A 119,937-nucleotide genomic window follows, 5' to 3' on the forward strand; every position below is an offset into this window, starting at 1 on the left:
TCTTATTAAAACATGTAAGATCCTGAGGAGTCTTGACAGGATGGAGGTTGAGAGAATGTTTCCGCTTCTGGGAGGGACTAGAACTTTGAGACACAGTTTAATAATAAGGGGTTTTCCATTTAAAATGGGGATGAGAATTATTTTCTGTCAAAGGATAATTTGGCTGTGAAATTCATCTGCCCAGAGAGTAGTAGAGGCAGAATCATTCAATATTTTTAAGACTGAATGAGATGGGTTTTGATTCACAAGGAAGTAAAAGATTATAAAGGGTAGACATGAAAATCTAGTTGAGCCATAATTTTATCATACAGCAGAGCCGGCCTGCTCCTAACTCACATTATATATGTATGTATGTATGTGATAGATGTCACTGTAGGAAGCCATATGGTTCCTAGTAATGACAATCTTTTCATGAGATATATGGAACACTTTTTTATTTCAACCTTACTCAGGTCCCTCCCTCACCTCTTAACCCGGTACACTGATGCTTTTATTGGTATTCCTAATTTCCCTTGAGAAGGTAAGCTTACTTCTTGAACTGTTGAAGTACATGTAGTATAGGTACACCCACCCACAGGGCTGTTAGATATCAAGTTCCATGATTTTGATCCAGAGATTATATAGTTTGTTACAACACCCTGGGCTATTGCACAGTCAATTCCAGTTCCACTTGACCTGGAGGCACAACACAAGTGAATTAACCAATAGTTTTTAGAAAAATACCCAAAGTATTTGGCCCTTGGCTGACCAATAATTATAGTCACACGGTTTGTAAGTTTAAACACTTACTGTTTATTTATGACAAGAGTGGCCTCTCTTGCGGCCTCAACCGGGACCTGGGATTCATGTCGCATTACATTCATCCCCCACCATCTGGCCTGGGTTTGCGAAATCCTACCAACTGTCCTGGCTTGAGACAATTCACACCTCTTTAACCTGGGGTTACCCCTATCTCTGGATTTGTAAAGACTTAATTACTGCAAATGCTCGCATTCTAAGCATTGTCTAGCGTCTTTGAATTTGTTTATATATATGTTTCTGGACCATACCTCTTCATTCACCTGAGGACGGAGCAGTGCTCCAAAGCTAGTATTTGAAACAAACCTGTTGGACTTTAACCTGGTGTTGTAAGACTTCAAACAGTAAACGGTAACGGATACAATGTCAATCCCCTTATTAACAACAATGATCCCACCTCCAAACAACAGCCCGTATGACAACAAAACATCAAATAAAAAACAAAAAGGAATCAGGCATTGCCCATAGTCACCATTAATATATATAGCCCACTCCTCCCCCCAACAATATTCAAGGCCATCCAATCCCCGAAAGTATACAATGAATGACATCCATGAATTGTAGACCCCCCCCCCCCCACCCACCCTCCCAGACTCCTCCCCTCCACTTCCTCTCGAAAACACCTCACCCAGTATTGGTCCCCTCCCCCAACTTTTCACCCCTCCTCGGTTCATCGAAACCTCTTCTACCTGGCTCTGGTGGCCGCAGCACCTCACCCCACCACACTCCCGTTTACTGGCCAGTTTAAACCAGTTTAAATCTCCAATGTGGAGGCCCCTGCCTCGGCTTCACTCCCCTCCAATCCACTCCTCCCCTGCCCGGTCCCAGGAAAACAAAGAAATCCCCTTTAACAAACAACTCCAGTGTAAACACACTGATGCATGATCAATTGCACGAAAGACTCAGATTGGTACATCTGTGGCTTTATTACGGTCAGATGCGTGGCCTCCTACTGCAGCTGGTGAAATGGCTGATCAGGAGGAGGTCACGCATATTTATACGGCTCCTTGTGGGCAGAGCTATCCGGCAGGGGCTACCGGCGAACCTGTAGTGCAGGTCCTACCGTACATCCCCTAATACAGGTGCACAGTGGTTCACCACATTCACCCCCTGTTAAAAATGAGTCCGGCGGGGGTGGCGTGGAACTATATACAGATTTACAAATAATTTATAGTGGGGAGGTGAAACAATTATGTCCATTTTGGTAGTCCGGTGCCCGTCAGCGGTTAAGTCGGTCCGGTGGTTTGACAGTTCACTGGGAGCGACGTAACGGTGGCAGCAATGTCGGTGCTGGCATCGCCGACGTCGGTGCTGGCGGTGTTGGTGCTGGCCAGTAGTCGGATTACTCCGGGAGCGTGCCAAAATCTTCCTCGTCCTCTAGCGTGGGCAGGGGAAGGAGGGATGGACCTGGTGGGGCTAATGTTGGGAGCGCCGGGGGAGGGGAGGGTGGCGCGTGGGTGGGGAAGTGTGTGGAAGTGGAACCTGAGGGAGCCAGGTCCCTGAGTGAGACTGTATCCTGGCGGCCGTCGGGGAACTCCACATAGGCATACTGGGGGTTGGCATGGAGCAAGTGTATCCTGTCCACCAAGGCGTCCGCCTTGTGGAGTCGGACATGCCTACGTAGAAGGACCGGTCCTGGAGCTGCGAGCCAAGTCAGGAGCGACACCCCGGATGTGGACTTCCTGGGGTAGATAAAAACACGTTCATGGGTTGTGTTATTTGTGGCGGTGCACAGTAGAGACCGTATGGAGTGTAGTGCATCAGGGAGGACCTGCTGCCAGAGAGAGGCTGGAAGGTTTCTGAACCGTAGGGCCAGCTGGACAGCCCTCCAAACCGTCCCATTATCCCTCTCTACCTGCCCGTTTCCCCGGGGGTTGTAGCTGGTCGTCCTGCTGGAGGCGATACCCCTGCTGAGCAGGAACTGACGCAGCTCATCGCTCATGAATGAGGATCCCCTGTCACTGTGGATGTAGTCAGGGAAACCGAACAGAGTGAAGATGGTGTTGAGGGCCTTGATGACGGTGGCAGACGTCATATCGGGGCATGGGATGGCAAAGGGGAACCTGGAGAATTCATCGACCACGCTGAAGATATATGTGTTGCGGTCGGTGGAGGGGAGGGGCCCTTTGAAGTCCACGCTGAGGCGTTCAAAGGGGTGGGACGCTTTCACCAGGCGCGCGCGGTCCGGCCGGTAGAAATGCGGCTTGCACTCCGCACAGACCTGGCAGTCTCTGGTGACTGTCCGTATGTCCTCGACGGAGTAGGGCAGATTGCGGGCTTTGACGAGGTGGTACAATCGAGTGACCCCCGGGTGACAAAGGCTGTCGTGCAGGGCACGGAGTTGGTCTACTTGTGCGCTGGCACATGTACCTCGGGAGAGGGCATCTGGGGGCTCGTTGAGCTTGCCGGGGCGATACAAAAGCTCGTAATTATAGTTGGAGAGCTCGATTCTCCACTGCAAGATTTTATCATTTTTGATCTTGCCCCGCTGCGTGTTGTTAAATATGAAAGCTACCGACAGTTGGTCACTGAGGAGAGTGAATCTCCTGCCGGCCAGGTAATGCTTCCAATGTCACACCGCTTCAATGATAGCCTGGGCCTCTTTTTCAACAGATGAGTGCCGTATTTCGGAGGCATGAAGGGTGCGGGAAAAGAATGCCACGGGTCTGCCTATCTGGTTTAGAGTGGCAGCGAGGGCGACATCTTAAGCGTCGCTTTTTGCTTGAAAGGGCAGTGTCTCATCTACTGCGTGCATCCCGGCCTTGGCTATGTCTGCTCTAATACGGGCGAATGCATGTTGTGCCTCGGCCGTGAGGGGAAATTGGGTGGACTGTATGAGTGGGCGTGCCTTGTCCGCGTAGTTTGGGACCTACTGGGCATAGTAGGAGAAGAACCCAAGGCAGCCTTTGGGGCAGTGTGGGAGGGGGAGCTCCATGAGGGGGCGCATGCGGTCGGGATCGGGCCGTTTTGGACTACATAGCCGAGGATGGCTAGACGGGTCGTGCAAAACACACACTTCTTGTTGTATGTAAGATTCAGGAGAGTGGCGGTGCGGAGAAATTTAGAGAGGTTAGCATCGTGGTCCTGCTGGTCATGGCCGCAGATGGTCACGTTGTCCAGGTACGGAAACGTGGCCCGCAGACCGTACCGGTCGACCATTCGGTCCATCTCCCTTTGGATGACCGAGACCCCGGTAGTGACGCCGAAGGGAACCCTAAGAAATTGATAGAGCCGACCGTCCGCCTCGAAGGCAGTGTATAGATGGTCCGATTTACGGATGGGGAGCTGGTGGTAGGCGGATTTCAGGTCAATTGTTGAGAAGACCCAGCACTGTGCAATCTGATTGACCATATCAGATATGCGTGGGAGGGGGTACGCGTCGAGCTGCGTGTTCCGATTGATGGTCTGGCTGCAGTCCACGACCATTCTGTGTTTCTCCCCAGTTTTAACCACCACCACTTGGGCTCTCCAGGGGCTATTGCTGGCCTCGATAATACCCTCCCGAAGCAGCTGCTGGACCTCGGACCTGATGAAGGCCTTGTCCTGGGCGCTGTACCGTCTGCTCCTGGTGGCAACGGGCTTGCAATCCGCAGTTAGATTGGCAAAGAGGGAGGGGGGGTCAACCTTGAGGGTCATGAGGCCGCAAACGGTGAGTGGAGGTAGGGGCCCACCGAATTTGAGGGTGGGGCTCTGGAGATTACACTGAAAAGGTTGGGGAGGACGTAGAGGCGGAAACCGCTGAATTCTACGCCCTGGACAGTGAGATTGACCACACAGCACCCTCGGATCGAGACAGAGCGGGATCCGGAAGCCAGGGAGATCCGTTGGTTGGCGGGGTGGACTGCGAGGGTGAATGAAACTTTCGGTGCTCCCGGAGTCCAGCAGGCAAGAGGTCGCGTGGCCGTTGATTTTCACTGTCGTCAAAGCGGTGGCCAGGTTGTGAGGACGGGACTGGTCCAATGTCATCGAGACGAGCTGCGGGTGGTCGTCCGAGGATGCAGATGGGGAGCGTCGGCGACCCAGATCCAGCGTTCCAGTCCCGTGGGGGAGACAAAATGGCGGCGTCTGGAGGACCTGTTGGGAACAAGATGGCGGCGCCCACGGTGCGCACGTTGTGGGGGCGAGGCAAGATGGCGGCGCCCACGGGCCGCACGTGGACCTGGGGGGAGAAGATGGCGGCGCCCACTGGTTGCACGTGGCCCCGGGACGAGAAGATGGCGGCGCCCATTGTGCGTTCGGCTGGGGGAGGGGGTGATTGCGGGCGCGATAGCAACGACTGCGCGGGCCTGGCACACAGCTGCGAAGTTGCTCTTTTTACTGCAGGATTTGCAAGCGGCGGTGCAGGCTGGGCAGCGTTGGCGAGGGGTGCTTCTGCTGGCGCAGAAGTAGCAGCGGGGACCCCCAGGGTGCGTGGCGTGGCAGGCGGCACAGGCGTATTGATTAGGAGGGGCCCCAGCCGGGGGGGTCGTTTGCAGGTTCCAGGAGATGCAGGAGGGGTGGGCCGCGCGGCGAGCGGAGTAGGCTTGGATGTCTCGAGATGCGACCGTCATGGAGAGCGATAAAGTTTTTGTCTCCGTTAGGTCGAGTGTGGCCCCTTCCAGCAGTCGTTGTCGGATGGGGTCCGACGCAATCCCCGTTACGAATGCGTCACGCATGAGGAGATTGGAATGTTCAGTGGCCGTGACGGCCTGACAGTCACAGTCCCGTACGAGTGGGATAAGAGCTCGCCAGATGTCTTCGATCGACTCACCAGGTAGTTGTACGCGAGTGGCGAGTACATGCCTTGTGAAGAGTGTGTTGATCTTCTGAACGTAGTTCCATTTAGGAGCGTCATTGCTTCCGCATAACTTGGGGCATCCTGGATCAACGGGAACATGCTGGAGCTCAACCTGGAGTATAGAACTTGGATCTTCTGAGCTTCTGTCGGCGTGGGGGTCGCAGCGTTGATGTAGGCCTCAAAACAAGCCAGCCAGTGATTAAAGTCCTTTCTGGCATCTGGCGAGTGCGGATCCAGCTGGTTTGATCCTGATGTCCATAATGTAGAAAACTCTGACTGTAATAAATTGATGCACGATCAATTGCACGAAAGACTCAGATTGGTACAACTGTGGCTTTATTACAGTCAGATGTGTGGCCTCCTACTGCAGCTGGCGAAATGGCTGATCAGGAGGAGGACACGCATATTTATACGGCTCCTTGTGGGCGGAGCTAGCCGGCAGGGGCTACCGGCGAACCTGTAGTGCAGGTCCTACCATACATCCCCTAATACAGGTGCACAGTGGTTCACCACACACACCAACCCCAAAGAACCATTATTTTAAAAAAATATTTTTATTAAGGTATTTGAAATTTTTTATAATAATAACAATAACAATGACATCAACATGGTATAATAAACATTTTCACCCCCATTCCAATCTTCACACACCCCAACCATAAAACAACAATCCGGCACTCTCCCCCGCCCTCCCTTGGAATACTGCTTCTGCTGACATTTTAATTTTCCCCGAGAAAGTCGACTCCGGGTGAACCCGACCATTGACCCTCTTAAGGCGAACTTTATCTTCTCGAGACTGAGAAACCCAGCCATGTCACTAACCCACGTCTTTACACTCAGGGGCTTCGAGTCCCTCCACATTAGCAAGATCCGTCTCCGGGCTTCCAGGGAGGCAAAGGCCAAGACGTCAGCCTCTTTCACCCCCTGAACTCCCGGCTCTTCCGACATTCCAAAGATCACTACCTCTGGACTCGGCACCACACGTGTTATTAGTACCGTGGACATTGCCTTAGCAAAACCCTGCCAAAACCCTCCAAGCTTCGGGCATGCCCAAAACATGTGGACATGATTTGCTGGGCTTCCCGTGCACCTAGCACACCTATCCTCTACCCAAAAATCCATTAATGCAAATGAAAATCCCACCTCTTACCTTGTCCAAATAGACAATGTCGACTGATTTAGCACATACACCAACATGCAGTGAAAAAAATAAAGCTACAAACACTCCCACAAAACCCCTACCCTCAGTACAAGACCAATCCTCAGTCCCATTTCTCAATTCTGCCCCAGTCCTTCTGCCTTCACAAACTCCTCCGCTGCTTCCACCATCTCAAAATAAAAGTCTTTGGATTTGTAGGTCACCCTCAACTTAGCTGGGTACAATATGCCGCATCGCACCCTGCTGTTATACAGTGCTGTCTTCACTTGGCCGAAGGTCACCCACCTCCTCGCCAACTCCACAGTAACGTCCTGGTATATACGTACACCAGCTCCAGCCCACTGCACCTCCCGCTTCTGCTTCGCCCAACACAGGACCTTCTCCTTCACGCAGTACCTACGGAAACAAATAGTCACTGCTCTTGGCGGCTCATTTGTCTTTGGTATAGACCTCCACGTCCTATGAGCCTGACCCAGTTCATACCGAGAGGGATCTTCCCCCTCCCCCAACAGCTCTGCTAACATCTTGGCAAAATACTCCTTCATCTCGGGCCCTCCACCCTTTCGGGTAGACCTACAATCCTCAGATTTTGCCGCCTAGATCTGTTTTCCAAGTCCTCCATTTTGGCTCGCAGACCCTTGTCGGCCTCGACCATCCTCTGCAGCTCCTCACCCATCAAGGTGAGTTGATCACTGTGTTGCGACAATGCGTCTTCCACTTCCTTCAGTGTCTCATCCTGCTTCCGCACCTCGGCCAATGCTCTCGATTACCGCCGCCCTCACCGGGGTAATCGCCTCCTCCACCAGCACCTTCAATACTGCCACCATCTCCTTCCTCATCACCTCCATGTGCTTTGTGAACTGTTTTTCAAATTCCACGACCATCACCTAGGTCACTTTTCTGCTGTGAGCAGTGTGGCCTCACCCGGCAACCCAGCCTCCGCCTTCCTTCCAGTTCCTGAGTCAACCCTTCCACTCGATGACGAACCTTCATTGGCCCCTTTCTTCACAGCCGTTTTCTTTTGGGTTTTGGACATCTTTCTTCCTTATGTCTTCCTGCACTTATTTAACCAAAAATTGTCCCTGGGACCGGGCAATAAATTCTAAAAAATCAAGCCTCGAGCAGGAGCCCTCCAATGTGCGACCTCCTCCTACATGTCGCCACCATTCTGGTTGGTTGTATACGCACCATTCTTTGTTTTACAGCTTTTATCACCTCACTGGAGTCTTCGTGATTAGAGCCCGTATCTCCATTTAGTAATATGGACTGAAACAACTTGTGCGTTCCAGATTTCAACTGTTCTTAGTTACTTTCAGAATCAGAGGATGGACATTCTTATTTTCGTTAACAGATATGGTGGCGGAATCACTACATGGTTCTCCATCCATCTTCCTCTTAATTTTCGAAAGGAATTGATTACTGATTATTTCATTTCCTTTGCTATTTGCTTATTTTCCTTGAAGAGGCATTGTGGACCTTTAAAAGGACATGGATATATCAGCTGTTTGCCTGGTGTCATTATACAGTCATTGCTGTCCTCATTCTGAGTAGCTGATGTCATGCTATTATGTATACTTTCCTTCAAAACAGGCATTCTCTGGGAAATATTTGCACCTGAAATGGATGACAATGGGTTTACTACAAGAAGCTGTAACAAATTACTTTTAGAAAAATCTAATTCACTTTCTTCTTCCGATGTGCTGTCTTCTTTCCTAGCTTTGGAAGAATTACTTGTCATTTATTCAAGATCAGTTAGTGACAGGTCTATTCTGTAACAGTTATTTATCATTTCTTCATAACCAGAACCAAAATTGGATTCAGAACTGTCATCTGATTCTTCATCACTGCTATTACTATTAGATTTGGGCTCCTTTTTCTTATGGTCACTTTCGGTCTTGGGAGTTCTCAGAACCTGGTTCTCTACTAGTTTTATCTTTGACAAGTCTCTGTGAGGAATCATTCTTGTAGAGCCCCCTGGGGGGGGGGGAATAGGGTGCGAGGAGCGATCTCCCGTTGGGAGAATCGCGCTCAAAGTCTTCACCCTCTGGTCTTCAACATGGGTTCTTATTACAGAGGTAGGGAATTCTTAAATTTCTCTCTCAGAGCCTCATAGGTAGTTGCAATTCCCAATGCTCGTACCCATCTATCAAAATTATTCTGCTTAACCCTTTTGAATTCCACGTATGTCTGTCCTGGCTGTCTCCTTAAATTCCAAAACGTTTGCCTATATGCTTTGGACACAGACTGCACCGAATGCAGAGACAATGGACACAGATTGCACCGAATGGAGGGCAAAGCAGACACAAACTGAGATAGCATGGTAGCACAATGGGTATCACTGTTGCTTCTCAGCTCCAGGGTCACAGGTTTGATTCCCGCTTGGGTAACTGTCTGTGTGGAGTCTGCACGTGCTCTCCGTGTCTGCGTGGGTTTCCTCCAGTGCGCCGGTTTCCTCCCACAAGTCCCAAAAGACGTGCTGTTAGGTGAATTGGATATTCTAAATTCTCCCTCTATGTACCTGAACAGATGCCGGAATGTAGCGATGAGGGGCTTTTCACAGTAACTTAAATGTAAGCCTACTTGTGACAATAAAGATTATTTTAAAAAAAGAATAGAATACTATGGGTATGGAATATGAAGATGAGTGAGAGGTGGCCCATGTATATTATGAGCACACTGGCATAGGCCAGTTTGCCAGAATGAACCATTTTTGTTCTGTAGATTCTATGTAATTTAGGTTGACACTTCAGTACTGCACTGAGGACTGCACTGTTGGATGCAGTGTTAAACTAAGACCGCATCTGCCCACTTCAGTGAATACAAAAGATCCCATGGCAATTTATAAGAACAGCAGGGAGATTTTCCTGATTTGTTGGCCATGCATTATCCCTCAATCAACATTACAAAAATGTATCTAGTCAGTTATCTCAATGCTCTATTTCATACCTTGATGTGTGCAAAATAGCTTTGTGTACATTACAATAGGGACAACCATTTCAATGTAATTAATTGGCCAACATTTATAGAACATAGAACTGTACAGCACAGTACAGGCCCTTCGGCCCATGATGTTGTGCCGAACTAGTCTGAAACTAAGATCAAATCAACCTACTTCCAATCATTTTAGTGCACTCCATATGCCTATCCAATAACCGCTTGAAAGTTCCTAAAGTGACCGACTCTACTAATGCATGATAATGGTCTAACCAGTATTATTTTGAAACCCTGTGCTATACACAACCTCAAGGAGCAGGCTTCAAAGGCATCTTGTTCAAACAGATACACCAGACCAATTACAAATTAGTGGTGGAAACCATCTGGAATGGGACATCCCACATTCTTCCTTTCTGTATCCATAAGACATAGCAGCAGGATTTGGCCACTCAGCCCATCGAGTCTGCTCCGCTATTCAATCATGGCTGATACTTTTCTCATCCCCATTCCCCTGCCTTCTCCCCATAACCCCTGATCCCCTTATTTTTAAAAATTTTTTAGAGTACCCAATTATTTTTTCCAATTAAGGGGCAATTTAGCGTGGCCAATTCACCTAACCTGCACATCTTTGGGTTGTGGGGGCGAAACCCACGCAGACACGAGGAGAATCTGCAAACTCCACACGAACAGTGACCCAGGGCCGGGATTCGAACCCGGGTCCTCAGCGCCGTAGGCAGCAATGCTAACCACTGTGCCACCGTGCTGCCCGCTGATCCCTTATTAATCAAGAACCTATCTATCTCTGTCTTAAAGACATTCAGTGATTTGGTCTCCACAGCCTTCTGCGGCAAAGAGTTCCACAGTTCACCATCCTCTGTCTGAAGAAATTCCTCATCTCTGTTTTAAAGGATCGTCCCTTTAGTCTGAGACTGTCCTCTGGTTCTAGTTTTTCCTACAAATGGAAACATTCTCTCCACATCCACTCTATCCAGGCCTCGCAGTATCCTGTAAGTTTCAATAAGATCCCCTCTCATCCTTCTGAACTCCGAGTACAGACCCAGAGTCCTCAACTATTCCTCATACGACAAGCTCTTCATTCCAGGGATCATTCTTGTTCCCTTTATAAATAACTTGAAATTGTACAATTTTACTCATTTTGTGTGACAGTCTAACAGTAAAATCACTGCATGTCAAGCACATTAGAATAGTGTAAACAAAAAAGAAACTGCACAAGTGCAATTTTCTCATCTGCTCCTGTCTCCAGTACTCATCCATTGGCCAGACTCATCATAAACAGGTTCAGGCAGTAGTCGACCGAGGGGGTCGTCTGACACAACTGTCTGCCCCTCTACCGCAGCTATATTTGTGGCCAGGTGCACGCGGTGTCTACTGGCACAGTTGAAGTCTTCCATGCCTTATAGGCACCGCAGGGACTAGGCTGCCTTATTGACCCTTAATCATGTTTTACTTTAATATTTAAGTTTCATTTGTGATTCGCTTTTTGTTTCAGGCAGTATCCCTTTCAGGGGCGACCCTTTAATTTGTCCCTCAGTTTATTTACTTTAGTTTATTTGGCTATTTGATTTCTCCAAAATAGAAGGACTAGGCCTTGAGGATACCACAAAGTACCTTTCAAGAGACTGCACACATACACAGAACATTTTGGAAGTAGAATCTAGAATTAGGTGATCCTCATGGTTAAATTGAAAATTCTGCTCACCCCTTATTGTGTTTCACTGAACTTGTGGGTTTTATAGTTTATGTAGGTTAAATACGTGGATATTAATAATTCATGAATCAATAGTTATCCGCATTGAATATTTTACGCCATATATACTTTGGGACTGGCTAGGTTATTTAGCGCTGCCGCTTTAAGGCAGGTGAGAAGAATTTCGGTCTGAGGACGGTAAATGCCACTTGGGGGTGGTGGGGTTGGCGCTCGAGCGGACAGACTCCAGGCCAGGGGCTCAGGGCGAGAGAAGCAAGGGAGGGAAGGCAGGGGGACGGGCCGGGCCGGGCCGGGCCAAGCTGGGCGGAGTGGGGAGCTGGACAACTCGCTTTAAATGGGCTGTGGGAGGCGGAAAGGAAGAACAAAATTGGTCGACACGGAACAGACGAGTGACGCTATCTGGGCGACGGGGATAAGGTGAGTATTTGGGGACGGGGCAGAGGGAGACTATTCGGACCATCGTGTCCCCCCCCCCCCCCCCCATAATCATGAACTGCCTTAAATGCTTAACAACCGGGAGCCACCATGGGGATTCTCCCCCCTGTGATTATATTTTGCCGACCCCTGACTCACGACTTGCCCCTCGGAGCCGGAGTCAGTCCCAACAGTGAGAGTGACAGGGCGGTGACCCTCCAGCAATGCCCCCCCGGGGCTGAAACGATGCATCTCCAGAGCGCTACTTGCCACGAGTAAACCCGGGAGAAACCTCACAGATGCATTTAATTTCCCTTGTCTATTTTCTTTAAATTTCATTCCCTAAGAAAAACATTGGAAAGTTGGGGAAAGGGTGGGAGGATGTTTGGCGGGGATGTCAGAAGCAGATGTTATCTCCAGGATAACCAACCACAGAGTTGGCAACCTTGGTCGATAGGCGGATGTGTGTGTGGTGCGCGCCATAACGCAAGTTGGCCCGGGTAGTTTCTTCTCTGTTGAACGTACGTTTTATTGTATTGGTTTATGAAATGGATAAAGTATAAGAGTCTGCAGTCTAATATAGAGCAAGTTGCAAGTCCAAATGAAATTATTATTCTTATACAATTTTAATACAATCTATTTGTTTACACATTGCATTAATAACTTGCCTTTTACTACACACTACTGTTTTAAAGGATTAGGGGGAAATAGGAGTTGTGGAGATGCCATGATGTTCTTGGTGTCTATGGGTCCAAGAATTCCCACTTCTATGACGGTATATGAAGAGAAGTGAGTTTCTCCCTAGTGTTTAGGCTAAATTTAAAAGGCAAGGTGATACATATTTATAATGCCAGACCACAAACTGAAAGTCTATTTCCTTGGTTTTGTCTGATAGCACAAAGATAAGTCTTTTACAGAATTCACTCTTGGGATGTGTACGTAACTGGACAGGTCAACATTTATTGTCTCTTTCTAACTGCCTTGAGATGGTGGGTCTTCCTAAATGGCTGCAGAAGGGGCAGTATATAACTAGTCTGCAACTGTTTTCCTAATTGTATTTGTACAGTACATAATGGGCAAGAAGGAATGATTGGATAAAAGCCAATTACTGTAGATGCGGGAATCTGAAACCAAAAGAGAAAATGCTGGAAAATCTCAACAGGTCTGGTAGCATCTGTAGGGAGAGAAAAGAGCTTCCATTTTGAATCCAGATGACTCTTTGTCAAAGCTAAAAGACATAGAAAGTGGGAGATATTTATACTTTAGGGTGGAGGAATGAAAGATGAGTCATAGCCGCAGAAACTAAGGGAAAAGAGTGCTAATAGCCACAGAAACCAAGGGAAAAGAGTGCTAATGGCAGTCCCCAGAGAGAACAAATGGTGTGAAAGGCCAGACAGCAGAGAAACTAAGATCAGCTGGTAAGCTGTGACAGACGTAGATGTGGGGGGAGGGGGGATATGGGAGGGGGAGGCAAAGGGGAGAAAAGATAGGGCAGGGAAAATATATATAAAGAAAGACAAAATAGAAATAAATGGTAAATGACAGTTGGAGTGAAATGGAATGAAAACAAAGGAGTCAAGGTGGGGTAGAGCTAATCATCTGAAGTTGTTGAAATCTATGTTGAGACCAGAAGACTAGCGTGACTAACCAGAAGATGAGATGCTGTTCCTCCAGTTTGTGTTGAGCTTCACTGGAACATTGCGGCAGGCCAAGGACAGACATGTCGGCATGGGAGCAGGGTCTTGTGTTAAAATGGCAAGCAACGGGAAGGTAAGGGTCCTGAATGCGCACAGACCGAAGGTGGTCAGCAAAGGGATCACCCAGTCTGCATTTGTCTCTCCGATTATATAGCGGAGACCACATTGGGAGCAGCGAATTCAATCGACCAAATTGAAATGCTGCTTAACCTGGAATGAATGTTTTGGGCCTGGGTTATTAAGCATGGAAGAGGTGAAGGGGCAGGTGGTACACCTTCTGTGATTGCATGGAAAGGTGCCATGGGTGATGGGAGAGGTGTTTGGTATGGTGAAGGAGTGGACTAGATTATCTTGGAGGGAATGGTCTCTGCGGAATGCTGACAGAGGGAGTGAAGGGAAGATGTGTTTGGTGGTGGCATTACGCTGGAGTTGGGGAAAATGGCGGAGGATTATGCTTTGCATACGGAGGCTGGTGGGGTGAAATGTGAGAACAAGAGGGATTCTGTCCTTGTTCTGGGAGGGAGGGGAGGGGACGAGGGTAGTGGTGCTTGAGATGAAGCGAACGCTGTTGAGGGCCCTGTCAACAACTAGGTGGGAAATCACAGTTGATGAAGAAGGAACACCTTTTCGAAGCACCACTTTGGAAAGTGGCATCATCGGAACAAATGCGACGGAGGCAAAGGAGCTGGGAGAAAGTGTTGGACTCTTTACAGGGTGTAGGGTGCGAAAAGCTGTTGTACAGATAGCTGTGGGCAGAAGGAATGATTGTTTGGTTTGGCATGTACAGATTTTTATGTTACTAAGTATTGGCCATTATGGAAATGCAGATAGCAATTCAGTGGTTCAATTCTCTCACCTCTCTCCAATGTTTCTCAGTGAAATGTGTTTTTAAAGTGTTAGCATTGAGTTAGAGAGACCGGAGTTTCTCAGTATTTGGAAATATCCATGACCTTGAGTAATAACCTAGCTTAATCTACACCATTTCCTCAAGTTGGATTCAACAAGGTTTTAGGTTTTGAGAAAAAGATATTAGACAGCTGTTGTTTACAGATGAATGAATGTGGAAGACCAGGTTCTTCCATTCCAACCCGGAAGCCCAACCCTGACAACGTGGCTGAGTCAGTGAGTGCTGAACTGTGGTATCTTTACCTGTTCTTAATTACAGACTGTACAAATGGCAATGCCATAAATGTCTGCCAAATGTGAGGGAGTCATTATTTGTTTCCTTTAAAAAAAATATATATATTTTTTTCTCATTTTCAACTTTTTCATTAAATATACAACAAACAAAAGATAACCAACAATAACAAATATAATAGCCATCCCCCAACTGGCATCCCCATCAACATACAAACCCAAACATCACCCCTGCACTCCAAATGCAACAAAACAAAAAAGACACCAAAAAATCCATGGTCATCCCATACATAGTAAACAAAATAATCAAACCCCCTCCCTGGGAGAGTGTGCAAACTCCACACGGACAGTGAGCTGGGTTCGAACCCGAGTCCTCGATGCCGTGAGGCAGCAGTGCTAATCACTGTGCCACGTGCCTCCCTCGCAATTGTTATTTCTTTTTTTTTAACTTAATTTAGAGTACCCAATTAATGTTTTCCAATTAAGGGGCAATTTAGCGTGGCCAATCCACCTACCCTGCAATCTTTGTGTTGTGGGGGCGAAACCCACGCAAACACGGGGAGAATGTGCAAACTCCACACGGACAGTAACCCAGAGCCGGGATCGAACCAGGGACCTTGGCGCCGTGATGCCTTTTATTTCGTTTAAAAAATAATAATTTTTATTCAAATTTTAACCAACAACACGGAAGAAAAGAGAAAAAACAGTAACCCCCCCCCCCCCAAATACAGAAGGAATAAATTAACAAAAATAATTAAATAACATGGAAACAAATACACATACCCAGTAAAGAACCCCCCCGGTTGCTGCTGAAATTGACCACCCCCTGATGCTCCGCCAGGAAGTCCAGAAACAGTTGCCACCGCCGGAACAACCCTTGCACCGACCCCTTGACATTAGTCATTGGCAACTCCATAGTTAGGGGGATAGATAGGAGATTCTGTGGGAACGAGAGAGACTCGCGATTGGTGTGTTGCCTCCCAGGTGCCAGGGTCTGCGATGTCTCTGATCGTGTTTTCAGGATCCTTAAGGGGTAGGGGGAGCAGCCCCAAGTCGTGGTCCACATGGGTACCAACAACATAGGTCGGAAAAGGGATAGGGATGTAAGGCAGGAATTCAGGGAGCTAGGGTGGAAACTTAGATCCAGGACAAACAGAGTTATTATCTCTGGGCTGTTACCAGTGCTAGCGAGTCGAGGAGTAGGGAGAGAGAGCAGTTGAACACGTGGCTGCAGGGATGGTGCAGGAGGGAGGGTTTCAGATTCCTGGACAATTGGGGCTCATTCTGGGTTAGGTGGGACCTCTACAAACGGGATGGTCTACACCTGGACCAGAGGGGTACTAATATCCTGGGGGGGGGGGGGGGGGGGAGATTTGCTAATGTTCTTCGGGAGGGCTTAAACTAGTTCAGCAGGGGATTGGGAACCTGAATTGTAGCTCCAGTACACAAGAAGCTGAGAGTAGTGAGGTCATGAGTAAGGTTTCAAAGTTGCAGGAGTGTACCGGCAGGAAGGAAGGTGGTTTAAAGTGCCTCTACTTCAATGCCAGGAGCATCTGGAATAAGGTGGGTGAGCTTGCGGCATGGGTTGTACCTGGGACTTCGATGTTGTGGCCATTTCGGAGACATGGATAGAGCAGGGCGAGGGAATGGTTTGTTGCAGGTGCCTGGGTTTAGATATTTCAGTAAGCTCAGGGAAGGTGGTAAGAGAGGGGGAGGGGTGGCATTGTTAGTCCAAGGACAGTATTACAGTGGCTGAGAGGACGTTTGATGAGGACTCGAATACCGAGGTAGTATGGGCTGAGTTAAGAAACAGGAAAGGAGAGGTCACCCTGTTAGGGGTTTTCTATAGGCCTCCGAAAAGTTCCAGAGATGTAGAGGAAAGGATTGCAAAGATGATTCTGGATAGGAGCGAAAGAAACCGAGTAGTTGTTATGGGGGACTTTTAACTTTCCAAATATTGACTGGAAACACTATAGTTTGAGTATTTTAGATGGGTCCGTTTTTGTCCAATGTATGCAGGGGGGTTTCCTGATGCAGTATGTAGATAGGCCAATGAGAGACGAGGCCGTACTGGGTAATGAACCAGGACAGGTGTCAAATTTGGAGGTAGGTGAGCACTTTGGTGATAGTGACCACAATTCGATTACGTTTACTTTAGCGATGGAAAGGGATAGGTATATACCGCAAGGCAAGAGTCATATCTGGGGGAAAGGCAATTATGATACGATGAGGCAAGACTTAGGATGCATCGGCTGGAGAGGAAAACTGCAGGGGATGGGCACAATGGAAATGTGGAGCATGTTCAAGGAACAGCTACTGCGTGTCCTTGAAACGTATGTACCTGTTAGGCAGGGAGGAAGTGGTCGAGCGAGGGAACCATGGTTTACTAAAGCAGTTGAAACACTTGTCAAGAGGAAGAAGGAGGCTTATGTAAAGATGAGACGTGATGGTTCAGTTAGGCCGCTTGAGAGTTACAAGTTAGCTCTAAAGAAAGGAAGGCTCTAAAGAGAGAGCTAAGAACAGCCATGCAAGGACATGAGAAGTCTTTGGCAGGTAGGATCAAGGATAACCCTAAAGCTTTGATAGATATGTCAGGAATAAAAGAATGACTAGGGTAAGAGTAGGGCCAGTCAAGGACAGTAGTGGGAAGTTGTGCGTGGAGTCCGAGGAGATAGGAGAGCTGCTAAGTGAGTATATTCACACAGGAAAAAGACAAAGTTGTCGAGGAGAATACTGAGATACAGGCTACTAGACTAGAAGGGCTTGAGGTTTATAAGGAGGAGGTGGTAGCGATTCTGGAATAGTGAAAATAGATGAGTCCCCTGGGCCGGATGGGATTTATCCTAGGATTCTCTGGGAAGCTAGGGAGGAGATTGCTGAGCCTTTGGCTTTGATCTTTAAGTCATCTTTGTCTACAGGAATAGTGCCAGAAGACTGGAGGATAGCAAATGTTGTCCCCTTGTTCAAGAAGGGGAGTAGAGATAACCCCAGTAACTATAGACCAGTGAGCCTTACTTCTGTTGTGGGAAAAGTCTTGGAAAGGTTTATAAGAGATAGGATGTATAATCATCTGGAAAGGAATAATTTGATTAGAGATAGTCAACACGGTTTTGTGAAGGGTAGGTCGTGCCTCACAAACCTCATTGAGTTCTTCGAGAAGGTGACCAAACAGGTGGATGAGGGTAAAGCAGTTGATGTGGTGTATATGGATTTCAGTAAAGCGTTTGATAAGGTTCCCCACGGTAGGCTATTGCAGAAAATACAGAGGCATGGGATTTGGGGTGATTTAGCAGTTTGGATCAGAAATTGGCTAGCTGGAAGAAGACAAAGGGTGGTGGTTGGTGGGAAATGTTCAGACTGGAGTCCAGTTACTAGTGGTGTACCACAACGATCTGTTTTGGGGCCGCTGCTGTTTGTCATTTTTATAAATGACCTAGAGGAGGGCGTAGAAGGATGGGTTGTAAATTTGCAGATGACACTAAAGTCGGTGGAGTTGTGGACAGTGCAGAAGGATGTTACAAGTTACAGAGGGGCATAAATAAGCTGCAGAGCTGGGCTGACAGGTGGCAAATGGAGTTTAATGCAGAAAAGTATGAGGTGATTCATTTTGGAAGGCTTAACAGGAAGACAGAGTACTGGACTAATGGTAAGATTCTTGGTAGTGTGGACGAGCAGCGAGATCTCGATGTCCATGTCCATAGATCCCTGAAAGTTGCCACCCAGGTTGAGAGGGTTGTTAAGAAGGTGTACGGTGTGTTAGCTTTTATTGGTAGAGGAATTGAGTTTCGGAGCCATGAGGTCCTGTTGCAGTTGTACAAAACACTGATGCAGCCGCATTTGGAGTATTGCGTGCAGTTCTGGTCGCAGCATTATAGGAAAGATGTGGAAGCATTGGAAAGGGTGTAGAGGAGATTTAAGATTTAAGAGGAGAGAAGAAGGTTAAGAGGTGACTTAATTGAGGCATACAAGATGATCAGAGGATTAGATAGGGTGGACATTGAGAGCCTTTTTCCTCGGATGGTGATGCCCAGTACGAGGGGAGATAGATATAGGACAGATGTCAGAGGTAGATTCTTTACTCAGAGAGTAGTAAGGGCGTGGAATGCCCTACCTGCAACAGTACTGGACTCGCCAACACTAAACGCATTCAAATGGTCATTGGATAGGCATATGGACGATAAGGGAATATTGTAGAGGGACTTTAGAGGGGTTTCACAGGACGGCGCAACATCAAGGGCCGAAGGGCCTGTACTGCGCTGTAATGTTCTATGTTCTCTCCAGTTTGATAAACCCAGCCATATCGTTGTTCCAGGATTCCACGCTTGGGGGGCCTCGCATCCTTCCACTGCAAGAGAACCCTGCGCCGGGCTACCAGGGACACAAAGGCCAGAATACCGGCCTCTTTCGCCTCCTGCACTCCTGGCTCCGCTGCCACCCAAAAATTGCAAGCCCCCAACCCGGCTCAACCCTGGAGCCAACCACCCTTGACAACGTCTCCATGACACGCCTCCAGCGCAGGGCACACCCAAAACATGTGGGTGTGGTTTGCCGGGCTCCCTGAACACCTGACACACCTGTCCTGTCCTCCCCCAAAGAACCGGCTCAGCCTTGTCCCAGTCATGTGCGCCCTATGCAGCACCTTCAGTTGAATCAAACTAAGCCTCGCGCAGGGGGAGGAGGAATTTATCCTCCCCAGGGCATCCGCGCACGTTCCCTCATCAATCTCCTCTCCCAGCTCCTCTTCCCACTTATCTTTCAGCTCCTCCACCGAGCCCCCCCCCCCCCCCCCCCCCCCCCCGCATCACTTGGTAGACTGCCAAGGTCCTCCCCTCACCGACCCACGTCCCCGAGAGCACCCCGTTCTGAACCCCCCTTGGCAGCAACAGTGGAAACTCCCTAATCTGCATGTATCTAAAGGTGTTCCCTGGGGGGAGGCCCAACCTTCCCTCCAACTCCTCTAAGGTCACAAACTTCCCGTCGAGAAAGAGGTCCCCCATCCGCCTGATACCTGCCCTGTGCCAGCTCAAAAACCCTCCGTTCATCCTCCCTGGTATAAATCGGTGGTTCCCCCGTATCGGGGACCAAATTGAAGCCTTCACCTCCCCCCTATGCCGCCTCCACTGCCCCCAAATCTTGAGGGTAGCCGCCGTCACCAGCGCCTCCAGGCTCGTGCCCACACAGGACGCCATCTCCATCCTTTTCCAAGCCACCCCCTCCCCCTCCATCACCCACCTACGTATCATCGCCACACTGGCGGCCCAGTAGTACCCACACAGGTTGGGCAACGCCAACCCCCCCCCCATATCCCTATTCCGCTCCAGGAACACCCTCCTCACCCTCGTGGTCTTCTGCGCCCACACAAACCCCATAATACTCCTATTGACCCTCCTGAAGAAAGCCTTCGGAATCATGATAGGGAGGCACTGGAAGAGGAACAAGAACCTCGGGAGCACCGTCATTTTGACAGACTAGACCCTGCCCGCTAGGGAGAGTGGCAACACATCCCACCTCCTAAACTCCTCCTCCACCAGCTTCGTAAAGTTGAGCCTGTGCAGGGTCCCCCAGCTCCTGGCTATCTGGACCCCCAGGTACCTGAAACTCCTCCGCCCTTTTCAGCGGGAGCTCCCCAATCCCTCGGATGCACCACGAACAGCTCACTCTTCCCCACGTTGAGTTTATAACCGGAGAAGCCCCCGAACTCCTCAAGCGTCCTCATCACCTCCGGCATCCCCCCACAGGGTCTGCCACGTACAACAATAAATCATCCGCGTATAACAACAGCCAATGCTTCCCCCCCCCCCCCCCCCCCTCCAGTTCCTCGACTCCCTCAACGCCATGGCCAGAGGCTCAATCGCCAGCGCGAACAGCAGGGGAGACAGGGGACACCCCTGCCTTGGCCCCCGGTACAGTCGAAAATTCTCCGACCGCCTCCCATTCATAACCACACTCGCCACCGGGGCATCATACAGCAGCCTCACCCACCTAATAAATCCCTCTCCAAACCCAAACCTTTTCAGAACCTCCCAAAGATATCCCTACTCCACCCTATTGAAGGCCTTCTCTGCGTCCATCGACGCCACTATCTCCACCTCCCCATCCACCGCCGGCATCATTATGACATTGAGAAGCCTCCGTACATTGACGTTCAACTGCCTCCCCTTCACAAAACCCGTTTGATCCTCGTGTATGACCTGCGGCACCACATCCTCCGCCCTCCTGGCCAAGACCTTTTCTAGCAGTTTCACGTCCACGTTGAGGAGCGAAATTGGTCTATACGACCCGCACTGAAGGGGGTCCTTCTCCCGCTTCAGAATCAATGAGATCAACACCCTGGACATCGTCGAGGGCAAAGCCACCCCTTCCCTCGCCTCATTAAAGGTCCTTACTAGCAGCGGGCCCAGCAGGTCTGAAAACTTCTTGTAGAATTCAACCGGGAACCCATCGGGCCCTGGTGCCTTCCCTGTCTGCATGCTCCCCATCGCATTAACCAGCTCCTCCACCCAACTGGTGCCCCCAAACCCCCCACCCTGCTCCTCCCTCACTCTCGGAAACCTTAGTTTGCCCAGAAGCGATCCATCCCTCCCTCCTTCACTGGGGTGCTGACCGGTATAGTCCTCATAAAGGCCCTGAACACTCCGTTAATGCCCCTCGCATTCCGCACCAGACTTCCTCCTCCATCCCTAATTCCCCCTATCTCCCTAGCCGCCTCCCGCTTCCGGAGCTGGTGCGCCAGCATCCGACTCGCCTTTTCCCTGTATTCGTACACTGCCCCCTGTGCCCCCTTCCACTGCGCCTCCGTCCTCTTGGTGGTCAATATATCAAACTCAACTTGGAGGCTACGACGCATCCTGAACATCCCTTCCTCCGGACCTCCGCGTACCTCCTGTCCACCCTCACCATTTCTTCCACCAGTCTCTCCCTCTCTCTTTCTCCCCCCTCTCCCTATGCGCCCTGATGGAAATCAGCTCCCCCTAACCAGCACCTCAAAGACCACCTCCCCGTTATCAGTAATTTCTAGGTACCCCTCTATACACCTCCGGACCTCCCAGCACACCTCCTCGTCCGACAGCAGCCTCACCTCTAACCTCCACATCGGGCGTTGGTCCCTCCCTTCTCCCAGATCCACCCAATGTGGGGCGTGGTCTGAAATAGCTATCGCCGAATAATCCGCGCCTTCCACCCTCTGAATCAACGCCCTGCTCAGAACAAAAAAGTCAATCCGGGAGTAAGCCTTGTGGACATGGGAGAAGAACGAAAATTCCCTAGTCCCGGCCTCATGAATCTCCAGGGGTCCACCCCTCCCATCTGGTCCATGAACCCCCTCAGCACTTTGGCCGCCGCCGGCCTCTTACCCGTCTGGACCTCGAGCGATCCAGTGCTGGGTCCAGCAATGTGTTAAAATCCCCTCCATTATTAAACCCCCCCGTCTCGAGGTCCGGAATCCGGCCCAGCATACACCACATAAAGCCCGGATCGTCCCAATTTGGGGCGGTACACATTGACCAGCACCACCTGCTCCCCCGGAGCCTACCGCTTACCATCACATATCTGCCACAGCTATCCGCCACCACACTCGACGCCGCCGCAAACGACACTCTCTTCCCCCCAAAATCCGCCACCCCCTGGCTCTTCACATCTAACCCCGAATGGAACACTTGCCCAACCCCACCCCTTTCTCAACCTCACCTGATCCACCACCCTAAGGTGCGTCCCTGGAGCATGGCCACATCCACACTCAGCCCCTTCAGATGCGCGACCACCCGGCCCGCTTGACTGGCTTGTTCAGACCCCTTACATTCCAAGTGACCAGCTGAATCTCCTCCTAGGCCAGCCACGTGCCCGCGGTCCCCGTACGGCCCGTTCCCCACACTGGCAGATCTTCGTCCCGACCCCCCCTGAAAACCTCAGTTCCACAATTGTTATTTCTAATCGTGCCCCACACCCTTTCTTGATTTGTTGCTTGAGTCTGACTCCACTCTGGAGATTAGATTCTGTACTGTTGATGGATTAAACATTTTGTGAGAATTTGTCCACATGCATTGATGACTAAATAATGTCAAACAGGACCGACTCAATCTGCCTTTCAGCTGTGGGAAGCTCTTAAGGCAGTCCTTCTGTGGGGGAAATTCTCTTACAGAGCATATATGTTGATGACATTGAAGTTGGAGCAGCAGAGGATTGTGGATTCCATTCTCTAGGTGGATCACCAGTATTCGCTTGACCCTACTCCAGAACTATTGGTAAATAGGGAAAACTTACAGACCCGGTTTGAGCTACTGTCTACTAGCAGGGTAGTACGTCAATGGTTAGCACTGTTGTTTCACAGTGCCAGGGTCCCAGGTTTGATTCCCCGCCTGGTAACTGTCTGTGCGGAGTCTGCACATCCTCTCCATGTGTGCGTGGGGTTCCTCCATGTGCCCAGGTTTCCTCCCACAAGTCATGAAATATGTGCTGTTAGGTAATTTGGACATTCTGAATTCTCCCTCGGTGTACCTGAACAGGTGCCGGAATGTGGCGACTAGGGTCTTTTCAGAGTAACTTCATTGCAGTGTTAATGTAAATCTACTTGTGACAATAAAGATTATTATTATTACAGCGCTCCAGGGGCACATTTTGAGTACGGGGAGAAGGCCAGTCGTCTCCTGGCTCACCAACCTGAATGGCATGCAGCCTCCTATGAGATCCCTCAGATACTTAGTCCAGGCGGTAACCTTGTTGTCAACTTTCTCCAGGTCAATGCAGCTTTTAAATCCTTTTACCATGATCTTTATAGGTCGGAGCTCCCTGCAGATAATCGGCCATGCCTGTATTTCTGGATAGTCTTCCTATTCCAACTGTCAAGGTAGAACAATAGAACGTTACAGCGCAGTACAAACCCTTCGGCCCTCGATGTTGCGCCGACCTGTGAAGCCAATCTAAAGCCCATCTACACTATTCCATTATTATCCATATGTTTATCCAATGACCATTTAAATGCCCTTAATGTTGGCGAGTCCACTACTGTTGCAGGTAGGGCATTCCACGCCCTTACTACTCTCCGAGTAAAGAACCTAGCTCTGATATTTATCCTATATCTATCTCCCTCATTTAAAGCTATGTCTCCTCGTGCTTGCCATCACCATCCGAGGAAAAAGGCTCTCACTGTCCACACTATCTAATCCTCTGATCATCTTGTATGCCTCTATTAAGTCACCTCTTAACCTTCTCTCTAACGAAAACGCCTCAAGTCCCTCAGTCTTCCTCATAAGAGCTTCCCTCCATACCAGGCAACAACCTGGTAAATCTCCTCTGCACCCTTTTCAATGCTTCCACATCCTTTCTATAATGGACACCGAGATCTCTCTGTTCATCCACACTCCCAAGAATCTTACCATTAGCCCAGTACTCTGTCTTCCTGTTACTCCTTCCAAAATGAATCACCTCACACTTTTCTGCATTAAACTCCATTTGTCACTTCTCAGCCCAGCTCTGCAGCTTATTTATGTCCCTTTGTAACCAGCAATGTCCTTCCCCACTGTCCACAACTCCACCAACTTTAGTGTCATCCGCACATTTACTCACCTATCCTTCTATGCCCTCCTCCAGGTCATTTATAAAAATGACAAACAGCAGTGGCCCCAAAACAGATCCATGTGGTACACCACTAGTAACTGAACTCCAGGCTGAACATTTCCCATCAACCACCACCCTCTGTCTTCTTGCAGCTAACCCAATTTCTGATCCAAACCGCTAAATCAACCTTGATCCATGCCTCCGTATTTTCTGCAATAGCCTACATAGGGAACCTTATCAAACGCTTTACTGAAATCCATATACACTACATCAACTGCTTTACCCTCGTCCACCTGTTTTGTCACCTCAAAGAACTCAATAAGGTTTGTGAGGCACAACCTACCCTTCACAAAACTGTGTTGACTATCCCTAATCAAATTATTCCTTTCGAGATGATTATAAATCCTATCTCATAATTCTTTTCAAGACTTTGCCCACAACAAAGTCAGGCTCACTGGTCTATAGTTACCGGGGTTGTCTCTACTTCCCCTTCTTGAACAACGGGACAACATTGCTATCCTCCAGTCTTCTGGCACTATTCCTGTAGACAATGACGACATAAAGATCGAAGCCAAAGGCACTGCATCTCCTCCCTAGCTTCCCAGAGAATCCTAGGATAAATCCCATCCGGCCCTGGGGATTTATCTATTTTCACACTTTCCAGAATTTCAATTCCAGAATTGAAAAATTTCCAGAATTTTTCCAGAAACACCTCCTCCTTATGAACCTCAATCCAGTCTAGTCCAGTAGCCTGTATCACAGTATTCTCCTTGACAATGTTGTCTTTTTCCTGTGTGAATACAGACAAAAAATATTCATTTAGCACCTCTCCTATCTCCTCGGACTCCACGCACAACTTCCCACTACTGTCCTTGACTGGCCCTACTCTTACCCTAGTCATTCTTTTATTCCTGACATACCTATAGAAAGCTTCAGAGTTTTCCTTGATCCTACCTGCCAAAGACTTCTCATGTGGAGAAGAGCTACGTTATTCCATGTTGAGACTTTAAAATGTATTGGGCTGATACAACCTGGCAAGGTCCCTGGTCCGATGGTAGACGTTCTCTCAGCAGCTTGTACCTTTTGTGATTGGACATTTTCAATGATGCCCTATCCTGGGGGTGTCTGCCTCTGACCCTCATTCAAGCCTCTATTTCCTTGCTCTTTAAAAAAAGATCAGGACCCGACAGTGTGGTTCATACTGTCTTGTCTCACTTTTGAATGTGGACGTCCTGCTGCTTGCTAAGGTTCTGGCGCTTCGGTTGGAACCTTACCTCCTGAGTATAATTTCGGAGGATCAAACTGGCTTTGTGAAGGGCCTACAATTGTTGGCCAATATACATTGTCTTCTAATTGTCTCCCTTCCCCCTCCACAGTACCCAAACCTGAGGTGATAGTATCTCTGGATGTTGAAGAGGCATTTGACAGAGTGGAATGAGAGTATTTATTAGAGATTCTTGGGAGAGTTGGATTTGGTCATACATTTGCTTCTTGGATTTCCTGTTATATAATGCCCCTACAGCCAGTGCTCATACAAACACTTTGTATTCAATTACTTTCCTTTGAATAGGGGCACTAAATAGGGTTGCCCACTTTCTCCATTCCTATTCACCGTGGTGATAGAACCACGCTCTAGCGGAGATCCTCTAGTTAATGGAGGAGTATTAGTCAAGATAGGGTGGAGCATTGGGTGTCTCTCTATGCGGATTACTTTTTTCCTGTATATTCCAGACCCAACTCCCTCCATCGATGGCATAATGAAGTTGCTTAACACATTCCACTGCTTCTCTGGGTATACATTGAATTTAGACTGGAGTTTCCCGGATACCCCTCCCCCCGGAAGGCGAGCCCAGTTGGGGACGTTACTGTGCCACTTCTCAAATACAAGCTTTCGTTATTTGGGGGTCCGGGTGGCCCACAACTGGGCCTCACTTCATATGTTGAATTACCAAGCCTGGTTAATAGTGTACAGCAGGAGGCGAAATAACCTTCCTCCATCTTCGGTAGTTAGGATTCAACACATTCATTCAAAATAAATGTGCTCCCGAGGTTTTCCTTTTCTTTCAATGTCTTTCCATTTTTTTGCCCAAATCCTTTTTTTAATCAAGGTGAACAAATTGATAGCTGCTATTATTTGGGTGGATAAGAAGCGCAGAATTTGTAGCGTTCTACTCCAAATGGGCAGACAGATGAGGTTTCTTTTGGCCCTCCCCAATTTATTGTTTTCGTACTGGGCTACTAACATCCAAAAATATTGTGTTGTGGTTCAGTGACCCCAATTCTGTTTGGGAACAAATGGAGGCTCGCTCCTGCACCACTTCTAGTCTTCTGGCCACAGTCACTGCACCTTTTCACCCCACTAGATTTTCCTCAAACCCAGTGGTGCTCGCCTATTAGGATTTGGAAATGTTTTAGTCAGCACTTGAAGCTCTTCTTCTTGTCTTCACTAGCCCCTATTTGTAACAATCACATTTTCCTGCCTTCTGATTTGAACCTAACATTTAAATCTTGGAAGGTGAAGGATTTGGAGCGTTTTGGGGACTTGTTTGTAGAGAGGAGATTTGCCACTTTTAATTAGTTAGCTGCTAAATTTCAGCTACCCAACTCCAGCCTTTTTTGTTATTTTCAAGTACGTGACTTCTCATGTGCGACTTTTTTTTCCTTTCCTTTGGCGCCACCATCTTCCTTGTTGAAGAGGATTCTGTCCCTGGCGAGGGGTCTATTGTGGACCTATACTGCAATGTTCTCTCGTTGGATCCCTCCCCATTAGATAGGGTGAGGGTGACTGGAGCAGCATTTCCAACTAAGACATGACAGCACCACAACTAGAAGCTAGGTTTAGAAAATGGGACCAGCTGGGGATTAGATGCTTTGAGGACCTGATCGTGGGAAGAGCTGAGCAAAAAGGAGGAAGTATCAATGGAGGCTATTCGGCTAAAATAGGAGGCATACCGGGGGGGGGGATTGATTTGGAAGGAGGTGCTGCATGGGATTAATTCTTCCTTGGCATGGTCGCTGTAGGCTTGGGCTGAAGAGCCTATTCCCGTGCTTAACTTTTCTTTCTTCTTTGTCATGCATTGGATTAAGTCTTATCCAATTCAAAGTGGTGCACAGAGCGTATATGATGACTGCCAGGATGGGCTGATTTTTCTCTGAAGTAAACGATCAATTAATGAGGTGCGCTGGGTCCTCCGTGAACCATACCCGTATGTTCTTAGCTTGTCCGAAGTTGGTGGGGTTCTGGAGGGGGAGTTAACCGATGCACTGTCAAGAGTATTGGAAATGGAGGTAACACCGTCCGTGGATAGCAATTGGCGGGAATCAGAACCAAGCGTTAGGCCTTGGGTGCAGGACCTAGCTGAATTCCTCCACTTGGAAAAGATTAAGTTCACCATTAGAGGGATGGACAAGGGGTTTTCTGTGAGCTGGAAGATGTTCATCGACTTCTTCAAGATGGACCAAAACGTCAGTGAGGGAAAGTTGTGGCCTTTTCTTTTGGAGAAGGGCAGGGTTGAGGGATGTGGTTGTTAAACTCTTTGGGGTGGGGGGAGGTAGGCGGGATTGTATAATGTTGGGTTTACCACGTTATATTGTTATATGATATCTTATTACATCACAGTTTGTTTGTTATGGCTCTTTGTTTTTGTCTCTGTGCATAAAACAAGTCAGCACCACATCGCTGAAATCATCCAATCTATAGACCAGTCTATCTTTGGCATTGCCTCCTTTTATCTGTCCCCTTCCCTTGCCAATAATGGAACAATCCCTCATAGAACAAATTGTTCTAACACTTCGCAACACAGTAACACTTCACCCTTATGTTCTCATTGCAAGAGTGAAGATACCAACACCTATGACTCTTAATGGGCAATATGTCCGTGTCCATTCTATTTTACAACAGTAAATTCTAAAGTGCAACCAACCACCTTCTTGCCACCATGCTGCTATGGGTGCAATTTAAGCTTCTCTTGTGCTTCCAGCTGATGTCAACATGAAGGAAGTGGTTGGCTGACTATGCACAAGGATTTGTTGGACAAATGTGCTTCTCGATTCTTGGCAGTTTGGTGTTATCCTTTGGGATGAGACATTGTTAATAAAGATCTTGGTCGGGTGAACTTAAAAGGTGTCACCGTCATCTTTTCAGTTTATGTGCTCATGTTGGTATTGTTCCCGCTGCTTATACTAGGCACTGAGAGTGTGATATGCCCATTACAGTCAATATAATATGGGTATTACTGAAAAGAAGAGATCTATCAAAGATTAGGCCTTGCACTCATCACGGGAAAACCAGTATAAAGGGAAAACAACAAAGAATGCTGATTGGTTGGCAAACAGACTCTGATGAGTAGAGGCAATGTCATGGAGAATGCACTGGTTGATGATGACTGACATAACAAAATAAAGCAAAATACTGAGGATGCTGGAAATTTGAAATAAAAACAGAAAATGCTGGATAAACTCCGATCCGGCAGCATCTATGGAGAGAGAAACAGAGTTAATGTTTAGAGTCTATATGAATCATCAGAACTGAAAAATAATAATAAGCAGAAAATCTCAACCAATCGGAGTCCACTTGCCAACCAATCAACATTCTCTTCTCGGACAGCATCAATTGTTGTTTTCCTCTTATACAGGTATTCTAGCAAACTGTGCTGATGAGTGTAAGACCAAAAGCTTTGACATGCCTCTTTTCTTAGCAATAGTCAAGTTCTGTACTACCAAATGAATTATCAATGTACCATGATTGCATTATTTTAATAAGTGACAGGAATACACCTGTGAAGCTTCACTCTGATTTGCTGCTTTATTTAAATTACATTAAAAACTATAACTACATATCACTTGGAGGAGATTATAAATATTCAAATGTAATTGAGCATTAACAAAATGCTATTGGAGATGTTTGTACTTGCGTTTAGTACACCCTAATGAATTGTGAATTAGTATTCTCAGTTGCTTATGCCCAAATTAATAAGACCCTGGGCTGGATGCTCCGGTCCCCAACGCAAAAATCACGTTCGGCGAAAGGCCAGAGAATCCAAATTCCCGACAGAATCGGGGGCAGTGCTACTTCCGCAATGGTCCGCCCCCTCCAAAGTGGCATACCATGCAAGTATGTCGTGCCACATATCCACGGCCTCTGGCCATTGCCCGAGGCCCGCCCCCGATGCTCCGCCCCCAACTGGCCGAGTTACCAACGGCATGGGACACGTGTAGTCTCACCCATCGGGACCTCGGTGTGGCTGCTGTGGACTCAATCCAGCACCGCTATAGTCTGGGGAGGGCCGATCCGCGGGCAGTGGACGACATATTTGGGGCTGGGGGCACTGTTGGGGGGGCCGTTCGGGCGTGCGAGGCTGCCGAAGGGGGGAACTATTTCGCGAGTCAGGTCCGCGAGTGGCATCTGCCATGAAGCACAGCGCGGCTGCCTGGCTGCTAGCTCCCAACCAAATGGAGGATCGGTGGCTGTTTCATGATGATTTTTCCGTCGTGAAACACCACCGTTTTCACACCGGTGTGGGGACCAAATCTCCAGAATGGAGAATTCAGCCCCCTGTTAATGGCAAGTTAAATGGAAAATGGTCTGTTTAAGTGGTGGAGACAGTACTACTCAAATTGAATAATTGATCACTCATATTGCAATTCGTGGGACCTTATTTTGTATAAATTCTTGTTTTCCCCACATTACAAAAAGTATTTAATTGACTGTGAAGCACTTCGAGATGTTCTGTATTTGTGTTAGAGCACTATATGAATGCAAATTTCTATTGTAAACAGCATAAATTCTGCTAATTTAAGATGTTTTTAAAATTAACATTAATGATTTTGTTTTCTCTTTCCTGCAGGATTACAGATAGGCATGACACGGATAAACTGCATGAATGTGCTGCGGTGCCTGGTTTTGTTTATTTTAGTAATTGTGGGCTTCAAGCTATTACCTACATTAAAGTAAGTTCTTAAATTTATTTTGGAACGTGGGTGTCACTAAGCCAACATTTTATAGCTCACTCTCAGTTATCCTTGAGAACCTGGTGGTGGGTCTTTTTAATGAATTGTTGCTGTCTGTGTGGTGACGAAGCTCCCACTGTGCTGTTAGGGATGAAGTTCCAAGATTTTGACTCGGTGACAATGAAAGAACGGTGAGAATAGCCAATGTGTAAGGGCGGTGTGTGACTTGAAGGTGGACCAGGAAATGGTGTTCCCATGCCCCTGCTGCTCTTGTCCTTGGTTGGGATTGTTTCCTCAGGCAAATAACCCAAAATGAGATGTAGATGGGCATGATCACAGTGGTGTTGAGGCCTGGCTGCAGGTGGGTGCAGAGCTTGATGGTAGTTTTTTGTTGTTGCTTGTTCTAGTCCACTGAGGCATCGAGTGAGCTATCCATGATAATTGCAACTGGAAGATAGAATCGAGAATCTTCATGGAAACAGCATTACTGCAGGAGGATAGTGTTAGTTAATCAATGGATCTGTTTGCTTGTACAATGAGTGTTCCAGCCCTGTACCAAATCACAGGGCTCAATTTTCTGCTTGAGGTGCACTGGTTTCCGTTCTTCCCCACCCCGACCTTGCCCGTCCCTCCTCCGACTGAAAGGAAAAAGAGAACGACTTACATTTATAGTGCTCTTCATAACCATTGGACAGCGCAAAGCACTTTAGAACCAATTAAGTTTTTTTGAACTGTAGTTACTGTTGTAGAACGTTGGGCCTTTCCCCAGTGACGTTTTTGTTTTCAATTACCATCTTTTACTACATTTCCCAAGTTATTATTAACTTTCCCAAGTTGTTATTAGGTTCCTGTAGATTACTTGTGTTTTGTTCTGCCAGGTTTCTCCCAACCACTGATCTACTTCCCAGCTTGTTCTCAATTCCCATCAGTGTCCATTCTCCCCTTTTATTCTGGGAATCACTGCTGGCTGCTTCCGCCCTAATCATTGAAACAAAAGTACATTTAATGAGCATTCCTCATGATTTTGAATCATGCTTTTGAATCACCCATCATCCTTTTGCCACTACTTTCTCTGTCTCTCCCTCTCTCATGTCGCATCCTCATAGCAGCTAACGTTCCTCTACCTTCACCCTAATTTCACTCCATTCAAGTCATTTTTTACATTTTGAACCTGGAAATTTATAATTTAATGGCTAATCTACTGCTTTCACCAACCTCAATCCCATCAGTGTCACAGGTTGGAAGACCTCTTACAATAACAAATTGTGTTAAATGACTGTTGATTGAAGGTAAATGGCTCTCTGTTTTAGAAAAACATCATTGGATGCTCCAGCAAAAGAAAGCTTTTGGGGTAAACCTGGAGCAGCAAAGGCAAATGAAGAAGAAATGGAAATTAAGCAAAAAATGGAGCATGAAGCAAAGCAAAATGCCCAGCAGGAAAAGGACAAGGTAAAGGAGGAGGTTAAACCAAAGCCTCGACAACAGAAGGATCTTAACGGCAAATTGATGAGAATCGTCCATTTGGATCTCAAAGGAGCTGCACCCAAACTTTCATATTTGCAACAGGTAGGAGATGTCAGAGCTGAGTAGATGAGGAGTTGAGACAAATAGGTGCATTTATGTGGGAATCGATAAAAATACATGAAAGAGAAAGGAATATAAGATTCTGTGGATAAGGGTAGATGAGTGAGGCGGGAAATGTTTGCACTCTGCATGAATACCAGAATCGATCTGTTGTGCCAAATAACCAGTTTCTGTGCTGTAAATATTATATAATGCTCATTTTCGGAGAAGATGTGAAATCCTGAATGACCAGTGGAGGCTGGCAATATTGAATGCTGTGTTTGGGAAGAACATCTGTCTGAACTTGTGAAGGAGCAGAAGCATCTAGGGTTGTGTTGCTGCAACATTCTTTTACGGTCGTTTGGATTCCTGTTGCACCTTGCAAGGGGGAAGGAGAGAGAATGTCCACGTTTTATTTTTATTGTAAATGGTTTGAATTAGCAGAACAGGTTACATAAACTGACCATGTCTTCTTTTGAGAATAGGATGTTGAGGGATGATCTGATCGCGATATTGGTAGGTAGAAAGTATTTTCTTGGAAGAATCCAGAAGAAGGGAACATAATAAAATTAAAGATAGGCCATTCCGGAATAAAATAGTGCGGTGCTCAGCAGATTTTACAGCATCTGTGCAGAGAGAAAAACGTTTCATCATCACTTCTGATGAAAGGTCATCAATCTAAAACATTAAGCCTGCTTCTTGTAGTATATGGGCCTGGCATATATACAAGTACATTATACAAGTACCATTATATGAATTCATGAAAAATGATTCACCCATGAGGCCCCTATGTGACCATGGTAACTTAAATTTACGTTTATAAGTACTATGTCTTGGTGCTTTTCCCTCGCTGACATCTGCTGCCTACGCTGTGCCCCCTCAGCCTCGTTGACTTTGACAGACATCCTCAGGTCATTAGGGCCGACATGGACCCTGTATGGGCATGTGGTTCCAGTACCATAGTTTGGTATGCTCCAGTTGTCACTGAGTCCTCTGATCGACTGTCACAAGCAGAGGGACGGAGGAGATGCAGCCTGCATCAGGAGCGCCCTCAGAGGAGTCCCCCAAATGCATAGAACTGCAGGTTGTCCACCGACATGAGGTTTGTTTGAACCTCCCTGCTTACCAGATATGGACGGGACGCCAGCAGAATCACCTAGGTGCCTTATCATCCATCACTCTCATTTGCAGTGACTTGCTGTGGTTACTGCCAGTGCGTAGGCTTGCATTTAAGTTACTATGGTCACATAGGGGTCTCATGGGTGAATCATTTTTCATGAATTCATATAATGGTACTTGTATAATCTCACACCACTATTTAAAAAAATATATATTTTTATGAAGGCATTTTGTATATACATTGAACACAATCAAAACCAGAATAAGAACAAACAGGAAACTTCATAACAAATAAGTAACACCCAACCACCCTAACCTCCCCTCTGCTGACATCTTAACTGTTCTTGAAGAAGTCGATAAACAGCTTCCACTCCGAGCAAACCCATCCACTGATCCTCTCAAGGCGAACTTAAATTTTTCCAGCCTAAGGAACTCCGTCAGGTCGCTCAATCACACCCCTGGCTTCAGCAGCCCTCCGAGTCCCTCTACTCGAAACAAAATCCAATCTGAATGCAACCCCAGAAGGGGCAGCACGGTAGCATAGTGGTTAGCGTAGTTGCTTCACAGCTCCAGGGTCAAAGGTATTAAAGGTACAGGTGGTTCCGAGTCCAGAGGTTGCAATTTTTGGTGTGTCAGAAGACCTGGGAGTCCAGGGGTAAGAGAGGTTGATGTTTTGGCCTTTGTCTCCCTGGTAGCCCGGAGACGGATCTTATTGGTGTGGAGGGACTCGGAACCTCCGAAATCGGGGGTATGGGTTAGTGACATGGGCGGGTTTCCCAGGCTTGAGAAGATCAAGTTCGCCCTGAGGGGATTGATGCTAGGGTACACCCGGAGGTGGTGGTGGTGGGGGTAGGGAGGCATGGTTGATGGTGGGAAAACAGTTAGTGGGAAAGGGGGATTGGGGAATTGTGTATGTAAGTCATGTTGGCTGGGTTTGGTTGTTAGTTGTGTGGGTGTTATTTACTTTGTTTTTCCTCTTGTAAATTATATATGCCTTAATAAAAGTATATATTTTTAAAATGAATGTTAACATTGCATTTGCCTTCCTAACTGCCGACTGAACCTGCATGTTAACCTTAAGACTGCAGAGGCTGATCATGTCGGCATCAATCTGGTCTTCAGCAATCTCTGAATGTTGGTGTCCTGGAGCCTCTGCCCACTCGTCAAGTGAGTGTGACATGCCCTCCCCAATGTGCATTACCACTGCTCTGAAGCGCTTATGCCCTTCAGTGTGTCTGTATCTACCACTTTTCATGGTTGAGATGGGCAAACTCATGCAGTCTGGTTGCTTCTCAGAATGGATGTCTGGGTGAGCAAAGACTTCAGAATGTTCGATGTAATATCCACTAACCTAGCTTGCCATCGCAGTCCGTGTGGCGGCCTCCGCTTGCCGCCCCCGGCAGCAAAATCTCCCAATGTGCGTTGACAGTCCCCAGTAGAACCCACAGGCACATCTGAAAAACAGAGGCCAGTCTAGCTACAGCCATTTCCACCCCGCCTGGCATGGATTCCGAGTGCAGAAGACTTCTTCCAGCCACACTTCACAGCACAGGAGCGCAAAACAGTTCCCTGACTGTTAGACATTCTCAGCAGTTCCTTGCGCTCTCATTGATCCACTCTACCTGATCCACCACCCCGGGAGACATTAGGATGGTGATCAGCTTGGTCAAAGAGGTCAATTTTAGATGTCTTAAAAGAGCTATAAAGCAAGAGATTTGGGATACAGACAACATAAGGCATAACCACCAATAATGGTGCAAAGATGTTTTTTTTTAAGAAACATTTTATTGAGGTATTTTTTGGTATTATAACAAGAACACAATAAACAATGTACATTAAACTATAAACATAGTGCAAAATCCGTCTCCCTCCCTTACAGGTCCCACCTTTATTAACCCCCTACTCTAAGCTAAACTAACCCCCCCCCCTTCTGCTGATGATTAATTTTCCGCAAAGAAGTCGACCAACGGTTGCCACCTTCGGGCGAACCCTAACAGTGCCCCTCTCGAGGTGAGTTTGATTTTCTCCAAACAGAGAAAGCTAGCCATGTCCGATAGCCAGGTCTCCGACTTCAGGGGCTTTGAGTCCCTCCAAGCTAATAGTATCCGTCTCCGGGCTACCAGGGAATCAAAGGCTAGAACGTCTGCCTCTTTCTCCTCCTGGATTCCCGGGTCTTCCGACACCCTGAAAATCGCCTCCTCTGGACTCAGTGCCACCCTTGTTTTTAACATCGTGGACATGACATCTGTAAACCCCTGCCAAAATTCCCTAAGCTTCGGACATGTCCAGAACATGTGGAAATGGTTCACTGGTCCTCCCGCACACATTGCACACCTGTCTTCAACCCCAAAGAATCTGCTCATCCGGGCCACTGTCATGTGAGCCTGGTGAACGACCTTAAATTGCATCAGGCTGAGCCTGACACATGTTGCGGACGCGTTGACTCTACTCCTCGCATCCTCCCATAGACCATCATCGATCTCTCCTCCCAGCACCTCCCCCCCACTTGCGCTTTAGCTCCTCGGTCTGCGTCTTCTCTGACCCCATAAGTTCCTTGTAAATGTCCGAGACGCTCCCTTCTCCTCCCCACCCTCTGGAAACTACCCTGTCATGAATCCCCCTTAGCGGTAGGAGTGAGAAGGTTGACACCTGTTTACGTAGGAAGTCCCGCACCTGCAGATACCTGAATTTGTTTCCCCTCGCCAACCCAAACTTCTCCTCCAGCACCCTCGTACTCGGAAAGCTCCCTCTATAAACATATCCCCCATCCTCTCCATCCCTGCTCTCCGCCATAACCGGAACCCCCCGTCCATACTTCCCAGGGTAAACTGGTGATTATTACAGATTGGGACCCAGACCGATGCTCCCACATGTTTCCTCCATTGCCCGCAGAATCTCCGGGCCGCCACCACCACGGGGCTGGTGGAGTACCGTGCCGGCGGGAATGGCAGTGGCAGTTACCAACGCCCCCAAACTGGTGCCCTTGCGTGAAACCGCCTCCATGCACTCCCATGCCTCCCCCTCCCCCACCACCCACTTCCTGATCATGGCTATATTCGCCGGCCAGTAATAGTTACTAAAATTTAGCAGCGCCAGCCCGCCCTCTCCCCCACTCTGCTCAAGCATTACCTGTCTTGCCCACCCAAACAAAGCCAGAGATCACTTTGTTGACCCTTTTAAAAACGGACCGCGGAATAAAGATGGGGAGACATTGAAACACGAACAGGAATCTCGGGAGGACCGTCATCTTCACCGTCTGCACCCTCCCAGCTAATGACAACGGGAGCGTGTCCAATCTCTGAAAATCGTCCTTCATTTGGTCTACTAGCCGGGCCAGATTTAATTTATGCAGCCAGTCCCATTCCCGCGCCACTTGAATGCCTAGGCATCTAAAGCTTCCCCCTACTAATCTAATCGCCTCTCCTGTCCCCTCGCCTGGACCGCAAACATCTTAATTTTCCCCCAAATTTAGCTTGTACCCCGAAAAGCAGCCAAATTCCCCTAGAATCCTCATGATTTCTTCTATACCCTCTAATGGGTCCGATACATACAGAAGCAGGTCATCTGCATTGAGAGAGACTCTGTGCTCCACCCTCCGGACCAGCCCCTTGAGGCTCTCTGAGCAATTGCCAACAGCTCTATAGCATGCGCGAACAACAGTGGGGAGAGGGGGCATCCCTGTCTCGTTCCCCGGTGCAGTCTAAAATAGTCTAATGTTGTCCTATTCGTCCGTACACTTGCCACAGGAGCCTGATACAGTAACCTGACCCAGTCAATAAAGCCCACCCAAATCCGAACCGTCCCAGTACCTCCCACAGATAATCCCATTCTACCCGATCAAAAGCCTTTTCTGCATCCATTGCGATCACTACCTCCACCTCCCCACCTTCCGGGGGCATCACGATCACGTTTAACAACCTTCTTACATTGGCCACCAACTGACTACCCTTAACAAACCCCGTCTGGTTCTCCCCAATAACATCCGGAACACAATCCTCAGTCTTGGAGGGCAAAATTATGGCCAGCAGTTTGGAGTCCACATTCAACAGGGATATCGGCGTGTAGGACCCACACAGCTCTGGGTTCTTGTCCAGCTTCAGAATCAGCGAAATCGTGGCCTGTGACATAGTCGGGGGCAGCACCCCTCTTTCCCTTGCCTCATTGAACATCCTCATCAACGCCGGCCCCAATATTCCAGAGAACTTGTTACAGTAGTCCCCCTTTATAACGCGGGTGTTGGGGTCCAAGACAGCCACCCGCGTTGTATTCGAGCCGCGGATATCCATGATGGGGGTTTTAAATTTATTTTAAAATCTATGCTAGCGCTTCCCATTGTGAGTCTACGGGGGGGGGCGGGGGAGAGGTCAGACCCCCGTAGACTCACAATGGGAAGCGCTAGCATAGATTTTTAAATAAATTTAAAACCCCTATCGTGGATCCAATTAAAACAGTGTCAATTTCAGCGGCCGGCTCACTTTTTGATCCGGAGAGGGAAGCTGCTCTCACTGAAACAATCAGCCGGCCGCTGAAATTGACACTTCCGGCTGCTCTCTCCCTCCAATCCAACTTTTAAGTTTTAATGTTTCTGATTGGAGGGAGAGAGCAGCCGGCAGTGTCAATTTCAGCGGCCGGCTCACTTTGATCCAGAGAGGGAAGCTGCTCTCTCACTGAAGCAATCAGTGCGCGCGCTGGTTACTGTCTTTACTAACCTGCAGGTCAACCCAGTGCAGAGCATGGTCTGAGATTGTGATCGCCAAGTACCCCGTGTCCACCACCCCTGCCAGTAAGGCCCTGCTCAAAATAAAGAAATCAATCCGGGAGTACACTTTATGCATGTGTGAGTAGGAGGAGAACTTCTTCAATCTTGGCTTCCCAAATCTCCCTGGATCCACCCCCAATCTGCTCCATAAACCCTTTTAGTTCCTTTGCCATTGCTGGCACTCTGCCCGTTTTTGAGTTTAACCGGTCCAAGTCGGGATCAATAACTGTGTTGAGGTCCCCTCCAATGACCAACCTGTGCGTGTCCAGGTCCGGTATCTTCCCCAGCATCCTCTTTATAAACTCTACATCTTTCCAATTTGGCGCATACACATTTTCTAATGCCACCTGCACCCCCTCCAATTTCCCACTGACCATAATGTACCGACCTCCCACATCCAAAACTATTCTTCCTGCCTCAAACACCACCCGCTTATTGATCAGGATTGCGACCCCTCTAGTCTTTGAATCCAGTCCCGAGTGAAAGACCTGACTGACCCAGCCTTTCCTCAATCTAATCTAGTCAGTTACTCTAAGGTGCGTCTCCTGCAGCATTATTACTTCCGCCTTCAGTCCCCTAAGATGCGCGAACACACGTGCCCTCTTGACCTGCCCATTTAACCCTCGAACATTCCAGGTGATCAGCCTAGTTGGGGGGCTCATTCTTCCCCCCCCCCCCTTGCTAGCTTGGTGGCCCCCATCCCTTGCATCGGATAGTCTCCGAACTATTGTTCCCTCCCGGCTCATACAAACATACTCCAACATCAAACAATCCCCACACAATTGCCCGACAAATAAAACGCCAAAATATGAACAAGCACACCTCCATCCCCCTTCAGTGCAATTGAAAACCTTAACTCGCTCAGCTCTGCCACTGGTCCCAAATCAATGCAAAAAGCATTACAAACAGCTTCCATGAAACGAAAAACGAGAAACTTTTTTTTTAATAGAACTGAGAAACAAAAAGGAAAAAAAAACCATGAATGTTGCCACAAAGTTCAAAAGTTCTCAGTCCACCACCAGCCCTTTCCTTTTCACGAAGTCCAGCTCGTCCTCGGGCGACTCAAAATAAAAGTGTTGCTCCTCGTACATGACCCAGAGACGGGCCGGATACAACAGTCCGAACTTCACCTTTTTTCTTAAAAAGGATCAACCTAATCTGGTTGAAGCCTGCTCTTCTCCTGGCCACCTTCACACTCCGGTCTTGGTAAACCCGCAGGATACTATTGTCCCACTTACAGCTCCGTGTCTGCTTGGCCCACTGTAGAATGCGCTCCTTATCCAAGTACCTGTGGAATCTCACCACCATTGCCCTGGGGGGGGGGGGGGGGGGGTCTCCCGTTCGCGGCTTCCTCTCGAGTTCTCTGTGAGCCCTGTCCACCTCCAAGAGTCGGGAGAATGCCCCATCCCCAGCATTTTCTCAAACATATCTGCGATGTATGCCCCAGCGTCCGCTCCTTCGGACCCCTCCAGGAGCCCAACGATTCTCAAGTTCTGCCGGCAGGACCTATTCGCTAGGTCCTCTATTTTCTCCAGGAGCATCTTCTGCTGGTCTCTCAGCATCCCCACCTCCAACTCCACTGCAGTTTGATGTTCCTCCTACTCGGCCAGCGCCTTCTCCACCTCTGGATCGCCTGCTCAATCGACTCTTTTATCGGGTCCACGCAGTCCCTTTTCTGCTTAGCAAAGCCTTCCTGAATAACTTGCATCAGCTGCTCTGTTGACCTCTGGGTCGGCAAACCAGAGGTCTGGTCCTCCGCCATGCTGTCTCCCGCTGCAGCTTCAGCCCAAGCCTGCTCTGTCTTTCTGTGCCTTCTGCCTTTATGAGCACTTCTAGTCCTTCTCTCCATGCACCAATGTGGGAATTCAGTACCCAATTGCCTCTGTCTTCAGTTTTACAGTTCAAGTCCAGTAGAAAATTGGGGGAAAGGTCCGACCCGAGCGGGAGCCACCAAATGTGCGACTTACTCCTTCACAGCCGCCACCAGATGTCACAAAGATGTTTTTTGAATAGTTACCATGGAAGTAGGACATATGGTCAATTGAGTCTGCACTGGCTCTTAGAAGAATCTTATTATAATCTTTATTATTGTCACAAGTAGGATTACAATAACACCACAATGAAGTTACCGTGAAAACCCCTGGTCGCCACACTCCGGCACCTGTTCGGGTACATGGAGGGAGAATTAAGAATGTCCAATTCACCTAACAGCACGCCTTTCAGGACTTGTGTGAGGAAATCAGAGCACCCGGAGGAAACTCACGCAGACTCTGCACAGCAGACAGTGACCATAGCGGGATTAGAACCCAGGACCATGACACTGTGAAGCAATGGTGCTAGCCACTGTGCTACCATGCTACACTCCCACTCTTTCCCAATATTACTGCAATTTTGTTCTGTTATGGGCCAGGGTTTAGAGAACCCCAAAGTGTATCATGGAGTTCACCTGACCCACAACTTTACTAGATTGTGGTATGGGGAGCACATGGCCCACTCTACAGATGTGGTACAGCAGGAATGGAAAAGTATTTTTTAAAGCAAAACAATGTTTATTCTATGAACTCCAGCTAACCTTTTTAAAACATAGTGAACATCTTAGCAGCCATTAATTCAAATACAACCCCCAAAGACTACAACACTAAGTAATCCTTTAAGCTTTCCTTTTAACATCCATAAGACTTAAAAACAAAAACTTTTAACAGAAACGCCTCCGGTTTAACTTCACTACTGAGAACAGTTACCACGTTGAAATCAGCAAATGGACATTCATAAGTTTGCAGAGATTCACACACATCCTGCTGTGATTGCAGCTTCTCCAAAACTAAAACGAAACCAAACCCACCCTGCAGCAAAAAGCCTAAAGCGAAAGTAAAAAGCTGACAGACAGCCCAGCTCCATCCACTCTCTGACATCACTGCAGTAATAAACACCCATTTCTTAAAGGTACTCTCACATGACAGTTCCCCTTCACGTATTTATCCAAATCCCTTTTGAAATCAACTATTGAATGTTTCCACCACCCTATCGGTTTATTGCAAATCTTAATAACTCTGTGTAAAACAAGAATCCTGTCTCCTCCTTATTTTGCTAATCATTCAGATCTTGAGGCCTTTGCATTTCTTCCTGAGAGAGCAGAACTGAGAGGGAATTTGTATAAATGCAGCCTGAGCGTAAATATTTTTCTTTTGATTTTGCAGATCTTTCCTTTTTTGGCCAGCCTTGGGGTCAATGGTGTATTAATGGAGTATGAGGATTCCTTTCCTTATCATGACAGTCTTGAAAACCTCAAGTCCACCTATGCATACAGGTAACACAAAGCAAGAGCTCCTTTGCTCCATGAATTCCTGATAGAATTTTTCCAACTACTTGTTCTACAATCTTGAGATTTTACTCCTGTTATGATTCTCCACTCGGTTTGCTCTGCAGTGTAGTTTCCTTGTCACTGACAGCAGATTTGAGGTCACCTGTAATGTTTCCAGTGGGACCTTCATGAGAACCCTACCTAGTTTAGGTTTCAATCCAAATTAGCAATCTGTTACTTGTTCACCGTTCTGATGTACCTTTCCAGTGTTTTCTATATTTACTCACTCGTTAACTGATTTGCTGCCAGCTATGCAACAACATTGAAGTTTCTCTTATATTCCTGGATGGGATTGGTTCCATTTGACTGGTCCATCTGGTTCAAAATGGAGACTCTTGCTGGGGTGAAGTTCTATCACTCCCAGCCGTGCTCCTAATAACCCACTTAAATGTCTACTCTTCTGACTGACCTGGGATGGTGAATGTTGGAAGGCTATTTGATTTTTGAAATAAATCAAGCTCTTTTTTGTTCGACTATCCCATGGCTCTGTAACCTGGGATGAAGCAACCAATAATGTATGTGGATGAGTTAGTTTCTGGCTGAATCTCATCAGTGGGTTTAGATGGTTTAACTATTGAATACTAAGCTACACAGCAGTAAATTACAAGTTATGTAGATAGTCCAACAAGGGAAGGGGCTGTACTGGACCTGGTATTGGGGAATGAACACGGCCAGGTGGTAGAAGTTTCAGTAGGGGAGCATTTCGGGAACAGTAACCACAAGTCAGTAAGTTTTAAAGTGCTGGTGGACAAGGATAAGAGTGGTCCTAGGGTGAATGTGCTAAATTGGGGGAAAGCTAATAATAACAATATTAGGTGGGAACTGAAGAACCTAGATTGGGGGCGGATGTTTGAGGGTAAATGAACGTTTGACATGTGGGAGGCTTTCAAATGTTAGTTGAAAGGAATTCAGGACCGGCATGTTCCTGTGTGGAAGAAGGATAAATACCGCAAATTTCGGGATCCTTGGATAACGAGAGATATTGTAGGCCTCGTCAAAAAGAAAAAGGAGGCATTTGTCAGGGCTAGAAGGCTGGGAACAGACGAAGCCTGTGTGAAATATAAGGAAAATAGGAAGGAACTTAAGCAAGGAGTCAGGAGGGCTAAAAGGGGTCACAAAAAGTCATTGGCAAATTGGGTTAAGGAATATCCCAAGGCTTTCTACACGTACATAAAAAGCAAGAGAGTAGCCAGGAAAAGGATTGGCCGACTGAAGGACAGGTGAGGGAATCTATGTGTGGAACCAGAGGAAATGGGCGAGGTACTAAATGAATACTTTGCGTAAGTATTCACCAAAGAGAAGGAATTGGTGGATGTTGAGTCTGGAGAAGGGTGTGTAGATAGCCTGGATCACATTGAGATCCAAAAAGACGAGATGTTGGGTATCTTGAAAAATATTAAGGTAGATAAGTTCCCAGGGCCTGATGGGATGTACCCCAGAATACTGAAGGAGGCAAGAGAGGAAATTGCTGAGGCCTTGACAGAAATCTTTGGATCTTTACTGTCTTCAGGTGCTGTCCCGGAGGACTGGAGACTGGCCAATGTTGTTCCTTTGTTTAAGAAGGGTAGCAAGGATAACCCAGGGAACTATAGGCCGGTGAGCCTTACGTCAGTGGTACGGAAATTACTGGAGAGAATTCTTCGAGTCAGGATATACTCCCATTTGGAAGCAAGTGGACGTATTAGCGAGAGGCAGCACGGTTTTGTGAAGGGGAGGTCGTGCCTCACTAACTTGGTAGAGTTTTTCGAGAAGGTCACAAAGATGATTGATGCAGGTAGGGCAGTGGATGTTGTCTATATGGACTTCAGTAAGGCCTTTGACAAGGTCCCTCATTGCAGACTGGTACAAAAGGTGAAGTCACACGGGATCAGAGGTGAGCTGGCAAGATGGATACAGAAGTGGCTAGGTCATAGAAGGCAGAGTAGCAATGGAAGGGTGCTTTTCTGATTGGAGGGCTGTGATTAGTGGTGTTCCGCAGGGATCAGTGCTGGGACCTTTGCTGTTCGTAGTATATATAAATGATTTGGAGGAAAATGTAACTGGTCTGATTAGTAAGTTTCCGGACAACACAAAGGTTGGTGGAATTGCGGATAACGATGAGGACTGTCAGAGGATACAGCAGGATTTAAATTGTTTGTAGACTTGGGTGGCGAGATGGCAGATAGAGTTTAATCCGGACAAATGTGAGGTAATGCATTTTGGAAGGTTTAATACAGGTAAGGATTATACACTGAATGGTAGAATCCTCGAGTATTTGGAAGTCAGAGAGATCTAGGTGTACAGGTCCACAGGTCACTGAAAGGGGCAACACAGGTGGAGAAGGTAGTCAAGAAGGCATACGGCATGCTTGACTACATTGGCCGGGGCATTGAGTATAAAAATTTGCAAGTCATGTTGCAGCTTTATAGAGCCTTAGTTAGGCCACACTTGGGAGTATAGTGTTCAATTCTGGTCGCCACATTACCAGAAGGATGTGGAGGCTTTAGAGAGGGTGCAGAAGAGATTTACCAGGTCGTTGCCTGGTATGGAGGGCATTAGCTATGAGGAGAGGTTGAATAAACTTGGTTTGTTCTCACTGGAACGGAGGTGGTTGAGAAGCGCCCTGATAGAGGTCTACAAAATTATGAGGGGCATAGACAGAGTGGATAGCCAGAGGCTTTTTCCCAGGGTCGAGGGGTCAATTACGAGGAGGTATAGGTTTAAGGTGCGAGGAGCAAGGTTTAGAGCAGATGTACAAGGCAAGTTTTTTACGCAGAGTGGGTGCCTGGAACTCGTTGCTGGAGGAGGTGGTGGAAGCAGTGACGGTAGTGACGTTTAAGGGGCATCTTGACAAATACATGAATAGGATGGGAATAGAGGGATACGGACCCTGGAAGTGTAGAAGATTTTAGTTTAGACGGGCAGCATAGTCGGCACAGGCTTGGAGGGCCGAAGGGCCTGTTCCTGTGCTGTACTTTTCTTTATTCTAGCAACAATAATGGATACCTGGGAGTGAATTACAGGCTGAAATCTAATTGAAGTGTTCAGATGGTTTACATGTAGACTAATGGATATCTGACTTTGAGCTGCATGGCGTTCATACCTCTGGAGTTTCTGTGCAATGAGTGTAGTTGTTATACATTTGTGTTGATTCCATTTTATTTTTACTGTGCAGTTCTGCCGATATTGACCAGATCCAAAAGCTAGCTGAGGCCAATGAGCTGGAAATTATTCCTTTAGTTCAAACCTTTGGACACATGGAGGTAAGGTCAATTTGTGAGTGTGGGAGGGAATGTGAGTATCTTTACCTCTTTCTTCAGACTAGGTTTATACTCTTGATTTTTAAAAAATGTGTTATAGATATACAGCAGGTTTGAGGTTACCTGATCAAACAAGTTAATGTTTCCGGTGGGACCTTCATGAGAACCCTACCTAGTTTAGGTTTCAACCCAAATTAGCAATCTGCTACTTGTTCACTGTTTTGATGTACCTTTCCAGTGTTTTCTATATTTACTTTCTGTTTTAAACTCCACTCGTTAACTGATTTTCTGCCAGCTATGCAACAACATTGAAGTTTCTCTTATGTTCCTGGATGGGATTGGTTCCATTGACTTGTCCCTCTGGTTCAAAATGGAGACACTTGGTTGAACTCATCACACAGCAGAATGTGAGATGGATAAAATTCAATCACGGGTGTGAACTTTGCTAGCAAGGCCAGAATTTATTGCCCATCCCAAAATGCCTTTTAGAAGATGGGGGTGAGACATTTTCTTCACTGCAGTCCATGAGGTGTTGAGTACAGGTTGAGTATCCCTCATTCTGAATTCTAAAAGTTCTGAAATCAGCACTTTTTCAATGTTGGCTGTTCCCAGCAATGTTCCCGTGGCCTGAGCACATTGAATAAGGGACACTCCACCTGTACATGCACCATGTTGTGAGGGAGGAATGGGCAATAGTCCCACATTAGAATGGTGTATGGCTTGGAGGGGAACTTTTAGGTAGCGGTGTTCACGTACGTTTATGCCCTTTTCTTCTAGGTGGTGGTAATAATAGGTTTGGAACATCTTGAAGGAGCTTTGTCAAGTTGCTGCAGTGCATCTTGGAGTTGATGCATACTGCTTACACAGTGCATTGATGGTTGAGGGAGTGAACATTTAAGGTGATGGATGGGTTGCTGATTAAGTGAGCTGCTTTGTCCTGGATGGTGTCAAGCTTCTTGCATGTTGTTGGAGCTCCACTCCTCAAAGCAACTGCTCCTGACTTGTGCCTCTTGCATAGTGGACAGGTTTTGGTGTGTCAGAAGATGAGTTACTTGCTGCATAATTCACAGCCTCAAAGTGCTACTCTGGGCACAGTATTCATGTTGCTACTCATGATTAGTTTCTGGTCAGTGGTAACCCCTTCAATTTTGATGGTGGGGATTTGCCAAAACTAATGCCAATGAATGTCACGCAACCATGATCAAATTCTCTTTCTGGAGATGGGGCATTGTCTAGCGCATTTATGCAGTGCCAATATTACTCGCCACTCATCACATCTTGCTGCACACGTGGACTGCTCGGTATCTGAGCAATTGTGGATAAATCACAGAATTGATGCAGAGCAGAAGGTGGTCATTCAACCTCTCTTGTCTGTTGAATGAGTGCCATTTCCCCACCTTCTCCCCATAACAGTGGGATATCAATCTAAATCCTTTTTGAATGCCTTGATTGAACCTTCATCCACCACACTCTCAGGCAGTGCATTCTAGACTTTAACCTGTCACTACGTGAAAATGTTTTTCCACAAGTCGCCTTTTATTCTTCTGCCAATTACTTTAAATCTGTGCCTCTCTCATTATCAATCCTTTCACAAGTGAAACAGTTTCTCCCTAACTACTTCGTACAATCTCTCATAATTTTGAATCACCAGCAAGACAGACCCAGCAGAGGTGGGGGCACAGTGGTATACAGTCAGGAGGAAATTTGCCCTGGGAGTCCTCGAATATTGACTCTGGACCACATGAAGTCTCAGGTTTCAGGTTAAACATGGGCAAGGAAACCTCCTACTGATTACCACGTACCGGCCACCATGAGCTGATGAATCCGTACTCCTCCATGTTGAACACCACTTGGAGGAAGGACTGAGGGTGGCAAGGGTGCAGAATTTGGTCCGGGTGGGGGAATGACCATCACCAAGAGTGGCTCGGTACCACAGACCGAGCTGGCTGGGTCCTAAAGGACATAAGCTGCTTGACTGGGACTGCAGCAGGTGGTGAGGGAACCAACAAGAGGGAAAAACATACTTGACCTCGTCCTCACCAAACTGCCTGCTGCAATCTGCCTACTGCAGATGACCGTATCAGTAGAAGTGACCACTACAAGTCCTTGTGGAGACAAAGTCCTGTTTTCACATTGAGGATACCATCCATCATCTTGTGTGACACTACCATCGTGCTAAATGGATAGACTTTACAGATCTAGCAACTCGAGACCTGGGTCTCCATGAGCCGCTGTCGGCCATCAGCAGAATTGTATTCAACACAATCTGCATCCTCATGCCCGTCATATCCTCCACTCTACCATTACCTCCAAGCCAGGGGATCAACACTGCTTCAATAAAGAGTGCAGGAGAGCATTTCAGGAGCAACATCAGACATACCGGAAAATGAGGTGTCAACCTGGTGAAGCTACAACACAGGACTACTTGCGTGCCAAACAGCATAAGCAGCAAGTAATAAACCAAGCTAAATGATTGCACAACAAACGCATCAGATCTAATCTCTGTAATTCTGCTACATCCAGCCATGAATGGTGGTGGACAATTAAGCAACTCACTGGAGGAGGAGGCTCCACAAATATCTCCATCCTCAATGATGGAGGAGCCCAGCACATATGTGCAAAAGACAAGGCTGAGGCATTCGCAACAATCTTTAGCCAGAAGTGCTGAGCGGATGATCTATCTCGGTCTCCTCCGGAGGTCCCTAGCATCACGGATGTCAGTCTTCAGCCAACATGATTCACTCTTCGTAATATCAAGAAACAGCTGAAGGCATTGAATACTGCAAAGGCTATGGGCCCGAACAGTGTACTGAAGATTTCTGCACTCCTAGCCAAGCTGTCCCAGTACAGCTACAACACTGCCATATACCTGGCAATGTGGAAAATTGCCCAAGTGTGTCCTGTACAGAAGAAACCGACAAATCCAACCCAGCCAATTACTGCCCTATCGGTCTACTGTCCGTCATCAGCAAAGTGATGGAAGGATTCATCAACAGTGCTATCAAATGGTACTTACTCAGCAATAACATGCTTACGGACCCTCAGTTTGGATTTTGCCAGGGTCACTCATCTCCTGACCTCATTACAGTCTTGGTTCAAACATGGACAAAAGAGCTGAATGCCAGAGGTGAGAGTGACTGCCCTTGACATTAAGGCAGCATTTGACTGAGTATGACATCAAGGAGTCCGAGCTAAACTGGAGTCAGTGGGAATCGGGAAAAGCTCTCCATTGGTTGGAGTCATACCTGCCACAAAGAAAGATACTTGTGGTGGTTAGAGGTCAATCACCTCAGCTCCAGGACATCACTGCAGAGAGTTCCTTAGGGTATTGTCCTAGGCCTAACCATCTTCAGCTGCTTCATCAATGACCTCCCTTCCATCCTAAGGTCAGAAGTGGGGATGTTTGAGGATGACTGCACAATGTTGACCATTTGCAACGACTCGGATAATGAAGCAGTCCATGTCTAAATGCAGCAAGACCTGGACAATATCCAGACTTGGGCTGACAAGTGGCAAATTATTCGTGCCAGGCAATGACTATCTCCTACAGGAGAAGATCTAACCACCGTCTCTTGACATTCTTGGCAATACCAATGCTGAATATCCAACAATCAACATCCTGGGGGTTACCATTGATCAGAAACTGAACTAGACTAGCCATAATATTACAATGGCTACCATAGCAGGTCAAAGGCTAGGAATCCAATGGCGACCCTCCAAAGCCTGTCCGCTGTCTACAAGACACAAGTCAGGAGTGTATGGAGTACTCTCCACTTGCCTGGTTGAGTACAGCTCCAACAAACTCGAGTAACTCAACACCATCCAGGACAAAGCAACCTGCTTGATTGCTTCCCCCTTCCACAAACATTCAAACCCTCCACCACTGACGAACAGTGGCAGCCGTGTGTACCATCTACAATATGCACTACAGTAACCCTGGTTCCTTAAACAGCACCTTCCAAACCCACGACCACTACCATCTAGAAGGACAAGGCAGCAAATACCTGGGAAGCCCACCACCTGGAGGTTCCCCAAGTCACTCACCAGCCTGACTTGGAAATATATTGCTGTTCCTTCAGTGTTGCTGCGACAAAATCCTGGAACTCCCTCCCTAACAGCACAGTGGGTGTACCTACACCTCAAGGACTACAGCGGTTCAAGAAGGCAATTCATCAGCACCTTCTGAAGGGCAACTAGGGATGGGCAATAAATCATAGATCATAGAATTTACAGTTCAGAAGGAGGCCATTCGGCCCATCGGGTCTGCACTGGCTCTTGGAAAGAGCACCCTACTCAAGCCCACACCTCTACCCTATCCCCATAACACAGAAACCCCACTCAACACTAAAGGAAATTTATCATGGCCAATCCACCTAGCCTGCACATCTTTGGACTGTGGGAGGAAACCGGAGCACTGGAGGAAACCCACGCAGATACAGGGAGAACGTGCAGACTCCGCACAGACAGTGACCCAAGCCGGGAATTGAGCCTGGGACCCTGGAGCTGTGAAGCAATTGTGCTAACCACTATGCTACCGTGCTGCCCAATGCTGGCTTAACCAGTGATGCCCACATCCCGTAAATGAATATTTTAAAAAAAGAACACCTCTTCTCTTCTAAATCTCAGTCTTCTCCAAGAAAAAAAAAATCCCAATTTCTCCAGTTTGTCTTGAAACTGAAATATCTCATCCCTGGAGCCATTTACGTGAAACTTTTCTGTACTCTTGTCAATGCCTTCACAACTTTTCTAAAGTGCAGTGCCTAGAACTGGATGCAATACTCCAGCAGGAGCTGAATTAGGGTCTTCTACAAGTTCAATGAAGTACTAATCATTGTGCAATCAGCAGCTAACATCTCCAGTTCTGACCTTGTGATGAGGGAAGGTCATTGATTAAATGGCTGAAGATGGTTGGCCCAGAACACAATCGTGAAGAACTCGTGCAGCGATGTCCTGGGCTTAGATGATAGACCTCCAACAACCATATTCCTTTCTGCTCAGTATGGCTCCAACCAGTGGAGAATTTTGCACCTGATTTCCATTGACTTCAATTTTGCTTAGGCTCCTCGATGCCTCAGTCAAATGTTGCTTTGACACCAAGGGTAATCACACTTGCCTCCCCTCTAGAATTCAGTCTGTGTTTGGACTGGGGCTGTGATGAAGTCTGGAGCTGAGAGGCCCTGGCAGAGCCAAAGAACATCGGTGATTGGTTTATTGCTGAGTTAGTGCCATGTGATCACACTGTTGGTGACACTGTGCATCAGGTTGCTGATGATTGAGGGTAGACTGATGGAGGCAGTAATTGGCTGGATCGGACATGTCCTTGCGGACCGAGAATACCTGGGCAATATTCAACATTGTTGGATAGATGCCAATGTTATAGCTGTACTTCCTCTTAAGTACAAATTCAGCTTGTAGGACATTGTCCCGTTTTTCACCTATATCGCTGGTGCCTATGTGCACCACGACAGCTGGCTGATTTACCCCCCCCCCAGCTTTGCTAGGGATGTAATAATTCTGGAGCACAAATGTTAGGTACTACAGCTGGGATATTGCCATGCCTCAACACCGTTGCTGTATCCAGTGTGTTCAACCATTTCTTGATATCTCATGGAATAATTCAATCAGGCTGAAGTTTGGCATGTGTGATATTGGGGGCCTCAGTAAGATGCCTTGATGTCATCCATTGGTGCTTCTGGCTGCAAGTACCTTCAGTCTTGTGTTTTGACTGGCATATTTGACTCCCCTGTCATTGAGGATGGGAACGTTTGTGGAGCCTCCTCCTCCAGTTGTCCCTTGTCTTTTATGATTGGATGTGGCATAATTGCAGAGTTGAGTGTGGAATCACTTACTTGCTTCTGCTGTTTAGCACGCACGTTGTCCGAGTTGTATTTCACCAGGTGTGTATCATATTTAGGTATGCCTGGTGCCCAGTCTGGTAAATATGTTCTTGAGGAATTGACGAGCTCAGTCAGTAGTGGTACTACCGAGCCGTTCTTGTTGATGAAGTCCATTGCTCCAAAGTATCGTCTGCGTCCTTGTTACCCTCTGTGCTTCTTCCAGATGGTGTTCAACATGGAGGAGTATTGATTTAAGGGAGGGCAATAGGTGGTAATCAGCAGAAAGTTTCCCTCTGTTTCACCTGATGCTATGAATATGCAAATAGAGATTGGACTTCCGGTGCGCGAGTGGAACGGTCACAGAAAAAGAGGCTCCCGCAGGTCAACGAGTTCGGGGCTTTTTTTCAGGGGGTCTCCGCAACGGGAGGAGGGGGGAAAAAAACTCCAAGTCCCGCAAAATCTGTGGCAGGGGAACCGGGCCCTCGGCAGTGGAGCGATTCGGCGGCAGCAGCAGCGGCAACAAACCCCTCCCCCACGGCACCAGAGTGCAGGGCAGGATCGGAGCAGCGGCCCGGACAGAAGCAGGGCCGACCGTGCAGAGAGGAGGGAACGGCGGAGCGACCAACGACCCAACCACCCCCACCCCCTGCGGGAGAGCGCAGGGTGCGACCGGCGGCCCGGACCAAGCAGCGGGGACTGACCGACCGACTTCTCCCAAACTGGCAGTGACCACCACGAGGCAAGAACAAAGAGGCCTCTCTTTTTCTCTCTCTCTCGGCCCTGGGTGAGTGAGGGAAAAGGAAAGAAAAAAGAACTTTTGCAAAAACAAAATTCTGAAAAGAAAACTTTAAAGAGAGGGGAGGGGGGGGAAAAAATATATTATTATTTTTATATCTTTTTGCACTTTTTTTTCTCACCCAAAACAAGCCCATCTGAGAAGAGTTTTATAAAAGAGGGAAAAATAAAGTGGTAAAGGAGAGAAGGGAGGAGTGACGAAAAAGGGAAGAAACAAAAAAAAAATAGGGGGTGGAAAAGGGGGGGGGGGGGAAAGAAAAACAAGGGGAAAAGAAAAGAAGAAAGGGAAGGGGGAGAAAAAAATGCCAGAAGGGAGCCAAAGCAGAGGGACTAGGGGCACCAAAGGCAGACGGGGCAATGGGCGAGCCAGTTCAGATGAGCGAATCAATGCACAAAGCGGCAGAACGGAAGTATCGCCGCATCAAAAAGAGCTGGACAGACAGGTGCATTCTCTCCCAGGGCCAGGGGAGAGCTGAGCTGGAACTGGAAGACAGCCTTTATCGAGGCGCTGAGGGAGCATCAGCAGGTAAACAAGGCAGAGGCGAAGGCAGACATAGAGGCTGCAGTGCAGGCAGCAGTGGCCAAGGCCCTGACAGAGGTGCAACAGGCCCTGGCCAGAGCAGAGGAGAAATTGGATACTCGAGGGGAGAAACTGGAAGCCCATGAGGCGACCATTAAGGAGCTGGAGAAAGCAGCGACCGAAATGAGCGACCGGATCACGGCCCTGGAGAGGGAGGTGACGAGACTGGGCACAACATAGGGGAGCCTGAGGGGCAGAGTGGACGACCAGGAAAACGCTCGAGAAGGCAAAATGTCAGGATAGTGGGCCTGCCAGAGGGGATCGAGGGTAGAAACCCCACGACATACGTGGCCGAGATGCTGGACAACTTAGTGGGGAGGAAAACCTTTCCAAACCCACCAGAAATGGACAGAGCACATCGGTCGCTGCGCCCGAAGCCCAAGGCAGGAGACCACCTGAGAGCAGTCATAGCTAAACTGTGCCGGTACCAGGATAGGGAAACAATCCTGCGCTGGGCCAGGAAAAATAGAGCCTGCAAATGGGAAGGACACGCCATTAGAATTTATGAGGACATTGGGGCAGATCTAGCCAGGAGACGGGCAGAGTTCAAAAGAGCGAAAGCAACTCTTCACAAGAGCAAAGTGCGTTTTGGTATGCTCTACCCAGCGAAACTCTGGGTCATATACCAAGAAAGAGAATACTTCTTTACAGCCATGCTGAAGCAAACAAGTTTGTCGAGGAACACGAGCTGGAAAACCACCAGCGAGGGTAGAGATGAGGGGCCCCTGGCAAGGGGCAACAACATGCCGACGGGGGTGGGGAGGGGTGAGGCAATGCCAGGCCCCGCCCCCGCCACGGCAAGAGCACCCTGAACAAAGAGCAAACCACTGCCCGAGGGACCGCTCCAGGTGGGAGGCCAGGCCCCAGCACAAGGGAACGAGAGTAGCGGAGAAGGGAGAGCAAGCGAGAGGGGTGCAGGGTAGGATGGGAAGAGCGGGCAGAAAACCGCAGGGGAGAAGCGAGACAGTAACTCCCGAGAGGGGGGGCCACTGTACTAGCAGGAAAGCTAGCGCCGGGGGCACGCAACAAAGCAGGTCCGCAGCGCGCCCCCAACAGGGTGGAAGGCGCCAGGCAGGGGATGGGAGGGACCACCCAACAGAGTCGGGAGAGCAAACGGGGACAGGAACAGGGGAAAGAGGGACAAAGGAGGGGTATACAGGAGAGGAGGGAAAAGGGAGAGACCAGGGGCGGGGGTACATGGGGAGGGGGGTTGCAGGGAAGGAGGGACAAATGAGGCGAGAAAAGGAATAGGGCTACAAAGTGCCATAACCAAGGGCTCGAAACAAGGAACCGCTGCAAGCACCCACCCAGTACGGTCTCTGGGCGAAGGGAGACCCCAGAATGCAGGGGATTACCCGCGTGGCGGACGCACAGTGGGCGGCCATGGCGGGTGCCCCTAGGACAAAGGGAAACCCCGGAGCGCAGGGACCTGACCGCATGGAGAGAGCAGCGACAGCGGCCATCCTGGACGGCCCCCTAACAAAGGGAAACCCCGGAGGGCAGGGGCACGTCCACCAGATAAGTATGGTTAATCCCACAGGAGCGAGGGGGCAGAAACCCACCACCAGGGTAGTCACCTGGAACGTAAGAGGCCTCAACGGCCCAGTGAAGAGATCCAGAGTCCTCCCCACCTAAGAAATATGAGGGCCGATATAGTCTTCCTCCAAGAGACACACCTGAGAGAGCAGGACCGACTGCGGGTGAGAAAAGGCTGGGTGGGACAAACCATTCCTGCTATGGGACGAGGGCCAGGGGAGTGGCGATATTGATCGGCAAGAGGACAATGTTTAGGGCGACAAAGACGGTTACGGACCCGGGGGGCCGGTACGTCATGGTCAGCGGGGCCCTGGATGGGCCTAGTTAACGTGTACGCACCCAACTGGTACGACACGAGCTTCATCAAGAAGACCATGGCAGAAATCCCGGACATAGCGACGCATCGACTAATCATTGGGGGGGGGGGGGGGACTTCAACTGTGTACAGGACCCAAAGACGGACAGATCAAACCACAAAACGGGGAAAACCTCAAGCATGGCAAGGGAACTCGGTCACTTTATGGAGCAGATGGGAGCGGTGGACACCTGAAGGTTTGCCCACCCGGGGAGAAGGAATTCTCCTCCTTCTCCCCAGTACACAACGTGTACACCAGAATTGACTTCTTTGTGGTGGGGAAAACGGTGCTTCCAGGGATAGACAAAGTGGAATACTCCGCAATTGTGATATCAGACCACGCTCCACATTACATGGACGTGCGGCTAGAGACAGGCAGGGCCCAACGCTCCACATGGAGGTTGGATGGTGCCTTACTAGCTGACAAGGCCTTCAACAAAAGGATAGCGCGGGCCATAGCAGAGTACACGGAGAACAACCAGAACGGGGAGGTCTCACCCTCCACGTTCTGGGAAGCGCTAAAGGCTGTACTAAGAGGGGAAATCATCGCTTTAAAAGTGCGAAGAGATAGGGGGGAAAGGGTGGCTAGGCAGCAGCTGGTCGACTCCATACTGGAGGCAGACCGTAAATACTCCGAGGCCCCGACCGTAGAGCTCCTGGCGGAGAGGAAAGAGCTACAAAGGAACTTTGACCTGCTCTCCACCAGGAAAGCAGTGCACCTACTCCGCCAGGCACGTGGGACCCTGTACGAACACGGAGACAAAGCCAGCCGCCTGTTGGCACACCAGCTGAGAAAGCAGGCAGCCACCAGAGAAATTGCACAAATCAGGGGTACCAGAGGCACGATAGAAACAGAACCAGAAAAGATTAACAAAACCTTCAAGGCCTTCTACCAAGAGCTGTACACCTCAGAGCTCCCAAGGGGGGAGTCTGGGATGAACCGGTTCCTTGATGGATTGGACATTGCAGTCGTGGGGGAGGGCAGCAAACGGGGCTTGGAAGCACCACTAGCACTGGCAGAGATCATGGACAGCATTAGCTCCATGCAGGCGGGGAAGGCGCCGGGACCAGACGGATTCCCGGCAGACTTCTTTAAAAAAATCGCGACAGCACTGGCCCCGCACCTGGAGATGTTCACAGGCTCGCTAGCTAGGGGCACACTGCCACCCACGCTAGCAGAGGCCTCAATCTCGCTGATACCTAAGAAAGACAAAGACCCAACGGAATGTGGGTCATACAGACCCATCTCACTGCTGAACGCAGACGTCAAAATACTGGCCAAAATCCTAGCCAAAAGGCTAGAAGAGTGTGTAACTCAGGTGGTCACAGAGGACCACACAGGCTTCGTCAAAGGTAGACAGCTTACCTCGAACATTAGGCGCCTGCTGAACGTGATAATGACCCCCTCCGGGGAGAGAACACGAGGTGATCGTCTCCCTAGATGCAGAAAAGGCCTTCGACAGAGTCGAATGGAAATACCTCATAGAGGTACTGGAGCGGTTCGGGCTTGGAACAGGGTTCACCTCCTGGGTAAAGCTCCTATACAACGCTCCCATGGTGAGCGTACGGACCAACAATACCAACTGCACAGGGGCACCAGACAAGGATGCCCACTGTCCTCGCTGCTGTTCACCCTAGCGATTGAACCACTAGCAATCGCGCTCAGAGCAGCAAAAATCTGGAGGGGGATCCGAAGGGGAGGCAGAGAGCACAAAGTCTCACTCTATGCAGGTGACCTGCTCCTCTACATCTCGGACCCACAAAGCAGCATGGATGGAATCACCGCGCTCCTGAAAGAGTTTGGAGCCTTCTCGGGCTACAAACTCAACATGAGCAAAAGCGAGATCTTCCCAGTACACCCGCAAGTAGGGGGGGCAGCACTAAAGGGGCTGCCGTTTAAACAAGCCCGACACAAATTCCGCTACCCTGGGGATCCAAATAGCCCATGACTGGAAAGGGATCCACAAATGGAACCTCACCAGTCTGACGGAGGAAGTAAAAAAGGACCTGCAAAGATGGAACACACTCCCACTCTCCCTCGCGGGGAGAGTCCAGACGATCAAAATGAACGTACTGCCCAGGTTCCTCTTCCTATTTAGATCCATTCCGATCTACATCCCCAAGGCCTTATTTAAAGCGCTGGACAAACTAATCATGGCGTTCGTATGAGGGCTAGGAAAAATGCTAGGATCCCAAAGAAGGTCCTACAAAAAACAAAATCCAGGGGGGGGGCTAGCCCTCCCAAACCTACAATTCTACCACTGGGCGGCGACTGCCGAGTGAATAAGGGGATGGATCAAGGAGCCAGAAGCCGAGTGGGTGCGCGCGGAGGATGCTTCCTGCATGGGGACCTCCCTCCGGACCCTCGCCACGGCAGCACTCCCATCCCCACCCAAAAAACACTCCAGCAGCCCGGTGGTGAGAGCCACCCTCCAATCCTGGAACCAACTGCGGCAGCAATTTGGCCTGACCAAAATGTCGGACAAAGCTCCCATCTGCAACAACCATAGGTTCACACCAGCACTGACTATGACGCCACCTCCAAAAGTTGGGGGCAGGACGGAGAGACACTGACAGTCAGGGACCTATACACAGACGGCAGGATCGCAACACTGGTCGAACTGACAGAGAAATTTCAGCTAGCCAGGGGAACGAGCTAAGGTATCTGCAGCTTAAAAACTTCCTACCAAAGGAGACAAGGACGCACCCACAACCGCCACGACAGACACTACTGGAAGAACTACTGGACGCAAGCATACTAGACAACACGGGCAGCACGGTAGCATTGTGGATAGCACATTCGCTTCACAGCTCCAGGGTCCCAGGTTCGATTCCGGCTTGGGTCACTGTCTGTGCGGAGTCTGCACATCCTCCCCGTGTGTGCGTGGGTTTCCTCCGGGTGCTCCGGTTTCCTCCCACAGTCCAAAGATGTGCAGGTTAGGTGGATTGGCCATGATAAATTGCCCTTAGTGTCCAAAATTGCCCTTAGTGTTGGGTTGGGATATGGGGATAGGGTGGAGGTGTTGACCTTGGTTAGGGTGCTCTTTCCAAGAGCCGGTGCAGACTCGATGGGCTGAATGGCCTCCTTCTGCACTGTAAATTCTATGATCTATGATCTTAACAAAGGAAACTGTAGTGACATGTATGACCGACTGATAGAAAGGGCCGACACCGTACTGGACGCAACAAGAAAGAAATGGGAGGACGACCTGGGGATTGAGATAGGGTGGGGACTCTGGAGCGAAGCACTGCATAGGGTCAACTCCACCGCCACGTGCGCAAGGCTCAGCCTGACACAACTAAAAGTGGTACATAGAGCCCACTTAACAAGAACCCGTATGAGTAGGTTCTTCCCGGAGGTGGAGGATAGATGTGAACGGTGCCAAGTAGGCCCGGCCAACCACGCCCACATGTTCTGGTTTTGCCCCAGACTTGTGGAGTACTGGACAGCCTTCTTTGAGGCAATGTCCAAAGTGGTGGGGGTGAGGGTGGAGCCATGCCCTAAAGTGGCTGTCTTCGGGGTCTCGGACCAGCCAGATCTATTCCTGGGGAGGAGGGCGGACGCCCTTGCCTTTGCCTCCCTGATCGCCCGCCGTAGAATCCTGTTTGGCTGGAGGTCAGCAGCACCACCCAGAGCTGCAGACTGGCTGTCCGACCTCTCGGAATCTCTCCAAATGGAGAAAATCAAATTCGCCATCCGAGGGTCAGACGACGGCTTCCACAGAACGTGGGAGCCATTCACGCGACTGTTCCGGGACCTGTTTGTGGCCAACGAACAAGAGGAAGAATAGCCAGGTAGCAAAGAATCAGGGGAAATTTATTTTATTTAAGAACAATAAAGTTAACCCAAACAAAACACTAGAGATACCCAAGATTCGTTTACACTACCCGTCTTTGGTTGAACCGTTAGTCTGATTCTTGAGTCTCTCTGATCTGTTGTCACGAAGGTGGTCTCACAGGCAGCTTCCTTCTTTCTCTGGTCAGTTGTACGGATGGTCAAGGTCACCTCTCACGTTGAGCCTTCCCTCCTGATGTGTCTTGGGCGTCCGCCTTCATCGCCCTCCCTTTGCACCTTTCAGGAAGCTTCTCTAGCTTACTGCCAATGAGGCCTCAGGAGGGAGTCCCAACACCCAATGAATCAGGTGATGACTGCTTGACTGGGGCCCATCCCAGGTCTTCATCTCTGGGCTGTGGTATGCATGTACCTTATATAAGATAATGGCGGGAATTCTAGGGGCCCAAGAGTCTCGCTTGGTCTGGGCTACCCACAACATATCAGTGCATATCAATAGGATCGATGATCTCCTGATGGGTGATTGATGGGGCAGGTCCATATATGTTCTGTCTGTGGGTTGTATTTTTGACATTTTGGCCAAGTCCGAATTCCCATCCTGCCTGAGGTTTGATTGCAGTTTGGTTTAAAAGTGCCCAATTCCTTTATTTAAAATATCAAATTTAATTGGGCCGAAATTAGTCCATGTCCGGTCACCACAGACTATGCAAGTCTCAATCTTCCTGAGAGAATTTCTGATTAAAATGTTAAGGGGAAGCCCCAATTCAAATGTTTGTGTACCATAGAATTTGTACAGTGCAGAAGGAAGTCATTCAGCCCATCAAATCTGCACTGACTCTATTAGAAATTACCCTACCTAGGTCCACTCTCCCGCCCAACCCTGCACCCCACCTAACCTACACATAAGGGGCAATGTAGCATGGACAACCCACCTAACCTGCACATCTTTGGACTGTACAATGTAGTACCATGTAATGTTCCTTTGAATACTTCTGCTGCCAGCAATTTCATTAATTAGGGAAGTTTATTACTGGAAGAATGTGTGTCATTCTTAAATTTGATTAACCATTGTCTCCTAAACTACTGCCAGTTTCCAGCTTGTACATCAATATTAAGGTCTGTTGGATACAATTACATTATGTGGGTTTTATTTGTCTTACCATAACCATACATTGGCAGGCTGTATTATTGTTTAAATGTAGATCGTTTCCTCAACAGTTTGTTCTTAAACACAACAAACATCAAAACCTCAGAGAGGTACTGAAATTTCCCAATAGCCTGAATCCTCATTTGCCTGGCTCTCTGAATTTGGTGAAGGAGATGCTCTCCCAAGTACTCGATAAACACAGTAAATCTGGCTGGATCCACATAGGAGCCGATGAGGTATGTACTTTGCAGTGATGTACGTTATGTGCATGGTGCATAACAATAGTGTGATTATGTTAATCCATCACCCCTTCCATTGTCTAATTTTTTTTTGTATTTGTGCAGTTTCCACATCAAACCTCAAGCAACAGTGTACAATAACATTTAGTAATGGCTTTAATGGTGGAGCCTCTCGAATACAGTGGTTGAGAAGGTGGAGTGGCAGGAGGAAAGATTAAGAAAAAATAAATGTATTCAGGGAGGGTGGAGTAATGACGGTGATTGACACAGATAGGTTATGATGGAAATGTGGAATAAAATAGGAGCTCCAGTGCTCCAAATGAAATGGAGGTATATAGGGTGGAGAATGGATGTTCCCAACGTATGCTCAATAGTGTGATAAATACAAGAAATTGTCATACTTTATAGTTTGTTTTTTTGTAGTAATATTATTAAAACCTAGGTTAGAATAAATATAGACATTATGTCTGCTGGAGGTGTGATTTAAAAGTGAGGAAATCTGTTTTTTTTTATAGGGGAAGTGTTTTGCTAATAGATATTAGAAGCCATTTTGCCTGTTTGCAGATAGAGAACTAATGTATAATGTTGTAACTGTTTGGGCCTGGTTAAACAAATCAAGGCACAGTTTATAACAAGACAAAAGAATGCTGTGTGCTTTGAGTGTAGCTGGTGTAACTAATGAGAGAGGCCTGTCTGGAAAAGGGAGTTTTTTTCCCAGGACACTTGTGCTGAGCAGAAGGTTTTCAGCTTGGTCCTAAAATAAGGTTTATCTCTCCAAGGACTCTGCACCAAGATAAGCAAGTAAAACCTGATTGCTAACTTTATATATGATGTAGTATTTGAAATATAATTCTGCTCTTATATCTGATATGGGTTGCTTAATTTGAATGTAGAAGCAGGATTCGGGAACCAAGTTAAGATGTTGAATCTGTTAACTGCAAAACCCTTTCTTTATTTTATAATCCTTATTAATATCACAAGTAGGCTTACATTAATACTGCAATGAATTTACTGTGAAAATTTCCTTGTCGCCACACAACGGCGTCTGTTCGGGTACAGAATGCTCAATTTACCTAACAAACATGTCTTTTAGGACTTGTGGAAGGAAACAGGAGCACCCGGAGGAAACCCACGCAGACATGGGGAAAATGTTGCTCATGTGCTTAATTCTGTGTTCAAATCAATGTTTGTTTTAATATCAAAGCTACGGTAGCACAGTGAATAGCATTGCGCCAGGGTCCCAGGTTCGATTCCCTGCTGGGTCACTGTCTGTGAGGGGTCTGCACGTTCTCCCTGTGTCTGCGTGGGTTTCCTCCGGGTGCTCCGGTTTCCTCCCACAGTCCAAAGCCGTGCAGGTGAGGTGGTGTGGCCATGATAAATTGCCCTTAGTGTCCAAAGAAGGTTCAGAGGGGTTATTGGGTTAGGGGGATAGGGTGGAAGTGAGGGCTTAAGTGGGTCGGTGCAGACTCGATGGGCCGAATGGCCTCCTTCTGCACTGTATGTTCTATGTTCTATCTACTGGCCAGTGTTATCACTCCTGTGTTGCAGTAACATTTTCTCAGTTTTGCCAAATGCAAATAATTGGGTGTAGATAAGCAAATCAGCTTCTACCACAAACATTGCATCATATCTAGCAACAGCAACTGGATTCTTTGGAAAATTTCTCTAATGAATGGTAGGGTAGGGTCGTTGTAAATTCAGTGAGGGGGTAAAGTTCACAATTAAGTATGTTTATTGCTGTTAAGTGGTAAAACCCTGGAGTACTCAGTTGCGATAACATTTATTGAGAATGTTCTATGATTAGTTGGGGTGAATGGAGTTGCTATGGAGCCATTTGCTGTAACAACTAGAGGTTAGATAGTAAAGTACTTGATTTGAATGTGATTCTTATATTTTATAACTTTTCTTATATAGCTCCTTTAATATAATAAAATATCCCAAGGTACCAAGCCACATGAGTAGATATTAGTTCAGAAGACTAACAACTTGGTCAAAGAGGTGGGTTTTAAGGGAGTGTCTTAAATGAAGATAGCAAGAAAAAGAGGCAGAAAGATGTAAGGAAGCAGGGGCAGCAGGGTAGCATGGTGGTTAGCATAAATGCTTCACAGCTCCAGGGTCCCAGGTTCGATTCCCGGCTGGGTCACTGTCTGTGTGGAGTCTGCACGTCCTCCCCCTGTGTGCGTGGGTTTCCTCCGGGTGCTCCGGTTTCCTCCCACAGTCCAAAGATGTGCGGGTTAGGTGGATTGGCCATGCTAAATTGCCCGTAGTGTCCTAATAAAAGTAAGGTTAAGGGGGGGGGTTGTTGGGTTATGGGTATAGGGTGGATACGTGGGTTTGAGTAGGGTGATCATGGCTCGGCACAACATTGAGGGCCGAAGGGCCTGTTCTGTGCTGTACTGTTCTATGTTCTATGAAGGATTTCCAGAGCTTTTAGTGCCTAGGCAATTGGAGGCATGGTTACCAATGATGAAGTGCTTAAAATCAGGGATGCATGAATGACCAGAATTATAGGACATTGATGCCTCCTGAGAATTGTGGGGTCAGGAAAGATTACATAGATAGGGGATTTTATAAAGTGCTTAATTTTCTTCCTTGTTATTTTCTGGAGGTTTTTAGTCTTGGAGAAGGTCCTGAATCCAAACAGTTTATCAATGAACAACGAGGAGATGTAGGAAAGATTTTCTTGGACCACATCAAGGAAATTGGGAATTTTGTGGTCAACAAGTATCCTGGGCTTAAGCTTCTCATGTGGGATGACATGATGCGGAAGATTAGTAAAGAGAGAATCAGGGGTGAGTCTTTTTAACCACTTGTTAAATGAAAATGAGGTTTGTGATTTAAAAATAAAAAAATTATTTAGCAGCATGTCATGAAAATAGGTACCAAAGTTAAAGGTCTGCAGTATTGAAGGAATTTGGTAAAAAGCATCATATTGTTCAATGCTCGATATGGCATGGTTAGGTCATTCTTGATAAATAATACTTGTGTTCATATAGTGCCTTTCATGACAATAGGACATCCTCAAGCACTTTACAGCCAGTTGGGTACTTTTGAAAATTTTCCAGAGTTGTGAGTATAAATAACGTATCTCGGGGATTTTGCTGAAAGGGAAAAAATCTGAAAATAGTGAAGTCGCTGCTGTAATGTTGGAAATGCAGCAGCCAAACTCCCATAGAACAATAAGACGGTCATGGCCACAATCAATGTTTTAATGATGTAGGCTGTTGACCAGGATACGGTGCAGTGGCCAACTAAGTTTGGGTGACGTCACTAATGGATGCAAGCTGCTCTCCTCAAGGAATTCCCAGATGAGACTTGATCCCAGCCATTGTTTTTGGGAGCTGACGCCAATTACAGGTCACCGCACAGTACAATGCCACAGCAGGACAGATGAGTGTTAGCTGTAGTGAAGCAGTGCTAGCTGCAATGAATGAGACTCTGGAGTTGAGGTAAGTGGGGGAGGCAAGTATTGTGATGTCTTGTTTCCCTTGCGGCGCCCACAGGTCAGTGGGAGTAGAAGCAGACCAAGGCCGGTGAGCTGGGATAGGTGTTGCAGCAGTCTTACAATACGAGTCACTGGGGGGGCAGAGGTGGAGTTAGAGCAGACCCAGAGGGGTAGAGTATCAGAGCTGTGACTAGAAATAACTTACCTCCGGGATTTTGCTGACACAAAAATAATCTGAAAAAGTGACCTGATTGGCTGGTAGGGAGCGTGTACTAAATTTTAAAAAAATGAATTAGCTAAGTAAAGTAAGGTGGCTGGGCAGGCGATATGCCATAGATGCACAATCTGGGAGCTGGTGGATCCCATTGCGAAGCTGCCGTGACCACATTTGCAGAAGGTGCTTGCCACTTGAGGAATTTCAGCTTCGAGTTGATGAGCTGGAGTCCAAGCTTCAGACACTGCGGCACATCAAGGAGGGGGAGAGTTACCTGGTCGGTGTGTTTCAGGAGGCAGTCACACCCCATAAATAAAATATCTCAAATTAGGGCAGTGGAAGGGGAGCATGGTGGCGCAGTGGGTTGGCCCTGCTGCCTCACTGTGCCACGGTCCCATGTTCGATCCCGGCTCTGGGTCACTGTCCGTGTGGAGTTTGCACATTTTCCCCTTCTTTCCAGAGCAGAGGGCAGCAGAGCAGAGCTACTAATCAGCTGATCTGGGGAAATTTGCATACGTGCAGTGTGGTCAGCCTAATTTGAAGGTGTACCTGCGAAGTAGACCCGAGGAGTTTGAGTGAAGGCAAGCATCCAGCAAAAGGCAGCAGAGCAGAGCTACTGATCAGCTGTTCTGGGGAAATTTGCATACGTGCAGTGCGGTCAGCCTAATTTGAAGGTGGTTTGTGGAGGTGCTGTTGTCAAGTCTGGCACGGGTCTGTCCCTGTTGCTCCCTGTTGCTCCCTGAAGGGAAGGGGGGAAAGGAGTAGAACATTAGTAATTGGGGACTCAATAGTCAGGGGCACAGATAGGAGATTTTGTGGGAGCGAGAGAGACTCGCGTTTGGTATGTTGCCTCCCAGGTGCAAGGGTACGTGATGTCTCGGATCGTGTTTTCCGGGTCCTTAAGGGGGAGGGGGAGCAGCCCCAAGTCGTAGTCCACATTGGCACTAACGACATAGGTAGGAAAGGGGACAAGGATGTCAGGCAGGCCTTTAGGGAGCTAGGATGGAAGCTCAGAGCGAGAAAAAACAGAGTTGTTATCTCTGGGTTCTTGCCCGTGCCACGTGATAGTGAGAAGAGGAATAGGGAGAGAGAGCAATTAAACACGTGGCTACAGGGATGGTGCAGGCGGGAGGGATTCAGATTTCTGGATAACTGGGGCTCTTTCTGGGGAAGGTGGGACCTCTATAGACAGGATGGTCTACATCTGAACCTGAGGGGCACCAATATCCTGGGGGGGAGATTTGTTAGTGCTCTTTGGGGGGGGTTTAAACTAATTCAGCAGGGACATGGGAACCTGGATTGTAGTTTTGGGGTACGGGAGATTGAGAGTATAGAGGTCAGGAGCACAGATTTGACTAAGCAGGAGGGTGCCAGTGTTCAGGTAGGTGGTTTGAAGTGTGTCTACTTCAATGCCAGGAGTATACGCAATAGGGTAGGGGAACTGGCAGCATGGTTTGGTACCTGGGACTTCGATGTTGTGGCCATTTCAGAGACATGGATAGAGCAAGGACAGGAATGGTTGTTGCAGGTTCCGGGGTTTAGGTGTTTTAGTAAGCTCAGAGAAGGGGGCAAAAGAGGGGGAGGTGTGGCGCTGCTAGTCAAGGACAGTATTACGATGGCGGAAAGGATGCTAGATGGGGACTCTTCCGAGGTAGTATGGGCTGAGGTTAGAAACAGGAAAGGAGAGGTCACCCTGTTGGGAGTTTTCTATAGGCCACCTAATAGTTCTAGGGATGTAGAGGAAGGGATGGCGAAGATGATTCTGGAAAAGAGCGAAAGTAACAGGGTAGTTGTTATGGGAGACTTTAACTTTCCAAATATTGACTGGAAAGGATATAGTTCGAGTACATTAGATGGGTCGTTCTTTGTACAATGTGTGCAGGAGGGTTTCCTGACACAATATGTTGACATGCCAACAAGAGGCAAGGCCACGTTGGATTTGGTTTTGGGTAATGAACCAGGCCAGGTGTTAGATCTGGAGGTAGGTAAGCACTTTGGAGACAGTGACCACAATTCGGTGACCTTTACGTTAGTGATGGAAAGGGATAAGTATACCCCGCAGGGCAAGAGTTATAGCTGGGGGAAGGGCAATTATGATGCCATTAGACATGACTTAGGATGTGTAGGTTGGAGAAGTAGGCTGCAAGGGTTGGGCACACTGGATATGTGGAGCTTGTTCAAGGAACAGCTATTGAGTGTTCTTGATAAGTACGTACCAGTCAGGCAGGGACGAAGGGGTAGAGCGAGGGAACCGTGGTTTACCAAAGAAGTGGAATCTCTTGTTAAGAGGAAGAAGGAGGCCTATGTGAAGATGAGGCGTGAAGTTTCAGTTGGGGCGTTTGATAGTTACAAGGAAGCGAGGAAGGATCTAAAGAGAGAGCTAAGACGAGCAAGGAGGGGACATGAGAAGTCTTTGGCAGGTAGGATCAAGAAAAACCCAAAAGCTTTCTATAGGTATGTCAGGAATAAAAGAATGACTAGGGTAAGAGTAGGGCCAGTCAAGGACAGTGGTGGGAAGTTGTGTGTGGAGGCTGAGGAGATAAGCGAGATACTAAATGAATACTTTTCGTCAGTATTCACTCAGGAAAAAGATAATGTTGTGGAGGAGAATGCTGAGACCCAGGCTATTGGAATAGATGGCATTGAGGTGCGTAGGGAAGAAGTGTTGGCAATTCTGGACAAGGTGAAAATAGATAAGTCCCCGGGGCCTGATGGGATTTATCCTAGGATTCTCTGGGAAGCCAGGGAAGAGATTGCTGAGCCTTTGGCTTTGATTTTTATGTCATCATTGGCTACAGGAATAGTGCCAGAGGACTGGAAGATAGCAAATGTGGTCCCTTTGTTCAAGAAGGGGAGTAGAGATAACCCCGGTAACTATAGGCTGGTGAGCCTCACGTCTGTTGTGGGTAAAGTCTTGGAGAGGATTATAAGAGATACGATTTATAATCATCTAGATAGAAATAATATGATTAGGGATAGTCAGCATGGTTTTGTGAAGGGTAGGTCATGCCTCACAAACCATATCGAGTTCTTTGAGAATGTGACTGAACAGGTAGACGAGGGTAGAGCAGTTGATGTGTAAATGGATTTCAGTAAAGCGTTTGATAAGGTTCCCCACATTCGGCTATTGCAGAAAATACGGAGGCTGGGGATTGACGGTGATTGAGAGATGTGGATCAGAAATTGGCTAGTTGAAAGAAGACAGAGGGTGGTGGTTGATGGCAAATGTTCAGAATGGAGTTCAGTTACGAGTGGCGTACCACAAGGATCTGTTCTGGGGCCGTTGCTGTTTGTCATTTTTATAAATGACCTAGAGGAGGGCACAGAAGGTTGGATGAGTAAATTTGCAGACGACACTAAAGTCGGTGGAGTTGTAGACAGTGTGGAAGGATGTTGCAGGTTACAGAGGGACATAGATAAGCTGCAGAGCTGGGCTGAGAGGTGGCAAATGGAGTTTAATGTGGAGAAGTGTGAGGTGATTCACTTTGGAAAGAATAACAGAAATGCGGAATATTTGGCTAATGGTAAAATTCTTGGTAGTGTGGATGAGCAGAGGGATCTCGGTGTCCATGTACATAGATTCCTGAAGGTTGCCATCCAGGTTGATAGGGTTGTGAAGAAGGCCTATGGTGTGTTGGCCTTTATTGGTAGAGGGATCGAGTTCCGGAGCCATGAGGTCATGTTGCAGCTGTACAAAACTCTGGTACGGCCGCATTTGGAGTATTGCGTACAGTTCTGGTCGCCTCATTATAGGAAGGATGTGGAAGCTTTGGAACGGGTGCAGAGGAGATTTACCAGGATGTTGCCTGGTATGGAGGGAAAATCTTATGAGGAAAGGCTGATGGACTTGAGGTTGTTTTCGTTAGAGAGAAGAAGGTTAAGAGGTGACTTAATAGGGGCATACAAAATGATCAGAGGGTTAGATAGGGTGGACAGTGAGAGCCTTCTCCCGCGGATGGAGGTGGCTAGTAAAAGGGGACATCGATTTAAATTGAGGGGTGATAGATATAGGACAGAGGTCAGAGGTAGGTTTTTTACGCAAAGAGTGGTGAGGCCGTGGAATGCCCTACCTGCAACAATAGTGAACTCGCCAACATTGAGGGCATTTAAAAGTTTATTGGATAAGCATATGGATGATAATGGCATAGTGTAGGTTAGATGGCCTTTAGTTTTTGACTTCTCATGTCGGTGCAACATCGTGGGCCGAAGGGCCTGTACTGCGCTGTATCGTTCTATGTTCTATGTTCCGTATTTGCATGGGTTTCGCCCTCACAACCCAAAAAAGATGTGCAGGCTAGGTGGATTGGCCATGCTAAATTGCCCCTTAATTGGGAAAAAAAAGAATTGGATACTCTAAATTTATAAGAAGAAAAAAAATTAGGGCAGTGGTAAGGGACAGTAAGGTTTGACTGCAATGAGGGGGACTTCCAGTGGTGGTCATGGTGTGAGTGGTCGCGCGCAGGGCAGCTCCTGCTTGAAATTGGGTGCAACTTTGAAAGAAAGGTGCAGTTGCAGTTTAAGGCTGGAGGAGATTTTCTTCCCCCTGCCCCGCCCCGGGAGTGGTATGTCCGCTGGTTATCTAACCCGGCAGAAGAAGATGAAAGACCTGGCCAAGGAGTTGGAAGGGACCTGTGGCGCAGCAGCCAGTGGAAGGAGGGCTGAGAGAAAGGGCTTGCGCAAGTCGGAAAGCACCAGGTGGAGCAGTTGATGGCCTTCATCAAGGAAGAGTTCTGCCAGCAGAGGAAGAAGACACAGGAGGATCGCTCGAAGGCCATTGAATGGGCTCTGGCACCCCTGAAGGGCTTGGTAGAGAAATGTTTGGAGGTGCAGGGGTTGCAGATCAAAGAAATCAAGAGGGTAATACCTGATCACAGGTGGTGGCAGGCGGAGATGGGGCTCTTAGGAGACCTTTGCAAGACATTGAGAGCAAAGGTGGAGGAGCAGGAAAATGGTTCAAGAAGACAGAAGCTGCGGAAAGTGGGACTGCCTAAAGGAATGGAAGGTGTGAGTACGTGTCGAAGATACTGGCAGGGCCCGTGGCAGAGGAGGTGCTGGATAAGGCCTCTTAAGTGGACAGAGCACACAGGTCTCTGAGGCTGAAGCCTCAAGCAGGGGAGCCACCGCAGGAATTACAGACCAGTTAGCCTAACATATGAAGTGGGGAAATTACTGGAGTCTATAGTATCAGCCATGATCTCATAGAATGGAGCGACAGGCTCGAGAGGCTGAGTCGCCTACTCCTGTTCCTATGAGTTGCATTTGGATTTCTTGGGAGTTGTTTCTGATTTCCCCCCTTCTACTGCTGTGAATTAAGCAAATATTTGAAGGTTATGTCAGTGTTGCAGTTTATTAATAAATTGAGACTTGGTTAATCATTTGGTTTGCAGCCAATCAAAATGGAAAAGTTAATGAACATATTATGTAGCTTCTTTCACACAATCTAAATCTCTGACACTAATTCGGGTGTTTAGCCATGGCACTGGAGCTTTCTCATGCATCTATAGTATTATCTGTCCTTTGCTTTATCAACTGTGACTCAATGGGAACACTCTTGCACCCTAAGTCCTTAGTTTGCAGGGTCAATTTCCATCCAGCGAATAGAACAGAGAATGTAGTTCAAACAATTCATGCAGTACTGAGTGCTGCACTGAGAGGTGCTATGTTTCAGCTGATACAGTGTGCTTTGGCATACGAGTCCATAACAGTATTGAAAAAGAGCAGTTTTCCCTGGTGTCCTGACCAATATTTGTCCCTCCACCAGTATTGCTACAACAGATATTGTTTTTGGGACACTGGGCGGGATTCTCCATTGGCGGAATCCTCTGCTTTGCTCGCAGCACACTCGTGCCTGGGGATTTTCCGATTGGCGTGGGGTGCCCACGATGGGAAACCCCATTGACCTGCTGTCAGGATGGAGGATCTCGCTGCCAGCTGGGGCGCACCGCACCAGAAAAAGGGTGCGGCGGGGCAGAGAATCCCGCCCTGTGAGTCTATTGGCTGCTGCATTTCCAACAGTAGTGACTGCACATGGAAAATACTTAACTGGCTTTAAAGAACTTTGGGACATTTCCAGGCCAGGAAAGGCGCTACATAAATGCACGTTTTAAATGCTGCAGGACTAGTTAATTTTAGATGCCTTTCCAATCTGTCGAGACCTGAAACACATATATTTTATTTGGCAACTTGATTGATCTCCTGGGTTGCTCTCTCCTCAGATTCTGGTATAACTGAATACGTTGCCCCTGTGGTGTGGTTCTATCAGCCAGACTTTAACATTGAGCAAGTAGGTAAGATGAAATGGGTCTCATTTATCATCATCATCTCTATTTGATGGTCTTGTGGGTAATGATCAGTTTAAAATTAGTATGATGACTTCACTCAGACTCTTTATTTTTAAACAAGAACCTTTTGATATTTTAGAGACATTCCTTGCCAAGTACATGGCCAGTGGATTTAAGAACGTCTGGTTTGCAAGTGCCTTCAAAGGGGCGACAGGTGTTAGCCAGGTTTGGACCCCCATCAAGTTCCATCTCGACAATCACCTTCGGTGGCTGCAGGTGATTAAATCCTTTTCAAAGTTCCCATCCCTTCACTTCCAAGGATTGGCATTAACAGGCTGGCAAAGGTGAGATATTTCTGCCCTTACTAATGTTTAACAGAATTGAAATTGGATTAGATGTTCTGAATAGCGAAATCCGGTCTATCTGTTTTCATTTTCAATACTGTGCTAAGCTCTTATTTGGGAAACTTTCAATGTTCCCTTGAGCACTGTAGATTTACAAGCACAGTGGGAAGGTATTTAGATGAGACTTATAGAATAGCATTTATTGCTCAAATGAGCAATCTTGAAGTACATGATGTACAACTGAATGGTTTTAGACCACTTTAATGAGAACATGACCAGAAAGGCTGTAGCCTTCAATGTACCATGAACTCCACTGAACCAATGATTAAAAACCGTGACTGCCTAACTTCCCATCCCAATTCACCCAACCTTGTACTATGAGCCTTTCATCAGCTATCAGGAAGCCTTTTCTGGATATGAATGATTTTAGAAGTTCTGATCATTCTGATAATAAGGAAGAGAGTGATTTTGTTCAAAAGTTCTTCAAAAGAGATGTCAGTTAAAGATACTTAAAATGTTTTGATGCTTTATCTACATCCCTCAGGTATGATCATTACTCAACTCTGTGTGAGCTGCTGCCAGTTGCAATCCCCTCCTTGGTGATCTGCATGCAAACTGTGACGCACGGTGAGTTCCCTTTGAGAATATGACTCTTGTTGGTTTTTTTGTTTTTGTACATCATTCACACTTTTCTCTAGACACCGTTTTTGTTACTTGTACCATTACCACTGCCTTTTACCTTGCTCAATCAACCCTTCTGCCATTTAATCTCATCTACCTTTTGTAGTATCTCTTACTTTCAAATAAGAAACAAGGGTCTGGTGGTAGTGCAAAATTTAGTTTTGTTGCAAAAGTTTGCTTAGTATGCTTTCAAAAATATAAAAAAATACAAGCCCAGCAGGGCATAAGGAAGAAAACAATGGAAAGAGAACAAAGGCACAGAGAGAGGGCAACGCGTGCGCCAGTAACTTTATACCTTCACGATTTGATACTGCTCCCCCCCCCCCCCCCCCCCCGTTCCTTATTGGCTTACAAGTTCTGAATAGTGGGCCTTACCGTCACTCACATTGGTATCTAACTTACTGGCTGTGTGTGTATGTGTATATATATATATGCCCCCGCCTTGATTCTAAGAGAGTAAATCAATAAAAGCAAGCAAGCAAGAAATAGTGCAGAGGAACACATTCACAAATACCTTTGATGGTCCCTTTGTTTGGGAATTGACTTCAACACTGGAATGGGCAAACCGATAAAGTGTTACAATCCTTTAAATATAGGAAGCATGCTTACTAGCCAAAGGGGATAATGGGTAGTCTTGAGAGGCAAAACCTCAGCAGGGGCTTTGGTTAGCTGTTTAAAGCAACATTTAATAAGCATAAAAACACAATACACAATGAGAATGAAAACAAAAAATAAGATCAGGCCCTGAACTAAAGAGGTTCTTATTGAGCCCAGCCATCCAGATGCCCAACTCTACAAGATGTTTGCTGGTGGTTGTTGGAGTTTCTTTATCTCCTTTTGGATGTGTTCTACCACATTAGTAATTTCTTTGGAGTTGGCTGCGATATAGGTTCAGCACTCTGCCCTTAACAAGGTGCAAGTTCCACCCTTTTCAGCAAGAACATAGTCCAGAGCCATTCGGTTCCGCAGGGCCACAGTACGAATAGCAACCACTTCGGCATTTCGTTTACCTAAGGCTTCAGAGGTGTCATTGCCCACCTTTTCCAGGACAGATGACATGTTAATAGACTCTCTTGTCAGCTTAGCGGTCCCATAAAAGGGATCAAATCTTTCCATCTCTGTGATAGCGTGCCTCATCTGAGGTTCTTTGAGAGAACTGGAATGGTGAATAAAGGACAATATACCACAAGGAGCAAGATCCTGTCCAAGAGCGTGGTAACCAGGGATAGGCGATGTGGCCATAAATAAAGTAAGTACCATTATAAGACCAGCACTATGAGAAGTTGCTTCCTCTGGTTGCGAAGACCTGTCAAAAGGGTAGCAAATTTTGACCATCCCGTAGTAGTAGTTCGCCCATGAGATTTAATACATTGAACTACCTTGCTCACGTCAAAATAGTGAATGCAACTGATATGTCCTACCTCTTGGCCCCCAAACCGTTTCCTAGTTAGACATCCTCTCTGTCTCAAGATGGTGGGAAGCTCTATATATGGGGGCCCATATCTCCGATTGTAAGTGGGCTGGTACCACCCCGAGAAAGCGATTTAAAGGATAACCCACTGAGTGCCATTTCCCCACGTTATCTGCTATGTTGATCAGGTACCTATTCCCTACACATGAGCTCACCCCCTTATGAGTGAGTGGACATGTTCTGAAAGATATACCATTCGGCATTTCGGACGCGTTAAAGGGGATGGGTCTCAAGGCAATGCCTCCCTTGGAGTAAATAAGAATGTAAGTGCATACCCAACAGCTGGAGAGGTTGGCATATTTGGCATACGTATAGTATATGTAAAGGAAGGTGTTAACATTTAGCTCCCTGGGAACCTGTCTGGGTTTGGAATGGTTGGTCAAGAGAAAACAATGAATGCAAACAACAGATACAACAATATGGTTAAACATATTGGCAAACAAACATTTTCCTTTTAATCACGGTAGAGATGTGTGAATCCAAGCTTTCTTCCCCTGGATTTTAACAACAGCGTGGATGGTCAGTAACACTTGATAGGGTCCTTCCCATTTAGCATCCAGATGTTCTTTTTGTACTTTCTTCACATTAACCCAAACTCGGGCGATGTTGTGTCCCCCTACTGGTGGATCTCCCCAGGCCGCCGATACCTTTTTAAAAATAAATTTAGAGTACCCGATTATTTTTTTCCAATTAAAGGGCAATTTAGCATGGCCAACCCACCTAACGTGCTCATCTTTGGGTTGTGAGGGTGAAACCCACGCAGACGGGGAAAATGTGCAAACTCCACATGGATGAGACCGTCGATACCTGTTGAGAAGCAGAACTAACAGCATTTGTTAAGATTCTGACAATATTCTAATAAGGCATCACTCATCAAGTGCCAATCGGCTTTTCGCAAATCAATTGTTCCTGGGACATTCCTGTTATAATTTCAAATGTACTCAGACCCATAGCTCTATTCGGAGTTGCTCTAATACTGCACAAGACTATTGGCAATGCCTGGGGCCAAGGCATGGTGGGTCCCACTGGGCTCACCCAAATTGGTGTCAATTCATGTGGGCCAAATCCAATGAGTATGGGTTGAGTTCTTTTAGCCCCGAGCCCCATAAGCAACTTGTATCTCACCCTCATAGTGATATACAATCCATCTCCTCACTGTTGGATAAATGCCAGGAGAGGTGCTGGGAGATCGAGGCTGTGTTACCCTAGTTTTTTTTTTTTTGCAACTTCAGCAACTCATGTTGCTGTGGTGTAAGCTGGTTGAATCTTTGCACCAGGTAGACTTCCAGTGACGGCCATGGTGTCAGTGGTCGAACATTTGGCAAACCCTGCATGTGGCGATGTTTTGGGGCCTTTTCCCCGATTTAACGGGTGGATGTGTTGATGGAAAAGGGTGCAGGAGTGATGGAGGAAGAGTTAATTCCACAGGTGGATGGATTCATGGATAAGAAGTGGTTTTGGGAGAAAGGAGCTGTCGGAGCGAGAAACATTTCCTGCGACACAGGGAAGATGGCATCTCGATGGTTTATGGAGCAGCTGGTGGACTTCTTGAACGAGACATACACCCAGCAGAGAAAGGCGTCTCTGGAGGAACTGGCCAGGATGATGGATCCGCTAAAGACGGGGATCGACCCGTGGAGCTGAGGCTGGTGTCTCAAAGCCAGGCGATCCAGAAGGTGGAGGAGACGGCGGGGGAGCATGAAAAGCAGCTTGCTTCGTTGGCGGCCGAGATGGGGGTGATACGAGATTGCCAGTAGCGGCTTCAGGAGAAGTTAGAAGACCTGGACATCCGTTCCTGGAGACAGAACCTGAGGATTGTGGGTTGCCAAAGGGCATTGAGGGAGCGGATGCTGGCTCGTATGTAGCCTAGATGCTGGAGAAGATGCTGAAAGAATGGGTCCTCGGACGGCCCGTGGAGGTGGACCAGGCATACCCTGCAGCTGATGAGGAAGCTGCAGGGTAATGAGCTGCCGAGGGCGATGGTAGTGTGTGTGCATCGGTTCCTTGATAAGGAACAGTTCCTGAGGTGGACCAGGCAGACCAAACGATGTACCGGGCGAACTTTGAGTATACCAGGACCCGGGAGCAGAGCTGGCCAGAGGAGAGCGGGCTCTAAAGAATGAAAGCTGCCCTCTTTACGAAGGGTGTGAAATTCAGGAAGCTGCACACGGTCCATCTCCGTGTGACCTACAATGGTCTGGAATATTATTTTTGGTCACCGGAGAAGCAATGGAGTTTGTGAGAGACAATGAAATGAAAATGAAAATCGCTTATTGTCACGAGTAGGCTTCAATGAAGTTACTGTGAAAAGCCCCTAGTCGCCACATTCCGGCGCCTGTCCGGGGAGGCTGGTAATGGACCAGCAGGCGTAGGAGGACATTGTATTTTGGAGGAGATGTTTGGGGAGGTTTGTTCTCCCTGTCCGGGGAGGTCGAGGTTTTTTTTTGGGGGGGGGGGGGGGGGGGGGATGGGGTCGATGGGTGAGGGCATTGGGCTCTTTTTTTCTCTTGGGGGGCTGTGTTTTATTTTTCTTTCGGTCTTTGGTTGTTGATATTGTTGTTTGCATCAAGATGGTGTTTGAGGGAGTTGGGGAATCAGTGGGGGATAGGTAGCTAGGCACCTTGGGCGAGGGTCGCCAGGCTAGCTGAGTGGCTAGTTCACGGCAGCGCAATGGGGGGTGACCAGATGGTTGGGATTGTTCTGTTGGGGGTGGGGGGAGCGCTGACAGGGAAAGGGCTTCTGAAATATGGTATGAGTGGGTTGTTGGCGGTAGACATCAGAGGGCGGGCCTGATGATGGGGGTGCGGGATGCGGCTGGAGGTTGGCACAGGAGGGGCTATGGTTGATTGGCGGGGAGGAGAAACGGGTTGGGGAGTCTCCTGACCAGGTTGATCACATGGAATATAAGAGGGTTGAATGGGCCTGTCAAGAGGGCCTGCGTGTCCGTGCATTTGAGGAGCTTAAATGAATGTGGCATTTTTGCAGGGAATGCACTTGAAGATTGGGTATCAAACTAAGCTAAGGAAAGGGCGGGTAGGGCAGGTCTTGCATTCCGGTTTGGATTTAAATCGAGGGGGTGACGGTCTTGGTAAATAAACGGGTAGCTTTTGAAGTGGGGAACAGTGGCAGACTCTGGGGAGAGGTTCATTATGGTGAGTGGGAAATTGGAGGGGATGTCGCTGGAGTTGGTGAATGTTTAGGTCCCAAAATGGGACAGTGTTAAGTTTATGAGACTGGTGCTGGGGAAGATCCCGGACTCGGACCGGTTGATTTAGAGGGTTGGGGGGGGGATGCACGTTCGTTTAACACTGTTCTTGAGCCAAAATTGGTTTGATCAATCGAGGAGGGTATCGGCGCTGGCGAGGGAATTGAAAGGGTTTATGGAACGTTTGGGAGGCTGAGGGAGAAGTAATTTTTGTTTTTCTCCCATGTATGCAGGTTGTACTCCAGACCGCCTACTTTGTGATGGACAGGACGTTGTTGGCGGGGGTGGTTGGTTCAGAGTACTTGCCGATTGTGGTTTTGGACTGGTGGGGGGAGGGGTTGGATGTGGGCTGTTGGCAGATGAGGTTTGTGAGAGGGTGAGGGCTGCTATTTGGGGATACGTGGAGCTGAATGACACGGGTAAGGTTTCGGCTACCACACTATGGGAGGCACTGAAGGCAGTGGTTGGGCAGGCGGGGCGGGTACTTCAGATGGAGTTTGGATTCATATCCACAGGTAAGGCGGTAGGGCAGTTGAGGAGGGCTAAGGGGGTAGTCTATGAATATGGGGAAAAGGCAAGTAGGATGTTGGCACATTGTTTGAGGAAGCAGGAGGCAGCAAGGCAGATCGGAAAGGTGAAGGACAGGAGGGGGAACACGGTCTTGGACCAAGTGGGGGTGAATGGGGTGTTTGAAGACTTTTATAAGAGATTGTATGAGTCCGAGACCCTGGCCGGGGTGGAGTTAATGAGGCGTTTTTTGGATGGGTTAGTTCCCTAGCGTGGAAGAGGACCTGTTGGAGGGATTGGCAGCCCCTATTGGGCTGGTGGAGGTGTTGGGGGTATCGGGGCGATGCAGGCGGGGAAGGTCCCGGGTCCGGATGGGTTCCCGGTGGCATTCTATAAAACGTTTTCGGGAGCCTTGGGGCCCCTGATGGTAATGGCATTCAATGATGTGAGGGAGCAGGGGGTGTACCCACCCCATATCGCAGGCCTCGATCTCCTTAATTTAAGGAGGGATAGTGTGGGTCTTACCGGCCAATTTCATTATTGAATGTGGACACTAAGTTGCTGGCCAAGATCTTGGCCTCAAGGATTGAGGACTGTGTGCTGGCGGTGATAGGGGAGGACCATCAGGAGTTTTTCAAGGGGAGGCATCTGTCGGCTAACATCAGGCGGTTGCTAAATGTTATAGTGATGCCCCAGAGGGGCGAAGTGTGGAGGACCTGGTCACCATGGATACAGCAAAGGCCTTTGACTGGATGGAGTGGGACTATTTGTGGGAGGTGCTGGGGCGGTTTGGGCTTGGGCAGGGGTTTGTGGATTGGGTCCAGCTGTTATACCAGGTGCTGACAGCGAGTGTGCAAACGAACCGGGTGAGTTTGGAGTATTTCCAGTTGCACCAGGGGACGAGGCAGGGGTGCCCACTCTCCCCACTGAACTTTGTCTTGGCTATAGAGCCATTGGCAATGGCACTGAGAGCATCGGGATAGTGCGGGGGGTGAAGCATAGGGTCTTGTTGTACCGTACGATTTACTGCTCTACATATCAAATCCTTTGGAAGTTGTTGGGGGGATTATGGCCATATTGGAAAAATTTGGTTGGTTCGGGGTACAAATTGAATATGGGTGATGGATCTCTGTGTCTATTCAGGACCCTGGATATCTGTTATCCCTTCTCAGTTCCCAAATAACAGAGGTCAAGTCTGTGCTTTTTGGCAAAGTCCACTGGAACTATATTAGTCAGCTGCAGTGCCCACTGGTAACTTTATTTTCAATACAACATTAAGAGAATTCCGACTAGCCCTTTAGCAAGCTAGTCAGATTAATTGTCTTTAGCGAATGCAGTGGTTGAGTTTTAAAATACAGATCGTGGTAATTTCTTCAAATCATAATACACAGTATAAAATGACTGAGTGATTTAAACAAAAGAAAGATGGCTTTCGCAAAGGCAGCAGCAAAGACATAGGTTTCAGAAAAAGAGAGAGAGTGATTCCGGAATGGATTTTTCCATCCCGACAAGTGATTCTTAAGAAGACTGTAGTCTTAAGGTTTTGCCTTCTTTACAGCTGTGATTGACTTTAACTAATTTAGAATTCACTCTTCGGCCAAACTGTCAATTTAAGAGAGATATGTATTTAAATATATTAGTACAAACTTTCCCATACCATCGCTTGAGAAAAACACATTCTTCACTAGGACTTGTCACCCTAGACTGGTTGTTACCATAGAAATGGAACTGCCCGTTCTTTCACACAATGGGGCCTTTTAGCTATTTGACGTCACGGTTCTTACAATCTTAAGCAAATCTTAAGCAACTCTCAAGCAACTTGCAAAATGTTCCCAGCTATTTGGCTTTCCTCACTCTCTCATGGATAATATGATTTAGTTAATTACTTTTAATGAGTTCTCGATTAAACCTTCGACCTATATCATCCATAGCTAACTAGAAAGCCAATTTCTATCAATGGGAAAGAGCGAGGTTTTTATGATCCAAATGAGGGGTCAGGAGAGGAGCCTGAGGGAGCTGCCGTTTAGAGTAGTGGGGTGAACCTTCGGTTTTGAGCATTCACGTGGCGGCTACATAAGCTGAATCTGGCTCAGTTGGTGCAACAAATGAAGGGGGATTTTAGGAGGTGGGACGGATGTAATTAGTGAAGATGGCGGTTCTTCTGAGGTTCTTATTTGTGTTCCAGAATCTCCCAATCTTCATTCCAAAGGCGTTTTTTAGGAGGGTGAATGCACTGATATTGGGGTTTGTTTGGGTGGGTAAAGAAGGTGCTGCTGGTGCGGTGCGAGCTTGGCTCTCCCAAATTTGCTGAATTATTACTCGGCGGCAAATATAGCCATGGTCAGGAAGCGGGTACTGGGGGAGGGGTTGGTATGGAAGCGGATGGAGGCAGCCTCTTTAAATGGACTCGAGTTTAGGGGCACCGTTCATGGCGCCTCTGCCTTTCTCGCCGGTGAGGTATTTCACAAGCCCAGTAGTGGTGGCGGCCCTGAGGGTGTGGGAACGGTGGCGGCAGCACCGGGGACTGGAGGAGGTCTCGGTTAGGGCACTGATCTGTGGGAATCATAGGTTTGCTCTGGGGGGCCTGGATGGGGGTTTTCGAGGGTGGCAACGGGTCAGGAGTGAGAGGTTTGGGGATCTATTCGTGGGGGCAGCTTTTCGAGCTTGGAGGGGTTGGTGGAGGAATTTGAGTTGCCTGCCAGGAATGGGTTCCGGTATTTACAGGTGAGGGATTATATCAGGAAGCAGGTGCGGATCTTTCCCCATCTGCCGCCCCGGGGGCTGCAGGACAAGGTAGTGTCAAAAATGGGGGTAGGTGAGGTAGAGCTTTGGAAATTGATGAGTAGTTGATGGACTGGGAGTGAACCCCGATTTGGGGTAGTGAAACATAAGTGGGAGGAAGAGTTGGGAGGGAGGTGAAGACAGAGATGTGGGAGGAGGCTTTGAGAAGGGTGAACGCATCCTCGTTGTGTGCTAGGCTTAGCCTTATTCAGTTTAAGTGGTTCACAAGGTGACTGTGGCTAGGATGAGCAGGTTTTTTGAAAGGGTGGAGGATAGGTGTGGGCCCGCAAATCATGTCCACATGTTTTGGGCCTCTCCGAAGTTTAGGAGATTCTGGCGAGGGCTCACTGATGTTATGTCAGCTGGCTCAGGGGTGAAGGTGGTCCCGAGCCCGGCAGTCCAAGGGGTGAGAGAGGCTAACATCTTGGCCTTTGCCTCCCTGGTAGCCCAGAGACTAATCTTATTTGAGTGGCGGGACCCGGGGCCAATGAAACCGGGGCTTTAGGTGAACGATCCGGCAGATTTTCTCAGGCTGGAGAAGATAAAGTTCACATGGAGATGTTTGCCCGAAGATGGCAGCCGTTCATCGACTTCTTTGAAAATAGTTAACATGTCAGTAAGGGGGGGGGGGGGTTAAAAAAGGAGGTAGGGAAACCGAGAACATACAGTGCAGAAGGAGGCCATTCGGCCATCGAGTCTGCACCGACCCACTTAAGCCGTCACTTCCACCCTATCCCTGTAACCCAATAGCGCCTCCTAACATTTATGGACACTAAGGGCAATTTAGCATGGCCAATCCACCTAACCTGCACGTCTTTGGACTGTGGGAGAAAACCAGAGTACCTGGAGGAAACCCTCGCAGACATGGGGAGAACGTGCAGACTCCACACAGTGACCCAGCGGGGATTCGAACCTGGGATCCTGGCACTGTGAAGCCACAGTGCTAACCACTTGTGCTGTCGGAAGGTGGGGAGTGGGAGGCGGAGTGTTCGGCATTTATTTGTTTTGAGTATTTGTGTTCCTGTTTGCTTGTCTTTTCATGGTTGTGTATATATAGAAACGCCTCAATAAAATGTTTTTTTAAAAAAAAAGAATCTTTGCACCAAGTCATCCGCGCCATCACAGAACATGCTTGGATTAGATGTCGGGCTCTTTCCCTGTCGTCCTTTCTCTTTACACATCCGCGCCCAAAGGCCTTTTTTCCCGCAGTGATGATGCTTTCCAGGTTGTTTTTCTTGGGTATTGTTGTTGCTAGGTTTCCCCCCTGCATGGTTCGGAGTTTAGCTGCTATATCCCTTCTAACTGGTTACATAGATCCACTAATGCTGCAAAGGTAATTTCTCTGGTTTCCCACCCGGGCAAAGTAACCTTCCGTATCTTTGTCAAATCTGGCTTCAGTCCAGCAACGAACGCAACTTTCAGAGGTCTGAAAGTGCTGTCGTCCATATCTTCGGCTCCCTGATCGTTCACTCCCGAGTGTTTTAACCAGACAGATTGGAATCGCTCGTTAAAACACTTCCTCTGTCCCATGTGTTTAGACCTATTATACGTCTAACTTTTCCCAGTTCTGATGAAAAATCATCACCTGAAACATTAACTGTTCCTTCTCCACAATGCTGCTAGACCTGCTGAGTATTTACAACACTGTTTTTATTTAGATTTCTAGCAACTGCAGTATCTTACTGTCATATTCTGCACCACTTGCTCCCATATTCTGCACCACTTGCTCCAACATGCTAATTTGGTGTCAATTTGCACACTGCTCATGCCAGCTACAGCAGATCAGAAGTATTCACTTTTAACATAGCTGCAGTCAAAATATTCACTGATATAAATTAGGCTGGGATTCTTTAGTTATTGCGACACATCCCTTTACGACTGCAGAGATCCTCTGCGGCTGGTCCCTCTATGCCCTCAGCCATGACCTGTTGTGACTGGCCCAAGCTCTGGAGCCCCACAACAATGTCCATCTGTGCCTGGGAGTGCGACCCAAGCCTTGGACGTCCTCACACATGACTCTTGACACCTTGTCCCTGGCTTTCCACTGCGGATGTCCCCGCTGCAATATTAGCCTGAGTGCCATACATTGTCGACAATATCGTCTGCACCTGGAAGGGGGGTCCAGTTGCATTTGCAGTGCTGAAATGTTGCTGACACTCCTGTAAGTCTAGCTCTGCTTCTATATTTGCACCAATGATGGGATCACCTTTTCCAGAGTCGCGATATCTATCTTGGGGCAGCTGTTCTCTGGAATTGGGCAGCCCTCCGACTGGTTGCTCCCTCGTGAATTCCTGCCTCCACCTGATGTGTTGCAGCAGGTGTGTGGTGCTCACCAGAGGGTGACCCAGGAGCCTGTCCACTAACATGTCCCACCGAGGCTATTGCCTCTGCGCTGCGGGTGAATGGTGCTGAGAATTCAATGTCCTCCCCGGAGGTCTGCTCCAGTGTTTTCTGAGGGGTTGGACAGGCGACACGGAGGGTTCAGCTCTTGGGAAGGACAAGACTGGAACATGAAAGGCTCACTTGAGGTAGGACATCTGGATTAAGTTGGTTTGGACTCTCACTTCATTGCATGCAAACCTCTGAGTCCGTGACTGCTTGATCATCTGCCAGCCCCATGCGTTCCATGGAGGAGGTGAGGTGAGGATGTGTATCTAAGTAACGTCCTCCCTCTGCTTTCTGACTCTCCCTCCTGTTGTGGCCTGTTTTGTCCTTGGGGAAACAGATAGGATATTGTGAGGTACCGGCAGGCCAGGATTAGGGGCGTTCATAGCTGGTGGCACATGAGGGTAAGGGTTGTGGTGGGGAGTCCTGGGGGATGCTGGTAGGTGGCATGTGAGGGTTATGGGGCAGATTGCAAGTGTAGGGACTGGAATGATGCTAGGGGCACACAGGTGGTTAAAGGAAGCCATTCATCATCTTCCTGCACCGCATGCCGGTCCTCCTGGTCATGCTGCCATCACTTACTGCTTCGGCCTCCTCAACCCAGGCTTGGTTCATGACCGATGGCTGATGTCTGTGGCCCACCCTGGGGAATAGGATGTCCTTCCTATCCTCCACTGCGTCCAGCATCCTTTCGGTGTCACCATCCAGGAACCTTAGAGCTGCTTTTCTTGTAGCCATCTTGGCTGGAATGACAGTCTGGTGAGTGGAGTGCTTAAAAGCTGCTCCAGCTTGTCCAGCTAACATGGTGATTCATAGCTCCAATGAATCACTCACCTAAGAAATTCGGGAAGATTCACGTGGGCAGAATGATAGCCAACTTGCGTGCTGTGAATCTCTCCTCTCCAGCGCTCCCAGTGCCAGCAGGAAGCACTCCTGCTCTCCCACTGGTGGGAGCACTTTGTCGTGGTTTGGGAGGATCGCACCCCTAGTCTTTATCCTCTGCTACAGAGAATACATTTGTACATTGTGTATCATGTTAATGCAGGAACCTTTGTTAAATTAAGGAGCAATTTAGCGTGGCCAATCGACCTAACCTGCACATCTTTGGGTTATGGGGGTGAGACCCACACAGACACGGGGAGAAGGTGCAAACTCCACACTGGTAGTGACCCGGGGCTGAGATCGAACCAGAGACCTCAGTGCCGTAGGCAGCAGTGATCAATACAGTACCTGACCCCTGTGAAGTCTGAAGTCAGAAACGTGATATATCTATTGAAGGAATCCCATAACATATTTGATACCAGCCACCCCAACAGAATAATACAAAGTAAATATCCCAGTACACTCGAATGAGTTTATTGGTGAAGGGTGGAACCTTTTCTGTGTGAATATCTTTCTCTGTTAACGTTTTTCATTCACTTCCTCAGGCTCTTTCACAAATGAGGTGAAAACAAAATCGCAGCAAATGTTGGGATTTAAAAATATTAACGTGGACAACAATGTGAGGTAAATAATCATTTCTGAATTTTGTTTTTGGGGTGGGCATGAAGGGAAATGTGTCCTGACATCACAAGAAGCAACTACACAGGAGTTTGACTTGAATCTGTGGGAATTAAAGCTAGGCAGATGGGAGACAATTGCTTGGGGTAGATGTGTCCTGGACGACTTGTGTGTCAACTGTCACAATACTAAAGTCACCTTTTTCCATCTTTGCCAAAGCTTTTCACTTGATCCCTCACCCAATGAATGCCCAACTCAAGTAGAATCCAACAATACACACCATACTTGACCCTGAGCCTGGCTTCAAAACCAAAGACATTTATGCATTTATATATTGCTGTTAACATAGATAAACATCCCAAGATCCATCAAGCTGTCACCAAGATAAATGGCTTCCTTCTGTCTTCATTCCGTTCTCATCCCACTGTTACTAAAACTCTCATCAATGCCCTCAGGATTAACCACCAGCTGCCCAGGTTCCATCCTACACAAACTTCAAGTGATCCAGAATTCCACTGCCTGCATCCTATTCCACAAGACTTGCTTAATTTGGTTGTCTGTTATTGTGAGCCTTCATTGATTGCCTATCCCAGATCAACTTCAAAATTTTCTCTCATCTACAAGTCACTCCATATCATTATCACTCCCAACCTCTACAAGTTCTTCCAATCTTAAGTCATTGTTGGTACTTTCAACAAATCTAACTGGTCTACTGTGTGTTCTTGTCACACCCTCGTCATTATCCCACCCCATTATCAGCGGTCAAGCTTTTGGCTATCTTGCCCCCACAATCTGAAACTCTTTCATCTTGCTCTTTTCACTTTAAGAAGCATTTTTACAGCCTTCATTGTTGATGTCTTTGGTTTCTTACCTTCCTCCCTGAGGAGTACCTTGGAATATAATGTTACATTAGAGGTGCAATATGCATGTTGAGGTGTAGCCTAGTGCTTTGGGATGCTCAGGGACCATTGCTGAAGTTTTGCTTTGGGAAAATGTCCAAAATGGTAATGGGAACTAATGCCTGCTGTTGTGAATATTGCATCGCCAACTGAAAGGGATAATCCAAAGAGGAGAGGAGAAAATTGAAAGGGAAATACAAGTATAATGTTGTGGAGATTTACAAATTCTTAAGTGTTCTCATCTTTTACTGATGCTTTGAAGCACTAATGGCTGCATTTATGCTTTGCTTTATCACACCCATGTTGTCAGCCCCAGTTCCTGATGTTGGGTGTTATGTTGCTAGCTGCAGTCAGGGGTAGTAATCTTGTTGGATTTGCAAAGGCCAATGAGTCTTTCTGGTTGCCAACCTTGGCAGGTTTATGTTCTGGGTTGCTTGAGACCAAGCATTGGGAGATGGCCATGCTAGCATAGATCTTGCACAATACCTAAGCAGTTTAAATGTCATGGTCATCATATTCAATTTGATAACTATTTAAAATTTTCTCTCTCATTTTGGCACAGTTCTATTGCCAAATAGTGCATATACTCTTGTATTGTTTTTAGAATACTGTTGAAACACTCTGAGCTAATTCTGTGTCTGTTCATTACCCTCTACAGTGAAGGAGAAGGCACGTTTGCAGGGGCTGAGATTTATCAAATGGTTCATCGGATTTCTCAAAATATGAAATCTGAAGTAACACATGTTCTAGAAAGTAACAGGTGAGGTGTACAGATGCATCAACGTTTCAGTACGCGGCTGTTGTTTAGTTATTTATTTATTATGATGTTCCAGTTTGTTCTTGCTCTTGTGTTTGTTTGTATATGCTGTTTACATAAATGCCTTATAAAAATATTTTTAAAATTCAGTATGGGAGGTGACTCTGACTGCCTGTTGTGATTGTGCTGCTCTCCTCAATCCCAATTTCTTCTTTTCTTTCAATTTCTCCTTTAGTATTTTACTTCAAACATATACCTGGTTCTCTTAAACATTGTGATTATCTCAGTTCTGTGACATCCTTGTGGTAATATATTCCAAAGCATGTATAATACAAATGAGTTATTCAGCCCAACCAATCCATGTTGGTATTTATCCTCCACAAAAGCAGTAGTTATAATCCCATATTTGCTCTGTTCCCACATATCTTTATTCCCCTTGTCTTGAAACACCTACCTAAACTATTCTTAAATAGTGATAGATGCTGTTTCAATCACTGACAGCCTCAAAATCCCCCTGTTTCATGAAATGGTTTTTCCTGCTACTGCCTTGCATAAAGTAAATAGAATCCCTGCAGTGCAGAAGGAGGCCATTTGGCCCATCATGTCTGCACAAACACTCTGAAAGAGCACTCGAACTAGGCCTACTCCCCTATCCCTATAACCCACCTAATGCATCTTGCTTTTGATATTGTTTATAATAATCTTTATTGTCACAAGTAGGCTTACATTAACACTGCAATGAAGTTACTGTGAAAAGCCCCTAGTTGGCACATTCCGGCGCCTGTTCAGGTACACAGAGGGAGAATTCAGAATGTCCAAATAATCTAACAGCACGTCTTTCGGGACTTGTGGGAGGAATCCAGAGCACCCGGAGGAAACCCACTCAGACACTGGGAGAACATGCAGACTCCGCACAGACAGTGACCCAAACCGGGAAGCGAACCTGGGACCCTGGTGCTGTGAAGCAACCGTGCTAACCACTGTGCTACCATGCCGTCCATATCAACATTCTCTTAATTCTGTATCTGTAAATATTAGAAATGATCGATTTCTATTCTGTTCCAACCCTTCATAATTTTAAATAACACTCTCTAGTGAAATAAATCCTTCTCATTTCTCTAGTTTGTGCTGGATAGCCCCACTCCAATGAGCTCTCGTATTAAAAAATGGATGTTTACTACCCAATGAGCAGCACGGTAGCTATGTGGGTAGCACTGTTGCTTCACAGCTCCAGGGTCCTAGGTTCGAATTCGGCTTGGGTCACTGTGTGGAGTCTGCACATTCTCCCTGTGCCTGCGGTGTTAATGTAAGCCGACTTGTGACAAAAAATTATTATGATGATTAGAATGTTCCATCATTTAGGACGACCCAGTGGTTAGCACTGCTGACTATGGCGCTTAGGCCCCAGGTTGGATCCCAGCTCTGGGTCACTGTCCGTGTGGAGTTTGCACATTCTCCCCGTCTCTGTATGGGTTTCACCCCCATAACCCAAAGATGTGCAGGTTAGGTCGATTGGTCACGCTAAATTGCCTCTTCATTGGAAAATAAATAATTGTGTACACTAAAAATTTTTTTAAATGTTCTATCATATCAATTTGTCTAGGGAACAAATTGCAATGGAAACAGAAAAATTTAGTTTTTCCACAAACTAGGCTCTTCACTCCTGGCTTTTCATCTCAAAAGCTCTGCTTTCATTTCTGTCCCTTTCTTCGACACACTGTCACTGTCTCTATTACCATAACTCTGTATCTTCACCTCTGGATTGTAATAATTGTGCAGGTGTTTTAATGACTCATCTCTCCAGCATTCTTGAGCTGCTTCTTAATCTATTACTGCTATCTTTCCCAGATATTTGCAGTTGACTGTGTAAAATTCTGAAAGATAGCCCAAATTTGCTGTTATAGCACAATTTACCTGGGGTGGAAGCAATTAGATGGTTGGATGGCCTGATCCTCCAGTGGCAAACTGGCCAAAATTTGCCATCTTCTATAAATGGATAATTCAATGTATTTTGAATTCATGCTCTGTTTTAAATAGTGAGATCAAGGGGTGGTTCAATCAATACAACAGGAAATACCAGTTTGCAAATCCTCGGAACATGGATCATTTTGGCGGTGAAGTACTCCGGTGAGTTAACTACTTGAGACTGGTAACTTTTCTGGAATCTTGGGTTGCCCCAGAGTCTCCAGGAATTAGGCTGTTCTCCGGGCCAAGAGAACGGGAGAGTTTTAATTATGTTACTGGACTAGTATTCCAGATGTCGAGTCTATCCATCGGAGGCTGGTAATATAAATTCTGTTAATAAAATGTGGAGCAAGAAGCTAGTATCTATTATGGTGACCATGTAACTACTGGGTTTGGGAATGGCTATTTGGATGATTCGTGGCTTAGTCAACCAGGTCTCTCTGTTTCCAATTGGCATGGAAAGGCAGGGCATGGATGTATTAGATGATCAAGAGCAGAAGGTCATGTGATGATGCTTCTCAAAATTATATCTTTCAAGTGTTGGCAACAAGATACTGGCTGTCTCCCCTGGATACTTCACAAACTGAGGTTACTGAAACCAAATAAAGCTACTCTATCATTGCAAATAGATTTACTGCTGTCCTGTTAAAGGTTTTAAAAATATTAAAAGAATTTTATAGGGTAAATATAGGGAAACTATTTCTTCCAGTCAGGGAATTGAGAACAAAAGATCATAATCTTAAAATTTGAGCTGGGCCATTTAGGAACAAGATCAGGATGCACTTCATTCAATAAACTTTTACCCAAATGGCTGTGGTGCTAAGGGCCAATCTAGAGCTTCAAGGCCTAGATTGGTAAATTGGAGTTGGGTGTGGATGTCAAGGGATATGGACCAAAAGCAGGAAAAAGGAATTGAGGTGAAGATCAATCAGTCCAAAGATGTGCAAGTTAGGTGGATTGGCCATGTTAAATTGCCCTTAAGTGTCCAAAAAGGCTAAGGGGGTTATTAGGTAATGGGGATAAGGTGGAGGTGTGGGCTTAGGTAGGGTGCTTTTTCCAAGAACTGGTGCAGACTTGATGGGCCAAAAGACCTCCTTCTGCACAGTATATTCTATAATTCTATGAATAGTGGTGCAGACCTGAGGGGCTAAATTTTCCTATGTTCCTAAACAACACACAAGATAAATTTTTATTCTTATGTCTGACCCTATTAATTATGCAAAAAAAAATTATCTGCATTTTCGTGTTCGAAGAGTTGTGGTTGGCCCAGAATCGTGTTTATTTATTTATTTTAAAATAATTTTATTCAAGGCATTTAACAAATATACACAGAATATCAGAAAAAACATTCAGCCCAATAAACAACCTCAATCCGCCAACCCCCCTGACAGCAACACCCCACCATTTCCCGCCTTTTTCACTTTAACCCCCCTTCCCTTGCTGACCTAACAGTTCTCTTTGTAGATATCGGTGAATGTTTTCCACCACCAGGCGAATCCCTCACCTTCTCCAACCTTGGGAATTCTGCCTGGTCGCTCACCCACGCTTTTGGCGGCTCCGAGTCCCGCCAACCCAACAAAATCCATCTCCAGGCTATCAAGGAGGAAAAGACCAATACGTTGCCCCCTTTCCTCTCCCCCACATACACACACCGCTCATACTCACTCCTTGCTCTTCTGGCACACTCACACACCCATCACCTCGCATCCAAGAACCCTTGTCAGGTACCCCTCAGACTTGGACATGCCTAGAACATGTGGACGTGATTCGCAGGCCTCTCCCACGCACTGCCCGCACCTAAACTCCACCCCTGCAAAGAACCTGGTCAGCCTTGTCATCATCATGTGGGACCGAGGCACCACTTTAAACTGCATGAGGCTTAACCTCGCAGACAACGAGGACGCGTTCACCCTCCGCAAGGCCTCTGCCAAAGTCCTGGCCCTCACCTCCCCTCCCATTTCCTCCTCTTCCTCCACCGGAGCGCCCTCCCTCTTCATCAATTCCTTATAAATATCCAACACCTTCCCCTCCCCTATTTCGTCCTCCAAAGACAGCTGTGTTGCAACACCGGAGGTGGCAACACAGAAAGGACGGCAACTCTCTCCTCACAAAATCACGAGCCTACAGGTACCTAAAAGCATTCCACTTGGGCAGCTCATACAATTCCTTCAGCTAGCAAATATGCCCCAATAAACAATTCCTCCAACTCCTCTAGCCCACAAATATGCCCCAATAAACAAGACCCTGAAGTGCTCAATCCCCACCTGCCGCCACCCCCGCAACCTCGAGTCAAGCCCCACCGGTGCAGCAAGCGAATACCCAATCCACCAAACCCCTGACCGAACCCAAACTGCCCAGCACCTCCAACAAATATGCCCACTCCACCCCGATCAGAAGCCTCTCTACCTCCTGCCCCTCTGAGGGCATCATGACCACATTAATTAACCTTCACACATTCGCCAGCAACTGCCTTCCCTTCACAAAACCCGTCTGACCCTCCCTGATACGCAGTCCTCAATCCGCAATGCAAGCACCTTCACCAATAGCTTGGCATCGACAAGTCAATAACTATATCGAGCAGTATGACGCGGACTGCTCCAGGTCCCTATCCTTCTTTAAAATCAGGGAGATGGAACCTGCGACAATGTAGGGGGAAACCCACCACCCCCTTCTCACCACTGTGTTCATCTTCACCAGCAGTGGTCCCAGCTCCGCCCCAAACTTTCTGTAAAACTCTACTGCAAACCCGTCCGGCCCCAGGGCCTTCCCTGCTTGCATCGCACCCATGCCATCCATCACCTACCTCAACCCAATCGGGGTCACCAGGCCCAGAATCCATCCCTCCTCCACCTTGGGAAACTCCAACACATCCAGGAGCTGCTTCAACCTCTCTTCCCCTGTCAGGGGGGCTCCGACACCTACAGCCTCCTGTAAAAGGCCTCAAATGCCCTATCACCACCATACCTTCTCGTCCCTCACACTCTACCAATCTCCTTCGTCGCTGCTTGCTTCCTTAACTGATGGACTAGCATCCTATTCACCTTCTCCCTGTACTCATACACTGTCCCTCTGGCCCTCCACAACTGCTCCACCGCCTTCCCCATAGACACTAACCCAAACTCCATCTGGAGCCTCTGTCTCTCCTTCAGCAACCCCTCTTCTGGAGCCACTGAGCATCTCCTGTCCACCCTCAAAATCTCATCTACCAGCCTTGCCCCCTCAATCCTCTCCCTGTGCTCCCAATCAAAATATAGTCCCCTCTAACTACAGCCTTGAGTGCCTCCCACAGCATGACAGCTGTGACCTCCCCCAAGTCATTATACTCTGGCAGCACAATGGCACAGTGGTTAGCATATTGCTAACAGCGCCAGGATCTGAGGTTCGCTTCCTGGCTTGGGTCACTGTCTGCAGAGTCTGCACGTTCTCCTCGTGACTGCGTAGGTTTCTCCAGGTGTTCCTCTGGTTTGCTCCCACATCCAAAGATGTGAAGGTTGGTGGATTGGCTATGCTAAATTGTCCTTAGTGTCCAAAAAGGTTAGTGGGGTTACTAGGTTACAGGAATAGGTTAGAAATGTGGGCTTAAGTGGGGTGCTCTTTCCAAGAGCCAGTGCAGACTCAAATGGCTGAATGGCCTCCATCTACACTGTAAATTCTATGAAACTCCACATAGCTATGAATGGAAGTTGCACCTGCTCGCATACTCCCTCATCCGCCGACAACCTTGCATCTAATCTCCACTGCGGCTGTTGGGCCTACCCCTTAAAACACACAATGCGATGAGTGATCAGAAACCACAATCACCGAGTACTCCAGGTCGGCCAACCCCAGCACGAACAAATCAATCCGGGAATACACCCTGTGCACATGGGAGAAGTATGAAAGCACCTTCACCCTCACAAACTTCCACAGGTCACCCCCACCCCCACGCAGCCCACGAACCACCCCCACGCAGCCCACAAATCACCCCCACCTTCCCTAGCCACTGCCGACGCCCTCAACGACTTAGGACTTGACCAGTCCAGGACCATATTGAAATCACTCCCATAATCAAGCGATGCGTGTCTAGGTCCGGAATCTTCCCTAACACCTGCCTCATAAAATCCACATTGTTCCAATTTGGGGCATAAACATTTACCAGGACTACCGCCATCCCTTCCAGCTTCCCACTGACCATCACATACCTGCCCCCCTGGATCGGCCAAAATGTTCCCACCTCAAACGCCACTCTGTTATTAACCAACGCTGCCATCCCCCTCATCTTCCTATCCAGCAACCCCCACCCTCAAAGAATGAATCCAATCTCACACACCCCCAACCCCGAACTCCCGGTAAGTCCCTACTTAACTCTCGTTAACTAGCCTGTCTAGCTAGCATGATGGTCCCCACCCAAGGCCTCTGACTCCTCCCCCCCACCCCCCAAACAAACAAAAAGAAACAAAAGAAATCAATTGCTGCTTTCTCCCATCGAAACCCACCCCATACACTTAGAATGAACACAAAGCCCCTGTCCAAAGTTCAATGTCCTCATACTCCTTCAAGTCCATGGTCTCTTATAAAGTCCCATTGCCCCTCCTCTGGTGAGTCAAAATGAAACTCCCGTTTCTGAAGTGTCACCCAGAAGCAGTAGGGCAGAAGACCCCAAAACTTCTCCCCTTTCTTAAAGAGCAGTGTTTTATCCAGTTGAACCCGTCCCATCTTTGTTCAACTCCGCACCCAGATCCTGGTAGACCCCGCAGCTCACTCCTTTCCCAGTGTGTTTTTCTTGGTCTGCCATACCAAGTCAAGATCTTTGTCTTTTTTCATGTTTTCATTGGCATTTTAAATTTTACATCGTGAATCTTCGGTGTCCGATATTTACAATTTACACAGTTTCCACAGAATAGATAGAATGATTCTCTCCCCCCCCCCCCCCCCCCCTCCTCCCTGTTGCCTCCTGACATCCCCTGTTCCTAGTTGGTGTTCTGTCGCTGAGCTCCAGTCTCTTCTTCCGCCCCTCCCCTTGCTTCTCCCTGTGGTTCCCCTGAGTTTTCTCCTCATTCCTCCCCCTTCCCCTTCTGTACCTCCTAGTGTTCCCTGTCTGCCAAAGCCAATCAGAGTGGTTAACTTTTTTTTTCCCCCGCCCAGTTTCCTACATACACTTTGTTGTTCCATCCATCCCCCCCCCCCCCCCCCCCCCCCCCCTCCTCCTCCCCAGGAATAGATCTGGCTAGTCTGAAACCCCGAAGACCGCCACTATCGGGCATGGCTCCACCCTCACCCCCACCACTTTGGACATAGCCTCGAAGAAGGCTGTCCAGTACTCCACAAGTCTGGGGTAAGACCAGAACATGTGGGCGTGGTTGGCCGGGCCTCTTTGGCACTGTTCACATCTGTCCTCCACCTCCGGAAGAACCTACTCATACGGTTCTTGTTAAGTGGGCTCTATGTACCACTTTTAGTTGTGTCAGGCTGAGCCTTGCGCACGTGGAGGTGGAGTTGACCCTATGCAGTGCTTCGCTCCAGAGACCCCACCCTATCTCAATCCCCAGGTCATCCTCCCATTTCATTCTTGTTGCGTCCAGTACGGAGTCGTCCCTTTCTACCAGTCGGTCATACATGTCGCTACAGTTCCCTTTCTCTAGGATACTTGCGTCCAGTAGGTCTTCCAGTAGTGTCTGTCGTGACGGTTGTGGGTACGTCCTTGTCTCCTTTCGTAAGAAGTTTTTGAGCTGCAGGTACCGTAGCTCGTTCCCCCCGGCTAGCCGAAATTTCTCTGTCAGTTCACCCAGTGTTGCGATCCTGTCGTCCGTGTATAGGTCCCTGACTGTCAGTGTCCCCCCGTCCTGCCTCCACCTTTTGAAGGTGGCGTCAGTCAGTGCTGGTGTGAACATATAGTTGTTGCAGATGGGAGTCTTGTCCGACATTTTGGTCAGGCCAAATTGCTGCCGCAGTTGGTTCCAGGATTGGAGGGTGGCTGTCACCACTGGGCTGCTGGAGTGTTTTTGGGTGGGGATGGGAGTGCTGCCTGTGGCGAGGGCCCAGAGGGAGGTCCCCATGCAGGAGGCCTCCTCCGCACGCACCCACTCGGCTCTGGCTCCTGGATCCATCCCCCTACTACGCTCGGCTGTTGCCGCCCAGTGTAGAATTGTAGATTCGGGAGGGCTAGCCCCCCCCCGGATTTTGTTTTTTGTAGGACCTTCTTTGGGATCCTAGCATTTTTACCCCCTCCGTCAGGCTGGTGAGGTTCCATTTGTGGATCCCTTTCCAGTCATGGGCTATTTGGATCCCAGGTAGCGGAATTTTGTGTTGGGCTTGTTTGAACGCAGCCCTTTTAGTGCTGCCCCCCCCCCCCCCCCCCCCGCCCTTGCGGGTGTACTGGGAAGATCTTGCTTTTTGCTCCTGTTTGAGTTTGTAGCCCGAGAAGGCTCCAAACTTTTTCAGGAGCGCGATGATTCCGTCCATGCTGCTTTGTGGGTCCGAGATGTAGAGGAGCAGATCATCTGCATAGAGTGAGACTCTGTGCTCTCTGCCTCCCTTCGGATCCCTCTCCAATTTTTTGCTGCCCTGAGCGCGATTGCTAGCGTTTCGATTGCTAGTACGAACAGCAGCGGGGACAGTGGGCATCCTTGTCTGGTGCCCGTGTGCAGCTGGAAATATTGGGAGTTGGTCTTGTTGGTCCGTACACTCACCATGGGAGCGTTGTATAGGAGCTTTACCCAAGCGGTAGAAACCCTGGTTCCAAGCCCGAACCGCTCCAGTACCATCTGAGGTATTTCCATTCGACTCTGTCGAAGGCCTTTTTCTGCGTCCAGGGAGACGATCACCTCTTGTGTTTCTCTCCCGGAGGGGGTCATTATCACGTTCAGCAGGCGCCTGATGTTCGAGGTAAAGCTGTCTACCTTTGACGAAGCCCGTCTGGTCCTCTGTGACCACCTCAGGTACACAGTCTTCTAGCGTTTTGGCTAGGATTTTGGCATCTGCGTTCAGCAGAGATATGGGTCTGTATGACCCACATTCCGTTGGGTCTTTGTCTTTCTTAGGTATCAGCGAGATTGAGGCCTGTGCTAACGTGGGTGGCAGTGTGCCCCTAGCTAGCGAGTCTGTGAACATCTCCCGCAGTTGCGGGGCCAGCGCTGTCGCAAATTTTTTGTAGAAGTCCGCCGGGAATCCATCCGGTCCCGGCGCCTTCCCCGCCTGCAATCTCATCTTTAATAACACTCTAAAATCTTACCAATCACTGAAGTCAGGCTAACTGGCCTATAATTTCCCGTCTTCTGCCTCCCTCCCTTCTTCAACAGTGGTGTTACATTAGCCACTTTCCAGTCCTCCTGCCTCCAGTGATTCCTGAAAGATCATCACCAATGCCTCCACAATTTCCTCAGCTATCACTTTTAGGACCTTGGGGTGTAGTCCATCTGGTCCAGGTGACTTATCCACCTTCAGACCTTTCAGTTTCCCCAGATCTTTCTCCTTAGTAATGGTCACTGCACTCAACTCTGCCCCCTGGTTCTCCTGGAGCTCTGGCATCCCACTGGTATCTTCCAGCATGAAGACTGATGCAAAGTAACTATTCAATTCTTCTGCCATTTCTTTGTTTCCTATTATTACTTTTCCAGCCACATTTCCCAGTGGTCCAATGTCTATCTTTGCCTCTCTCTTACCTTTTATAAATTGAAAAAAACTTCCTATCTTCCTTTATATTACTAGCTAGCTTGCACTCTTACTTCATCTTCTCTCCCCTTATTGCTTTTTTATTTGTGTCTGCTCACTTTTCAAGGCTTCCCAATCCTCTGGCTTCCCACTAAGCCTCACCCCTTTGTATGCTTTTTCTTTAGCTTTTATGCTGTCCTTGACATCCCTCATCAGGCATGGATGCCTTGTCCTCCCCTTAGTATGTTTCCTCCTCCTTGGGATGAATTTCTGTTGTGCCTCCCTAATAACCCCCAAAAACTCCTGCCTTTGATGTTCCACTCTCTTCCCAGCTAGATCTGGATTCTATGTCCTTCCCATGTGCTCGCCTTCGTCTGTCTAGCATACCACAGGATCCTCTCACGGTCCTGGTATCGGTGCAACTTGCGATAATCGCTCTCGCCTGCTCCCCCGCCTTGGGCTTTGGTCTGAGTGACCGGTGTGTCCTGTCGAGTTCTGGGATTGGAAAAGCTGTCCCTCCCGACTAGGCTGCCCAGCATTTTGGCGATGTAGTCTGTTAGGTCTCTGCCCTCGCTGCCTTCCGGCAGGCCCACGATCCGCGCGTTCTACTGTCGGGACCCATTTTCCTGGTCCTCTACTTTCCAGTTCAAGCTCCCCTGGGTCGCCACCAACCATTTCACCTCTGCTTCCAGAGTGATGATCCTGTCACTCTAGTGTGTTCAAGCTCTCGCGAGGTCTTGGATTGTCCTCTCCTGCACATCCACTTTCTTTCTCAGTCCGTCGATTGTCCTTTGTAGGGAGACCATCGCCTCTGTCACCACCACCTTCACTGCCATCTTGATCATGATTCTAATCACATCCTTCATGGCGGCCAGCTTCTTCTTTAGGAAGGTCCTCCATCCATCTCCTGTTGAGGGGGAATCTGATGCCCGGGTCGATGGTCTCTCCCTCTTTTGGGCGACTGGGACCTCCTTGCCTCATGGGTCCGTTGGCTCATTCCGCTTGTTGTTCGTGGCCTTTTACTGCTACTTCTGCCCTCCCTCAGCTTCTTGAGCTCCTTTTTGCTGTTTTTTTTCCATCTTTGTTCCTTTTTCCCTCTGTTGGGATTTTGTTAATGGTTTTTTGGTCAAAATCCGTATAAAAGTGTCTCTTTTGGTTCTGGTTGGGAGGAGAGCCACATGACATGTCTGCTCAGCACGTCACCGTACCAGAAGTCTTCAAGATCTTTTCTTTGTCCAAGAATTGATGCAGTCATATCATCATCGCCCTCGGCAGCACCTCCAACAGCAACCTCCTCAGCAGCCTGTGCGCCCTATCCACCTGAGAGGCCGGTGGAAGGGGCCTTCCCCATCAACTTCTCCAGCATGCTTGCCAAGTACTTGGTGGCCTCCGCTTCCTCAGGCATCCCAACAATCCTCAGCTTCTGTCTCCTGCTCCTCTCATTTCTGTCCAAAACCACCCCCAACTACGTCTCCAACGAGGCCATTTGCTCCTCATACTCCCCCACTGCCTCCTCCACCTTCTGAATCGGCAGCATCCAGCCTCTGCTGCACTCACACCGCTCTGAGCGGCTCTGTCACCTTGGCCAAATCCTCCAAAGTCTCTTTCCTCTGCTGCTGGAATTTTCCGTTCACACCTCCACAAGCTGCTCTGCCGACCACTGGGCGGGTAGCACTGCCCTCATGTCCTCCGCCATCTTCACCTCTGGTGCACCACAAAAACATTCCTGCTCCAGCTGCTCTCTTCTCTCGCGGCACTTCTTGTTCTCTGATCTATACCTGGATACTCACAGAGGAGTATTATCCCTTCCCTGGGCACTCACGTACCTTTTGCCCTCAAAAGAAAAACCAAAGGGATGGGGACGGACCAGCAAAATCCCACTTGAGCAGGAGCCACCAAATGTGCAACCACTTACTTCATGGCCACCAGCATAAGTCCCCTCTGTCGTTTATTTCTAAGTCATGTTTTGATGGACATTCAACTCTGGTTTGGGTTTGACCCGCAATTTTCACCATCTGTCAATGGTGAGAAAAGGATCCTGCCCTTATCACACACTGAGCTGGTGGTATGGTAGTATTGGAGGAGTACCTGTTTTATACAAAGGATATAAACTATAATGCATCAATATTCAGAGAAGTATTAGATATGTGTACTAGCAATAGGGTCTGATTTGGCACAAAGTGACTTGTAAAGTCTGTCAGCACTGGAATTGTCCATGTTGGGACAATCTGTGCTGGTCAAAAGTGGCTTGCTGTTTGCAGGGCAATTAGTGTTGGTGCAAGAGGATTCTTCAAGAGCTGGGCTACTGAAGTGTATCCTGAGAATGAGATTTTAGTGGATAGCATGTTTAGTTAGATAGCTCACAGTGTAAAGCAGGCAGCGAGGGAATGGATGACTGGCAGGGAGTACAACTCGCACGCCAACCAAAAGTTCCACTTTGAATACTGGTAAGAGTAATGGTTCTTCTTGGGGGTGCAGCCAGAGCCTAGTGCATGGCCCTACGGCTGGCTCAGCTGAACAAAGGGCAGGAGGAAGATTGGGAAAGAAATAGTCACATGAGATTTTAGTGAGGGGAAACAGTCGGGCATTTCTGTAGTCACATATCGAAATCTGAGATGACATGTGCATCTCTGATGCCAGGCTCAGTAATGTCACTAAGAGCACTCTAGATTGGCGATAGGTGGCCAGCCAGCAACAATTACATTGTTAAAAGAGGGATGAGGTCCTGCAGGCAGAATTTAGGAAATTAGAGACAAACTGCCCAGTTTCTGTAGTCGTTTCTGGATTACTTGGATATCGCAAATGAGTAGAGAAGTAGGAGGATGCGAGCAGGTGAATGCACGGCTGGAGAAAATGGTACAGCAGAGAAGGCTGTAGTTTCCTGGGGTATTAGGACAGATTCTGGAGAGATGAAACTGTACAACTGGATGGGTTGCACCCGAACAGACACTGGGACCATTGACTCGCAGAGTTGACTTAGTAATTTTAGTTGGGAGGTATTGAACAAACTCTGCCAGAGGTGTTGGAACAGGAAGTAATGTTGGAGAGGAAATCCAAGGTCAATTTGGGAGACACAAATATCACTAGAGTAGAAAAGGTAAGTGTCAGCTTTAAGAAGGAATGTAATATGATCTAAATTGAGTTTGCTGTGAAGTATGTGAGCACGATGTAGTTTGAAATGAAAATCGCTTATTGTCACGCGTAGACTTCAATGAAGTTACTGTGAAAAGCCCCCTCGTCGCACACTTCCGGCAGCCTGTCCGGGGAGGCTGTTACGGGAAAGCGAACCGTGCTGCTGGCCTGCTTGGTCTGCTTCAAAGCCACGCGATTTAGCCCAGTGTGCTAAACAGCCCCCCTTTTGGCAAAGAATGTTAGTGAGCTGCATGGAAGATAGCCGTGGTCAATATGATGTCACTGTGAACCTGGGCCTGACTCACAAGGTGGGTCAGGGTAGTAAATATTCCTGAAACTGGTGTTTTAAGGAAAGGAAGAAAGCAGAGGAGGGGCAGTATTGAGTAAAGATATATTGCAGTGCTGCAGAGAGGAGGTCCGAGATGGGCCAAGGCGCAATCTATTTTGTTAGAACTAAGAAACTATACAGATACCATTAAATTGCTATGGCCCATGAATAGAACTGTATGGAGGAAATAAACTTTCAACAACAAGTGCAAAAATTCTAGAGTAATTAGTAGTGGGTGACTTTAATTATCCTAATATATACCGGGATAATCGGTAAAAAGGCAGAGAGGGGCAAAAAGTGTGTTCAGGAGAATTTTCTACAAAAGTGTATTTCCAATCCAAGGAGGAAGGTGGCTTTTGCTGGATATGGTGCTGGTAGGAGTGGCTCAGATGGATCAAGTGTCGATAAGGGGAGATTTAAGAAACATAATCATTGTATTATAAGGTTAGGTTGGCTCTGGAAAAAGTACAATGAGCAGGTCCCAAAGTGAAATAATGGGTCCTAACTTCTGTGGAGTGGCAATCTCAGTTGGTTTGCCATTCCACTCCTCGTTACTTAGCTTGAAATGCAGCTTCACCTTTCTCGCCTGACCTTCGAATTTGGGTCAAGTCAGAAGAGTGGGTTCGTAAGATTTTTTTATCAAGGGCAGCCGAGTCAAAGCTAAGGACAACGTAGCCCCTCTCTTTTTTTTTTATGGCAGGTAGGTTTTCGCATGAGCAGTGGGAGAGAGAACATTCTAAGTGAGACACAGCCAGAGTGAGTGTGGGTATTGCTAATTTGGAACACGATGGGAATTTAGTGCAGCGGAGAAAGTGGTGCTTTTTGTTTTGCTTTCTAACTTTGTAAATCTTCAAAGAGTAGTCTTGCCCTGCTGCAGCAGTAGAGGCTACAAGGACGAAAACTGATTAGTAAGTAGTGGATAAGGTTGAGTAAGTATTTACTATTTTTATCACTTATAGTTTGTATGGTCTTCTTGTGGTTTATAGTTTGTAAGTGCTGTACTCTGTAGTAACGAGGACCACGAAAGAAGGGACTGAGAGCGACTGATATTAAGCATCTTCCAAAGATTTAATATAAAGGGATGTTATGGCAAAAGAGCTCAAAGCTCTGGTGCGCTCCATGTGGGAAGCTGGGAACATTTCCAGTGCCCAAGGCTAGTATGTGTATAAGAAGTATCTCCAGCTGCAGCTCCTGGAAGCCTGGGTTTCGGAGTTGGAGCAGCAGCTGGGAACACTGGAGCATCCGCAATGCAGAGAATATTGTAGATAGCATGTATAGAGAGGTGGTCACACTGCAGGCTCAGACTCCAAAGACAGACAGGAAGGGAATGGGTGACCACTAGGCAGGTAGTGTGGCCATTCCTCTGCAAAATGGATATAGCGCTTTGGATAATGTTCAGGCGAATGGCCTCTTCAGGGGAAAGTGGCAACAGCCAAATTTGTCTCACAGGGCTGGCTCTGCTGAACAGGGGAGGAGTAAAAATAGTGGGACTGCAATAGTTATAGAGGGGAACATTTGGGGAGTTTTCTGTGGCTGCAAATGAGACTCCACGATGGTGTGTTGCCACCCTGGTGCTAGGTTAAGGATGTCTCGGAGCAGTTACAGGACATTCTGGAAGGGGAGGGTGAATAGTCAGTGGTCATGGTACACATTGGTATAAATGACATAGGTGAATAAAGGGATGAGGTGCTAAAAGCAGAATATAGAGAGTATCAAGCAAGGTAAGTTGAAAAGTAGGCCCTCAAAAGGTACTGATCTCAGAATTACTACCAATGGCAACATACGAGTCAGAGGAGAAATAGCAGGATATATCAGATGATTATGTGGCTAAAGAGATGGCGTGAGGGGAGGGACCAGTACAAACTGGCCGGGTTAACCTGGGCAGGACCGGAGTTGATGTCCTAGGGGGAGTGTTTGCAAAAATGGTTGGAGACGGTTATTACTAAATTTGAAGGGGGTTGGGATGAGTCCAAGGAGGGGGGGAATAGAGGACAAGAACAAAAGACAGAAAGGTAATAAGAAAAGTGATGACCGGAATCAACGGGGCACAAGCCATATGCATTGTGCACGCAGAGCTTTGCAATAAAGTTAATGAATTAATTGCATAGGTGTGTGAAGAGAAAACGATTGAAGAAGACAAATGTAGGTCCCTTACTGTTAAAAACAGGGTAACGTGTAATGGGGAGGAAAGAAATGGCTGATCAACTAAATACATACTCTGGTTCTGTCTTCACAGAGGACATAAATAGTGTACCAGAAATGGTGGAGAACAAGGGATTTAGTGAGAGACAGGAACGGAAGGAAATCATTTTTGGTAACAAAATGGAGTCAAGGAAATTGATGGGAATGAAGGCCAGTAAATCCCCACGGCCTAATAATCCACATACCAGAAACCTAAGGAAGTTGTCCGAGAAATAGTGGATGCATTTGTGGTCATCATCTTCCAAGATTCTGTAGACTCTGGAACAGTTCCTACCGATTAGAGGGTAGCTAAGGTAACCCTACTGTTGAAAAAAGGACAAAGAGAAACAGGGAATTCTAGACCAGTCAGCCTGACATTGCTAGTGGAGAAAATGCTAGAGTTCATTAGTGAAGATTTTGGGCTGGATTCTCCACAGCCCCGCTGCCGGTAGCAGAGTTCCTGTTGCTGCAGAGAATCCAGTGTCGGCCAAAAACCAGGATTGTTGACCGTTCTGCTGCTCCGCTTCCCCGCTTGCAGCGGCATCAAAGTTCATACCCCACGTCAGTGGGAGGATGCAAATGGAGCAAATACTATTAACAGGCTGGGCACCGGATTCTCCAAGCCTGTGTGAATCTCCGGTCCACTGGACCGGGATTCACATGGGTGAGAATTGGTGCAGGTATTTCCCAGCGTGGCCCTAGTGTGGTGGGTTAAGGGGGGTAACTCTTTTAAGGAGTTGCTCCCAAAGTCCATCAGAGGGCCATCATCTCTTTCCCCCACCACCACCCACATCCACCCACAAGAGACTCCTGCCTGGAAATGTTTTCTACAGCGAAAGAGGAAATGTAAACACTTAACTGTCTTTTGATGAGGTCCAAGAGCTGTCAATCACAGCTAGATGTTTCTAAACATCTAGCTGTTAATTTCACAAGAGGCTGCAGAAACTGGCAGATAACCGAAGAGGAAATCATCTATTGGCATATACATAATATAAAGATGGTAAAAAGAGGAATGGGGCCAATTAGGAATCTGAAAGGGGATTTACCAGGATCAAATGAGAGAGGGAAAGAAGGGTGGAAATTGCTTCGGCATTGGCCATAATCTTCAAATCCTCTGGAGCACCTGGACGAAACCCATGCAGACACTGGAGAATCGTACAGACTCCGCACAGACACTGACCTCGAACGGATATGAAATTGGCTGAGTGGTGATTCAAGAGTACTGCAGAATTGTAAATATTTTAAAAGGGTGTAAATATAAGCCCACCAACTACAGGCCAGGCATGTGGTGGTGGGGGAAGATTTTAGAAACTATAATTTGGGAAAAAATAAAGTCACTTGAACAAATATGAATTAATTAAGGAAAGCCTGCAAGGATTTGCTGAAGGCAAATTGTGTTTAACTAACTTGTGCTTTTTGAAGAAGTAACAGAGAGTTGATGAGGGTGATGTCGTGTACATAGATTTCTAAAAGGTATTCGATAAAATGCTGCATAAACTTGTTAGCAGGGTTAGAGCCCATGAAATAAAAGGGACAGTAGAGGCATGGATATAATAATCTTTATTAGTGTCACAATTAGGCTTACTTTGGCAATGAAGTTACTGTGAAAATCGGAGAGGGAGAATTCAGAATGTCCAATTCACCTAACAAGCACGTCTTTCGGGACTCGTGGGAGGAAACCGGAGCACCCAGAGTAAAACCGCGCAGACACTGGGAGAACACGTGGACTCAGCACGGACAGTGACCTTGAGCGGATATGAAAGTGGATGAGTGATAGAAACATAATAGTGGTGAAATGTTGTTTTTCCGACTGGTAGAACGTATTTGGAGATGATCCCCAAGGGTCAGCATATTACATTTCAAAATTTGTAGATGACAATACTTGCAAGTATTATGAGCTGTGAAAGGGATTGTGATAAACTTCAAAAGGACTGAGATGGGTAGATGGACTGGCAGAATCAGAGAAAAAAGTGTGAAGTAATTCATTTTTGTTAAGATGAATGAGGAGAGACAGTATAAAATTAAGAATAGTTTTAAAGTGGTTCTAGGAACTTAGGGGTATATCTGCACAATAATTGAAGATGGCTGGACAGGTTGAGAAGCAAAAGAGAAAATGCTGGAAAATCTCAGCAAGTCTGGCAGCATCTGTAGGGAGAGAAAAGAAGCTAACGTTTAGAGTCCGATGATTCTTTGTCAAAGCAACAGAAGGTGGGAAATATGTAGTGAGAATGAAAGATGAGGTCATCGCCACAGAAACCCAGGGAAATAGTGTGCTAATGGCCACATGAACCAAGGGGAAAGAGTGTTAATAATGGCAGTCCCCAGAGAGGACAAAAGATGTGAAAGGTCAAACAGCAGGGAAAATAACATCAGAGGATGAACTGTAGGTGTGGGGGGAGGGGAAGGGGAAGCAAAGAGGGGAAAGGTGGATAAGATTGGGGAGGGGGGGCAGGAATTAAATATATATTAAAAAAAGAAGGAAATGGTAAAAGACAGTTAAAATGAAATGAAAACAAATCGGTCGAGGTGGGGTAGAGCTGATCGTCTGAAGTTGTTGAATTCGATGTTCAGGCCGGAAGGCTGTAGCGTGCCTAACCGGAAGATGTTCTTCCAGTTTGCATTGCACTTCACTGTAACATTGCAGCAGGGCAAGAATAGACATATGGGCATGGGAGAAGGGTCTTTTGTTAAAATGGCAAGCAACAGGAAGGTCAGGTCCTGAATGCGCACAGACCGAAGATGCTCAGCAAAGCGATCACACGGTCTGCGTTTGGTCTCTCTATAGAGGAGACCACATTGGGAGCAGCGAATTCAATAGACCAAATTGGAAGAGATGTAAGTGAAACGCTGCTTAACCTGGAATTAGTGTTTTGGGCCTGGGATGTTAAGCATGGAAGAGGTAAAGGGGCAGGTGTTACACCTTATGCGATTGCATGGGAAGGTGCCATAGGTGATGGGAGAGGTACTGGGTATGGTGGAGGAGTGGACTAGATTGTCTCGGAGGGAATCGTCTCTGCAGAATGCTGATAGAGGGAGTGAAGGGAAGAGGTGTTTGGTGGTGGCATCACGCTGGAGTTGGCAAAAATGGCAGAGGATTATGCTTTGCATACGGAGGCTGGTGGGATGAAAAGTGAAAACGAGGGGACTCCTTGTTCTGGAGGGAGTAGAGGGGGCGAGGGTAGTGGCGCGGGAGATGGACCGCACACTGTTGAGGGCTCTGTCCACAACTGTAGATGGGAAATCATGGTTGAGGAAGAAGGAACACATTTTCGAAGCACCATTTTGGAAAGTGGCATCATCGGAACAAATGCGACAGAGGCGAAGGAGTTTGAGAGAAAGGGATGGAGTCCTTACAGGGGTAGGGTGCAAAGAGCTGTAACTGTGGGAGTCAGTGGGCTTGTAGTGGATAGTCTATTGCCGGAAATAGAGACAGAAAGACCAGGAAGGGAAGGGAAGTGTCTGAGATGGACCAGGTGAAAGTGATGGAGTGGTGGAAACTGGAAGCGAAGTTGATGAATTTTTCCAGGTCCGGGCGAGAGCATGACGCGCACCAAAATAGTCATCAATGTATCAGTAAAGGAATTGTGGGAGGGGGCCTGGATAGGCCTGGAACAAGGAATGTTCCACATACCCCATTAAAAAGTCAGCGTGGCTTGGACCCATGCGGGTACCCTTGCTACACCTTTGACTTGGAGAATGTGAGATGAGTTAAAGGAGAAGTTGTTGGGATATAGAACGAGTTCAGCCAGGCAGAGGAGAGTGTGGTGGATGGGAATTGTCTGGGCCTCTTTTCGAGAAAGAAGCGAAGAGCTCTCGGGCCATCCTGGTGTGGGATGGAGGTGTAGAGGGATTGCACATCCATGGGTGAGTAGAATGCGGTTAGGGCCTTCGAACTGGAAGCTGTCAATATGACGCAGTGCATCAGAGGAATCTCGATGTAGGTGGGGAGGGAACGGACTAGAGGAGTGAGGATGGAGTCAAGATGAGAGGAAATAAATTCGGTGGGGCAAGAGCATGCTTTTATCCAGGTTGAGAAGCAGTTCATAACGCTTACAGTTTTACAAATAAAAGGCATACAGAACAAAGCAAGGATGTTATGATAATCCTCTGTAAAACACAAGTTCAACCTCGACTGAAGTATTATTCCGTTTTGGGCACCACACTTTAGGAAGGATTTGAACGTATTAGAGAGGGTGCAAAAGGAATTAACATGGTTCCAAGGATCAGGAACTTGAGTAACAGGATTGCTTGAAAAAATTTGGACTGTCTTCGGAAAACAGGTTAAAAGGAGATTTGATGGGGCGTCAAGCACTGCTGCCTCAGCGCAGAGGAACTGGGTTTGATCCCGGCCCCATGTAGAGTTTGTCACATTCTCCTCGTGGCTGTGTGGGTCTCGCCGCCAAACCACCCCCACCACCAACCACCATTGTCTGAGGTGCTGTAAAAGGGGTGTTTCTTGCCTCTCTGTGCCCCAGGTACTCCTCAGTATTGCACCCTGCTCCTGTCTCGCCCAGCCTGAGTAAGGAAGGTTGGGCGACATGGAGGCTTTGGCATCCCAGCGTGGGTAAGTCTGAGAGTGGCAATCCGCCAGAGATTACCACTCAGAGTTGCAGGCCATTGAGAACCGGAGCATACTGATTTAATTGATTGACAAAAGAAGGAAGGGTAATATGAGGAAAAACTTCATTACACAATGACAGGTTATGATCTGGACTTCACTCCAAGAATGTGGTTCTCGTATGTAATTGTGCCTTTCAAAAGGGAATTAGAAAATTTTCTGAAGGGAAAAAATATTTACTAGGCGACGGAGAAAGCGGGAGTGCGGGACTAGTTATTCTTGCAGAAAGCCAGAAAGGGCACAAGAGGCTAAATGATCTCCTTCTGTACTGTAACATTCAATGATTCTGTTCTAATGCAGTCTTGCAGTCTGGGTTTGTCAGTCTATTTTAGCGTGTGGAATAAGAGGGGTTATTGCCTGATTGAATGTTATATTTTTATGAGTGTTGGTGCAGTCTTTTAGTTTAGCATTCATCACTGCAATCTGACAGCATTCAGTTTTCTGAGAAATCTGAATTAATGCAGGGTCTGATTATATTTAAAGCGATATGTATTATGCAAAATGATAAACTTAACTGTAAAATATGTTCAGTGTTCACAAGCAGTGGGAAGAATACTTGGGAAATTTCCGCATGCAGATGGAAAAGATTTACTTCTCTGACACCGTGGAGGAATGGATGGAAGTGAACGTGAACCCGTACATGGATCCGCTGAGAGCGTTTGTGAAGGATTATCATGATATTATAGCACTAAATGCTAAACCAAAGAAAAACTAGAACATCAAGAAATAAATTTGGTTGTACCCCGCAACTGTACTATTTCTAATACAGCATATAGAGATCCAGGATCAAACTCAACAAAGCACAAAACTGGATCCCACTATTTTGGGGAAAAAATGAGCTTCTGAGGCTGTGAGACTTCCTTGCCTTTACTAGTTCTGGATCTGATCGTCAATTGTATTCCAGAACTTAAATATTCACAGCTACAGGAAGCTCTTTAACATGCCTCTCACTCAACCTATCAAATTCCACGAGGAATTCTGTTTTGCCACATGGTTTGTTAAGTACCACTATGACCAACCACTGCTTTTGGGCACAGCAGGTGATTTCATCCAGAGGAATTGCAGAAGCAAAGCAACTTGCTCCAGCTAAAGCATTTCCAATTACTGAGGATATTGCACAGAGAACTGAGAATGTGATTCCTGTGGTGCAGTGACATGCTTGTACAGTCATTTGGAGGATGTGTGAGCATTGCGATAAAGACTAGGACTTTGCCAAAATCTCAGAGATGATCTTTGATTTAGTTTTTTAAGTGTAGTTTTCACCTGACACTTATCATCTGATGTGATGGATTGTAATCATTTGTTAATATTTTGGTTAAGGTGGGGAGTTCACTGTAAGAGGCCTGTTGGTTTTACCTGTTCTCTGTATAATTGCTGCTTTCTATTGGGGTAAATCACTATTTCATAGCTAATTGAATATAAATAAATACTTAGAATGGGGTATATGGTCTAAGAAAGATATGCCATTTAAGATTACATTGAGGCTGAAGCACAAAAGAAAATAAATGAAATGTGTCCTAGAATGTTTAGGACTTTGCTCAGTAGCTGTTGTCAGAGAAGTCCTCTGCAAAAGGACAGACACAAAGACTAAACTGTACAAAGGATTCTTAATTTATAAATGTTTAAACTGAACCACTATTAAAACAAATAGGTGGAATGTCCAGGCTTCAAGAGGATTGTTTCCTTCTAATTTACACAAGTGACCTTGTAGAACTGGTACTGTTATTTGCACTGAACACCCATGGCACTTTGTAAGTTTATAGCTGTGTTTACTCTTCTACAGTTCTCTTACATTTTGCGACACTGCCCCTGTACAGTCTTCTCCCCTCCCCTAAACACAAAACCTGTAAAGTTGTAGTTAACATGTATGTCTTTTTAATTTGCTTTTAAAAGCTCTTGTCCTACAAAGGTCACAATGAGGTGGAGAGAGCAGAGTCTCTATTGCCAAGTAAACAAAAGAACCAGAGATGAGAAGAGAATAAAAGTGGTTATGATCTACATTACACTGAAATGGTGGTGGAAGCAGATTCAATAATAACTTTTAAAAGAGAAATAGATTAATACTTGAAAAGGGGGGGAAATTACAGAGCTATGGGTAGAGCAGGGGAGTGGGACTAATTGGATAGCTCTGTCAAAGAGCCAACAAAAGTACAGTTGGCCAAATGGCCACCTTATGTGCTGTAGGAGATGGATGAAAATGAACTCTGGATATTGGCTATATATGTGAGTAGTATTGCATTGCTTGAACATTTCTGAGAAATGAACATCAATCCTATTTGAAAAATACCTAATTCTCGCCACATTTCAGTTTCAACCCAGTCAAGAAATGGTGAGACCAGATTTAGCTGGGCTCCCAGCTCAGCCCTGCTGGAATTTCTAGATTAGTGTGGTTTATCCACTTGAGCTGTTGAGATGTGCAAGTGTTTATTTCTGAAATTCCAAATTAGCCAAGTCTTTAATTTTTTTTAAAAACAGGGGGAGAAAATGAAGTGATCAATAATTAAATCACACCAATAATTACAAACACAGCAGCAAGTATATTTTAACCCCGGTTTTCATTTAACATTTAGTTAACCAAAGGATGAACAGAGTTTATTTTCAAATTGCATTCCTTAAATCTTCTCGTGAAGGATTAGTAGTGAATGTCTTCTTCCCAGGTAATAAATAAGTTTGCTGCTACCTGGTTGGAATTTTAGTGAGGTATGGAGCTTATACTTTTTTGGGGAAGAAAATTGCAGGTGTCTCGGGGAAAAGGGTAGGGAACTGGGACCAATTGGATAGCTCTTTCAAAGAGCTGGCACATGGTGATGGGTTTAGTAGCCTCCTATGTAGTAATATTCTACAACAACTATTCCTGTGTACCTTGTAGCAACTGGTGAATGCAGGAATGACTTTCGGTGGGCTTTATTACAAATGTCATACTTTGCCAATGGGGAACTGAGTTTTTGTTCTGCACTCCCACTGACACAACCGACAAATCCCATTAATGGCACAGTCAAAATAGACATCCCCATCTAAACATCCTCCACTGATAAGCCAGCACAGGCACCTGCCTCTAAAAGTGTTGTACAGTGCAGATCAGCTTCTCACACCAATAAATTGAGAGGAACTCAGTAGATCGCAAATGCCCCCATGCAGTGTTACTACAATTATGCAGCTTTTCCTTGAGGCTTTTTCTTGCCTGCCTGAAGCTCTAACTACAAAGCTGAAAAAGATAAATATTTTCTAAGAACATCCATCTCAGTAATCCACATGCAAAACCCTGCTCAAAATTTGACAGCTGTGACAAATTCCACCACAGCAGCTGAGACAACCATTCTACATAAAACTCAATGTTCTTAAAATTAAAAGTCAATTTTTTCAATGCCCTAATGTTAATGGATTCTCTGAAAATTTCAGGATCCAAATCTTTACCAAAGTGAATTAGTTCTTCCTTCAGCTGGGCCATCCATATCTGTGTGTGACATTTTGTTGAAATACAGACATTAGTTTTTTAGGTACATACAAACCGATTCACAAGCAGGGGTGAAAACATCACCACCCACCCACCTTTGGAGGTAATGAGATCCACTAGTGTCAGAATTTGACATTAACTGTGGCTTGGTGATAGCGTTTTTGCCACAGTTGGGAGGTTGTGAATTCAAGAACCATTTCCGGGTGTGCATATCTAGCCTGATACTCGAAGTGCAGTACTGAGAGAATTGCACTGTTAAAGGCACTGCCTTTTGCATGTCACGTTAAACCAAGGTCCCACTAGGTCTCTAGCGTAAATGTAAAAGTACACATGACACTATTATGAAGAGCAAGGTCATTCTGTCTGGTATTCTGGCCAATATTTATCCTTCAACACCACTAAAATTGATTATTCTGTTATCATGTTGCTGTTTGCTTGTTATGCTTAAATTGGCTACCCTATTTCTAACATTGCGCCACTGACATTTTAAAAAGTACTTAATTGGCTGGCTGCAAAGTGCGTTGAGATGTTCCAAGATTGTGTCTGATGTTTGATTATGTGTCTGATGCTAGACTGTGCAATTCTTTCTTTCTCCCAATACATGTAGCTTTGACCAGTGTGTTTTATTTCTGTGTATGCATGAAGCCACCAGAAATAAAAAGGAAGAAAGTATATTCAAATGGTACGAATGCAAACACTATGCACCACTCATACAAATAAGCAAACTCATCAACATCAATCTTAATTGCTTTGAATAGGGGCAAGGGTTAATTAGTCTGCTGGGTAGAATATTGAAATGGGCAAGTCTGGTGGTGAGTACTTTTGGTATGGTCAAGAGAGGGTTAGCTTTTTATGCCAATCTCCAAATGCATGCCCTTACTTTGGTATGGAACAATTTCTTTTTATGGTAGCATGGGTTACACTATTTTTTTGCTACACTGATCCTGTGTTTTCAATGCACAGTTTATTCATGTATCTATGTACAATCTATATTCTGTAATGCTGTTGTGATTTTAATCCTTTTAATGTAATTACTTGGTTCTCAATAAAATGTTTCACAATAACCTGAGTTTGTGCATTAGCTTCGGTAAAAGATTACTTTGAGTTTAGATTCCCCAAATATATAACTATTGGGCTTTCTTTGACCCAACAGGTTATTTACAGTATAATATTTAGCTCATGTTAGATTAATTCTGTCCATATGAAAAGGCAAACATGTTAGTGTCATCTTGGCCCAGTTGGTAGCACTCCCATCTCAGAGTCAAAGTACTGTAAATTTAATCAGGCAAAAATATTGCAGCTGCTTGAAATCGGAAGTAAAATCAGAAAATGCTGAAAACAACTCAGACCAGGCAGCATCTGTGGAGAGATAAACAGTTGTTAAACTGTTGATAAACATCTCTGGAGTTTGCACATGTTGTTTTGAGCCCATAGGACTTCTTCAGAACTAAATTCGAGCTATACTGCATGACGTAACCTAAACCTATACAGTTGACTGCAAAAAAAAAAGGGACTGCTAAGCTATCGGAAGTACTGTCTTTCAGCTGAAACGTTAAACTGTCCCTCTGTTTGTTTTGTTATACTCTTGACTTAGCATAAGCTGCTTCCTTGATGTGCACTCTGACAAAGGAAGGTTCAGATGTGGAGATAGCTTCAACACGTTTATTGAACTATTAACAATTCTCCTACTTTGTTTCGACTCTACTGTTAATCTTTCTATAGCTACTCAGACTGACAAACCAGTCTGCTACAACCCTGTGTCTGTACTCAGTGTCTCCACTGGAAATAGGAAGATCATGTGTGCTGTGTCCTTTTTATATGGGTTGGTGTAATGCCCTGTGGTAGTGTCACCACTGTGGGTATCGTGAATGCCCATTGGTCGTGTTCTATCTTACTGACCTATTGGTTGAGTGTCTGTGTGTCATGTCTCTGGTGCTCCCTCTAGTGTCTAGCTAGTCTACGTGTACTTACATTGACCCCTTGTGTATCTACAGTGATGCAGATCACCACACTGTTCAGGTAGACATTAAAATCCCAAAGTCCTTTGCATAGAGGAACAGGATGGTGTTCTGGCCAACATTTTCGGCTTCGACCTACAACACCGAAATAGACAAATTAGCCATTTGTACTGTTTGCTGTATTTCAGTGAGGCTCCTAGACTTCAATGAGGCACAATTGGCATCATGTCTGCTTAATGATAATGAGTGCACTACTAAAGCAATTAATTGCATTGGAATCTAACTGATGTAACAGATGTCACCATGGATGGCCTGGAAGAATGTGGTGAAATGTGCCTGGAAGATGGCAGATGAATTGTACAGGTATTTTGCATCATTCTTTACAGAAGTGGATATAAATATCTCAGAAGCAGCTTTAAATCAGGAAATGGAAGGGAGGGATGAACTCAGGAAAATTACAATCACCGGATACTGAGTAAATTGGAGCTTCTGGCTGGCAAATACCTGAGTCCAGGTGGACTTCATCCTAGTGGCTAGTGTGATATTTGATGCATTGGTTTTAATTTTCCCAAATTCCCTAGCCTCGGGCAAGGTCCCATTTGACTGGAAGATAACTCCCTCATTCAAAAGGGGAAGGAGGCCGAAAGTGGGAAATTACAGGCCAGTTAGCTTGATCTTGTTGGAAACATAATTAAGGGCAGCACAGTGGTGCAATGGTTAGCACTGCTGCCTCACAGTGCTGAGGACCCGAGTTCGATCCCGGCCCAGGGTCACTGTCAGTGTGGAGTTTTCACATTCTCCCCATGTTTACATGGGTCAACCCCCACAACCCAAAGGTAGGTGAATTGGCCATGCTAAATTGCCCCTTAATTGGAAAAAAAACAAGAATTGGGCCCTTTAACTATAAAAAAGATTTTGGGGGTAGCACAGCAGTTAGCACTGCTGCCTCACAGCACCAGGGGCCCATGTTCGATTCTGATCCAGGGCAACTGTGTGGAGTTTGTTCATTCTCCCAGTGTCTGCGTGGGTTTCCTCCAGGTACTCTGGTTTCCTCCCACAAGCCAAAGATGTGAGATTAGGTGAATTAGACATGCTAAATTGCCCCTTAGTGTCCAAAAGGTTAGGTGGGGTTGCAGGGATGGATCTAGGTAGGGTGCTCTTTCAGAGGGTCAGTGCAGACTTGATGGGCCGAGCCATTGGTGCTAACCATTGCACCACTGTGCTGCACTGAGGGATTCTATGATAACAGTTATAACTTCTGTAATAATAGTTTCTAACAGGGCACTTGAATAGGTTAAAGGCAATCGGGCGCAGTCAATATAGTTTTGTGAAAGATAAATCCTGTTTAACCAACCAGTTCTTTGAGGAAGTAACAAGGGCAGCATGGTAGCTCAAAGTGGTTAGCACTGTTGCTTCACAGTGCCAGAGACTTGGGTTCGATTCCCGGCTTGGGTCATTGCCTGTGTGGACTCTGCGCGTTCTTCCCGTGTCTGCATGGGTTTCCTCCGGGTGCTCCGGTTTCTCCCACTAGTCCTGAAAGGTGCTGTTAGGTAATTTGGAAATTCGGAATTCTTCCTCCGTGTATCCGAAATGGCGCTGGAATGTGGCGACTAGGGGCTTTCACAGTAACTTCATTACAGTGTTAATGTAAGCCTACTTGTGACAATAAAGATTATTATGTGCTGTGGATAAAGGGGAGCCAGTGAATGTATTATTTTTTTCTTTCTTTTTAAAATAAATTTAGAGTACTCAATTCATTTTTTCCAATTAAGGGGTAAATTAGCGTGGCCAATCCACCTAGCCTGCACATCTTTTAGGTTGTGGGAGCGAAACCCATGCAAACACAGGGCGAATGTGCAAACTCCACGGACAGTGACCCAGAGCCGGGTTCGAACCTGGGTCCTGGGACCTCGGCGCTGTGAGGCAGCAGTACCAACGACTGTGCCATGCTGCCCCTAGTGGATGTACTAAATTTAGATTACCATAAGGCATTTGGTAAAATGCCATATCAAAGGTTATTGCAGATAATAAAAGATTATGACTTTTATTGGCAGTATAGACAATTGACTGGCTAACAGTCAAACAGCTAACTGGGGCTGGTTTAGCTCACTGGGCTAAATCGCTGGCTTTTAAAGCAGACCAGCAGCACGGTTCGATTCCCGTACCAGCCTCCCCGGACAGGCGCCGGAATGTGGCGACTAGGGGCGTTTCACAGTAACTTCATTGAAGCCTACTCGTGACAATAAAGTGATTTTCATTTTTTCAACAGGAAGAATAGGCATAAATGTTTTTTCTTCAGGTTGGCAAGATGAAACAAGTGATGTGGTACGATCAGCGCTGGGACCTCACTTTTTATAATTTACATGAATGACTTGGAGAAAGTGTGGATGGGATGGTTGCCAAATTTACTAATGACACAAAGATGGATAGGAAAGTAAATTGTGAAGAGGACATAAAGAGGACACAAAAAGATAGGAAGGTTAAGTGAGATGGGCAGCACGGTTTCACAGCGCCAGGGTTCCAGGTTCGATTGCCAGCTTGGGTCACAGTCTGTGCAGAGCCTGTATATTCTCCCCATGTCTGCGTGGGATTCCTCCGGGTGCTCCAGTTTCCTCCCACAAGTCCCGAAAGACGTGCTGTTAGGTGAATTGGACATTCTGAATTCTCCCTCTGTGTACCCGAACAGGTGCCGGAATGTGGCAACTAGGGGCTTTTCACAGTAACTTGATTGCAGTGTTAATGTAAGCCTATTTGTGACAATAAAGATTATTATTATAAAGAAAAATTAATTATAACGTGGGAAAAGGTGGAATTGTCCAACTTGGCAGGAAGAGTAAGAGAAGCATGTTATCTAAATGGGAAGAGATTGCAGACCTCCAATGCAGAGGAATCGGGGTGTCCTAGTGCATGAAAGAAAGGGTAGTACTGTATGTAGGTAAAGCAAGTAATTAGGAAAGCTAATAGAATGTTACAATTTATTGTAAAAGGAATTGAATACAAAAATAAAAAGGGGTTATGCTTTAGTTATACACAGCAATAGTGAGACCATGTGAAGTACTATGTTCAGTGTTGGTAACCTTATTTGCAGAAATATGTAAGTGTGTTGGGAGCAGTTCAGAGAAGGTTTACCAGAAGACCTAGAATGGACAGGTTGTCTAGTGAAGAAAGATTGGACAGGCAAGGCTTGTATCCACTGAGTTTAGAAGAGTAAGAGGCGACTTGAGGGAAGATCATGAGGGGTCTTGACAGGGTGGATGTGGAGTAGATGCTTCCTCTTATTGGCAAATCAAGAACTAGGGAACACTCTTTTAAAGGGCGTGTCCATTTAAAATGAAGATGAGGCAATTTTTTTCTTGGGTTCATGACTCTTTGAAACTCTCTTCCAGAACAGGCGGTGGAAAGTATTTCGATATTTTTTAAGGCAGAGGTGGATAGATTCTTGATTAGCATGGGTTAGGGTCCAAAGATGTGCAAATTAGGTGGATTGGCCATGTTAAATTACCCCTTAGTGTCCGAAGATGTGTAGATTAAGTTAAGGGGCTATTGGGATAGGACAGGGGAATGTGCTTGTGTGGGATACTCTTTCAAAGTGTTGGTGCAGACCTGATGGACTGAATGGCCTCCTTCTACACTGTAGGGATTCTATGAAAACCCAGTAAAATTAAGAAAAGTAACAGCCAAGGCTATCTGAAAACTCAAATAACAAAACCCTAAAATAATCCTTCCTGAATAAGGCTCACTGATAGGGCCATCTAGTGTCGATCCTAAAGTGTCGAACATAATAAGAGCATAAACAGGAGCAGGGGTAGGCTAATTAGCCCTTCAAGCTTGCTCTGCCATTCAATAAGATCTTGACTGATCTATCTCAGCTATACCTCCCTGCACTATCCCCATATTCCTTTATTTTTCCTCAGTATTTCAAAATCCACTGATTTGTCTGAAATGTACTCTCAATGTATTCATCTGTGTATCTATTCAAATGTATTCATCTCGTATAGAGAATTCTAGGGATTTACAACCCTTTGAGTGGAGAAATGTCTTTCAATCCTAAACGGTGTCCTCTGTAACACAAAATTCTAGACTCCCAGCTAGTGGAAAAATCCTCTCAACATCTTCCTACGATCTCAGTGGTTTTACAACTGGATGGGAATATCCCAAAATGGACTCCTGCCTCAAAAGATCCTAACTTATACTTTTTTTAAACAAGAAAAGAAATGAAAAAATTGGATTAAGATTCAATATGCCTTTATTCTCCCCTAGTTTAACAATTCCACGCAAATTTTATGGTTAACATGGATTACAAAGTACATCTTAAACTATAATTGTCTCATTAACACAAAGTCCCTTTTATGCGCACAAGATGACTGTAGTAAGACACACTCCACCCTGAACCCAAGTGAATGTCTGTGGATTTCTCCTCAAAATCTTACCCCCCCCCCCCCCCCCCCAGATGACTTGTACCATGAACCACCCTGTCTCACTGAACTCTGGTTTCCACAAGTTATTTTAAATTCCACATTTGAATTTTTAAAATTATGCTTATTCTCCACTGCTACCAATAAGGTTTTGCTTCCAGGTTTACACCTCTCTCTTCAGGTTTCCTTTGTCTTAAATACTTTTACACAAACTCGGTCGTGCCACCGATTTCCACAATGATTTCAACTAATGTCTCCCAAACTAGTAATTTCTCACAATTCTTCGCATTACTGCAGATTTCATTCTGGCCTCTCATGATACAATGCCTTTTCTGACTTTCCTGAACAGTAATCTATTCTAGTTCGCAGTTTCCTCTGTACTGTTAACTCCAGACTTCTTGGAAATTTCTCTTCTCTTCATTTCGCTAGCTTGCTTAACAAGCTGAACTTTGGGATTCTTGCATCTGTTATCTTAGCCATTACTCCATAGTATGGCTTTTCATCTAGCAAGGCTGAGAGAGATGTTCTCTCTGTAGCTGTTTAAGACCAGCTGCTTCCAGCAGAACAGATAGTTGCCTTCTCTCTCACTACCCATTTTCAACTATAACCAGATTGGCTAAATTGAAATTCAAGGGGCGGGATTCTTCCATTCAGCGGCAGAGTTTCCACCCTGTCGGAAACGCCGTCGCGTTTCACGATGGTGTGAACAGGCCACTAGGAGTACCGATTCTGGCCCTACAGGGGGCCAGCACAGCGCTGGAGTGGTTCCTTCTGCTCCAGCCTCCCACCCCGGCGTGAACTGTGTACCGTGCCAACAAGCGCATGCGCGGTGGCCTCCCCCAACGTACCGGCCCCGACGCAACATGGCGCGGGAGTCTGGGGCCGGCATGTAAGAAGGTAGGCCCGGGGAGCAAGAGGCCGGCCCACCGATCGGTGGGTCCCAATCGCGGGCGAGGCCCCACTGGAGGTCCCCCCCGGGGACGGAACCCCCCACCAGAGGCTGCCCCCGACCCTGCGCGCAGAGTGTGGACGGCGCCGGCAAGACTCTGCCATTTTAGAGCGGCCACTCGGCCCATCTGGGCAGGAGAATGAGCGGCCCACGACCGGCGTTGTGCCAAACAAGCCGGCGCCAATGGTCCGCGGAGAATCGTGTGCCAGCGCGGGGCAGCGTGGCGCAGTTGCGGGTATTCTCCGGCTCGGCGCGGGACTGGAAGAAACCCACCCTCGCTTCCCAACCTTACAAGGCCCCAGTTGCGAAGCAACCACTGCTGTTTTATTTACTCTTCACGCCATAGCCTTCTCTAAGCACAATAGAATCATATTTTGAATTGAAACCAACCCCCATACATACAAACACTTTTAACCAGCATGAATCTAACTATAGGTTTTACCCTTCCAGGCACAGAAACATTAAATTAAATCCACTTAAAACTGTACTTTATTTGAAATGTTTTTATAATAATTTGTATCAATTTTTATACAAAGCTTACAATAACAGAACCAAACAGTAAGAATCCCCCCCACTTCCCCTTATAACACTATAACCTCACCACTAAACCCCACCTATCCCCCTCAGCTACTAACAGCTAACAATGACCGACTCTTGGGCAGCACAGTGGTGCAATGGTTAGCATTGCTGCCTCACGGCGCCGAGCTCCGAGGTTCGATCCCGGCTCTGGGTCACTGTGCATGTGGAGTTTGCACATTCTCCCTATGTTTGCGTGGGTTTCGCCCCCACAACCCAGGATAGGTGGAGTTGCCAGGTTAAATTGCCCCTTAATTGGATAAAATAAATTGGGTACTCTAAATTTATTAAAGAAAAAAAAAATGACCGACTCTTTATGAATAAATCTACTTTATAAATGGCCGCCATCTACGGTAAAACCCTTCCACCAAGCTGCAAAAATTCCATCAAGTCATCCAGCCTTGCTGAGGCACTTGGTGGTGTTGGTGACCTCCAGCCCAAGTGGATCTGCCTCCTTGCCACAAGCGAGGCAAAGGTCAGGATGTCTGATTCACCCCTGTCCAGAGCTCAGGCACATTTGAAAGCCCAAAAATCACCACCGGGGACTTCCAGCGGCAGCATGGTAGGTGGAGGTCGCATATTGGGTGGCTCCTGCAAAGATTTTTGGACCTTTATACGGTCTCATGGATACTTTTTGGATGATCTGGTATGGGAAGTTTTAAGGAACATAGGAATGTGAAGTTCCAGAAGAAAGGTCAGGGAAGGAAGAGGGAGGGCGAAAGTCCGCCGGCTAGTGCTGCTGTGAGTCCAGCAAGGGGGAAGATGGCAGGTGCTGGTTCGTCGGGTGGGGCCGCTCCCATTACGATTGAAACAGTGACCGAGGTGGTATCGGGGGAGTTTTAAAGGCTGTTTGCCAAATATCGAGAGGTGCAGCGGAGAGAGATGATGATCTCGTTCAAGGAGTGGGTGGACGAGACGCTGCCCTGGTAAAGGGTGGCTTTGACGAAGACGTCGTTGGACGTGCGGGAGTAAGGAGAAAAAAATGAAGTGGGTGGAGGAGGCATTGTCGCAGCATAGCAACCAGTTCACCTCAATGGGTGAGGAGCTGCAGAGGGTGGTGGAGACCAATAAAGGGCTAAGAGCCAAATTGGAGGACAGGTCGAGGAGACAGAATTTGAAGTGGGCTTTCCCAAGGGGATGGATGGTTGGGGACTGATTGAGTACTTTGCAGACATGTTTGCCAAGTTTATGGGGGAGGGGGAAGAGCCCTCCCTCTTGGAGTTGGACAGGGCCCTTCGATCGCTCCAGCTGAAGCCTAAATCGAACGAGCCACCAAGGGGTGTGATAGTCTGCCTCCACAGCTATCCAGTGAAGGAGAAGCGAGAGGTGAAGTGGGAAGGCATTGGTACATGTATATATCAAAATCTTACGGTGGAGTTGGTGAGGAGGTTGGCGGCCTTTGGTCGGGTGAAGGCGGAACTGAATAGCAGCAACGTGAGGTTTAGAATGTCTACCTGGCAAAGCTGAGAGTGACTCACAATTCAAAGGACTTTTTTTTTGAGGAAGCGGAGGCGTTCGCGAAGGCTGAAGGGATGGGACTGAGATAAGTTTGGTTTGAACTGTGATGCTGGGGACTGGGATCTTTTTTTTCTTTGATATTTTCACTGTTTTTTGTTCGTTTTTCCTTTTTTGGTTTCTTTGCTGTTGCATTCTTCCCACTTTGGTTGTACTGTTGGAGGGTTGATGGGCACTTTTGGTGAGAGTGCAGGGGAGTTTGGAGGGTTTTGTGCATGGGGAGTCGGGTTGCTGATTGTGTTTCTGAGAGGAGGAGGGGACTCTGGCATGAGTCACCTCGCTAGCGAATGGTTGTGTGGCGGGGAGGGGCCGCTGTCGTTGGAACCGGTCTGGGCAGGTTTTGATGGGCCTAGGAGGTGTGAATGGTCGGGGGAGGGGATTGATACTGGATGAGGTGTTTGCAAGAGGAAGTTGTTGGGGGGGGGGGGGGGGAGATTCTGGGAATGGCCGTTGGTGGCTGACGGTGAAGAGTTTGAAAGCTGATGTGGTGATGCTACAGGAGACCCATCTGAGGGTGAAGGACCAGATGAGGCTTAGGAAGGGATAGGTGAGCCAGGTGTTTCACTCTGGTTTTGATAGTAGGGTCCATGGGGCGGCGATTCTGGTGTTCAAGCGGGTATGGTTCAGAAGGAGACGGTGGTGGCGGATCGGGGGCGTAGGTACGTAATTGTAATGGGCACGTTGGAGGAGAGGTTTGTGGTGTTGGTTAGTGTATGTGTCCCCAATTGGGATGACTGAGATCGTGAAGAAAACGCTGGTTGTCATTCCGAAACTGGATACCCATGAGTTGATTGGGGGTGGTTGGAAGAGGAATACATTGTTGGAAACCAAGAGTGGACAGGCACGCTTGCTGACCCTGAATGAGTGAAAAGGGGCAAAGATGCTGAGCGGGTTGATGAAAGAGATGGGGGGGGTGACCCTTGGAGACTTTCTCGCTGGTGCACAATGTGTTCTCGAGGATCGGTTTCTTTGTGGTGGGAAAAGCACTGTTAGATGGAGTTAAGAAGACAGAGTATTCAGCAATTGCGATTTTGGATCATGCTCCACATTGGATGGATGTGGCCCTGGAGAAGTGGTTAGCTCAAAAGCCAGGGTGGAGGCTGATTGTTGGCAGACGGGAGTTTGTGTGTTAGAATGGGAGAAGGTGATCAAGGAATATGTGGGGTTTAACTGTACTGGGGAGGTGTCGCAGTTGGTGGTTTGGGAGGCTCTGAAGGCAGCGGTGAGGGACCAAGTTATTTTGATTAAGGCTAAGGTGGATAAGAAGACGAGGGAGGAATGCCAACGACTGACTGAAGAGATTCTGGAAGCAGACGGGAGGTTTGCAGAGGAACCCAACCTTTTGGTGAAGAGGAAGGAATTGCAGGCAAGGTTTGATCTGTTGTCCACGGAGAAAGTGGTGGGTCAGCTGAGAAAGGCGAGAGGGGCCATCTGAGTGTGGGGAGATGGTCAGCCTTATGTTGGCAGGTCAGCTCCGTAGACAAGCTATGAGGGAGACAGTTCGGGTTAGGGCGGGTGAGCTAGTGGTGGCACTGGAGTGGATTAATAAGGTGTTTTTTTTTTACAGAGACCTGTATAAGTCGGAGCCACCAGAGGACGAAGGCAGGTGAAAGTGGAGAGGGCGGGACCGGAGGTGTTGGTAGTAGTAGAGGTGAAGCTGGCATTTGGGAGAATGCCGACAGGGAAGACAGTGGGGCCAGATGGTTTCTCGGTGGACTTCTATAAGAATTTCAAGGGTAAGCTGGCCCATTGTTGATGTAAATGATCGTGGACTCGATGGTCAGGGGGGGTTCTGCCGAAAACGATGGGACAGGCCTCCACCTCATTGCTGCTAAAAAAGGATAAGGACTCGGTGGAGTGTGGGTCATACAAGTCCATATCTCTACTGAACGCAGATGCTAAGATATTGGCAAAGGTGCTGGTGCTAAGGTTGGAGGTGTGCCTACCGAGAGTGATTGAGGAGGATCAGACGGGGTTCGCTGAGGGCAAACAGCTGTTGTTGAATGTGCGGCGGCTGCTGAATGTGATGCTTTTTCCATCAGAAGGAAGGGAGTTGCAGGTGGTGATGACACTAGATGCGGAGAAGGTGTTTGATTGGGTGGAGTGGAGCTATCTGATTAGCAGTGTTGGAGAAGTTTGCGATTGGCCTGAAGTTTGTGGCATGGTTGTATAAGGATCTGATAGCATGTGTGCAGACGAATGACATGAATTCAGGGTATTTTGTGGTGAATGAGATAGAGATGCCCCATGTTTGCATTGGCGATAGAGCTCTTGGCCATTGCGCTGAGCAGTTCAGAGTTGTGGAAGGGGGCATAGGGTGTCCTTCTATGCGGATGATTGGCTGTTATACGTTTGGGTCCAGCTCCTCGGTGGGTGCATATGGGTTTGCTAAAAAGATTTGGGGCGTTTTCGGGGTATAAGCTGAATTTTGGGAAACTGAGTTTATTGTGGTATCTGCTCCAGGGACAGGGGCCGGTTGCCATTCTGTATGTAAGCTTCTCATTTTAGGTATCTGGTGGTGCAGGTGGCACGGGATTGGACACATCTAGGGAAATTGAATTTTTCGAGCTTGGTGGGGAGGGTGAAAGCGGATTTGTTGTGGGGGAATAGTCTTCCCCTGTCGTTGGCAGGTCGGGTACAGGCAGTTAAGATGAACATTTTGCCGCGGTTTTGTTTTTCTTTCAGTGCCTGCTTGTCTTTTTGTTTAAGGTGTTTTTCAAGGAGGTGGATAGGCTGGTTTCTTCGTTCGTTTGGGTGGGGAGGTGACCAGGATAAAGAATGTGGTACTTCAGAGGGGACGGCAGTAAAAAGGTGGGGGGGGGGGGGGGTTTAAACCTCCCGAACCTGATGTATTATTACTGGGCGGTGAATGCAGAGAAAATGTGAGGTTGGAATAGGGAGGTGGAGGCTTTGTGGGCAAGGATGAAGGCGGACTCGTGTACAGGATCGGGGTTGCGGATGTTGGCAACGCTCCCGTTTGCTCCAGGGAACTATTTGGGAAGTCCTGTGTGAAGGCCATGCTAAAGATTTGGAGCCAATTGCGGCAGCAGTTTAGCTTGGGTTCGGGGGTTTGAGGGTGATGCTGATCAGGGGAATCACGGATTTGTGTTAGGGAGGATGATACGAGGGTGGGAGGAGACAGAGGTCAGGAAATTAAGGATCGGTTTCTGGAAGGGCGGTTTGCGAGCTTGGAGGAGTTGAAGAAGTTTGGACTGGCATGAAACGAGAGCTTTCGTAAATGCAGGTGTGAGACATTGCAAAGAAGGTTCTTCCGACCTTTCCGATAGCGCTCGCCTCCTCGTCGTCTCAGCAATTTATGGGAGGATTCTGGAGGAGGATAAAGCTGCCCATGGAGACGATTAAGGACAAGTGGGAAGAGGAGTTGGGGACGGCATTAGAGGAGGAATTGTGGTGTGAGGTGCTGCGGAGAGTGAATGCCTCAACCTCGTGTGTGAGGCTGGGGCTGATACAGCTGATGGTGGTTATACACAGGGCAGGTCCAGCTCGAAGGCATTGGTTTGGGCTTTTTATACCCGTTAACAGGGTAACTCTGGCAGGAATGTGGTGCGCAAGGTGTAGAGGGAAAGGTTCTCCCTAAAATTGGCATGTCTACTGGATACTGGACCCGGCAAAAAACAGTTAAAGACCTGGCTAAGGAATTGGAGAGGACCTGTGGCAGAGGGGGAAGGGTTGTTGCTAGTGGGAAATCCCCAGATGGAGCTGTTGATGGCTTTCATCAAAGAGGAATTTTGCCAATAAAGGAAAGAGATGGATGGCTTCTGGTCAAAAGCAATTGAGGAAGCAGTAGCACCTCTGCGAGAATCGATGAACCAGGTAGAGGAGTGCCCTGAGGCGCAAGGAGCGATGATACAAGAGGTGGAGAAGGTGGTGTCCGACCAGAGTGATGGGATCGTGTCCTTGGAGGCGGAGATCCTGGGGATCTATGCAAATCGCCGCAGGTGAAAGTGGAGGAGTGGAACTTGCGAACTCTGCCAAACCATGTGGAAGAAACGAGCGCCACGAAATACGAGTCAAGGATGCTGGCTGGTTTGGTGGAGGAGAGGGTGCTGGACAAAGCCCCAGAGGTGGATGAGGCCCACAGGTCCTTAGGCAGATGCCGAGGGCGGGTGCACCGCCGTGGACAGTAATTTTGCGGTTGCACAAGTTTGTGGAGGAGAAGATTCTGAGGTAGACCAGGGAGAAACTTGACTGCGAATGGGAGGGGAACCACGTCCGAATATACCAGGACATTGGCGTGGAGCTGCCGAAGTGGTGTGC

General features: G+C 47.3%; 1 protein-coding gene across 3 annotated transcripts; it reads left to right on the forward strand.

Annotated features, from left to right (window-relative positions):
• The first annotated feature begins 11,705 nt into the window (after window positions 1-11,705).
• On the forward strand, window positions 11,706-107,310 carry zgc:113333 (beta-N-acetylhexosaminidase). Of its 3 annotated transcripts, none has more exons than XM_038821094.1 (14): window positions 11,707-11,814; window positions 30,044-30,146; window positions 31,457-31,712; window positions 40,785-40,894; window positions 44,103-44,190; window positions 58,302-58,466; window positions 61,078-61,261; window positions 68,344-68,415; window positions 68,549-68,753; window positions 69,298-69,380; window positions 81,211-81,289; window positions 82,841-82,942; window positions 84,977-85,066; window positions 103,324-107,310. In XM_038821094.1, exons 2-14 carry the CDS (start codon window positions 30,058-30,060, stop codon window positions 103,505-103,507), a joined length of 1,707 nt encoding a protein of 568 aa, XP_038677022.1. In that variant the 5' UTR covers window positions 11,707-11,814; window positions 30,044-30,057; the 3' UTR covers window positions 103,508-107,310. The 3 variants fall into 3 exon arrangements, with proteins under 3 accessions (XP_038677024.1, XP_038677022.1, XP_038677023.1); XM_038821095.1 differs by lacking the exon at window positions 11,707-11,814 and adding an exon at window positions 11,904-12,332; XM_038821096.1 differs by lacking the exon at window positions 58,302-58,466 and having other exon boundaries at window positions 11,706-11,814.
• Window positions 107,311-119,937: the final 12,627 nt, after the last annotated feature.

Source organism: Scyliorhinus canicula, chromosome 15 (assembly GCF_902713615.1).
Source record: "Scyliorhinus canicula chromosome 15, sScyCan1.1, whole genome shotgun sequence".
NCBI classification, from domain to species: domain Eukaryota; kingdom Metazoa; phylum Chordata; class Chondrichthyes; order Carcharhiniformes; family Scyliorhinidae; genus Scyliorhinus; species Scyliorhinus canicula.

Bases quoted from the DNA above. Each gene is read 5' to 3' on its own strand.
- zgc:113333 (XM_038821094.1), top strand. From the start codon at position 30,058: ATGACACGGATAAACTGCATGAATGTGCTGCGGTGCCTGGTTTTGTTT. The intron at 30,147-31,456 runs GTAAGTTCTTAA...TCTCTGTTTTAG, and splicing joins AAGCTATTACCTACATTAAA to AAAAACATCATTGGATGCTC. The intron at 68,416-68,548 runs GTAAGATGAAAT...TTGATATTTTAG, and splicing joins CTTTAACATTGAGCAAGTAG to AGACATTCCTTGCCAAGTAC.